Source organism: Prionailurus viverrinus, chromosome X, assembly GCF_022837055.1.
Source record: "Prionailurus viverrinus isolate Anna chromosome X, UM_Priviv_1.0, whole genome shotgun sequence".
NCBI classification, from domain to species: Eukaryota; Metazoa; Chordata; class Mammalia; order Carnivora; family Felidae; genus Prionailurus; species Prionailurus viverrinus.
The window spans coordinates 19,430,628-19,574,806 of NC_062579.1; the positions used below are offsets into that span (position 1 = coordinate 19,430,628).

Genomic DNA, 144,179 nt, shown 5'->3' on the forward strand with positions numbered 1-144,179 from the left:
AAGAGCTAACAACCTCAGTGTGGAAGTCCGAAAGGGTTGGTTGCAGTTTTTTGTTCTAGTGAGTGGCCAACTTTCAATGTCGGATGGCCACCAGAGGGGACCTTCGACCTCCCTACCATCCACCGAGTCAGGAGTATCATCTCTCAGCCTAAGACAGGCCATCTTGATCAGCTCCCTTACATTATCACTTGGCAGGACCTTGTAGAAGACCCACCCTCTTGGCTTAAGCCCTTCCTAACCCTGCTCCCTCCGGAGCCAAAACCCATTCTTGCTTTGCAGGAGACAGAGAAGAGGAAACGTCTTACCCAGCCTTCAGCACCCCTCTACCCTGTCCTACAGGGGGGTACTGAAGAAGAATTAATTTTTCCTCCCCCTTATAGCCCCTCTAGGATGCTGGAAGAACACCATCCTCCCCCTCCGGGGGAGGCAGACGCTGTTCCGAGAGCGGGAGGCGGAAACACTCCAGGGGGAAGCCCGCCCTTTACCAGACAAAGGGCTCAGAGGGGGCAATCCGCCTCCGCCGCCGACTCCACTATTCTGCCCCTGCGAGCCACCGGACCCCCAGACGCGGAGGGGAATCAGCCCCATCACTATTGGCCTTTCGCCACTAGTGACCTCTACAATTGGAAAGCTCAGAATCCTAAGTTTTCCGAGAAACCGGCAGGGCTTATTGATTTATTAGACTCTGTTCTTTTTACCCATCAGCCCACGTGGGACGATTGCCAGCAGCTTTTGCAGGTCCTGTTCACGACTGAAGAAAGAGAGAGAATCCTCAATGGGGCCCGAAAACTAGTTCCGGGCGCAGACGGGAATCCCACCACCAACCAGGCTCAGATAGATGCCTCCTTCCCCTTAACTCGGCCCCAGTGGGATTTCAACATGGCAGAAGGTAAGGAGAGGCTCCGGGTCTACCGCCAGACTCTAATGGGGGGTCTCCGAATGGCTGCTAGAAAGCCAACCAATTTGGCCAAGGTAGGAAATGTACAACAGGGAAAAGATGAATCTCCGGCTGCCTTTTTAGAACGGATCAGGGAGGCATTCCGTACCTATACCCCCATGGATCCAGAGGCTCCGGAAAGCAAGGCAGCTGTTATCATGGCCTTTGTAAACCAATCGGCCGTAGACATTAGGAGAAAATTACAGAAAATAGATAGACTAGGAGAAAAAAAGTCTGCAGGACTTACTGGTGGTAGCCAAAAAGGTATATAATAACCGGGAGCCTCCTGAGGACAAGCAGGCTCGCGCCATGGCGGCTGCCAGCAGTAAGCAGACTCGAGACCTGGCCAGAATACTGCTAGCTACCACTGCTGACTTCCCCGAGGAACGAGACCGCCGTCTCCGGCAGCTGGCAGACGACGCAAGAAAAGGTAAAGGAACCACCAAGGGGGGGAAGCAGAGGCTGCAGAAGGATCAGTGCGCATACTGCAAGGAGATAGGGCATTGGGCCCGAGATTGTCCGAAAAGGGCCGGCGGGAAGGGAAGCAAGACTGATCGAGTAAAAGTCCTAGAGCTGGATGAACTAAGTGATTAGGGGAGTCAGGGTTCGGACCCTCTCCCCGAACCCAGGGTAACTCTTAAAGTGGAGGGGACCCCTATTGACTTCCTTGTCGACACCGGAGCACAACATTTGGTCCTCCGCACCCCACAAGGAAAACTAGCTAGCAAGAAGTCCTGGGTACAAGGGGCAACTGGTATGAGCCAGTATTCATGGACTACCCGAAGAACAGTAGATTTGGGAACGGGCCAGGTATCCCATTCCTTTATGGTAATACCAGAATGCCCCTACCCGCTGTTAGGACGGGACTTACTGACCAAGATTGGGGCTCAGATAACTTTCAGACAAGGGGGGCCTCAGGTCACCGATGGCAAGGGCCACCCCATCCAGGTCCTGACCATGAAACTGGAGGATGAATACCTCCTCCACCAGGAGGCGCTCCCGAGAGAGGATAATATAGACAGATGGCTACAAGAATTCCCCTCGGTTTGGGCAGAGACAGGGGGGATGGGACTAGCCGCTCATAGGACCCCAGTCCTGGTAGAGCTCAAGCCAGGAGAGAGTCCGGTAAGGATCAAACAATACCCCATGTCTCAGGAGGCCTGGAAGGGGATCCAGCCACACATCCGGAGACTACGAAGCCTAGGGGTACTAGTTCCTTGCCAGTCTGCCTGGAACACCCCCCTACTGCCGGTCAAAAGCCTCACACAAATGACTACTGACCGGTACAAGACCTCCGGGAAGTAAATAAGAGGGTCGTGGACATACACCCAACTGTTCCCAACCCATATACTCTCTTGAGCTCCTTGGCGCCCTCCAGGGTCTGGTATACTGTACTAGATTTAAAGGACGCCTTCTTCAGTCTGCCGTTGGCACCCCAGAGCCAACCCTTGTTCGCCTTTGAGTGGCATGATCCAGAGGAGGGCTACAGTGGGCAACTCACCTGGACACGGCTACCTCAGGGATTCAAAAATTCACCCACCATCTTCGACGAGGCACTACAGGAGGACCTGGTATTTACAGACACCTTCTCTGGCTGGGTGGAGGCATACCCAACCAAGCATGAAACGGCTCAGACGGTGGCTAAGAAGCTACTAGAAGACATCTTACCCAGGTATGGTTTTCCTGCCCTGGTAGGATCAGACAATGGACCAGCTTTTATCTCACAGGTAACACAGGCAGTAGCCAAGGCGGTGGGGGCAAACTGGAAATTACATTGTGCTTATAGGCCCCAGAGCTCAGGACAGGTAGAAAGAATAAATAGAACCCTAAAAGAGACCCTTACCAAATTAACCATGGAGACTGGCGGGGACTGGGTGACTCTCCTACCGTACGCCCTTTACCGGGTTAGAAACACTCCTTACACTCTGGGTTTTACTCCCTACGAGATCATGTTTGGCAGGCCACCCCCTGTTATTCCCAGCCTTCGAGCTGAACTTATTGCTGAGTTTAAAGATCAAGAACTTTTTCTTTCCTTGAGCGGGCTCCAGAGGGCGCACGAGGACATTTGGCCGCGCCTCCGTGCCATCTACGAGGCTGGCCCGATCCCGACACCTCATCAGTACAGGCCGGGAGACTGGGTCTACGTCAAGAGGTACCACTGAGAGACTCTCGAGCCGCGCTGGAAGGGACCCTACATCGTGGTGTTGACAACCCCCACCGCTCTCAAGGTAGATGGCATCGCGACTTGGGTCCATCACACCCACGCTCAGCCATCGGACCCCTCCTCGATCCGGAAGGACGTTGTCACGCGATGGGCCATCAGTCGGGACCAACATAACCCGCTCAAGCTCAAGCTACAGCGCATTCGACCCACCTAATATTGGTAACTCTGTTAACTCTGCTTGTCATTGCTCATACGCCCCCCAAAACATCACCTGGCAGATCATAGACACCAGCTCAGAGACAATACTTAATCAGACCTCCCAGAGCCACCCCAGGGACACTTGCTTCCCAGAACTTTGCGTAAACCTCCAAACTCTGTTCCCCTTGTCACCATAAATGCAGCCGGCCCCATGATTGGGTCTGTAAGCTACATGACAAGGGGGGAATGAAAGGGCGGGCCTACGCCAGCCGACTCCATCTTGTTCTGTGTCCTTCACCTAGACCACACCTCCTCCCTTTGAGTGACCTCCCGCTCACCCATTCAAGCTTCCTGATCAAAACACGCCACTTCCCCAGCCAATCGGCTGCCCCTAGACCCCTATAAAACCTTTGTGCTTTTGAAACTCGCTCTCTTTCCCTGGTATCTCACCGCTGCGTCTGTGCAGGTAGGGGATTGAGCTCGAGCTAGCTCGAATAAAGGCTCTTTGCTTTTGCATCGGACTCGGCTCCCTAGTGGTCTTTGGGGATCACGAATTCTGGGCATAACAGTTTACTGAAGAATTTTCACTGAGGGGAACGTAAGCAATTACTGCGTGCAATTAAGATGTTATTAATAGCTTATTCCCTTCGTGACATTTCAGGCACGTTCAGTTCAATCTCTCTCTTTTCTTCTTCCCAAAAGGCGTTTGATCTGGGAGTTTGCTTATAAGTGGCTGAGGGGAATAAGATCAGCTTGAAGATATCTCCTACCCCTCCCTCCAACTCTCTTCAAAGGCCAGAGCATTGCCGTGAGGGGGAAGAAAAAAGAAAGCAAAAAGGTCTTTTTAGTTAGCTGGTAGTGGTTATAATCCCCTCCCCTTTTTCTCTTATGACTGCTTCTCTTACTAGAGCTGACTGATAGATCCGTGGCAGGTATTTAAAGGCAGTCTTTTTGTGGGGTACATTATTAGGGAATTCCCTCATCCACTATTCCCTGGCTTCCTAACTTTCTTGGTTTAGTTTGGATTCATGTTTAGAAGTGTACTGGAATTTGTCAGACCCAATTCAGGTCTTTTTATGAGACTAATCTCTGAACAACTATGGGAAGCAAGATCCAAACTCATTACTTTAGGACCCGTTCTGGAAATTCACCACAGTATTCCTGTCCCCAATTAGTCCGGAGTCTTGATGCCCTATACCAGTTACTTTCCATCTCCTCTTACTTGTAATTCAGTACTGCTTTTGGATTTCCTGAATTTGTTTCTGGGCTGTCATGGACTTCATTCAGATGTAGGCTCTTTGATTCACATTGAATAGACAACCTGCATTAATTGGCTGCAGTCCCTCTCTTGGGCTTGTAATCTGAATAGTTTCAATGAGTATCCCTTAATGATCTGGCTCAGGCTCTACTCTTCAATCACCTATACTTGTTACACACCCAAAATTCCAGATCCTGTCATAAGGGCACTTCCAAGAGCTGCTGGAATAACCTTGACTAGTGGCCTGGCAACTATCTTGGGAAAGATACCAACAAGATGGCTCAAGTCCAGGTACCCAATGTGGCGCTCACAGAACATCCAAAACAGGGAATGCAAGTTGATCCATTGCCTCTAACCTTCTATGCCCTGACAACTCCATTTTACCATACTTGGATAAACACACAGCAGGTTATTGAACGTGATCCATTAGCAGACATCAAAATGGTTCATGAAAAGCCTTGTCCTCTTTTTTATACTTTTATCTCTACAAGTGATTCTCTTTGAATTTCTCCCCTTTATAAGGACTCAAGTATGGGGGAGAGCCTTTCACCATACACTGTTTTTACTTTTGCTATATAGAAACCACTCCAAACCTGAGTGGCATAAAACAACAATTTTAGTGTGTTTACAGATTCTATGGATTAGGAATTTGAATACGGTATAGTGAGGACAGCTTTGGTCCAGGTAAGGAAAACACTGAGGCATGGACCCGAATCATCTGGAGGAAAATTTACTGACACGTCTAGCAGTTGATGTTGCTTGTGGCTTGGGATCTAAGCTGGGACTGAGAGCCAGAGCACCTACATGTGGATTCTCTATATGGCCTGAGCTTTCTCACAGCATAGTGTCCTCAGAATTTTTACATGGTGGCCCAGGGATACAAAGGCAAGTAGCCAAGGAAAACTAGGCTGAAGCTCTGTAGCCTTCTTCTCTGACCTAGCCACGGAAGTTCTACTGTGCCACTTCTGCTGCATTCTACTGATGATAAGTAAGTCACTAAGGTCAGCTCAGAGCCAAGAAAATTGACCTCTCAGTGGGAGGACTGCCAAAGAATCCACAGGTATCTTTTAAGACCATCACAGTCAACAAGTGTGACAACTGTTTCTACTGTTTATCTCTACTCCTAAAACCTATTTATAAAGACTGGAAAAGGGAGGGCAGTTTGCACAGTGCCTCCAGGGGACGAGCTGGCCCCACATTGAGGCACTTCTCTGTAGAATTCAGAACAACCATTTCTTCTTCTATTTTTCTTTAATAGTTTCATTGAGATATTATTCACACACCATACAAGTAACTCATTTAAAGTGTCCAATTCAGTGGTTTTTATCATTTTCATAAAATTGTATAACCATCACCACAATCAAACTTACACAATTTTATCATCCCCCAAAGAAACCATGTATCCATTAGTAGATATTCCTCATTAAGCCCAACCTCAGCTCCTGGCAACCACTCATCTACTGACTACACATCTGCCTATTCTGGCCGTTTCATATAAATGGCATCATATGCTATGTGGTATTTTGTGACTGGCTTCTTTCACTGAGCATAATCTTTTCAGGGCTCACTCATGTTGTAGCATGTATCAATGTTTTATGACTTTCTATGATTAAATGATATCCATATTAGATGGATATGTGACATTTTGTAGTTCATGAAAACATGGATCGTTTCCAGTTTTTAGCTATGATACACATTCAGGTACAAGTTTTATTTTATTTCTCTTGAACATGTATGTAGGAGTGGAATTGCTGGGTAATATGGAAACTCTATGTTTAACATTTTGAGGACTTGCCATACTGTTTTCCAGAGAGCAGCTGCATCATTTTACATTCCCATGAGCAGGGTATGAGGGTTCAACTTTTCCATATTCTCACCAACTCTTGTTATCTGTCTTTTGTGTTATAGCCATTCTAGTGGGTGTGAAGTGGTATTTCATTGTCATTTTGATTTGATTTTTTTTTTCCTGATGGCTTATGATCTTAAGCATCTTTGCTTGTGTTTATTGGCCATCTTCTTTGGAGAAATGTCTGTTTGGCTCCTTTACTCATTTTTAAACTAGTTTATTTGTTCTATTTTGTTTTTAATTATTGAGTTTTGAGTTCTGTATGAATTATGGAAACCAGTTCCTTATCAAATACATGACTAGTAAACATTTTTTTTCCCATTCTGTAGGTTGTCTTTTTACTTTCGTAATGGTATCCTTTCAAGCTCAAAAGTTTTAATTCTGATGACATGCCATTTATTTATTTTTTCTTTTGCCACTTATTTTTAGTATCCTCTATAAGAAGCCATTTCCTAACTCAAGGTTACAAAGACTTATTCCTATGGTTTCTCCTAAGAGTTTTATACTTTTAGATTTTACATTTAGGTGTATGATCCATTTCAAATTTGTAAGTGGATGTCCAATTTTCTCTGGACCATGTGTTGAGAAAACTCTTTTTTCCCCCTCCATTGAATTGTCATGGCACCCTCGTCAAGTATCAATTGACCATAATGTAAGGGTGCATTGCTAGACTCTCACTTCTCTTGTAATGATCTAGCTGTACTTATTTCTTCTTTGTTTCAGCTATAGAACCTATTCACCAATTGACCATAAGGTAAGGGTGCATTGCTAGACTCTCACTTCTCTTGTAATGATCTAGCTGTACTTATTTCTTCTTTGTTTCAGCTATAGAACCTATTCACCAACTCCAAAAAAAAGGAAAATGCAAACTTAACATTTTTAATCATAACACTTCACCATATTGACATCCTCATGGATGAGAGGTAAGCTAACCTATGGCCTGAAGGGAGATTTAAATTTCCAAGTGAGTCTTCCTTATATGTGAATAACAACAGTTTCCTAGATTACAAGGTTCCTAGGTTTAGAATCTATGGAAAGTCTGAATTAAATTTGCCCACATTCTTTTAAAGTGACAAAGCTTTACATTAATGGAAGGACTGATGAGTTGTGTTGGTGTTAATTGGCTGCCTAAAGATACAGGAGTGGCTTGAGTCACTTCTCTTAGCAACCAGTTTCCTCTTTCTAGTCCAGTAAGGCTGACCTCTGGCTAAAATTTTTCTATCTTTCATCTCAATTTTCATGACTAAGTGTATACTCAATTCTTAAAACGTGGTTTCAACCGCAAACTGAACTAAACCAGATCTTCCCCAAATATGCCATTCATCTACAAACACATTGAGCCTGGCAGCTCAGCCCTGACATGAAACTCTATACAGAAAATCCCTGTGCTAAAAGCAATTCAGCAGGCTTCTTTGCTGACCCTCAAGTCCTTTTGTCAAAGGCAAACTCTAATTTCATCAATGAAGATGAACAGCTTAAAATGCAATTCACTGGTAGGAGTGGCACATTGAAACTCATTTAAAAAGGGTTGCACATTGCAATTCATTTTAAAAAGAGTGTAATTAATTGAACGAATAAAAATGAGGTTTTGGTGAGAGGATAAGCTTAATAAAAGAGTAGGAAGTTGCAATAATAGCAAAAAGAAAGAAAGAAAGAAAGAAAGAAAAAGAAAAAAACCCTAGAAATGGAAACTAAGGGTGATTAAAAGAAAGTCTTAAGTGATGGCAGTTAAAAGAGATAATTAGCAGTGTATATTACAAATATTCAGACAATGATGTATATAAGCTATTTTGCACTGCACATCTGTATTCATGTGGAGTATATCAGGCACATAAATGATCCCTGCCAGTATGGCTGCCCTAACTTAAGAATATTTCTTAAAAGATAGCCAATATTTTAATAAAGGAGTTTCACTCCCAAAGTGTATGCTAATCACAGGATAACTCTGTTATGTGCGGGAGTCTGTATTGCCAACAATTGTAAATTTACCCAGTAGCAGCTGTGATCAATTACTTCCAAAATTCCTAATGACCTCACGGTCCAAACCAACCTGCAGACAATGATTTGTATAATTTAGTCAATTATCTGTGACTTGGGATAGCAAAATTACACAAACATCAGCCCAAATAAGAAACTATTTATTCCTGTTTAGTATTACCTTTAAAAGTTATCAAAGAAGGGGCGCCTGGATGGCTCAGTCGGTTGAGCGTCCGACTTCGGCTCAGGTCATGATCTCGTGGCTCGTGAATTCGAGCCCCTTGTCGGGCTCTGTGCTGACAGCTCCGACCCTGGAGCCTTCTTCTGCTTCTGTGTGTGTGTCTCTCTCTCTGCCCCTAACCCACTCACATTCTGTCTCTGTCTCTCTCAAAAATAAATAAACATTAAAAAAATTTTTTTTAAGTTATCAAAGAAAAAAGATTATTGAGACATGATACATACCTAATACATCCTTATAGGTTCAATAGCTAGTCCTGGACAAATCAGAAATTGCTTGACACCTAAATTTCTAAATATCCACTTGCAAATTAGTTAAGTATATCCCAAGTCTCTCAAACTTCACCAAGACATGTATATAAACATGAGAGATATTAATACGATGAATTACATTTCACTCTCTCTTTCTCTTATTTGCCTATGCAAGTTGACCAGGCCCCTCAAAGTCTTACCCAGTTTTGGGGTCCCTAGTGGTATCTTATGTGGCTCAGGTTCTGCTCTGACCATTTGGTTGATGATGACAATAGAAGCCACTTAAAGATGGCGATTCCTCACTGCCAAGATGTGGTAAAAAACAAAAACAAAAACAAAAACAAAAAACCACGACTATATCTTGGTCTCAATTAGGTCATAGAGAAGCTGATATAACCCAAAGTAGTTAAACAACAACTCAGATTGGCCACTATTATCTCCTCCGTCCTGCTTCGCCTCAAATTCCCTGGTAAATATTGAAACAGAAGTTTTTCTTATTCTTCCTTTACTCTGAAACTCTTAACATGCAAATTGTCTCCTGATGATGCCCAGTCTGCCACCTCTTCACACCAATCTGGGCATGACTCTTTCCATTTGGGGTTAAGAGCAGCCCCTCCTCCATTAATATAAATTTGAATTGAAATGAGTTTAGGCATAAAATCCCAGATTGGCGCATCTCCAAATAAAAACTCTCCCACATGTATATACTGCCTTTCTATCTATGCACAGAAAAGAGAGAGATAGGGAGCAGAGTAAGGATGAAGTGGGGAGGAAGAGACTGACAAAGAGAGTAAGGGAATGAAAGCATTCCCCCAAATCATCAATACTGAACTCATCACTTCAGAATTACTGAATTGAGGAGAAATTTGATAAAAGTAGTTTTTAAGAAAGATGTCAACTAGGAAACCTCGAGCCACTTATTAGTTTTTAGAGTGAAAACTTTTGAACCAAAAATAGGCAAGTAAACATTATTTTGTATTCCTTTCAGCACACTGATGATATTTTGCAGTGTGATGGATTGAAGTTATTTCAGATATTCTACAATTTCAGTGATTTTCACCCACTGAGACTCTATTCAGATAAAAGGATCAATCTAAATTCTGATGGTTAAGAATTGCGTGTGCCGCTTTTCAATCATATTTCAAGAAACCTACTGAATATACCAATAATTCCAAAGCACCTTTGTCCTATCTCAGCCCTTTAGGTTGGGTTTCGGTGGGACCAAGTTTTAACCACTTGTTAGCAGAAAGTAGAAAGCAAGTCACACACAGAAGCCTTAAGACAAACATCAGGGGAGTTGTCATATTATATCTTGAATTTTCATGTAGAAATAACCACCAAGAAGCATCTTCACATTTTTCTCTAGTTCTGATCGGTCCATTTTGTTGAGAACGGGGAGAGAAACAGGTTTCAAAACGAATGGATTTTCTAAAGCCTCGTGACAAGTGACTCACTAAGATACCAGAAACAAACTCACCCATTCCACATACTATCTCGCAATGGGACTCCCCACCCCCCACCCCATTAAGAGGAAGTGCCTATTGGCTTTCTTCTTGAATCTGGGCTGGCCCTGTGACTTTCGAATAGAATGTGGCAGAAGAGACATTGTGCAAATTCTAAGTGGGGCCTTAAGAGTCCTTACCACTTCATTTTGCACCTTCTAATGTTCTGAGGCCCCATGGCTACCCTGCTGGAGAGAAAGAGGAGCTATAGGTCTGTTGTAGATGGTACCAATCAGTAGACATGAGTGAAGCCATTTGGCCCCAGGTGAGTTTCTATATAATTGCTACCACATGAATGATCTCAGCCAACATACATGAAGTAGAAGATGTAACCAAGGGAGCCTACAGAAGTATGAATAAAAACTCCTTGTTGATTTTGGGGTAGTTTGATATGCAGGGGTAGATAATGAACACAAGCCTCAAATGCCACTGGTGTCTCCTTCCCTTTAGTTATAATGACAATGATAATCCTTTTCCTAAGATTGCATTTCCACTTTTCCTCATTCTCTCACATTTTCAAGGGACTTTCTGCTGTCAACTATGGCTTCTTTAATCTTGCAGATCATGTGTCTTCTACTACAGCTTCTCATTCAGTTCTTTCCTATTCATATTTAAACATCCCTTGTTCTTACTTAAAATATACTTTCACACCTATCATCACCTCCAGTAAGTAGCATATCTCTTCTCTTTATGACTCAACTATTTTATTTATTTATTTATTTATTTATTTATTTATTTATTTGAGAGAGAGAGAGAGAGAGAGAGAGAGAGAGAGAGAGAGAGAGAGAGAACAGGTGGGGCTTGATGCCACAACACTGGGATCATGACCTGAGCCAAAATTAGGAGTTGGACGCTCAACCCACTGAGCCAGCCAGGTGCCCCACAACTCAACAATTTTAAACAGTTCCTTAAACTGAGTGATTTTACTCTTGCTTCATCTTTTTAACTCACTGAAATCTGACTTCTGGAGCATCACGGGAGGTAAATATCACGAAGACTCTTGCTATCCCTAAATCTAATATATATTTCTTAGTATTTTTCTGACAAGACTTCCCTGTATCCCCTCACATCATTGGTCATTCCTTTATCCTGTAAACACTGTCTCCTCTTGACTTGGTAACACTTCATATTTTTCATTTTACTCTAACAGCTATCCTGTCCTCAGCAGTCTGTGATAATTCTTCTTAATCTGTTCACTCTGGTTTCCTTTAGACCGGTCAATGGTCAGTGAAATTATGGCCTACAGGCCAAATCCTGACCTTCACCCATCTTTGTGAATAAAGTTTTATTGGAACATAGACTCACTCGTTCATTCATTGGCTATAGTTATGATCAATGACAAATGAATGAGTTGAGAAGTTGTAACACAGAGCATACAGTCCACAAAGCCTAAAATGTTTTCGATATGGCCCTTTACACAAAAAGTTTGCTGAGCCCTGATAGAGACCTCTGATATGTGTTCTATTTTCAGTAGATGACTTTCCTGAATGTGCTTACCCTTCTCTACCACAAAAATACAATGAAAGTAGTATCTATATAGTAGGGAGCTTCTACAAACTCTGTGTCCGACCCAGGTTATAGATTCAGATCTTGTGTTGGCTATTCACTCCTTTATTTCTCTATGTGCATTATCCATTTTTTCTGCCTTGTTCTGTGATTGGAGAAGCTGAGCTCCATGGAATGGGCTCCCTTGCCCTTTGCTTTTAATTGGGTTCCTTCAGGTGGAGGCACTACTGGGAAATGGGAGGGCAAGGGAAGAGAAAGGTCAAGGTATATACTCCACTGTCTCCCTCAGTGACAGAACATGGTTTTGCACTGGTTTTGTTACCTTACTGAAGGCTACGTCTTTTGTCCTGTAATGTTCTTCTATAACTATAGGTGTTATGGATCCTGGTAACTGCTCATTCCCCTTTCACTCTTAGGTCTAAGTAAGGGCTCCCTGCTGTTGCTAGCCTCAAGTGTCTCCCCAGCCTCTTGGGTTTCTTTAAATCCTACCTACATTTTATAAGTCTTTCCTGAAAATTTATCTTTTGGATATACCTTTTAGTTTTTCCACATTTTGATATAGGCAACTGCCTACTGGATATATAAACATAGACATCTGATAGTCAATTCAACATAAGATATCCAAAATGAAAGATGTCTTCACTGCCCCCAATCTGCCAATAATAGCTCTTCTTTCTTTCTTTCTTTCTTTCTTTCTTTTTCTTTCTTTCTCTTTCTTTCTTTCTTTCTTTCTTTCTTTCTTTCTTTCTTCTCTTGAGAGAAAGAGAGAGAGAGAGAGAGAGAGAGAGAGAGAGCATGTAAGCAGGGAAGAGGGGCAGAGGGAAAAAGGGAGAGACACTTAAGCAAGCTCCATGCTCAGCACAGAGCCTGATGCAGGGCTTGATCTCACGACCCTGAGACTATGACCTGAGCTGAAATCAAGAGTTGGATGCTTATCCGACTGAGCCACCCAGGTGCCCCAATTGCTCTTCATCCTGGACTTTTCATCCAAAAGATGAAATCACTGCCACAAACCAGAGTATTTATCATGACCTCTTTCCAGTCTTTCACAGCTCAACTAGAATCAACTTATTTTCTATTGTCCTAAATTGATGCTAAGGCCACTGACATCTCTTGCCTAAGCCCAGTGCAACTCCTGATCACTATCCCTGCCCCCATTTGCCCATCCCAGCATTCTATTTTTCATAATGCAACCAAATTCTGCTTTCTAAATTAAAAATCTGGTCGTAGCAGTCTCTTTCATAAAACTCTTCAACTATCTCTAAAATAAAGGCTAAACCCTTTAACATGACATACCTGATCCTCCATGATCAGAGTCTGTTCCCAGCCTCAGCTCCTTCCACTTCCTACACTGTATTCCATGTTCTGAGCCACATTCAGATGCCTTTTAGTCCTTTGAAGGTGCCACATTTTATCTTGCTTCCGTCCATTCTAGCTGTTATTCCTCACACCTGGAACACTTTTCTCTTAAATTCTTTTGGATAATCTCTACTTTCCTTCTATTTCACTACTCCTGGGAGGTTTTCCTTTACACACTCAGACTCACTTTATTGCCCTGCTGTGTTTTACAGCTGTGCTAAATAATACTTCTATGGTAGCAGTAATTGCATTATTTTATAATGTGTTTGATGCCCTTTTCCCAGGCTATAAACTGAGAAAGAGTAGGAACTCCATCTATGTCATTCACCATTATATCAATGGCATGTATCACATGCCCATACTTACCATAGTAATATAGATTTAAAATTATTTAATAAAATTAATTTAATAAAATGATTTACTATTTTAAATTGTGACACTTCTAGATTAGATTAAATTTCATGGCAAATATTTTATGGCAGCTAACACATGCATGACATTTGTAAAGGTCCTGCCTTCAATGTACTATAGAGTACAGGTATTTGAGGTAGGTCTTTGTGACCCCAGGTAATTTCATACTGGTCACAAAGGCAGGATAAATAGGAAATGTTGTGGTAACTTACAGGTATCACAAAGGAAGATGAATTAGGACTTTTGGAATCTAAATCGCTTGAATGTCTTAAATGAATGAAAAACTATCCATTTATGTGTCCTTCTATCATGACATTTCCAGAATTAAAATTCCTGTACTCAGAATACCTGATTAAGATATTGACTTGAGCTAAAGAGACATATGAAAGCTACAAATGTTAAATGTAGAACCTCATTTAGAAAATGAAGAGGAAAACAAGGATCACCACATGCTTGAGGAAAAACAAGTACATGAAGGAGAGGTGCCAAACTTAAAACAATGAAGAAACTCACAATGAAAGTGAGAGTTAAAACAGAAAACAGAACATATATATTCAAAGTAATTATAATGCAAAATAAAATAAGTATAATGCATATCTTCAGAATAATACCAACAGATATTATTTCTGAAAGAAAAGACTTTGAGGATGAAATAGATACAATTCAAATTCAAACCATGATTTCTGAAGTTAAAAACTCAAATTTACAGGCTAAATAATGCAAAGAATGACTCCAAAGAATAAAATTCATGAGCTGAGGTGTATTTCAAAATTGAGGGGAAAAGAATGAAGGGGTGAGAAATTAGAGGATAAAACTCAATATACCAGAAGCCATCCGCTGAAATGTCTGTACAGAGATTACAAAGAACAAAGGAGAGGGAAACAAATACTAAAAAATGCAGACAAAAGCTTTATGATCTGATGGAAGAATTGTGTTTATTCAGATTGGAAGAGGCCTTCAATGAGGAGCAATAAAGAGGACAAAAGATTCAATTCTAGGCCTGCTTCTGGGTAAATTTCTGACACCTACATCAAAATATATATCTGGGATACATAATATCCTATTATATCAGGAAGATGTTCCAGGACAAATTCCAATTCTGCTTTTACATCCTTCCCACATGAACCTTCTGATAAGGAATCTGAACATTTTTACTGCGTGGTATAATGGCACTTGAATTCTAATTGATATAATAAAAAGTGAGCCACACCTTTAATACCAATTTGGAGGCACTGGGCCCATAGTATGTTACAATCCCCATTTCTCCACTCTGATTTACTGCCCCACTTTGCCTCCCACTGTCCTAGTGAGTTATAGTGAGAAATATAGTATTTCAGCTTGCAGGATTTTTTCCACTCTTCATTCTGCCAGACTCTCTTGACATTAGAAGATGGGAGGGGTGTAAATTCCCCTATTTAATTCCCATATTAACAAGAAGTTGTTTTTGTAAATCGTCTTAAGAACCTCTAACCTACATTCACCTCACTTTTGGTATCTAGGTAAGTCATAAGCCTACTCCCCACCCTCAAAACAGAAGGTAGATTATAAGTATTGGTTCTTTAACTCCTACAAGGAGTCCTCATAGCTGTAGCAATACTGGGAGGTTCTGCCCTGTATCAGTCTGTACTCTAGCATTGAGTAACGTATGGCCCATCAACTTGATGTCTACAAAATACATTTAAGTGTAGCTGAATACTGATTGAGCTCCCCTGATATCTCACCACCTCCCTCTGCATCCTAAAAAGGAGATTCATGGGCAGCCCACTTCTTGCCAAAGATTATGAAATAAGAGACAGGCAAGGGTGTAAATCTTCATGGGATTATAGGCACACACAAACAATTCCACTTGTTGTCTACAAAGTTTCTTCTGTATAGTGGCAATTCCATACAAAAAAAAAATAGTGAAATTTGGTTAGTTCTCTCTTACTGGTTAATGTATCGTGGATTACCAGGAGGGAGACTCTGCCCTTCTACATTGTAGAGAGTGGTGTACTTTCCACAGAAAACAATTCTCAAAGTCTAACCCTTGATCAGACTGAGTTACATCATTGAAACTATATAGCAAATGGTACTTGACCCAGAATGACACAATGGTAGATTCCTTCTGGTTCCTGGTGAAATAAGTGTGCTCATAGTTGATGAAGTGAACATCATGACAATTGCATTAAGTTCTAGTGAGATGAAGTTTGTGCATTCTAATTGCAGGTACTTGCAGCTCTGAAAAGTTTCCAGGCTTTTGACCAGGATGTCGTTTGCTACCATCAATTCAAACCACTGGGCCCAAATTAGCTCTAAAGTATCTTCCCTGACCAAGTGACTGGAGTCATCAGACAACATCCTCCAACATGGGGAGTACTATGCTGGTGACAATATCGATAATTTCAATTATATTAGCACTAGGCACTGAAGTACTTAGCAGAACTCACAGTAATGAATTTATAGCCATTTCTTACTTATGCAGTAATAGTTACAAGACCTGTAGAGACATCCCTGAATCTTTTAGCAGAGAGCAATTGGTTCTTTCCCTTTTCACCCTCTCTCAGCTAGCAACTAATTTGATATTTGCTTCTCGACTATTCCAATCTGACTGAAGTAGTTGTGATTTCTCTAGTGGCATGTGTTTTATGGTTACCATGGATGGTGTCACAAAAGGATGATGCAAAAACTCGTCTCTACCACATTTTTCACTTTAGTGTCCTAAGTTTGTCTTTCCTTTTTTTTATTATAAAGTTGATTTATAGGGCACCTGGGTGGATCAGTCAGTTGAGCGTCTGACTTCGGCTCAGGTCATGATCTCACACTCATGGGTTGGAGCCCCAGGTCAGGCTCTGCGCTGATAGCTCAGAGCCTGGAGCCTGCTTTGGATTCTGTCTCCCTCTCTACCCCTCCCCCACTTGCATTCTCTCTCTCTCTCTCTCTCTCTCTCTCTCTCTCTCTCAAAATAAATAAACATAATATTTAAAAACATTTTTTAAGTTTATTTATTTATTTATTTAGAGAGTTGAAGAAGGGCAGAGAGAGAAGAAGAGACAGAGAATCCCAGTGTGGGACTTGAACTCATGAGCTGAGGAGATCATGACCTCAGCCAAAATCAAGAGTTGGGCCACTCAACTGACAGAGCCATCCAGGCGCCCTAGCTTGTCTTTCCTTTTAAGGAAATACAACATTTTAATAGATTTTTGTGGGTTGCAAGTAGGAAAATGTGTCTACATGTCTTTGATATTTGATCTGATATGTAAGGAATACAGAAGTTTCAAACAGTGTAGCTACCCATTGCTGCCACACTATATTTTCTTCGTTGCCGGTAACATTTTATGCAAGTGGATTGTTGCCATTCTCTATTTCAAAAGGCACCTTCAAACTTGACAGTGATAGATCATTTTGGTTCAAGAATTTACCTTCCATAGTCTAAAATTTCACTCTTAAATAATTGTGACTAGTAACTTATGTAACTTCTCTTTTACTTGACAAGACACAGCCTATGTGGATAATAAAGGACTGAGTGTGGTTATGAAATTTATGACATTTCTCTGTATCAGACACATCTTATATGCCACTTCAGATTCTCTTGATCCCACTTTACAGCCCTTGTCCACTGGTTCCAACAACCTACCCCAATAATTACACCAGCCACTGCTGAAGTTTGTACCAACTTTGTGTGGCTACATGCACCACAACACAGCATGACCTCAATTCATCTTTTTACCGTATGCCTCTGCCCACCCACCTGGAACTTTCCTGTTGCCACTGAGGTATGAGATCAAAGCATAATCCAAAACTATGGGGGAGGTGAACCCATAGAAAACTAGCTTTAATGAATGAGATTGAAAGCCAGTGAAAACAATTTCAACTACTTTTCCCTCCTACTTCCCTCCCTCCTACTTTTCCTCCTTTCCTGAATCTCAGAATATTACTCATAAGAAAGTCCATTGAGATTGAATAGTAACATATCCGATGCCAAGTGGAGGCCAGTTTGGTAATCCTTCCTCATATTGTCTCCTCCTCCTGATTCAGTCTTCATTTCCTCATCCTTGCTTCCTTAGAATTGCATTCTCTAATAAACTAGCAGCACATAAGATTTCCCTCAGGCTTTGCTTTTTAGAGAATTCAGACTGATAGTAGGTATCACAAGTGGTCCTTGAAAACAGACATATCCCATCTTTTTTTAATGGATTCTGGGAGTTGGATTACTCATCAGATTAATAACAATAGTGATGCCATTTCCAGTGATAGGTGAGGTGGTGATAGCTCATGTCGTGCAATGGCATTATAAGTAACAAGGCTTCTTTTTAAAACATCTCGCTAATTGGGATAAAATGCAGACTAACGGTGAGACTGTGGAATATATGGTTGCTATAGCAATTGAACTGTATGAGGCCAAAGCTGATTTAGAGTGATTGTAGGGTAGACTGGGTTCTGTCACTGGCATTGAAAGCCTAGCAAAACTGAAACGAAAGTCTCAGAGAAGCCAACTGACAATAGATGGCATGCTGTAAAATCCAAAGGGCCCCTCATTCCCAACAGCTGCAAGCAGACAGGCCAAGTCCAGAGATACATGCAAAAAGACACACACACACACACACACACACACACACACACACACACACAGAGTTATACAATATTATGGAAAATATGGTAAACACTGACTGGATATTTGGTAGTTTTAAGTAATTATTATTCCTTTTTTGGTTTTATACAAATATTTTGGTTATATTAAAAAGAACCTTAGCTTTTGAAAAATAAACATTTAAATATTTACAAATAAAATACCAATGTCAGAGATTTGCTACAGAATGATTAGGTGGTGGGAGTGAGTGGAGATGCATACATATTTTTATCAAAAAAATTTTCTTAGTGTTTATTTTTGAGAGAGAGAGACAGAGTGTGAGTGGGGAATGGGCAGAGAGTAAGAGGGAGACACAGAATCTGAAGCCAGCTCCAGGCTCAGAGCTGTCAGCACAGACCCCATGCAGGGCTTGAACCCATGAACCATGAGATCATGACCTGAGCCGAAGCTGGACGCTTAAGTGGCTGAGCCACTCAGGTGCCCACTGTGTGGGGAATAAGCTTAGGTAGTTCCTGAGCCTGCGCTCATGGGTTAACAAGGCACAAAGAATTACAAAGCCATAGGATGTTCACACCCAAGTTTGGGTAAACAAGATTAGGTAAAGTGATGCAAAGGCCCCCAGAATAGGTATAGTGGGGCAAAGGTCCCAGAATAGGACAAAGGTATAGGAATAGGGAATCTCAGGATAAAAACATCCAAGATGAGGTAAACAAGATAAGGTATTCAGGGGAGAAGCACCCCTCAACTTAGTACTACAGCAGAAAGCTGCTTTCACAGGAAGGAAGGACCAAATTAGGTAAATAGGTAAATAGGGCTATAGACTGCTGTGGGGAAAAATTGCCCAGAGAGGAGCTAATTAGCCAAAGAAAGGTGCCTTGTTGATCTTGAGGTAGCATGCTCTGTCTTTCTTGTCTCCTAGGCCAGTTTAGGTAAACAGGTGGTGCCTCATGTCTGTTGTAAACAACCTTTCTCCAGGCTCCAGGATTTTATTTTGTATTGACCCAAACCCCTAACACTGCATATCTTCAGAACCCCTTTTCCCTCACCCATAAGTTAATGTTGACAATTTCGTTGTCTCTTTATGCATGCCCATCACCATGTTTGTAAGCCTTCTGATCCTAATACAAACGGAGCAAGGACTCTTACTCGGGGCTCTTCTCCCAGACATTAGCCTCTCTCGCATTTTTAATCCTGTGTCCTGCTTTCTTGCTGGACAAGAAAGAACTCCAGACCCAAAGTCTATGACACCAGTGGAGATATATTTAAAACAACATTTGTTATGGGGCTCCTGGGTGGTTCAGTTGTTTAAGCATCACATTCTTGATTTTTGGCTCAGGTCATAATCTCATGGTTTGTGGGATCAAGCCCATGTCAGGCTATCACCGAAAGGACAGAGCCTGCTAGGAATTCTTTTTCTCCTTCTCTCTCTGTCCCTCCCTCGCTCTCTCTCTCTCTCTCTCTCCCTCTCAAAGTAAATAAACATTTAAAAAATAATAATAATAAAATAAAACAACATTTGTTATGCATTGAGTATTGTTGAAGCTGGGTGATGGGTGCACATGTCTTCATTTTACTATTATATCTAAGTTTATAATTATTTGAAAATGTCCATGGTATATATGATTATTTAAGAAAATCAGGCTTAGGATTTGATTGTAAATGGAACAGAGCTACAAAAGAGCTGGGATATGCAGCCATGACAGCATCCTGTGACAAAGTTAGGACTCTGATGGAAAAAGAATGGGTTCCTGAAATCTGGAAAGGTGTTATACAGTGCATAAGCCTGAGACTATTATACTTACAAATTCCCCTAAATCCTCCAGGCCAACCGAAGCAATCTCCTCCACTTAGAGGTATATACCCAAAATAATTGAAAGCAGGAACTCAAACAGATATTTGTATGCTGATATTTATGACAGCATTATTCAAAATAGTCAAAGGTAGAAACAATCCAAAGGTCCATTGACACATAAACTGATAACTAAAACGTGGTATATACACACAATAGGATATTACTCAGCTTTCAAAAGGATGAAGTTCTGATACATGCTGCAACATGGATGAAACTTGAAAACATTATGCCAAGAAAAATAGCCAGATACAAAGGGATAAATATTGTATGTTTTGGTTTATATGAGGTAGCCACCATAGTCAAATTCCTAGAGACAAAAAGTACAATAGTGGTTATCAGGGGCTGGGGGGGTAGAAGGAAATGAAGAGCTATCGTTTAATGGGTATAGAGTTTCAGTTTGTGATGATGAAAAATTTCTGGAGATATTTGGTGGTGAATGTACCTAATGCCACTAAACTGTACATTGAAAACAATTAAAATTCTGAATTTTATATTATGGATATTTTACCACAACAAAAAAAATTTTTTATGACTTAGGCTTTGTGTGTCCTATTTTAAGAAATCTTTGTGTAGTTCAAGGCTGCAAAGGTAGTATTCTATAGTTACTTCCAGAAGTTTTATAATTTTATGTCCATGTGTATGATCCACTTCAAGTTATGTTTATACAGTACAAGGTAAGGGCCAAAGTTCACTTATTTCTAAATAATTATCCAGTTATTCCAGCTCCATTTGTTAAAAAGTTGCTTTTCCACATTGAAACACCATGGCACATTAAATGAAAATCAATTGGCTGTGTCTTATTCCACTGACTTATATGTTTACTCTTATGACAGTATCATGCTATTTTGATTACTGTTGATTTACAGTTAAGTTTCACATCAAATAGTGTAAGCCTTCCAACTTTGTTGTTCTTCATTTTTTATTTTTTTTAATGTTTTTATTTATTTTTTGAGGGGGAGAGACAGAGCATGAGTGAGGAAGGGGCATAGAGACAAGGACACAGAAACTGAAGTAGGCTCCAGGCTCTGAGCTATCAGCACAGAGCCCAACACGGGGCTTGAACTCATGAACCATGAGATCATGACCTGAGCCAAAGTTGGAAACTTAACCAAGTGAGCCACCCAGGTGCCCCCCAACTTTGCTGTTTTTCAAATGACTTTGGTTACTTGGGTTTCTTTCCATTTCCATACAAATTTTGCAACCAATTTGTCAATTTCTACAAAGACCCTACCAGTCATGGCTTTTACTAGAATTATATTGAATCTATAGATAAATGTTCTTAGAATCAGCATACTAATAAAATTTAATCTTCAAATCTATGAACATGGTATACTCTATTTATTCTAAAATTTCTTTTTTCTAAGTATTGCTTTATAGTTTTAATGAGGAAAGTGTACACCTATATGTTTAGACTTTACCTAAGCATCTCATATTTTGGATACAATATTCAATTTTCGATGTTTTATTGTTTGTTTATAAAAGTGCAATTTAATTTTACATGTGATCTTGTATCTGCGACCTTGCTTAAGTTATAAATTCTAATGTCTTTTTGGAGATTCCTTAGGATTTTTCTAAGTGTACAATCATATTATGTACATTTAAGGCATGTTTATTTCTTCATTTCTGATTTCTGTGACTTTCCTTGCCTTTCTTTGTCTTCTCACACTGTGTAGGTCCCCTCACTAAACTGTTGAATAGAAGTGGTAAGAGTGAACATCTTTGCTTTGTTCCTGATTTTAGGGGTAAAAATTCACATTTTACAAATAATATGATTTTAGCTGTAGAATTTTTCATAGATGCCTTTTATCAAGGTTGAGGAAGCTCCTAAAAGAACTTGCTAGGGGCACTAGGGTGGCTCAGATGGTTAAGCGTCCAAATTCAGCTCAGGTCGTAATCTCACAGTTCATGGGTTTGAACACTGCATTGGGCTCTGTGCTGACAGCTCAGAGCCTGGAGCCTGCTTCAGATTCTGTGTCTCCCTCTCTCTCTGCCCCAACCCTACTCAGGATCTGTCCATATCTCTCTATCTCTCTCTCTCTCTTTCTCTCTCTCTCTCTCTCTCTCAAAAATAAAAATAAACATTAAAAAAAGTTTAAAGAACTTGCTACTTTGCTGCATATTTTTATCATGAAAAGAGATTGCAATGTATCAAAGGATATTTTTGCACATTTTAAGATGATACTATGGTTTACAGCAAAAGAGCTGGCAGGAATGCCCTGACACGCCTGAGGCATTGCAACTTAGATGGGTAGAGTAGGAAATAAGGAATGAAAAAAGAAGCCAAAAAAGCAACTAGGAAGGAACATGCTAGTAGAGGGCACTGTGAGGTCAATTAAAAGGGTGGAAGAATTTAAAGGACAGGAGAATCACTTCAGAGATAACAAATTTTAAGTTAGGAAACTTGGAGGCAAAACTCAAATTAGGTGTATAGATGTACTTAATTTCTATAATAGAAGATTTATAAATATGAAAGGAAAAAGAAAGTAGATCTCTTTATAGGCACATTAGAGTCACAGAATCCTAGATTTTAAAAGTTCTTTGTAGTTCATCTAGTTTATTGACCCATTATATGTTTGAAAGTTTCCCACATCAGTCTGGAGCACATTTATTATGCATTAACACCATTAGTGATAGAAATTCCCTCTATATTACATATTTTTTTGCATATTAAATATCCATACTGCTTCTACTTATTAGGCATTATTCTATTCTTTGGATCTAGTAGAACTCATTTGAAAGTCTGATACAGAGCTGCTTTGAGAATACTGAAGAACAATTAAAGATATAAAATCAGGGGTGACTGGGTGGCTCATTTGGTTAAGCAACCAACTTCGGCTCAGGTCATGATCTCACAGTTTGTGAGTTCAAGCCCCACATCAGGCTCGGTGCTGACAGCTCAGAGCCTGGAGCCTGCTTCGGTTTCCATGTCTCCCTCTCTCTCTGCCCTTCCCCAACTCGTGCTTGTGCACTTTCTCTCCTTCTCTTTCCCCCCAAAAAATAAACATTTAAAAAAAGATATAAAATCAGTAGAACTTTGGTGTGTTGATGAGCGGTGACAGGAAAGAGTAGAAAGTAAAGTTGAATTTCCTAGTCTCAATAGTGTTGATAAATTATCCCCAAGAAGGTAGATAAACAACTTCTTGGTTTGAGACAGTAGTTGCCACTTCATAGAAGTAGTATTACTACTACGACTACTCCTGTTGCTGTTGTTGCTGTTGCTGCTTTAGAGTTTGTTAATCTCAGAGTGCCTGTAGAACAATCAGATGAGCTGCCCAAGAAGGGACTAGGGGAGTGAGTCTTGCCCCTCTTCACTTACTGCAAATGATGAAGCAGGGCGCCTGGGTGGCTCAGTTGGTTAAGCGTCCCACTCTTGATTTTAGCTCAGGTCATGGTCTCACAGTTGGTGGAATTGAACCCCATGTCAGTCTCCATGCTGACAGCTCAATGCCTGCTTGGGATTCTCTCTCTCCCTGCTTGTGCACTCTCTCTCTCGATCAGAAGAAATAAACAAAACTTAAAAAAAACTGGAAGCGATGAGGGCACTTCTTGGGCATGATTGCTTAATACTAATGTTTTACCATCTCTGAAAGAGAAGGAAAACACCTAACTCACAGGGTGATTGTAAGAATAAAATGAATTAACATGTTCAAAGTGCTGACTCCACTTTACATAACCACTATTTTTATTACTGTGAAAAACAAAAATATTTAGGAAAATATATGTAATATAAATATAAATAATATCAAATGTACTATACATAGTAGGAAATATATGTATTTTATATTATTTTGAAGCATTAGTATAATTATACACATGTCAAATTTCCTTCCAATATTTGTGATAGCCAAATTGACTCATTTCTTATTTGGTATCATAGTCATTGTACAATTTAGAAAATATTTTTTGTTTCTCTTTCCAGGCATGTGGGGAGTTTATATCTCCCCACCATTGCATTTGTTACTGAACATGTGGGTTGCTTTAGCTGAAGAAATGTGAGTAGAACATGATGTGTCATTTCTAGGCTGAATCACCATTCTCTCTCTGCCCTAGAGTGAGGAGATACTCTAGCTCCCCATGTAGCAGGAACAAGAAATATATCTTGATGACATAAAGCCACTAATCATTTTTTAACTGCAGAATAATCTACATAATATCATCTTTCTTAATACTGAACTGTGTGCCTAGAAAGGCCATAACAAAACCTTAACGTAAGGCCTGGGAAGTGGGTGGTGAGCAAACTATTATCAGAGGCTATCAGAATGGTGATCTATGTTATGTAGCATCTAATCACTTGATAAAACTGTTGACAAAATTGTTAAGATAATCTGGAAGACAAACTATATACCTTGTGAATTTGTATATCAAGAAGTAAATATTGCAAAAGAATGCAAACGTGTGTTGGCTGTGTTTGTCACTGGCTTTGATAAAGTACTACAAAAAGAGACTGCCTCTGAAAAAGACCAGCTGGTTTGCAAGCAGGAATAAAGGGAAAGAGTGAGAGTCCAAAAAGTTGGGGACTGTAGGATTAGAAGAAGCAATTGCTTTTTAACGTTAATTGGTAAAATATACATCTGAGAAAGGCTTTGAAAGACAAAGGCCAATTAAAACCCAGTCTTGTGACAGAAATCAAATCAAAGGTATGCTTTCCATATCCACTATTAAAATCTCTGAACAAATTAAGATCTTTCAGAGAAAAGACCCAATTAAGATTTTGACACCCAGTAAATCCTTTCAATTGGACAAAATGGCTCAAGAAAAAGAGAATAAAGTTATGGCTTGCCTATTGCTCAAGAAATAAGCAATTAAGTTGAAAGAAGGAAACTTGGTGAAGAAAAAGTCAAGAAATATAGCAAATCTAATAAGCAAGGGCAGAAACAGACTGTGTGTATGGCTTTCAGAGCACGGAGCTGACTAGAATTAAATATATAACAAGCCTACTAAGTTTCTTAAAAGAATGTTACGACAAAAGAAACTGAAACCTTCGGGACTGTTTTAAGACTCAAAGTGACTCTTGGAGTCTCAGCCTTCCCAGGGGCAGGAGACTGAGAAAACTCTAATGACCCCCAAGGAGAGATATTCTACAATGTTTCTTTCACATGTGTGCAAGGAGGACAGTGGAAAAGGAAACATCTCATAGTTTGTACCTGGAGACCATGGAGAACAATGAACTGGACATACCTTCTCCAAAGCAGGATCAGGGCCTAGTCAAAGATTATTTTGCCCACTCACACTGCCCCCAGCTTTCATCCTTATATTGTTCCTCGGTATATAAATAAATATAAATAATATAAATATTTTTTATTAGTTAAAATATTAGTTGTATTTTTTATTAGTTAAGAGTTCTCCAGATCAAGAGTGGCTATGTGTGGAAATTCTAAAATTTCAACTAAATGTATGAGAATATGAAATGTGGGGATTTCATTCCTTAGATGTCAAGGAGATGTGCATATATTTTTCATGCAAAAAGAAGACACCAAATACTTGGTAACCATCAGAGCAAACTGTGATAGTCATTAATGCTTTTCACTAACATTTCTTGCTGTCTTTTCAGATATTTGACAAGATTGCATTTATTCACTCCCTTGAAGCTAAATTCATTAGGTTTTAGCTAATGAAATGTGAGTAGAAGTGATGTGTGTTGCTCTCCAGAAGAAGTTATAAGAAGGGGCACCTGGGTGGCTCAGTCAGTTAAGCATCTGACTTCAGCTCAGGTCATGATCACACTGTCGGTGAGTTCAAGCCCCATGTCAGACTCTGTGCTGACAGCTCAGAGCCTGGACCCTGCTTCAGATTCTCTGTCTCCCTCTCTCTCTGCCCCTCCCCAGCTCACACTCTGTTTCTCTCTCTCTCAAAAATAAATAAGCATTTTTTAAAAAGTAAAAAAAAAAGTTATAAGAAGCTTTAAAAGAAGTAGAAGATATCAGTGAGAGGGTACAAACTTCCAGTTAGAAGATGAATAAGTTCTGGGGATCTAGTACACAGAATTGTGATTATAGTTAATAATAATGTACTATATACTTGAAAGTTGTTAAGAGAATAGATCTTAAATATTCTCACCACAAATAAGAAGTGGTAATTATGTCACATGATGGAGGTGTTAGCTAATACTATGGCAGTAATCATTTTGAAATATAAAACAGTGTCAAATCAACACATTGTACACTTTAAACTTATACAACGGTGTATGTCAATTGTATCTCAATAAAGCTGGAAAATTTTTAAAAATTAAAAATTAAATAAAGTAGGGGTTTCATAATTCTTTGCTTTTAACTTTGCTCTAACAGTTCTAAATTTAAGATAATGGCTGCTACACCAGAACTGGTCCTGAGTTGAGATAATGTGGAGCAGAATCCCTAGACAATCAACCATTCAGGTGGTACATAAGTGAGAAATCAATTTTTGTTTTATATGTCATCAAGATTTGGAGCTGGTTTTTACTGCAGAATAACCTAGTCTACACAATTAATTAATTTTAGTTAAAGCACTATTTAATATTCTTTAATCTCCTTTAAAGACAGTGGTGACTTGTTCATCACTAAATATCAGAAAATTTAGAAACAGAAAAGTTATACTGCACATACACTATTAATTCAGAATTATCTTCAGAGGAGGTTTGTATTCCCCCTTCTAGAGGCTACTAGAATATTTTATATTAAAAAAAATTTTTAATGTTTATTCATTTTTGAGAGAGAGAGAGTGTGTGAGTGGGGGAGGGTAGAGACAGAGGGAGACACAGAATTCGAAGCAGGCTCCAGGCTCCGAGCTGTCAGCACAGAGCCTGACATGGGACTTGAACTCACGGATTGGGAGATCATGACCTGAGCTGAAGTCAGATGCTTAACTGATGCCACCCAGGTGCCCTTAGAATATTTTATTTATAATATTTACTTGGGTTAAAATGACTTATTTTGAGGATTCAGGCTAATTTTTAAATTTTTGAATATTGCTAGTCTAATAAAATAGCATGTATAGAACTAGATGTTCTTTATTATAGAAATCACCTGAAAATCATCAAGAGCACATACTTTAAAAATTATTTGGTATGTTACTACACATACAGATAACAAGATGACATAAAACAATTGCTCAACAAAAGCATTAAGTGGCAAATGCTTAGTATAATGTTGAAAATGATAAATTCTGATGGCAGTAGTTAAGATTTTTTAGTTTCTAAAAAGAGAACATATATGATTTGCCTGTGCATGACCTATGACCTCAATGCTCCAGTTAGAACATCTATGTAGGTATGTGGATAATGGGGAGAATGATGATATATAAGTCCATGGGGCATGAGACTTACCTTGGCCAATACAATGTTTCACTATGTCCTTGCCCATTACATAGATAGGTTTCAAGATGATAAAGAGGCAGAATTGTCAAAATCTTGGGTCTGAGAGCTGGACAATGAGGATATGGAGAACTCAAAGAGCAAATATATATGGTTGTCCTTTCAACATTTTAACAGTATTGGTTTTTTTTAATTTTTTTTAACGTTTATTTATTTTTGAGAGAGAGAGAAAGACAGAGACAGCGCACGAGTGGGGTAGGGTCAGAGAGAGAGGGAGACACAGAATCTGAAGCAGGCTCCAGGCTCCACACTGTCAGCACAGAGCCCGACACAGGGCTGGAACCCAAAAACTGCGAGATCATGACCTGAGCCAAAGTCCGACGCTTAACTGACTGAGCCACCCAGGTGCCGTACATTTTCACAATATATTGAATAAAGTATATTATTGTAGTTTATGGAATGTGGTAGGCTAGAGAAGCCTGGTATGGACTGGTACGGACCAGTATGGATCATGGTGGAGTAGAAAGAGCACAGCCTTAGGTTAAAAAAATCAGAATCAGATTTAAATCCAATTCTGCTAAAAATGGACTATATGTCCTTAGATAAGTTACTCTCTTAACCTTAGTTTTTCCATTTGACTACCTACTTCACAATGTCATAGGGTAAATTACATCAGGTTATTTGAATAGGTATGTACCTAATAAATGTTAATTGCCTGAGTTTTTTAAAAAGTTTATTTATTTTGAAAGAGTGAGAGAGAGCTTGTAAGCAAGACGGGGAGGAGCAGAGATAGAGAGGGAGAGAGAAAATCCCAACATGGGGCTTGATCTCACAAACCGTGAAATCATGACCTGAGCCAAAATCAAGAGTTGGATGTTTAACCGACTGAGCCTCCCAGGTGCCCCTTAACAGCATGATTTTTAACCAAAGCTTTATCCCCTTCTTGGGAACAGAAGTTGTACTGAACTGAAGTATCCCCTCAGATTCATGTCCACCCAGAACCTCAGAATGTAATCTTACTTGGAAATAGTGTCTTTATCAATGTAATCAAGTGAAGATGAGGTTATACTGGATTAGGGTGGGTCCTAATCCAATGACTGATGTCCTTCTAAGAAGAGGAAACCATGAACACACATGGAACATGGCCATATAAAGATGGAGGCAGAGATTAAAGTTATGCTGCCACAAACCAAGGAACACTAAGAAGCAACCAACCCTGCCATCACCTTGATTTCACACTTTTGAGTGTCCAGAACAGTGAGAGAATAAATTTCTGTTGTCTTATGCCACTGAGTTTATGGTAATTTTTTAGGGTAGCCCTATGAAACTAACAGAGAGGTAATAAAAACGTGGGGAAAAAATCATGTTCAACTTGGAATTCTCAGTGATCTACCAAAAGGGTGGTACAGGCAGTAAATTAGCTATAAATCTATTTGCTTTGGAAAAAATGAAAGTAAGGAAAAATCTAAAAATTAATTTTAAAAGACAACAAAGAAAACAGTTCCAATTCAACTATTATCTCTCTTTTGGAATACTGTGGGATAGTAATTTCTTCGAATTTATATAAAGTAATTTCTAATTTATATAAAGTAATTTCTAATTTATATATAATTCATGTAAATTTCTAATTTATATAATTTATATTTATACTAGGAGAACTCTTTGAGTATTTCTAGTTAAATATTACTGGATAAAGTTTGGTGGTTCCATTTTTTAATTTATAGCATCAGTGGACTTGGGGAGCAAAAGGGAAACAAAAGATGAGGAATTACAGTGGATGATCATTCTAATTTGAATGAATTACTCTATTCATTCAACAGATATTACATAACTACTATATGCTAGGCACTGGAGGTTTAATTTATAGCCATTTTCTGACTTTAGGGGGTCACAGAATCAAAGCTATCCCATAAATAATTAAGCAAATGGATAAATACTAATATGTGTGAATTAAAGGAAAATACAAAGAACTCTAAGAAAAAATAACAGGTGGACTTCCTCTATTCAGATGAGAATTCTCTTTGGACGTGTTATGGAAGGGATGAGAATTAGTTAACTAAATAATGGGGGAGATGCACAAAGAACAGTCTCTTTGGAAAGAACAACATCAGCAAAGGTCCTAACTTAGGAAGAAGTATGGTTCAATGACTGAAGTGATGGAAGGGTAGAATAATTTTATTACAGAGAACCGAGCGTTGCATGGGCGATAATGAAGAGTGGCAATAGCGGACAGTAGCAAAGGATGTAGCCAGAGCCTGTAGATCAATTTAAGGAGATTTAGGCTCATTCTCACAGAAATGGTAAGGTATTAAAGGATTTTAGTGAGGAAATAAAATTTCCAAATTTGCATTTTAAAAGGTCATCTGAAAAGATTCTAAAAATTCTGTATATTATGCATTTTATTTATAACTATCGATAAATAACTATTCAACAAATATTAATCGAGCATCTATTCCTTGGGATACATAGTCTCACCTCACTGTGTCTATAAAGCATTGGATATATGTCTTGTATATATTACAAGAGCTATACAAAATAAATATTATCAAGTTTGTTTCTTCAGAATTCTCAACCCAACAAAAGCAAGAGCAGTATTTCTCCAAATGTGGCATATAGGAGCATTTCCCGAAGGGTTCAATAAAACAGACTGCTGGGCCTTATCTCCAGGTAAGTTTCCAGTGACACAGATGCTCCTGGACCTGGTATCATACTTTGGGAACCATTGAGCTTGAATTCTAACCTTAAAAATTACTTCCAAACTCTTCAAACTCAATATTAACAAAAAATGGTTAAGATTTCAGGATAGTGCCCCTTAAACTATAATGTACATGCAAATTGCCTGTGAATGCTGTCCAAAACCAGATTCTGATTCAATTATTCTAGGGTGGAGCCCAAGGTTAAGCATTTCTTTTTTTTTTTTTTTTTTCTTTTGTTTTTAGGATAGGCATTTCTAAAATGCTCCCAGGTCATGCTAATTGTGCCGGTCCATGACACACCCTTTGAATAGCAATGTCTGGTGCAGACCTTCTGGAAACTTACTAGAAATGTAAAGATCGCAGGTCCCACCCCACACGCACTGAATCAGAATCTGCAGCTAAACAAGATCTCTTATGAGATCTCCACAGGTGATTCCCACGCCCTTTGAGGTATAATAAGCTCTGTTGCAAAGCACCAGTTCTCAAACTTGGCTTTAAACAATGGAGTCACCTAGGAAAGGTATGCAATTGTGTTTAGCTTATTAGTCCATAAGGGAAACTTAGACTGTAGACATAAGTGTACTCCCGGTACAGTTTCTGTTTTCTATATGTTGTTGGGGGAATCATGGTTTATATAGCAAGCACATGGCCTCCCTGATTTCAAGATGCGTTTATCAGGATCTGTATTAGTCCTTAATTTTGTTGAAATCTTTCTCCCTCCTGTTCTTGAAAAATAAGTTCCAAAATCTAGTTTATTGTATCTTCCATCATTAAAAAGTTTGTTCTTTTTTCACTATGGGCAGTTCACAGAAGGCAAAAATATTAAACAGTTGGTTTTAGTGTGTTGTCTAGCTTTACTGTATGTCAAACTAATTTCTACAAGTTTTCATCCTAAACCTCAAATGATGTAATTAATAATTTGCCTGTTTATGACACAATTGTGATTCTTTTATTAATAAAAGCCAATTGAAAAGGATCCTTTTTTAAGATGATGACTAGACCTACATGTAATTTTCCTGTAGTATATGAAGTATTGTACCAGAGTATTAAAAGATATGTAATATTTTATTGATAAATCTATCCTTTAAGAGGAATACATTTTAGGATGTCATCATTTTTTTTTTTATATTTTTTATTTTTTTATTTAAAAAAAAATTTTTTTTCAACGTTTTTTAATTTATTTTTGGGACAGAGAGAGACAGAGCATGAAAGGGGGAGGGGCAGAGAGAGAGGGAGACACAGAATCGGAAACAGGCTCCAGGCCCTGAGCCATCAGCCCAGAGCCTGACGCGGGGCTCGAACTCACGGACCGCGAGATCGTGACCTGGCTGAAGTCGGACGCTTAACCGACTGCGCCACCCAGGCGCCCAGGATGTCATCATTTCGATGTGAATCACATAAATGTTGATAATATGCACTGTTTATTATACATTTAGTGTTTCAAGAGATTCACTTAATTGCCTTTTTGCCCACGTATTATGTAGTCTATTTGCAATTGTTTTAAAAAACAATGACATGAAAAGAATAGCTTATGTAGAGAAACATTAGTGGATGTTAATGGTCTCCCCACCTGTATTTATGGGTGTTAGTTCAACTGCGTTGCTAGCTGCAAAGCTGTATTACCAGAGTAAACGTGTATTTGTAAACTGTATGGGAACTAAAAATTAGGAATAAAACCATTTTCTTATAAAAAAAAAACAATGGAATCACCTAGAGAGATATAAAAAAATACTGATGCCTGCGTCTCACCAAGAGAATTCATTATTTGTTTGCTACTGGGTTCAGCCTGGGCACTGAGGGTTTTAATGGTCCCCAGGTTATTTTAATATGCATCCAAGTTTGAGAGCGATTCTTTTAAAGCTTTGCTTTTTGAAGTGTGGTCTGTGGAGCAGCAGCAGAGGCATCACCTGGGAGTTTGCTAGAAATGCAGAATCTCAGGTCCCACTCCGGATGGACTGCATCTGAATTTTCCTTTGAACAAGATCCTCCACTGTATATTAAAGCTTGAGAAGAGCTGTCCTAAAGTTGTGCTGCCCAATACCAAGAGAACAACTACTAGCCACACACGCCCATCCAGTTCAAGTTACTGACAATTTAAAAATTCAGTTCCTCAGTCTCACTAGCTACCTTTCAAGTGCTCATTCGTCCCATGTGGCAGAGGCAATTGTATTGGACGATGTAGCTCTGGAACATTTTCATCAGAACATAAAGTTCTATTGGATAGCGCTGCTAGGAGTACGGTGTGCTTGTATTTAAATCATTGGGCAAAGCCAAGTTTAAAATAGATATAGAAAGCTGAAGATAGACTGTAGTATCTGAAATAGATACCCATGGAAACACATATTCATACGTCTTTATACAAAGCACATTATAAGTAAATGACATTATTTCTTAAAATTCTGCCCCTGTTTAGAGATCACGAGTGTAACTCCTATGCACAGTTCCTACAGAGGAATGACTTTTCATAAAAATATGGCTTTTACATATGGTTTATGGGAAGAGAAAACTTTTCCTGTTTTATATTCTGGAAAGGCTATTTCTTTCCCGTTCCCATTCATGCTAAAGGCGTCTCTGACATCTTGACGTTTTGCCTCTATTTGCAAAAATGTCCTCAGGGGCTGAGTGAGTCACCAAGCCAGCTATCAGTGCCATCCCAGGTATGCAGTCGGGGGCACGCTTTGTTAACATGCAGCATTGATCGCTGCCAGGGTCGGAACTCGAGACACACTCATATTTCTGGAATGAAGGATGTTTGGAAGTCCTCTTTTCCTTTTAATTGTGAGATCTGAAATGGGGACAATTTGTTTTAAGGCACCCTTAGGCATTCCTATGTAGCATTATTCAGAGTTTGACAGTAAATGATCTGCTGCTTAAAAATTCCTTTACCAGGAATGCCTTTATCCCATTCTAAAGCTCTGACTTCTAGTTTCCAAGTAAATCTCTTGTTTGCCTTGTGGTGGAGCACACTGCTCCTAAGGAGCAAAATTAAATAATGAGATCTGTTTAGAAATTAATTTTTTCTATTTACAGTTTTTTTAAACGTTTATTTATTTCTTTTGAGACAGAGAGTGTGTGTGCGTGAGCAGGGGAGGGGCAGAGAGCTAGGAGAGAGAGATTTCCAAGCAGGCTCCGCACTGACAGCCTGATGTGGGGCTCCATCTCATAACTGGAGATCATGACCTGAGCCGAAATCAAGAGTCGAATGCTTAACAGACTGAACCACTCAGGCGCCCCAGAAATTAGATTTTAAACAGACCATTTATGAAAAGTGAGTTTTCTGTAGGTTTCATTTTAAAAGGATTGTTAGGTTCTGACATTTAGAGTGTAAGTGGGAGAGGAAACCAAGAGAAGATACTTTCCTTTTTAGGAATGATCACTTTATTTCCTTGTAACTTAAAATATTTCATAAACCCAAGTAGGTGAAGGAGATAATTTGAGCTTACTGAGTGCAAGTTTCTTTAAGTTATTTCTGCAAATTACAGATTTGTAATAAATATTTATAGACCAAACCTTAATGGAAATTTAAATTTTAGGTAAACATTATAAGAGAATGCACAAAGACTTAGAAATATTTACTAAAAGATATGCATACACATACATTTTCAAAGGTTTGGCTTTGTCCCTTATATGGGTGTGTATACAGAATGGGAATGAGTCCTATGTTTAAACAATAGTGATAGAGTCTTACACTATTTTACAAATATTCTCTGCTTCACGGTATATTTATAAGAATTACATAATTCATAAAAATCAAAACAATGCAAATTGACAAAAGAAGTACAAATCTTATTGGATCATCCTTTTTTTTTTTCCATACCCAGAATAATGCTGATTTTCACCAGGCAGGAAATTTAGAATAATGAATGTTTCAAACCTAGAATGTAATTTTCCAGATAAACTGATGCTTTGCTGATACCAGATATTCCCCAAAACTCAGCTGAATCAACTATCATTGACTCCTCAGTAATGTTTCCAACAGATGAGGAAAGAACTTCAAGAAAATGATCAGATTGCTCAACTATTATTTCCAAATAATAATATGCCAACTTGGTTGTGGGTTCAAGCCAAAATCCTCTCTAAGTTTCCAAACAGTATCGCCTACATTTCTAAAACATAACCATTTGCTCTCAGGCTGAAGGAAATAGATCTGTCGGCTTTTTTTTTTTTTTTTTTTATGTTCTCCTGTGTTTGCAGTGGGAACTTCGGCACATACCTCCAAAGTAGGTGAAGGCAAATTCCAAACTTACCTCAAGAAAAAAATAAGCTGAAACTTGTCTTGTCCATAGTCCCTTGGCTCTTGGAACAATGTTTGCTGCTTTTATACAGAAGTGGAGTGGAGTGGTACAAAGCTAAATGCCTGGATCTCATCTCATAGTCACCTAGGGAAGTTTGTAAGTAATAATGGTGAGCCACAAAGAAGAATTCTTAGCAAGAGAAGTTACTAATAGAAGTATTATATTTAAGGGCAGGGTATAGGGAATGGGAGGAGAATCACCACAAAATGAAAAGAGAAGTTGGGGCACCAAGCTGGCTCAGTTGGTGGAGCATGTAACTCTTAATCTTGAGGTTGTGGGTTCAAGCCCCACAATGGGTGCAAACCTTACTTATAAACAAACAAACAAACAAACAAAAACAAAATGAAAAGAGAAGCTGAAATTTTGGACATTTAAATCATCACTACTAGAAATTGCCACAGAAAAGTGATATACTGCAGAATTATACATTGAAATAGAAAATGGCAATACCCTGTAAATAAGTTATGCTATAGATTTCGACCATTTGGCTGATATTTAGATGAATGTCTTGTGCCCTACAAAGGGGTAAAGACTTCATGCATGAAGAGGGATTTAGAACTCATAAGATAGGGGGGGTCAGGCCAGTAATATAAAAAGAGAGACAGGGGCCAGATGGGAACTGTGTTGATATAGGGAAAGTGGGTAAACATAGAGAGATCCGACACGGTGAGGCAAACACAGAACTCTAAGTGGTTTATCACGAATGCAGTGTACAGGTGTGAGAAATGGCAAGACAATACATAACTAGAGAGTTAAGCAAAGGCTGGATTTTAAGGAAGAGAGATACCACACTAAGGATTTTCATTTCATTCTGAAAGGTATAAGAAAGACATGATTATGGTATATGTTTTAGAAATATCATGTTAGTAGTATCATGTATAACTCTTTTGTCCCTGAGAAACCGAGGTCTAGAGAGATCATATGTCCAAAATAGGAATCTAGATAATATCAGAACTGGAATTCAAACTCATCAGACTCAGTGTAGGATATAACTATCTTACATTGTGTGATATGATGTGACTGTCTATTTGTGTTGGCAAATGCAAAATTAAGCCAATAACCTTTCTTCATTTAAATGCAAAGGAACTACCTGTATTTGAACATTTCTGGAGACTTGGGCTGTATATGCATAAATATATCTTAAAAACAAGTATCTAATGAGGTGTATATATTTATATACTTAACATACGAATATTGATGATGAACATATAGAGCATGTAAAATTGCTCAATTTCTCTCTGCAAAATCATTTCAGAAGTTGACCTTCAGAATTCATTAGCATCATTACTAATTGATTCAAGTATTGACTTTTGTGACCTTTAATAATAGCCTTAATTCTAGCAGAAGCAGTACACTCTCTCAGGCAATTTATTTTGTGTTGTTCAGTTTTTGTTACGGAAATATTAAAAAATATACTGAAGTAGAGATAAGAATATAACAAACCACAATGTGCCCATCACCCACCTTCAACAATTATTAACTCAGTCTTGTTTCATCTAAACCAGTGATCTTCAAACACAGTCAACTTTGCCCCCAATTGGAAATTTGTCAATGTCTTGAGACATTTTTGCTTGTCACACTGTTAGAGGAGGTGCTACTGGATTCTAGTGGGTTGAGGCCAGAAAGGCTGGCAAATATTCCACAATGCACAGCCCTCCATGACAAAGAATTACTTACCTAAAAGGTCTAGATCCTAGCTAGATCCTAACTCACTCTGTCCCTTTTCTGCATTATTAAGTCCCAAACATCATATAACTTCACCCATAAGTTTTTTAGTGTGAATATAAAAGATTAAGAGGTTCTGAAGAATTTAAAAACATGGTAAATAGGTTGTTTCAATTTGTCTGCTTGCTTATTCCTCAAACCCATACCTAGCTAGCCCCTGATTTGCTTTGTATTCCAAAGAGCTGTCCTCTGTAAACAGTATTTCTCACTTTCTGTTGCCACCTAAATTCTTGGTAGGTTTGGCAAATGGAAGTCAGTGGATGGAGAATACTTCATGTGACATCTCCAACAATTTCCCGAGAGGATCCACCTCTTGCCTGCACTCCACCTCTACTGAGTTGAATGGTGTCTCCCACCCCCAAATTCATGTCCACCTGGAACCTGTGAGTGTAACCTTCATGGGATATAGGGTCTTTCCAGATACAGTTACTCTAATATGAGGTCATACTGGACTAGAGTTGGCTCTAAAGCCAATGACTGGTGTCTTTATTAAAAGAAGGACATTTGAATACAGAGACTCAGAGGAGATGGACACACAGAGGGAAGATGGCTATGTGAAGGTTGAGGTAGAAACTGGAGTGAAGCAGTAACAAATCAAGCAATGCCAAGGCTTGTAGTTAGCCACCAGAAGCTAGGAAGAGGCAAAAAGAATTTTTCCCCTGAGCCTTCCGATGGAGCACAGCCCCAGCGACACCTTGATTTCAGACCTCAGGACCCTGACCTGTAATGGAATAAATTTCTGTTATTTTAAGCCATTTAGTTTATGATAAGTAGTTATGGCAGCCCAAGGAAATTCATACACTACCCCTCCATGGTCCCAGTTCCCAGTGGGTGGCACCGCTACGATTCCAGGTTCTACTCAGAAGCACCAGCTCCTCACCTCCGGTGTCCTTAAGATGTAGTGGCACCACACAGGTGGTAATCTCTGAGTTGACTTACCATCCCCAGTTTTAGTTCTTCTACATCTTTATTACTAGTTCTCTACATTAAATGCCTTGTAATGAACTACCTGGTATGGATTCTTTTTCCTTGTTGAATCTTTTTTTTTTTTTTTAAATTTTTTTTTCAACGTTTATTTATTTTTGGGACAGAGAGAGACAGAGCATGAACGGGGGAGGGGCAGAGAGAGAGGGAGACACAGAATCAGAAACAGGCTCCAGGCTCTGAGCCATCAGCCCAGAGCCTGACGCGGGGCTCGAACTCACGGACCGCGAGATCGTGACCTGGCTGAAGTCGGACGCTTAACCGACTGCGCCACCCAGGCGCCCCTCCTTGTTGAATCTTATTACCCACAGAAAACATAGTACAAAATTTAGTAATTTGTAGAAAATACTTATCCTTGGGTAGTACTTGAGTTCCTTTTAATTCCCCTGTTAAATAGATTCTATAGGCTGGCTTCTACACAAAAAGATTATTCTGATCTATTTAATATTTTGCATTTTTATGTGAAATCTGATCTAAATTGACCTGCATGAGCATTATCATTTAGCACTTTATATTTGGTCAATACTTAGCAAATGTGTATTAATTAGTGAAAGAAATACTAATTTTTAAAGAACTATATTGCAAAACTATAAACCAGGGGTCTGCAAACTTTCTCTGTAAAGGGCCAGAAAGTAAATATTTTAGGCTTTGTAGCTCATCTGGTCTCTACCACAACAGCTCAATTCTACTCCTATAGCATGAAAGCCATCATAGACAGTATGTAAAAAAGTGAGCATGGCTGTATTCCAATAAAACTTTATTTACAAACAAAGATTGTGTGCTTGATTTGTCATAGAGGCCACAGTTTGCTGACCCTACAATAAACTATCTAGACTGTTGAATGTGAATGCATATTTTCCATTGATAATCACATATACACACCACACGCATCTATATCATTTTATACACAGAGAAAAAAATGTACTTTCTTTCTCTTAAAAAGTCAATTTTTCAAAGATCCACTAGCTTCTACTCTCTCAGTATTTCATTCTTTGAAAAGATTGATATCTGGGAAAAGAGTCATTAGGCCAAAACATTAGACCTTAGGGATAAACCTACAGAAAATTGATTGAGTGAACAAACCAACTTCCTCTTTTGCAGTCTCCCTACACTCTTATTTAGAAGGATGAATAATACCTCAACAACTGGCCAGGATTTATTTTCATCGGCATCAAATGTTTGTTCCATTCTCAAACACTCCCCCAAAACAAAATCAAATATTTTAAAAAGTAAACCATTTTGGCCACACACAGATAACAAAGAACATATGACTTACTTATATTTCCACTAGACTTAGATATTTTTAAGGCATGTCCTAACTTGTTTTATACTTCTTAACAGCCAACTTAGTTTCTGTCTCCTCATGGTAGCTCATCAAATAATACTTACTGAATACATGAACACAGTATTCTAAGATGATGAAATATATGTAGTCATATGTCACGTAGAATCTAAGATTGGCTATTTCATAAATATAGAAGTTAAAAAATTAGCTGATGGGGACCAAAAATAATTTGTTTCAAAAGAGGAATCTATAAATTTGAATATGGAGAGAAGTGCTAACAGGTGCTAATTTACATTGAGGTCAGTTCTTTTCTTTGAATTGAATGGTTTCTCTCTATCATCAGCAGGCAGATCCAATTTCCACAGGCACATAAAAGTATCGAGTTATATCCCGGGTTTAACCAAGTCTGATATCATGGTAGACTCTGACAGAATTTAAGGTTGAGATTTCCTTCCAGGTGCCCGAATGTCATACAATAGTCCACAGTAACCATGCATGTAGGCAGCGCTGAACAGGCTGCTAGTTCCTGAGGATCTAAATTTGTGACAATTTGTGAATGAATCACCATGCCCTCCACAGAACTTGGCAAATGGATCAGCGCTTCTGCATCTGGCATTGTACACAATTTGCATATTGTGGAAGTGAAGCGCTTTGCAATCTCTGAAGCCCTTCTCATTATGGCATGATGAGCTCATAGCCATGTGCTTTCCATCTTTAGTTTTAATTTCAGGGCAGCCGTAGTTAAAACCTAAGGACATACATACATAGCTTTTAGATAATGATTGGCTAAACTGTTTTTACTTTAGTACACTTAAGATGTTAAATTAAGGACAACTCGACAGTAACTCGAGTGGAAAAGAGGACATGTAAAAAGGTTTCCCTCAGTTTTTACAAAATAAAAAAAAATAAATTTAAGAATACGTGAGTTACTTCAAATGAGAAAAGTACTGGAAATGGTTATTAAAATTGAAACTACCTCCATAATGTACATTTAGTTTCTATAAAACACTGTTAACAATCATAAATTCATGGGAACCATGTGCTAAAAATGTATTTCAAAAATATGACAGTAGCTATATTTCCTCTATTCTTTATGCAGCTTGATTTTGTTATTATTTAAAAACAAGAATAAATGAGCATATGGGAGTAGGGTGAGTTTTTTTTTTTTGCAAATTTGTTTAACATGTATATTTAAAATTAGAATTAAGAGAAAATTTAGATAATGTGCCTTGGTGCTAGTATTCATTACACAGATCGTGAGACACATGAAGTGAAGGAACACATAACCATATGTTGTCCATTACTACTAGAATTTTAAATGCTTTGACAATTTATGTTTTATTAATGCACCCCAGAACCAGATTTTGGCTTTAATATTCAGCATCCCTACAGATTCACTAGTTCCCTAACTTTCCTCTTGGGGTTGGTAATTTTAAGAATTAGAACTTTGAATTTAATGGATTTATTATGAATACATTTATGTGATATGTGATTTCAAAATAATTTTGAGGAAAGATTACTAATTAAGAATGTTCAGATCAACAAATGGTACTGGGAAAACAGGACGGTAACATGGAAAAGAAGGAAACTGACCACTTTTTTACGCCATAACCAAAAATAAACTCAGAATGGATCAAAGACCCAAACGTTAAGACCTGAAACCATAAAAATCCTAGAAGAGAGCACAGGTAATTCCTTCTCTGATATTGGGTGTAGCAACATCTTTCTAGATATGTCTCCTGAAGCAAGGGAAACATGAGCAAAAATAAACTATTGGGACCAAGTCAAAATACAAGCTTCTGCACAGAAAATGAAATAACCAATAAAACTAAAAGGCAATCTACTGAATGTGAGAAGACATTTGGAAAAGACATATCTGATAAAAAAAAATTAGTATCCAAAATATATAAGGAACTTTAACAACTCAACACCAAAAAATCCCAAATAATCCAATTAAAAAGTGGGCAGAAGACATGAACAGACATCTCCAAAGAAGACATCCAGGTGGCCAACAGACACATTAAATAATGCTCAACATCACTGACCGTCAGGGAAATGCAAATCAAAACCACAATGAGATATCACCTTGCACCTGTCAGAATGGCTAAAATAAAAAACTTAAACAAGTATTGGTGAGGATGCGGAGAAAAAGGAACACTGCTGGTGGGAATGCAAATTGGTGTCGCCACTGTGGAGAACATAAAAAGGTTCCTCAAAAAATTAAAAATAGAACTACCCTACGATCCAGTAATTGTACTACTGGGTATTTACCCAAAAAATATGAAAACACAAATTCAAAGGAATATATGCACCTGTGTTTATTGCAACATTATTTACAATAGCCAAACAATGGAAGCAGCCCACGTATCCATCGATAGGTGAATAGATTAAGAAAATGAGGTACACACACACACACACACATACACACACACATAGGAATATTATTCAGTCATAAAAATGAAAGGTTCTCATTTTCAACAACATAGATGGATCTAGAGAGTATAATGCTAAGCAAAATAAGCCAATCAGAAAGAGATAAATACCATATTATTTCACTCATTCATGGAATTAAGAAACAAAACAATTACACACATAAAAGAGACAAACCGAGAAATAGACTCTTAACTATAGAGAACAAACTGCTGGTTACTAGACGGGAGGTTGGTGATGGGATGGGTGAAATAGGTAAAGGGGATTAACAGTACACATATCTTGATGAACACTGAGTAATATATGGAAATGTTGAATCATTATATTGCACACCTGAAACTAATTTAACACTGTATGTTAACTACACTAGAATTAAAATACATGCACAGAAAAAAAAGAATGCTCAGAGTATTTTCATAGTATGAGGAAAAGAAGAAAGATAAAAATGAACCAAAAATATATCTTCTGCAGGGGCACCTGGGTGGCTCAGAGGGTTGAGTGACCCTTGATTTTGGCTCAGGTCATGATCCCATGAGTCCCATGTTGGGCTCCATGCCAAGGGTGGAGCACGCCTAAGATTCTCTCTCTGTCCCTCTCCCCAGCTTGTGCCCTCACTCACTCTAAAATTACATATATATCTTCTGTTAGCTAATATTTGTCTGAGAAAGATCAATGTGGCCAGTTTATTTGGTGTTTTCAGTTATCCACAAATGTACTGCAGTGTCTTTAAATTTTTTTTAATACTTATTTATTTTTGAGAGAGACAGAGACAGAGGGTGAGCAGGGAAGGGGCAGAGAGAGAGAGGGCAGGACACAGAATCCGAAGCAGGCTCCAGGCTCTGAGACATCAGCACTGAGCCCAACAAGGGGCTCAAATTCAGGAACCATGAGACAGAGACCTGAGCAGAAGTCGGAGGCTTAACCCACTGTGCCCCTGCAGTGTCTTTAAAAGTCAATCACAACTTTATTGATGGAGTGTCACATACCCAAATTACTAAGTGTTAGCTATTTATGGAATTATTTTGGTGTTGTGGAAGAGAAGAAAAAAATATACATATACATATATAGATACACAAAAACACACTTTTTCTTTTTACAAATTGCTTTGGAAATGAGAACTAGAATTTGGTCAATGAATGGATGTTTTTAAACTAATTTGACTGTTTAGACAGTCAAACAATTATACATTTTCTCACACTGATTTTTATGCTGACAGACATAGTACAACTGCCTTGACCTTGATAAAGTTAATTTTGTGACTTTAAGTTAACTTTATTAGGCCTCTGCTTCTCCATGTGTAAAATGAGGAATTTGGACATGCTAAACTCTTTCATATTTAATTATAGTGTTATTTATAACCTCAGAGGGGTTAATTGTAGAATCTCCTTCATAGGGTTATTATGGAAATTAAATGAGATCATATATTTAAAGCATTTAACACAGTTTCTAACACATAGTACGTGTTCAAAAAATATCAATGTGTTATATAAGATTTTCAGTTTAGGTTTATAAAAACATGAACTAAATTATTAATTAATTAATTAATTTTGAGAGAGAGAGAGAGAGAGAGAGAGAGAGAGCGCATGAGCAGGGGAGAGGGGGAGAAAGAGAATCCTCTCTACACATCAGCACTCCACACATCAGCACTGAGCCCAACGCAGGGGCTCAAACCGATGAACCGTGAGAGCATGACCTAAGCTGAAACCAAAAGTCAAATGCTCAACTGACTGAGCCACCCGGGTACCCCAAAACATGAGCTACATTATAAAAGGAATAAAAGGGCTCACGTAATTGGCTCACATTGGAAGTACATTAACACGCCTTCATTGGATATAGCTGTTTAAAAATCTCACTGGCACTTCATCTCTTAGACCTGCTTTTCTTTGTATTGGCTTTATTATCATATGGGGCCTTGACACGACAGGAAAATACCGGTGTTTACAATCAATAATTACAGAAGAAAAGGAAAGATCATTCCTTGCAGTTCTGGCAACAGCCTCAGAAGGATTCTTGTCTGGCAATTCAGTGAGGCCAGGGAAAAGAAGCGCTCTGGGCAACATGAAGGGATCCCTCTTAGGGATGGTATGGTAGGGTTAACCCTGCTTTCAAACTCCTGGGTTAAGCAGGATTACTTGGAATAATTGTGGGTTCATTCAAACAAGAGAGACACACTTGGAAGACAAAAAGACAAGTCCATTACAGTTACAACTTATTACTATAATGATAATTGTAGTGAGGAGTAAACTCAGTCCAAAGTCTCTAGCTGCACCTTCCTTCCAGCATTTTATTTTCTATTATTCCATCCTGGGTTGTTACCATGTTATCCACGGTTATTCTATTTTGCTGCTAATACTGGCTGGTTATAAACATGAAAATGACTCTTACTTAACTAGGTCATTTACTAGAAGTTAAATTCAAAAAACTCATGTTTGACAAATTCGCTCAAGGTTATCTAAAAAAATACAATGGAGATCTAAGCCTAGTTGAGATGCCATTTAGGAAGTGATAATCACGGAACGACTGCATTTATTCAACTACCTGCTGTAAATAAATAATTATTTTAACATCGAAACCTGGATAAAAGTAATCATCGATGATCCAAAAATAACAAGGAACAGAGGTTAAAAGGTTGGGTAAAAAGACTTCCCTCTTATTTGTGCTGATTCCTATCCACATCTGCCCAAAAGGAGCGGTTCTGCAGCCGAGAAGCACAATGGGCACCTTAAATGCTAAAGATTCCACAGAAATTTTCCTGTGAAAGAAAGCACTTTTCTCATCTCCTTCCATAGCTGATAGAATCTCAGTTAAGAATTAAGACCAGAGCCTACTCTTTAGGGTTATTCATGGATATTTTCAGCTAAGGCAGGATTCCTTATACCCACATGAAAAACAAATGATGGAAGAGCGAAATTTGATCCTGTTGGTGTTGTGACGGCATTCTGATGGAAGACACAAATGTAACATTTAATGCTGTAATTTAAAGCAAAAAGAGATCTCTTCTTTAACTTCTTCCAATTACGTGATCGTGATTTTTTTCAAAATAACCTTTTAACTTTAAAATAATTTTAGATTTATAGAAAAATGCTACGATAATACAAAGAGTTCCCATATACCCCAAAACTAGTATTCCCTACTATTAGCATCTTACATTTACTATGGTACATTTGTCACAATATCCTTTTTAAAAAACTTTAGGTCAGCATTCAAAAAGTAAAATTAGGGATACCTGGCTGGCTTAGTCAGTGAAATATCGAACTCTTGATCCCAGGGTCGTGAGTTCAAGCCCTACATTAATCATGGAGCCTACTTTTAAAAAAAGTAACATTATATATTATATTTCTGACCAAAGATGGTGCAATAAAACCATTTACCATCATTTTCCATAAAATCATCCCAAATGAAGAAAATAAATGAAGCAGAAATAGAAATAAATATTTCCAATGAGTCAATAAACAACTGCAACCTCCAGTTACAAGTTTTAAAGTACAGCTACTCTCACTATTTATTGTAGTTCTATTCTATAAAGTCACTGCACACAATGAGTTAGTGAATTCTGAATTACTGCCCCTAGGAGAAATACAGAGTTTGATTCCTGTGAACTTCTGGCCACATTATTTTCACCGTCTAATAAATACCCAACCGTGTTTTATGTATGTTTCCACTTAAAGACACCTAATTTTATTTCATTAACATTCCACTCATGGCCAACAACACTAGGACTCATGTCTGAATGAAGCTTATCTAATGTGTATTTTCTCCATAATGCACACCATAGCTTTCTTGCACTTAGGAACACTAAAAAGCACTTCAACGCTACACTTTACGGCTGTAATCACCATCAAAAGTGTAATCACCATCAAAAAGCACAAATATGGAATTAAATAGACTTCAAAAAGGACACTTGTTTACAAGTATGAGAGCTGAAGCAAAAAGGCTAAGTGTTGCCTTGTGTGACCTCAGCTAGGAACATGCACGCTGGGCAAAATTCAGATTCTTCATCACTCTGCACATACCTGTGAATGACTGTGAAAGCACTCTGTATATTGATTTTGAGGTTACCAATAAATATTATTAAGCAGGCAATTTCTCGAATAGAGAATTTAAAAATAATGTATATCACATAAAGGCAATGAAATCTGATCCCAAAATATGGGGGATTTGGGGGATGGCAGAGAGGTTAAACACTTCTTCTGGCAAGATAATGATTTATATAAAAGTATGTAGCTCAAGTTTCCAAGATCGTGCTAATACTCCTGTAGTGAGGATAAGAGATCTTGTAAGTTGGGCAGCCATGGGAGAAGGAAAATGTTTCTCTAAAGACCTTTTCCCAAGATTACCTGTAAGTTGCACTGGATGAAGGAATAACCAGGCAGGTAGACACCTTGTCTTTTCTTTTTTATTATTAACTCATTCACTATTGTAAAGGGGTACCCAAAGACCACCAGACCTCTGGAGAAATCCCAGATCATGGAAAAAAAGACTAAGAAATATATATTAACATCTATCAGATAGATAAATAGAAGAGGGATGGGTAAATAAATTCTGAAGCAAGAAGAATAATTTAAGAGATAGAAGACATTTAGTTTTAAAGACCTGTTAATTAGATATCTAGTTTCTGGTCTAGCATACAAGGAGTCTAGAAGTTCTCATTCCATCCCAACAACAAGGAAAAAGCTGAACAAATTAAATTAAAAAGTTAACAACTCTTCTTCAATCTGTCAGAGAAGTGATGCCACAGGACAAAGTATATGCCCTCAATGTATGATCCATGAAAGAAATAATTAATAAGCTGGACTTCATTAAAATTAAAGACCTTTTCTCTTCCAACAACACTCTCAAAAAAATAAGACAAACCACATACTGGGGGAAAATATTTGCAAAAGATCTATCTTATATAGGACTGTTCTCTAAAATGTACAAAGAACTCTTAAACTCTACATTAAGAACATGATACCCCAGGGTGCCGAGGTGGCTCAGTAGGTTGAGTGTCCGACTACAGCCCAGGTCATGATTTCGTGATTCATGAGTTTGAGCCCGGCATTGGGCTTACTGCTGTTAGTGCAGAACCCGCTTTGGATCCTCTGTCCTCCCCTCCCCCACTTGTGTACACATGCACACATGCTCGCGTGCACTCTTTCTCTCTCAAAAATAAATAAACATCAGAAAAAAAAATATAATAAATGATTTAAGAATGGGCAAAATTTCTCACTGCATATGGCAAACAAGCATGTAAAAATGTGCTCAGCATTATATGTCAATAGGGAATTACAAATAAAACAATAATGAGATACTATCATGTGCCTGTTAAAATGACAAAAAATTCCAAAACACTGACCACACTAAGTGCTGGCAAGCAAGTGAAGCAACAGCAAGCCTCATTCCTTACTTTGGAGGATAGTTTGACAGCTTCTTATAAAACTAAACACATTCTTACCATGTGATCCAGCAATTGTGCTCTTTGGTATTTGTCCAAGATAGTTGAAAATGTATATCCACACCAAGACCTGCACCTGGATGTTAGATTAGCTTTATTCACAAATGCCAAAACTTGGAAGTAATGAAGATATCCTTCAGTAGGTGAAAGGATAAATAAACTGTGGTACATACAATGAAATATTGTTCAGCACTAAGAAGATATGAGCTAACAAGCTGTGAAAAGACATGGAGGAAACTTAAATTCATATTACTAAGTCAAAGAAGCCAATCTGAAATGGCTACAGAGTTTATGATTCCAACTATATGACATTCTGGATAGAAAGAACTATGGAGACAGTAAAAAGACCAATGGTTGCCAGGGGTGGTGAGGGATGAACAGGCAGAGCACAGGGGATTTTTAGGGCAGTGTAAATACTCTGTATGACACCATACTGATAGACACATGTCATTTGACATTTCTCCAAATCCACATTATGTACTATACCAAGAGTGAACCCTAAGGGAACTATGGTCTTTGAGTCATTATGATGTATTGATATAAGTTTATCAGTTCTAACAAATGTGCCACTCTGGTGGGGGATTCTCATAACGGGGTAGGCCATGCATGTATAGGAGTAAGAAATATATGGGAAAAATCTGTACCCTCTCCTCAATTTACTTTTGGACCTGAAACTACTTTTAAAATAGTCTATTGAATAAAACTATTAACTAGTATTTTTAGAAAGATTTGAGAAAAATATTTATCTAGGTAAGAGGTAAAGAAACAGAACACGACTGGTCTCAAGGGGCACCTGGGTGGCTAAGTCAGTTGAGCATCTGACTTTGGCTCAGGTCATGATATCACTGCTCATGGGTTCAAGCCCCGTGTCAGGCTCTGTGTTGATAGCTCAGAACTTGGAGCCTGCTTCAGATTCTGTGTCTCCCTCTCTTTCTGCCTCTTGCCCGCTCATGCTCTCTCTCTCTCTTTCTCTCTCTCTCAAAAATAAATAAACATTAAAAAAATTTAAAAAAAGACTGGTCTCTTAAAATTAATAATATCATTTAAAAATCAGTAAAAACATTGGAGAGGAAAGCTGGTAATTTGCCAAGCAAGTAAAAGTAAAAGGTACAAATGAGAAATAAGATATAAAAGATAAGAGAAACAGGAGATAAGTAAAAGAACAAAAAAATTATACATTTTAAAGAAATGTATTTGTATATAGATCACTGAGTTGACATAAAGGTAAGAACTCTCTAGACTTACCAAAATGAGGTGTAAGCAAGAACCCTTGGTGGTAAAGAAGCACCAAAGCTTGCTTTCAATTTAAGTACACTAACTAAAATCTGGATCATTTAAACTTTTGCAGTGGGTATCATGGCAAGAACTTAAAACCTAGAACCTATCCACAATGGGTAGGTAATTCAATGGGAGAATCCCTGCATTAAAATGGAATTGCAAACTATGAATGTGTAATAACCTGCTAAAGCGAAGGGATGCAAAAAGACAATTCACCCAACTCAGTTTAGACACTGGGGATCAGTTTAAAAACAAACTGGGGCACCTGGGTGTCTCAGTTGGTTAAGGATCCGACTCTTGATTTTAGTTTAGGTCATAATCTCATGGTTCATGAGACTGAGCCCCACATCAGGCTCTGAGCTGACAGCATGGAGCCTTCTTGGGATTTCTCTCTCTCCATCTCTCTATGCCCCTCCCTTGCTTATGCTCTTTCTCTTTCTCTCTCCCTCAAAATAAATGAACATTTTTTGAAAATTATAAATAAATAAATAAATAAACTGAAAAAAAAAACAAAAGAAAAAATAAAACTCCACATGATGATTCTGTAAAGAAATATCAAACTCAAGCAGGTACTGGTTTGATTTAGGCCCACATGATTTTTTAAAAATTTCGTTTACTTTTAATTTTTTAAATGCTTTTATTTATTTTTGAGAGAGAGAGAGACAGAGCACGAGTAGGGGAGGGGCAGAGAGAGGGAGACACCGAATTTGAAGCAGGCTGCAGGCTCTGAGCTGTCAGCACAGAGCCCAACGCAGGGCTCAAACTCATAAACCATGAGATCATCACCTGAGCTGAAATTGGACACTTAATCTACTGAGCCACCTAGGCACCCCAAAAATTTCATTTACTTTTAAATTGTGCTGAATTGGTAGGGCATCCAAGGAACAGTCAAAAGTAAGCTGTTCACAAAAGACACATATAAAGCAATAATGTACAAAAAACTTGAACATACATGAATGTGAAATAATAGCAACATGTAGACAAAAGGAAGATTTATCATTATCAACTAAAATGGACTTGAAATCATTAGTAAAGTTACAATGGTTTACTTCATACATCGTAAATATTTTCCTCCTAAACTTGTATGGATCTACCAACATGGTTTATACTATTTAATCAAAAAAATTGTAAAGAATGACAAAGATAACTTGACAAAGAAACCAATATTTTATGAAGTTTTAACATAACTATTCCAATAAGTAATACATTGAACATATGAAATATCATAAATATATTATCTTAAATAAAAATGAAATTAAATTAGGGGCACCTGGCTGGCTCAGTCAGTGGAGCATTCAACTACTAATCTTGGGGTCATGAGTTCAAGCTCCACCTGGTGGCTGGAGCTTACTTAAAAAAAAAATGAAAGTAGAAATACATTTTGGGAAAAATGAAACGATAATTAAAAATATTCAAAATATTTCCAGAACTCATAGGTCAAAAATATATTAGAATAAAGATAATATTTATAACTGAATGATAAAAACACTTCAAATCAAAATTGGAAAGTTACAACTACAGCTGAGAAATGATAGCCTTAAATACTTACACTGGGAAACCAGACAGGATGAAAATTAATGTGCTAATTATCAAATTTAAGTAGTTATCAAGAAACAGAAAAACAACTAAAGAAAAAAAGTCAAAGGGAATAAACAGTGAACAATGTTGAAATTTGATTGCTTCAAAAGACAAACATCTGACACAATTCCAGCAAGATTCAGCAAGGGAAAAATGGCAAAGAAGTAAACGGTATTAAGATTTACTTTAAAAAATTATTTTCAAAGATAAAACCAGAGAAGCTGTACAAACTAATCAGATATTAAGTAAAAATATGCAAAACGTTATGACAATAGATCTTTGGACCTAGTCATCTGTAGAAAATCCACTCTGCTCTGTGGTAAATGGTGATGCCCATGCACCTATTCTAACATTGCTCATGACTTAGTTGTCATGGCTTAATATCCTGTAATGACTTTAATATCCTGTCAATATTCATCCAAGAAAGTAAAAACTAGTTCTCTGCTATAGAATTTTATATGGAAATATAGATTACTATAAGTACTATCGAGAACACAAGTTAGCTTGGCCACTAAATCTTGCTCCTAAGTATCGGCAACTCACTCCAAGCTAAATAAATGGAACCATTCAAAAGTGGTAAGAGGGAAAGAAAGTACCTCATTTTGGAATGAGAACTAGGCTGTTCTGTTTTATCCCTCCTGCTAAGAATAGCTAGAAAATTCGAGGAAATTATAAAACAGAAACATCTGTTGGAACACCTTGTTGATCTCCAAAGAGAAAAAGGAAACCCTGTGGAGATAATCCCAGACTTTGTGTTGAATTTCCCATTGAGACAGTTGCTAATATTTAAAGATGCTGCTGAGAGTCTGAGAAACAGCTACTTCAGATTCACAGGGATTGGTAAACAACGATGGAATGCAGGCTGTGCCAAGACGCGAAGCCCAAGAAAACATTCAGAAAAGCTAAACTAGAGACAAAATCCTACTGTGAAATGAGGCCAACAAATATAAATCTTCAGGGGAAGGCCTCATCACCTCAGAACTCAAATGATTTCCACCTTATTTCATATGCAATGTGCAGTACTAAATAAAATATAACTGGGCATAAAAGAAACAACAACAACCTTACACGCAACTGGAGGGAAAGAATGACTGAACAGAAAGATACATCAAAAGCAAACATCCAGAAGGTAGCTACAGGAGCACATGGAAGAGAACATATGAGATATGTACGTCATGCATAACAGGTACAAAATCCAGATTGGCCAGTTCAGAAACCTGTGCTAATGAAGTGATTCAACTCAAAAGATGAGGAAAAACTCTCCTGGACCTCCAGGTGAAAAGAATGTCACTTACTAAGGAAACAAATCAAGCTTAAATCTGACATCTTGATGGCAATGCATAAAGCAAAGCGACAGAAAAATAAAAGCGACAGAGAAAGCAATATTTTCAAGAAATATAAGAAAATAAAGTGGGGATCAAGGCCTTTGTATGTTGCCAATGTGTCCATCAAATACAAAAGCTAAAGAAAAACACTGTCATACATGCCAGACCTCAGAGAACATTGTTCTCATACACCCTTACAAACTTACTACCTTCATGTAATTAGAGGATAAACTTCAAACCACCATTGATGACACAAGAAGCTTTAAAAAGATGCCTGGGAGTGAGCACCAGATGGATTTAATGGTTGGTTTAGAGCAAGGACACAGGTGGAAGTAAGAACTGAAGACTGAAAAAAATAGAAATGTTATTGGCTGCATCAAATAGATGTAATAGAACTTTTAAAACTGAGAATTGAAACGTAGAATAAGCACATTGTTTGCCATATAGATAAGATGTGGGTGGCCAGGACTAATATTTAAAGCTTACAAAGCAAACATGACTAATCAGAAGAAGGAGGATAATAACATTATACGAGAGTATTCGTTTAAAGGTAATGACTAGGAAAAAATCTAAACAAGCCTTCCTAAGTATAAACAAACAAAAAAACTAACACCTCAAATAAGGAGACCCAGAGAGTGAAATACCACATATAAAATATAATCCATATTTAAACATAATATAAAATAATTTAAAAGAGCAGAATCTAATTATCAGTCATATCAGCCATCCCAATAAAAGCAAATATGTTAGACTTACCTATTAAATAGAAATTATTGTCAGAGTGGCTCATAAGACAAAATCCAAGTCTATGCTGAAATCAAGAGAGAGAACTTTTGAAAGGTGACTCAGAAACACCAAATATAAAGGGATAAGAGAAAATATACCAGGAGACTGCAAAAAAAAAAAAAAAGGACTGGGTGCAATCTTGATATTTGGCAAGGGAGAATTTAGGCCATAAACAATCATAGAAGGAAAGAAGGAAGGAAGGAAAGAAGGAAAGAAAGAATGAGAGAGAGGGAGAGAAAGGAAGGAGGGAAGGAAGTAAGGAAGGCAGGAAGGAAAGAAAAAAGAAGAAGGAAAAGAAAGAAAGAAGGAAAGGAAAGAATAGAAAGAAAGAAGAACAGAAAAGAAAGAGAGAGAGAGGGAGGGAAGGAAGGGAGAGAAAGGGAGGGAGGGAGAAAGAAGGCAGGCAGGAAGGCAAGAACACATTATAATTCTGAAGTCAAACTCACAACATAGACGTAGCAGCTATGAATGAGTTATCTATGCACTAAATAACATTACCCACACACACCAGAAATGACATGAGGTGCTAAGAATAACAAATAACAACACACTAATAAATATGAACGCTTAACACACCACTCTCAAATCAAGTGAACTGAATCAGTAGAGATATAGAAGAGCTAAGCACACTCATTAATCAAGTCCATCTAATGGAGTGTATATCAAATTTGGCATTCCAGTAATTGAAGATGGACATTTTGTTCTCAAATGCATTTGGGACATTTATGAGAATAATTGAGTCAACAAAGAAAAGCTTAATGTGTATAAATAAGACAAACTATATACTTAGTTCACACTTCAATATGTTAGAAATCAATATATTTTTCCAACAGACCATCCTATCTGGAAATTTAAAAACCCAATAGTGCATTTTACATTCTATGGGGTACAATTAAAGCAGTGATAGTCTCGCCCTTAAATATTCATATCATCACAAATGGAAAAGATACATGAATTAAATACATCACTCAAAAAGCTAAAAAACAAACAACAAAATGAGAGGAAAAACAAATAATACGGATTACAGCAGAAATGAATGCATTTGAAACAGAAAGCTATTACAACTACATATATATGAAAGTCTTATTTCTGTGAAAAATTAATGAAATAGGTACCCTTTGGAAAATCTAGCCAAGAAAACAAGTACAATTTGCAGTTGGTCTGAAATAGCCATTGAGACAGAGGAAGTCATCTGCAAAGCTCTTTGCAAATACACTTGAAAACCTCTGTGAAATGGATGATTTATTTAAAAATACAATTTACCAGGCACCTGGGTGGCTCAGTCAGTTAAGCGTCTGACTTTGGCTCAGGTCATGATCTCACGGTTTGTGAATTCGAGCCCTACATCAGGCTCTCTGCTGTCAGCACAGTGCCTGCTTTGGATCCTTTGTCCACCTTTCTCTCTGGCCCTGCCCCACTTGCTCGCTCTCTCAAAAAAATATATACTTTAAAAAAAATACAATCTACCAAAATGTATCCCTGTAGAAAAACATACTGCCAAACCAATTTCCATGGAAGAAATAAAGGAGATTAACAAAGAACTCCACTTTAAAAAAAAAAAGCAGCTTCAAACTGCTTTATTGGAAATCCCACTACTGTACCTAAACTTTTGCATAGCATAGAAAAAGGAAAACTTCTAAATGTTTTATATTTATTTATTTTTGTTTTATTTGTCTTTTCACTGGAGTAAGAACACTTAACATGGGATCTACCCTCTTAACAAACTTTTATGTGCAAAATATTGTTAACTTCAGTCACTGTTGTACAGCAGATCTCTGGAACTTACTTAACTTGCATAACTGACACTTCATACCTGTTAAACATCAACTCTTCATTTCCCCCTCCCCCGAGCCCCTGGTAACCACTTATTTTATTCTGTTCCTATGTGTTTGGCTACTTTAGATGACACACATAAATGGAATCATGTAATATTTGTTCTCTGTGACTGGTTTATTTCACTTAGCTTAATGTCCTCAAGGTTCATTCATGTTGTTGCATGTGGCAGGATTTCCTTCTTTTTAAAAGCTTAATAATATTCCATTGTATGTATACATTACATTTTCATTATTCATTCGTCCATCTATTGACATTCCGTTTGTTTCCACATCTTTACTGTGAATAATGCTGCAGTAAACATGGGTGGGCAAACAATCTCTTTGAGACTGAATTCTTTTGGATAAATATCTAAAAGTGGGATTGCAGGATCATATGAATTTCTATCTTTAATTTAAAAAATTTTTAAATGAAACAAGAATAGAATTGATATTTAAATCCAATGAATAATGCACAAAAAGTAAACCCATAAACTGATCTCACTTCTTCTTAGATCTTAGAAATGGTGAATAACATTAATATATTTTCTAATATTAAACAAGACTTGCATTTTTAAAATCAACCCTACATGGGGTGCCTGGGTGGTTCAGTCAGTTGAATGGCCGACTCTTGATTTTGGCTCAGGTCATGATCCCAGCATTGTGGGATTGAGTCCCATATCAGGCTCTACACTGAGCATGGAGTCTGCTTAAGAGTCTCTATGTCTCTCTCTCTCTTTCAAACTCTCTCTCTCTCTCTCTCCCCCTCTGACTCTCTCCCCTGCATGCACTCTCTCTCAATCTCTCTCTCTCTCTCAAATTAAAAAAAATTAAAATTGGGGCGCCTGGGTGGCGCAGTCGGTTAAGCGTCCGACTTCAGCCAGGTCACGATCTCGCAGTCCGCGAGTTCGAGCCCCGCGTCAGGCTCTGGGCTGATGGCTCAGAGCCTGGAGCCTGTTTCCGATTCTGTGTCTCCCTCTCTCTCTGCCCCTCCCCCGTTCATGCTCTGTCTCTCTCTGTCCCAAAAATAAATAAATGTTGAAAAAAAATTAAAAAAAAAATTAAAATCAACCCTACTTGTTCATGGTATAGTTTTGGGGGAGGAGGGGCTTGAATTCTATTTACAAATAGTCTTTCTTCAATTTCTACAAAGATATTCAAAATGAGATTGCATACCAAAATACTTCGACAAAATTCCACAAACATTTATGATAAAAGCAGTTAAACTAGGAATCATTGGGAATTTCCTTAACTATAGATGGATAGAAGGATGATATATTAATGATACAGTAGATAGATTAGATAGATAAATGATAGATGGATAGATACACATGGATGGACAACACAGAGGGATGGACAAAGAGACACGTCTTAGCATAAAGCTAGCATCTTACTTAAGGGTGAAATAAGAGACGCACTTCTGTTAAAGGACCAAGCAATATATCGATGCTCACAGCTATGTATTAGTACACTAACTATATAAACTTCTGTAATTAGAAGAAACAATTAAAATAATAAGAATTGGAATGAACTGATAAAACTCTCTGAAGACCATATAGTGTGCCCCAAAAATTGATTGGATGCAATGTTAAAAATAACACAATACAAACAATAAGTTAATTATTAGGATATAAAATCAGAATGGAAAATGTGACACAGTTAGTATAGATGAATAATAATCAATTTGAAGTCATAATGGAAAATATACTCCCTTATTGTAGTTACAAAAAATGGTAAAGAAAAAATTTACAAGATAGAATTATCAAAACCAAGTATGTTAAAAAATGTATATGAGGAAAATGTGTAAATTATTTTGAAAAACAACAAAATACTTTTGAAAAAATGGAAAACATAAGTTCCTTTTGGTCAGGATGACTCAACAGCAGGAAGATGTCAATTCTCTCAAAACTTATGTATACATTTAACATGAACGCCAGAAAATTAACAACATATTTTATTTTATTTATTTATTTTTTTAATTTTTTTTTCAACATTTATTTATTTTTGGGACAGAGAGAGACAGAGCATGAACGGGGGAGGGGCAGAGAGAGAGGGAGACACAGAATCGGAAACAGGCTCCAGGTTCTGAGCCATCAGCCCAGAGCCTGTCGCGGGGCTCGAACTCACAGACCACGAGATCGTGACCTGGCTGAAGTCGGACGCTTAACCGACTGCGCCACCCAGGCGCCCCGCAACATATTTTAATAAAATAGACAAATTGATCTGAAACTTTACATGGAAAAGACATGTGCTAAATTATATAAAGATGAGGTAGAGGAGACTAGTCTTATCACATATGAAAATATATTACACGAATTCCACAAAGAAAAAATTTGATATTGGTATGTAAGTGGACAGACAGAGCAAAGAAGAAAAGCAATTAGGAGAGAAATTTTGAACATTTTGATAGAGGTGTATAAACTAAATAGCCATTTACTAAATGATGAAATTGACTCCATACCGTATATCACGCATCAGAATAAACTCTACATATATGACATCTACATTGAAAAAAGAAGAGGAAGAAGAGGAAGAAGAGGAGGAATAGGAAGAGAAGAGAAGAAAGACCTAAAACACAATAGAACACTAGAAAAAGACATAAATATACGCCTTTAAATATATAATAGTTGGCTCTCAAATATATGAAAACTCGTTGAGTATTATTCTTAATAAGAAAAATACAAATTAAAACCACGTTAAAATCCAATTTGTAACCTATAAAAAACAATCCTAAATCATCCTGACCCTATTAAGACACTGTTTACATTTCTAATGCAAGTGTGACATTGTAGAACCTCTACCGAAGTTAATATGGTAACAAAATTAAACACGCCCAGAAATCCCCCTTCAAGGAACCTATGGTGAAGATACACTTCCACTAATGTATAAGCAACATATAGGGAAGATTACTTATTGTGGCATTATTTATAATGACAAAGTATCAAGAACAACTTAAATGACCATATAAAGAAGACTACTTGGATAAATTGTACTACATCCACACGATGAAATACTATATAATACTAAAACTAAATGGCATTCATCTCAATTTACAGATGTGGAGTGATTTACAGGATTTAGCAAGATTTACAGGATTTAGCAGTGATTTACAGGATTTAGTGAGAAGTTAGGTGCAGAGCTGTATATAGTCATCTCCCTCTCATTTAAGAAATGGGAAATACTGGGCACCTGGGTGGCTCAGCTTGTTAAGCATTTGACTCCTGACTTTGATTCAGTTCGTGACCTCATGGATCATGGGTTCGAGCTCCATGTCAGGCTCTGTGCTGATGGTGCAGAGCCTGCTTGTTATTTCTCTCTCTCTCTCTCTCTCTCTCTCTCAATCTCTCTCTCTCCCCCTCCCTCTCTCGCTTCCCCTCCCTTGTTCATGCATGCTCTCTCTCTTGCTCTCTAAATAAATAAATAAACTTTTTTAAGAATGGGAAATACTAATATTATGTATTTTGTTTATTTTTGCAGAAAGAAATACAGGAAGGAAAAATGAAAGACTTAATGTTATCACATGTGTCAGGTGATAGAATGGGAGTGTGATAGATGAATATACTATTTATGTTCTTTAGATTTTTGAATCATGTAACTAGTTCATATAGGGAGATATAAAAGCAAATAGGGGCACTTTGCTGGCTCAGTCAGTAGAGCATATGATTCAGTCTCGGGGTCATAAGTTTGAGCACCACGTCGGGTATACAGATTACTTAAAATTAAAATCTTAAAAAAAAGTAAATAAAAAGCTGAATAAAAAAGAAACAAATAAAATTGAGTGTATATCAAATTGACAACATAACCATACAGAGAAAACAATTATTTCCTAAAATTTTAGCATAGGAGTCTAACTGCAAGTAATATTAATGTTAGTAGTAATATAGCAATTTTGAAACAATTTTATAAATATTACAGTATAATACGAGAAAATGAATATAAGAGAAAGTGACATTTCACTGTAGGGAAAAAGAGATACAAATAATATTTTAAAGAAATCCCTGAAATAATCCATTTGAATGGGAAATAACCACATGAACACGTAATTTTGAAACATAACATGATTTCTAGTTTGTCCCCTGAAAGGACCTAGAGGAAATCAGACTGCAGCAACAAAGAGGTTTGCAAACGGGACAGAACAAGCTAAGCTGGGTCATACTGCGCCAGTACACAAGGAAGCACTAAAAACAGTGGAATCACTCCAATAGGAAATGGGGACCAGTTTAAAGGGTTCAGAAAGGTCAAGTTGGGGACAGAGTGAATTTACTTTACTGTAAATAAATAAATTACAAAACAAATTACAAACTTTACTTATTATAGAATAAATCAAAATAATTAATACAACATGATACATACAAAACCATACAAAATAGAGAGAGAAGGAGGGTCGAAAGATCATCTTTACATACAAGGAATGATAGAAGTGGAAATAAAAATCATGATTTTATAACCCCTATGGTAAAGATCACCAAAGAATGTTAAGAGCACTGGGTTAAAAGTTCTTGAATTAGGGGCACCTGAGTGGCTTAATTGGTTCAGCATCCAACCCTTGATTTTGGCTCCAGTCATGATCACAGGGTAGTGGGATCGAGCCCCAAGTCAGGCTCCACCCTGAGTGTGGAGCCCGCTTAAGAGTCTGTCTCTCTCCCTCTGCCTTTCCCTGCATGTGCGTGCATACTGTCTCTCTTTCTCTTAAAAGAAAAAGAAAAAGAAAAAGGAAAAGAAAAAGAAAAAGAAAAAGTAAAAGAGAAAGAAAAAGAAAAAAACCTTAAAAACAAAAACCCAAAAAAGTTCTTGAATTAGCCAAAAGCATTAATATGGTTTACATACACATACACACATACAAAAGATTTCATATTAAATGTATATTTTACATCCTCCCTCCTTCAGTCTCTGGAAAAACCATGAACACTTTTTGCATTTATATGGATGATATGGAGGTGATTATTACATTAGTCTTAAATTTTCAGTTTGAAATTTTTTAATGTGATAAACTGGAGGAAAATATATCATTTATAACAATAACAAAATAGAGTCAACCCCATCATAGATACATTTTTAAAAGGAAAGACGTTAAAGAAGACCTAAATAAATATTGACATGTTACATTCATGGCCAATAAGATCCAATATTGGAAAGATGTCACTTGCTCAGTAATTATTCTGTAGATTCAATATATTTTCAACATGAATTCCCAAAGGATTTTTCTTTGAAATTGACAAGTTGTTTCTAAAATTTATATAGAATGAAAAGGCCCAAGAATGGCAAGATATTCCACCAAAGGAACAAATGTGAAGTTATATTCTATAATAAATCAAAACTATTTATAGAGCTATTATTACAGAGATTATGTGGATTTGGTGCCATAAAAGCAACTAAACAGCCCATAGAAAGATACATGCTTATACAGAAGTGGATTTATGCTACAGTTGCCACTGAATACCTTTGAGGAAATGTGGGTGGTGAAATAATTGCTGGCTCATACCAAAGAATGAAATTTGATCCCTCTAAACTATTTAAAAAAAATCAACTGCATCATTATTAAACACTTAATTTTGACAGGCAAAACTATGAAACTTTTTTCAAATCAATATAAGAAAATATATTTAGTACATCAGATTAGGGGAAAATGTCTTAACATATGAAAAGCATTAACCCTAAAGAAAAAGATTGGTAAATGCTAACTAAATGAAAAGAAATGTTGTTAAGTAAAAGACTACCACCAATCAGAAGGAAATCTTTTCAGTGTGGGTGATTCACAGTAAGTCACTACAGCGATATAAAGAATCAATAAGAAGTACCCAAGAGGTGAAAAATCCCAAAAGGAAAAAAAGCAAAAGATATAAACAGAATCTTCGCAGAAGAGGAGATACATGTGACCCACAAACAGAAAAAAAATATGTATTTCCAACCTCCTTAGTAATCTGGGTAACAAAAATTAAAATCACTAGAAATACAACATTATACCCATTAAAAGTCAGTTAATATGTTAGCCAATATGAAGCACTATTCATAGGTTCACCCAACTACTGCTAAAAATCTACAATGGTACAACTACTTGCCACTTCCAAAACATTTTGACATCGCATGAGAAAGCTGAACATGTGCTTACACCAAATCCAGCAATGCTACTTCCATCGATATGCTCTGGGGGGGTTGGCTTTTTTTTTTCCAAAAGGGCTAGATGGTAAATATTTTAAGTTTTGTGTGGCATAGAGTCTCTATCACAACTACCCAACTCTCTTTCATTGTGGCATGAAAGCAGCCATAGAGAATATATAAACAATTGAGAATGGCAGTATTCCTATACAACTTTTCTTATGGACACTAAAATGTGACTTTCATATAATCTTCATCTATCACAAAATATCATTCATTCTTTTTTAAATATAAAAATAATTCTTAGCTCATAGACAGTACTTGAGCAACAGACTGGATGCGGCTCATGGACCATAGTTTGCCAACCGTACTACACCCTATTTAGAGTGGTCCAAACACCAGCATCAGTGAAATCACCTGGGAGTTTAAGAAATGCAGAATTATCAGGCCTTACCCAAGACTTGCTGAAAAAGAGTGTGCAGTGGCCAACACGTTTAGGGTGAATTATATTCGCAATGAAATTTATGAAACATTACCGTAGGTAAAATGTTGCACAACTAAACCAGGAAATACGAACTAATTGAGGTGCCTGGATGGCTCAGTCAGCAGAGCATGTGACTCTTGATCTCAAGGTTGTGAGTTCGAGCCCTGCGTTGGGTAAAGAGATTACTTAAAAATAAAATTAAAAAAGAAAAAGAAAAATGAACAAATTGTTCATGGCAGTTATAACAGTTATATTTGTTATAACTGAAAACTGATTAAAAATAAACTCGTATGTCATTTAATAAAAGAATAGACGATCAGTTGTGCCTATTCCTAAAATGGAATATTATATAAGAATGCAGGCATCGACATAGATGAATATCAAATACACAATATTGAGAAAGAGAAGCAAATCACAGTATAACATCTGATAAGGCTTGATTTACAGAAAGTTCACAAAACAATACATTAAGAATATTTCACAACCTAAATATCCACCAACAGCTGAAAGAATAAATAAATATGATATGTGCACACAAGCATGCACACACGTATAGGGAAATATTATTCAGCCTTAAAAAAGAAGGAAATCGTGCCATTTACAAAATGCATAATCCTGGAGGACATAGTGCTAAGTGAAATAAGGCAGACACATAAAGAAACACTGTATGATCTCATATGTACAGTCTAAAACAGACACAGAATCAAAGAATAAAATGGTGGTTGCCAGGGGCGAGAGGGAGGGGGAAACAGGGGGATGTGGGTCAAACGGTGCAAAGTTTCAGTTATACAGAATGAATAAATTTTGGGAATCCAACGCACAGCAGGGTTAACAATAAATAATACTGCAATAAACAATAAATAATAAACAATAAATAATAATGCAATGGATACTTGGAATTTACCAAGAAAGTAAATCTGAAGTGTTCTCACCATACACACAAAAAAAGAAAATGGTAACTGTGTGAAGTGATGAATATGTTCATTAGCTTTACTGTGGTGATTATTTCACAATACATACATATATGAAAACATCAAGTTGTAGACCTTAAATATATGCAATTTTTATTTGCCAGTTATACCTCAATAAAGCTGAGAAAAAAGAATTATCTAGACACATGGGGAAACTAAAAGAAAAGCAGAACAATTGTAATATAAAAATTAGCTCAAAATTCTGCTTCTAGCCACGATGGAATAATAGGGACCAACATAATCATCCCACCTTCAACAATTTTAAAAAATGGACAAAATACATGAAAACATAAGTTGTCAGAAAGTAGACAACCCACAGCACAGGACAGCAATCCCTGAAAGAGAGAAAAGAAATTAGGGGAGCCCCATGATTGCCCCAGTTTACTGCCCTGGTGAATATCCAGCCACGCTGCACATTAGGGAGGTATGCCGGATGGTGAGCCGGGCAAGCACCAGAATGTGAGGAGAAATACCAAAGAATTAGCGAAGCTAGGAAGGTTAGAACTCACAAGTCCGCATACAGGAGAAAACACAGCCACACAGAAAAAAAAAAAAGAACTGAACAAAGAAAGAGCTCAAGAGAATTGCAGAGGGTTCCAGGGGAATCCTAAGCTGTGGACAGATCAGTGCATGAATGTGTAGGAACTGCCCCCCAAGGCTGAGGAAAGAACCATTGGAAAAAACCAGAACTATCACCAAAGATTACAGATGGCCAGGAACAGTATGCATTCCTCAACAATGAAGAGGAAGAAATCTTCAATACTAAAAATCCGGAATACTAACAGGGATATGTTTTCAGTGGTATTTTAAGTCAGAAGGTTGATTTTTATATACATATTTTATATACATATTTTATATACATATTATATATGTATATATACATACTATATATGTATATATACATATCATATATGTATATATACATATCATACATGTATATATACATATTATATATACATATTATACACATAATATACACATATAATTATGTATATTATGTATTATTATATATACATATAATAATACATACATATTATATATGTGTGTGTGTGTATATATATATGTATACACACACATTCCCTTTTTCCTTTTATATTCTATATCTCTTTTGTCCTTCTAGAATTATATCAATTACGTTTTAGTCTATTATTTTTATTAATGGAGATTTTTGTTAACTGAAGTTGACAATTAGGATATGTGGATGCCATTTCGTTAATCTAATGCTGAAGAAATGAGGAAGTCTGTAACTTTTTCTAACAGCCCTGCAATTCTTGGCAAAGAAGGAAGAGAATCTCAAGCAAAAACAGCTTAAGCTGTAACTGTCTCAAATTACTATTTTTTTAGTCTCTACCCTGTTAATTTTGCAGGAAAACATTCTATGTTGGAAAAGACCCCCTTTCATCTGTCCCTGCATCACCTGCCTCCAATGTCTCCTTCACGTTTTGGCAGGGTAAAAGAGGATCCGCAGCAAAAACAACAGATGAAGGACCTATTTCCTTGGTATTGATGCCTCTGTAATCCTGGGGATTTGGTTGAATCTATCAGTAAACAGCTCTAGATACATATGGACTAAGAATATTTTAAATGTGTAGTTTATTCAATGTCCATTCTGTTTCTAATTTATAACTACGGATGGATACTAGCTTCTTTTGTCTTTTTTAAACCAAAGGCTGAATTTCACCCAGGTAGTGTTTCACACACAGGATTGCCATCATTCCAATAATGGTAAGTCGCTCTAACCTTTGAGTTTGAGAGGGCAAAAACAATTTCTATTATATTCCTTCTTTTAGCCACCCTTCTTTTATCCTTGACATTTGGATTGCTTGAGAAAGAGAATAGTATTTCTTAGATTTTTCGCTTGAAAAATCAAGGAATACAATAACCAGGTATTGAAAGAAATATCTGTAACAATTCAAATTTACAACTGCACCACAGAGTCTGGTTATACCCATTTTTTAGATATCCACAAAGGGATTCTTTTTTTTTCTTAAAAGAAAAATCCTTCATTTGCTTAAAATGTTTGAAAAGTTATGTTACATTAAAACACAATCAGAATAAAAAGTTTATTTGTTCTGTGCCCCAAGATACTTCTTGACCTTTACATAATTTTTTCACAACTGAATTGTAATTAACTTGAGGAAGCACAGTGGTAGAGAAAATTTGATAAAATCATCCTGAAGAATGAGCAAATGAGTATCAGTATCTGGAAGAAAAAAAAAATTTGTTTATATCCTGAAAAGAAGCATCATAAACACAGTCAAATTCAGTTATAAAAATACCCATTAATAGAAATGAACAATTAGAAAGAGAAATGTATTTAATTTTAAAAGGACAAAAGATAAAATTATTTTATAATAAGGAGGTGGCATAACCTATTCATACAAATATGCAGTACAATATGTTGAAAAACCCCACCGGTACCAATAAATTTGGGACATTTAGTGAAGTGTGTATAGATTTAAGTTTTCATAACATACAGTTAAAGTGACGAAATGGTATTTCAGTTGATTTAAGGATAATGTTTTAATTTTTTCAATGAGTTACTTGAAAAGCTAAGGCTTTGTAAAATCATGTTACTTACTATGTTCATATCTGAAATCTATTTATAGTCACTTTGGTTAAATATATATCCAAATATTGCTTCTCAGTGACCCATGATTTTATATAATCAAGTATTCATACCTCCTGACAACTTGTGACATTTCACATTCCGGAAAATAAATCTTAAAAGATATCTGCTTGATATCTGCATATGAACTGTTTTTGAGATTTCCCAGAGGATCCCAAGAAAATCACAAAGGATCTTTCACTTTGTAAAAAGAGAGGGACTAGAAATAATTAGATCGATTTGATATGCTTTCAGTTGCGTGGCAAATATTATCAAATCACAAGAGATGCTTAACCTTCCCTAGTTAAGGTTTGTATGAGGGAAAATGTTATAAATATTTCAGAAATTGTGTGAAGTTCTTAGAGATCTGTCAATGGCCTTGCTGTCCATGATATGTTCTGGTGCTGTTTTCTCTAATAATAGACCAACAATAGTATAGTGTCATGGGTCATACCTTCAGTTATTTTTTTTTTTTAATTTTTTTTTTCAACGTTTATTTATTTTTGGGACAGAGAGAGACAGAGCATGAACGGGGGAGGGGCAGAGAGAGAGGGAGACACAGAATCAGAAACAGGCTCCAGGCTCTGAGCCATCAGCCCAGAGCCCGACACGGGGCTCGAACTCACGGACCGCGAGATCGTGACCTGGCTGAAGTCAGACGCTTAACCGACTGCGCCACCCAGGCGCCCCCAGTTATTTTTTTAAAATGTTGTAAGACACAGAAACAACCACATTTCCTTGTCAATTGTATTTATTTTTATAATTCAGCCTCCTCAGGTATTTAACTGTGGCTATTTTAAGTCTTTTGTCACCCACGTATCGTTTTCTGTTTTAATCTGAGGCTTCCCTGAAAGTTCTGGCAATCAGGCCTGGATGTTTATCTTTCTAAGAGACCCATGATGAGGACTATGCCAAGTACTCTGAGATTCTGATAGCCTTGCTTAAGTAACCACTGAACTGAATCAGGATTTGCAGAAGTCTAGTGGTGAAGCTGATGAGTTCACGAGACTCCTAATTCAAGATCCAACTGAAAGAGAATTAATTGCATAGGACTGAATGAGCTTCTGAAGGATGATTATGGGTTTTGTCTAAAATATTCATGTTTTCACGTTTTATTTTCTGAATATAATGAACCCATTTTTCTTTTTTCTTGAACTAGTTATAATTTATGACAGTTGAGTAGATTATAATTTTATAAACAGAAATGAATCATTTCTTTTCTTTTTTGCCTTGCCTGATACTTCCAGAGTTCAGAAACGCTTATTGAATATTGTCATTTTCACGGAAAAATAATTGTCTGCATGGGTTTAATAAGAATCTGTTCTTGTCAATAGAACATAATTGGCAACACTGGTTCTGTAACGAGGGCTTTGACTAGAATGCCATATTTGAGAATGATGTTTGTAGAATCAGATGTGACCAGACGCTTTAAAGAACTCACCTCGACTTTTTTTTTCTTTTTAACGTTTATTTATTTTTGAGACAGAGAGAGACAGACCCGGGGGAGGGTCAGAGAGAGGGAGACACAGAATCTGAAACAGGCTCCAGGCTCTGAGCTGTCAGCACAGAGCCCGACGTGGGGCTTGAACTCACTGACCGCGAGATCATGACCTGAGCTGAAGTCGGCCGCTTAACCGACTGAGCCACCCAGGCGCCCCTCACCTCGACTTTTTGAAACCATTGCTTACAAAGCCCTCTTGGAAGAGCCAGCCTGACACCTGGCTGACAGATCCCCACCAACTCAGGTGAGTAAGGAAGATCACCTCCTGGCAGGCCCAAGAAGCTTAAGATACTTGGGGAACTTTGAGAAGAGGTGAATTTATCCAAACTTAATAGGTACTGCAGGTGAAATCTGCTGGTGAGGCCTTGGCTTTGCTTACGGGCCTTGAAAGGTTTTTAAAAGCCCAATTTAAAACTCCTTTTAAAAACTTCTGGCAAAGCATAATTTAAAATGCCTATGTAGTAAATTGTCATTTTTGCTGCACCTATTTAAATAATCTGATCAAATCTAACAAGAGATATATTCTGTGATCAAGAATAATCTTTCTTTGTGATTGTCTTTGATGAAAAAGGGCTTGACTGTACAAAGTTTGTGTTACAATTGTAAACTATAGCAGATGATTATGGATTATCACATTCTGGTCCTGTTCATTGTCTGTGACCTATTTTGTACCTCCTCATAAACTGCCTGGTTTTATCATCTCCCTGGAAATTGAACTGAATCCTGTCACCTTGCATATGTCACCCATTAGTAAATTTTTAATTCTTGTGGTTTCCTTCAGTATCCAACTACAACTTTCCAAACTAGCATTTCCAATTGTTCTCCCTCCCTCCTGACTTGGCATCACTGAGAACAGAAACCTGATTGCCCAGATCCTCATCAAGACTCTAGGTTGTCTTGCAGTCGGTCCTTTCTCCCGGGAGCTGAAGAAGCATTGAGAGTTATGGCTCATTGACTTGATATAGACATCGAAGGACTCGTCCCTCCAAGTGACTACTCATGGGCTGGATTTCTTCCTGGACAAGCTGCTGTCTGGGTCACTAAGCAAATCTGTCCAAATCTGTCCAAAAATGTCCAGGTCATGCAAACTTGTATATGATAGGCAACCAAGACTGGGCAGCATCACTAAAAGCACTGATATCTTAACTTCAAGAAACTCAGTGAGCAGTGCTGCATAATCAAAAGATTTCCGTCTACCAACCTCCTGCATGATTTAATGTATTAATGTTTAATACGACACTTTAGATTAATATTTATCTTTTTCATTACTGATATCCCTCTTTTAAGATGTCTGACACTAAAACAACTGACCTTTGATACCACCCCTCAACAGAATAGGAACAAGGTCCAGATGAGACCTCACATCCCTTGTTTACCCATGACAAAGCCAGACACACACACACCAAATTCCCATTTTTTGGTCTCATAATTAGCTGAATTGCTACCTCGCTGATCAATTGGAACAAAGTTTTTTCTCCTTTTTTGAAGCCCCTGAATTTTGGCCCACCCTCTGCTTGAGTCAGTGCACAGGCCCAACATCATGGCTCCTCTAGGAAAATAGGCTGGCCTCAGAGTAAAACAGTGCGTGATACATTATCTGATCAAGCTAGGGTTTCATTTCACCTTCCAAACACAGTTCTTTCTAGCCTTGTTTGCTACACGCTATAAAAAACAACATTTCTATTTGCCTAATTCTTGCCATCCTTGCAGATCTTATGGGCACAGAATTCTCCCTATTGCTGTAGTCCCTCCCTTCCCTTGCAATAGTGCTTTTGAATGAAGTCTCTCCTTACTAAGAAAAAAATCAATTGACCATATATGTGTAGGTCTATTTCTGTACTCTATTCCATCTCCTTACACTACGTGTCTATTCTTTCACCAATAAAACACAGTCTTCATTACTACAGCTTTGTATTCATTCTTGAAATCAGGTTGTGAGCGTCTCCCAACTTTGTTCTTCTTTCTAAAAAAACTCTCTGGCATATCTAGGTGTTTTGCTTTCCCACATAAATTTTAGAGTCACCTTGTCAAATTCTACAAAAACACCTGTTGGGATTAAGAAGACCATTGCACCGAATCTGTAGATCAATTTGGGGGGAACTGACATCTTGACGTATTGAGACTTCCAATATATGAACACAACCAGAGCTCTCACACATTTGTGGTGAAAATACAAACTTTGGAAAATCATCTGTCAGTTTTTATATTTTTTAACACATACCTGCTCTATTTTCCACCCATTTCACATGTAGGTACATACCCAAGAGAAATGAACACATATTTATACACAAAGACTATAAGTGGATGTTTACATCTGCTTTACTCATAATGAACAAGAGCTGGAAACAACCCAAACATTCATCAGCAGGTGAATGCTTAAACTGTGAAACACACATACCATGACTACTCAGCAACAAAAAGGAACAATCCTCTGATGCATGCAAACACAAGGACAAATGTCAAAAAGCATTATGTTAAGTATAAGAAGCTGTGCCCCACATTCTACAAACTATGCAATTCAATTTATATGACATTCTGGAAAAGTTAAAACTTCAGATATGGGAATGAGATCAGTAGTTGCCAAGGATCAGAGAGGAGGGAGGAATTGACTACAAAGTGGCGTATGACCTATTCCAGGTCATAGGCATATGTTCATATCTTGATTTCACTGATAGTTACTTGATCGTGTAAGATTGTCAAATTTCATAGAATGGTGCTCATTAAAAAAGGGTGAATTTTATTATATGTAAATTATACCATGATCAATGGAGAAAATCAATTCAGAAAAGAGGACAAAATTCACTGAAGACTGTTTTTCAAATTCTTTTATTGTGTGATATTTGTTTAATATTTTTGTCAATTTGTGCTGGCTGCCTAAGATATATTCGTTGCATCTTACGGTATACCTTTTTGTTTTGTTTTGTTTTCAGTATTCTAACTAATTGTTTTTTTTTTGTTTTTTTTGTTTTTTGTTTGTTTTTTGTTTGTTTTTGTTTTTTTGTTTTTTGCCAAACTCATAGAAACAGAGAGTAGAATGGTAGTTACCAGGGGCTGGGAGGTGGAGGAAACATTGGTGAGATGTTGGTCAAAGGGGACAAACTTGAAACTAAAATATGAGTAAGTTCTAGAGGGCAAAGGCACAGCATAGTGATTATAGTCAATGATTATAGTCAATAATACCATATTATAGACCTCAGAGTTGCTACAAGACTAGACTTTAAATGTTCTGGATTTTCAATTTGACTATTCCTTCCTCTCTTCAGGTCACAGGAATTTTCTTATATAATTTTTAATAGCTTTTACCTTTTTTCACATTTAATCTTCCCAGAATTGTTATAAATTTGATGTTTGTCCTATTGGATTGATGTTCTCTGTGTCTTTTCCCTGCTCCACTGCTCCCCCTCCTTTTTTTCTTTTCTTTTCCTTTTTTTTTTTTTGCTTTCTCCTTTTCTAGTTTTTGTTTTATTTTCTTGATTTTCAGTACCTATTATTGATTTTTACTTTTTGAGCCATATTGCTTTTTAAATTCAAGCTTCATTTTTCTTCTCCTGTTACTTTTTAATCATTTAAGATTTTTGTATTAGTGATTTTTCAAATATTTCAGAAAATACAATTGAATCTCCTTTTTGTTATTGTTTTAAACTATCTTCTGTTCTTTTAATCATCTTCTCCCCATTTTTGTGTTAGTTTCTATTCCTTACTCTCTCCTTTATGGCCATCTTCCCTCAATTTCTAAATCTTAGGGGTCTATCTATGGTTGAAAATGAATTGTCACTGAGCTTTTTATGGGTCTAGAGGATCAGAATGCTTTGCTTTAGAATGAGCAACTTGGGGGCACCTGGGTGGTTCAGTCGGTTAAACCTCTGCCTCTTGTTTGCTCAGGTCATGATATTGTATTCATGAGTTCAAGCCCTGCAGCGGGTTTTGTGCTGACAGTATGGAACCTGCTCGGGATTCTCTACCTCTCTCTCTGCCCCACCCCTGCTTGCTCTTCAAAGTTTTTTTAAATAAACTTTTAAAAATTAAAAAAAATAGAATGAGTAATTTGATCCCCATCTTTATGACTGAGGATTCCCAAACATCAGAATGAGAAAGGGTATTATTTCAGGGTTCAGCTCCGGTTGTCTCAGGCCCTATCTTCCAATTGGAAAGTGTCCTGTAAGGTTTTTAGAGTAGCTGTGTGGATTCAGATGACTCTGTATTAAAATGAGGTGAGGTGGTATTTAGGGATGAATTAAACACTTCCATAGTGAAGAATGACTTTTGTCCCCATTAAAATTCCCATTCTTACTATGATCTTCCATTGTATGTGCCATCTCTAAGACCAAATGATGTCCAGGATTTTGCTAGGTGGGTCATCTTCCTTCTCAACAGCAAAGCCCTCTTGAACGGTTGACCTTTCTGCACATATTCTAAGCTGCTGCTTCTTTGGTGTTTCATATTTCAGAATTTTTTTTTTAGTTCTTTCATCCTCTATAGAAATCTCTCATTTTTAAAAAATCTATTTTGAGAGAGAGAGAGAGTACACGTGCACACGCGTTGGGGGAAGGGGCAGAGAGAGAGGGAAAGAGAGAATCCCAAGCAGGCTACTCACTGTCAGCACAGAGCCAGATTCTGGGTTCCAGCTCCTGAACAGTGAGATCATGACCAGAGCCAAAATCAAGAATCAGGTGCTTAACTAACTGAGCCACCCAAGAGCCCCTAGAATCTTTCAGTTTTAAAATATTGTTGTAGGGGCGCCTGGGGGGCTCAGTCGGTTAAGCATCTGACTTCTGCTCAGGTCATGATCTCAAAGTTTGTGAGTTCAAGCATCGCATCTGGCTGGTGGTGACAGCTCAGAGCCTAGAGACTGCTTCAGATTCTGTGTTTCCCTCTCTCTCTGCCCTTCTGCACACATTCTGTCTCTCCCTCTCTCTCAAAAATAAACATTAAAAAAATTAAAATAAATAAAACATTGCTGTAGATTGTACCTTTCTTCTGATTCCTTTAATATAATTTTATATGGACTTTTAAAACGGGGAATTTAAGTAAATGAGCTAAATTTGACATCTTACATCACCATTTGCTTACTAATTTTTAAAACTGATTTAATTCCAAATATACCAGTAACTATTGTTCTTGGGTTTAAAAACGAGTCTATCATTTGTCACCATAAAGAGCACAGAAAAGTGTAAACAAGATTCAACAGACATCTCCTACTAGTATTTCAGTAAATATTTTTGTAAAATTTTCTCTTTTCTGCCTTTCTTTGCCTAGTTTCATATTTTCTCCACCACTATGTATATTTATGTATATACCTATATATACACATTTGTTTGTTTAGTGCTTATATATCATACATTTTATAAAATAGAATATCATATATATTTTTCACATACCTTAAATTATAAAAAAAGAACAAAAATGATTTAATAAATTATTTCAAGATGAAAATCAAAAGCAGAGGAGTAGTTATCCAAAGAAAAAGAAAGTGAAATAAAAAGGTATGAACATCAATGACAGACAAAATAAAGAATCACTTGTGTGACTTGGTAAAGAAAAAATACAAATCTTTAAAAAGAATAATAATATATACACTCCTCTGGAAAGATTATGTCAAAAAAGAGAAAAAGAGTAACAATTTAAGAGGGAAGAAAACAAATAAAAAATAAATAACATAAAAGAGAAAAGAAAACATAAAAAGAAAAGTAACTATATATATAGTAGATATCCTTAAATTCAGAGGGGAATAGAAGGGATAATATGGCAGTAGAAAGGTGACCTTAGAAAACATGGAAAATAGTTTAGAAAATAAACATTTATTGAATTCAACTGTGATTCAAGAGAAAAAGTAGAAAACTTGACCAATTATAAAAACTGAATACATTCTACCATCAACTCAGAAATTACTTCCTAGCTTCAGAATGTCTCCAAGTCTTCCTGTCCCAGAGATTTATAGAATTTAAGAGTAAAAATGGATTATTTAATGTGCAATTTCAGTAAGTTAAACATTTTGCTATACATAAGGTCATATATTCACGCCTATATTTCCAGCTTCAGCTGTTCTATATACACACATCATTTCATGGATTGCATACAAACAAGTTAATTTTTTTCATCAAATGCAAAAAAAAAAAACCCCTTCATATTTTAGTCTCTTTGGCACAATGGGTCTGTTAAATTCACATATATCATTTTATTTGCTATATTTGGGATTTCTCCTCTTGCACTGTTTTTATACTTCCTTGCTCTGCATTTGTGGTATGAGATTTAGACAATACAAATACAATATAAATTTGTAACCTAGCACATTTCATTTTTTGTTTTAATCTGGGTATCAGAACCAAATGTGCAATCCAACTTAAATATTAAAAGGACACTATAATGTGCATTTTTCTAGAGTAACTTTACATCTGTTCTTTTCATAGTATTTCCCTATGTATATAATTCCTTCCCTTGTTTCATAATATGTATATATCTTAAAAAATTTTTCAAGTGTCATCTTTCTTATTGTAAGTTACCACACACAGCATTTGAAATAAAAGGACAAGAAAGTGTAAAATGAAGCCCCAAACTCAGAAAGCCAGACTCAGGAGAAACTTATAAAGAAAATTAAAAATAAGCCCTTATATATAGAAAAAAATATTTTTGAGTAAATTTTTAACCAATTAAGCCTACAACCTTAGTAGATCACCTGACTTTTTTCAATTAACAGACTTTCTCAAAATTATTTTAGTCTCTTTACTTTTACTAAAAAAACTTTATAATCCATTGCTCAGTTAGTATGATGAACACTTTTTTCTACTATTTTTACATAAATTTAAAAAATGTAATAGTGAATATTCTGCACATATACAATTTGATACGAGCTATTTCTACTTAGTAGAGCTACCGTTTTTATAGTCTTAGGACATGATGGCTTCAGCTTTGGCTCTAAATTTCCCTGTTTTTACACCGTTAAGTGTGAGTGTAAGCAATTCAATGAAGTCATCTCAATTACTTGATACTTCCTTATTTTTAAAGAAAAGTGCTCATATGAATTAGTACATACAGTAGGCTGCTAGGAAAAATCCAAAAGTTTTGCTGCTCCTTTCCTTGATTTATGTGGTATTGTTCTTTTTACCACCTCAAATTATTTCAGTGATATCTTTGGCAGAAATGTCTTCCTAAATAACATGTGATTCACAGCGATGGAATGGATGCTCCAAGTGTGGCTATACTCTCTGATGTGTTTGCTGATTAAGGATGTTTGACAAACTGTGCCTCAGCTGTGGTGCAACCCACAGGCATTTCTGTTGTGAGAAGCAAATGACAACATCTCTAATGGTAAAAAGGCAACATGGTGCCTGTGTTTCCCCGACAGTAAAGCTTTTATCACTAACATTCAGAGGTCACAGAAAATGACATCCCAATTCAGCACACACAAATTCTCAGCTTTCCCGGGGCAGAATCTGCAGCAAATAGGCCAATATATGAAGCACAATGGAGAAACATAAAAACTGCTATTGGGCTCTGGAAAATTATATGTTATCTCCAGCTGTTAATTGTAGGTTTAGTGCCTTTTGTTTTAATTCCAGAGATGTGCAGAAGTAGAACCCTTTATTAAGCCCATCCAGTATCAATCTATGAACATCTCAATTACATGTTGTTTGTTGGTAGGAAGTCAGGGTGAACTAAGTAAGGAACGTTCACTAGTAACGTTATCACTGGATATAAAAAGAGATTCATGCCAAGAGCATGATCCCCCTGCACTGTATGGATTATTTTCCCTATTTTATGTCTTCACTAAATAAGCAACTGCCTTAATTATGTCCTAAATATGAGTAAACTTTTGATACATGTTTAGAGTCTAAGCCAACCACTCTTTTGTGATTAGAAAGCTCCTTCTACCATTTAATTCCTAAGATACAAGACATAATTCTAGTTCGCTCATTTTAGTGCCTTAAAAAGAGGTTTAATTTAAAGCATTTTAATTTCTATTGGCCATTCAGAGTCGAATTCACTAAGAGGCAAAATGAGTAACTCCAACTTCTGCTTCCAAAATATGTAAAAATATTTTTGAGAGCAAAGAAGAGTACATATTCTCCCTCCCATATGTTGTCTTTACCATCTGCTGAAACATTAGCCCTTTTAATGTGAAAACCGATTGTAGTTTAAAATATAGACATCATTCACGAATTGTTTTGTCCAGTAAAACAAACGCGTGCACACACACACACACACACACACACACACACAACGTTAATGCTAATGTGTTTATAGATTTAAAGGATCAATGAAAATACTTGCCAGAGAAATAAAATGAATACAGTATGACTCACAGAATAGATTAACTCAACAGTTTTTCTAAATCGTTTTCATGAATTTTATGCAAAGATTAAATTTGTTACAATAAAATTATCTAAAAAACAAAGTAGAGTCTCTAAAGAGGTGATTCATCAAGTTAATATATTGATGCCATAAGCTCTATCTATTATGTTGTATCGTAACTGCTTGCTCCTGTTTATTTATTGAGTGCTATACATTGCATTTATATTTGGGGCCTATTTGTTAAGTCCTGTCAGTTTAATTTTTGTAATCTTAATTTATTTAAGTAATCTCTACACCCCACATGGTTGGGACCTGAACTCATGACCCCGATATCAAGTGTCACATGCTTTTCTGAGTGAGCCAGCTAGGTGCCCCAGTTTAATTTTTTTTTCTCAATTACTGGAGAAATGTCCCTATTTCATAGATATTAGTAAAAATGGCAGGAATACATTTCCCTAGGATTTGGATTTAAAATTTTTTTAATGTTTTATTTATTTTGAGAGAGAGAGATTTATTTATTGAGAAAGAGAGAGAGAGAGAGAGAGAGAGAGAAAGAGAGTGAGGCAGGAGCAGAGAGAGAGGGAGACAGAATCCAAAGCAGGCTCCAGACACTGAGCTGTCAGCCCAGAACCCAATGCGGGGCTTGAACGCACTAACCATGAGATCATGACCTGAGCCAAAGTTGTATGCTTAACCGACTGAGCCACCTAGGTGCCCCAGATTTGAATTTTTAATATATATGAGATAATATCTCATCCAAGTGTTTCATGTATATGTACATAGTTTCAGAGTTTGATCAATAACAAGGAATTGAGTCAAACTGAGGAGGGATAATATAAATGGTACACAAGCTTGATGTGCAAGCTTGAGACAGAATAGATTACACTAATGCAAGCTGAAGCCCAAACTTACTTTGTCACATACCTATTTTTCTGTCAGGAAATTGTGGGAGATGAGATCTCATAAACACTATATTATAACAAGAATGAATCCCCCAGGAAAATAGACAATTTATAGGCCTTCAAAAGCAGCAAATTAGTCTTTTCTGAGACCTATAACTATTTCCTATGCATTATTTTTAGCCAGGTTGAAAACAGACACAGTCCCTTTGACCAGGTTCTGGATGGAAGCTGTTCACTTTCTAGGTCTTTTCTGAATAAAAGGACTAGCGTTCAATCAACTGGAAAGGTGACTTAGGACCTTATAACATAGCATGCAAAGACTATTAGAATACTGGATGTGAGGGGCACCTGTGTGACTCAGTTGATTAAGCGTCTCTTATTTCAGCTCAGGTCATTATCTCAGGGTTCATGAGACTGAACCTCGCAACAGGCTCTGCACTGACAATGTGGAGCGAGCCTGCTAGGGATTCTCTCTCTCCTGCTCTCTCTCTCCCTCTCCTGGTCACGTTTTTTTTTTTCTCTTTCTCAAAATAAATAAATCAACTTTAAAAAAACAAACAAAAAAAGAATATTCAATGAGGTTTAGTCAAAAACAAGAAAAAATGTCAGGAATTAATTACCCTGTGCAGATATGACAAAATGTCAAACGGATATAAAACTAGATCTACTTTTTACCTTGAGAGAAGCCAGAAAAGAGGATGTTATTTTCAGATATCATTCAGTTAGATTTGGGGTCAGCATAACCAAAAAAGTTTCTTAATCATCTGAACTTCTTAGAAAGGAGATAAGCTCTATAGTAAGACCTAGATCACTAGAACTGTTCTCCTGGAAATTATATATGCCACCCCCAGGGGTATTACTGAGCATGTGATTTCTGTTTGGAAATGGAACATAACCCCTTCTCACAATTAGGATTCTGGAACGACATTCATTCATACATTCATTCATGGGACAATCATTTCTTAAGCACTTCTGATGGGCCAGAGGCTGTGATAGGCCTTGAAGAGACAGTAGTGAGTAGGGCATATTTCCTGCTTTTTAAGTGCTTAGATCTGGGGAGAGAGACAGAATCCCAAAAGAGTGTAAGAACATGACATAAGTATGGACTAAATAGTAGGAAAGTATGTGAGGAAGTGTTCAATTCTGAGTAAAGGCTCCACCACATAAGAGTGCACAACCCATTTGGGAAAATGCAAAAAATAAACAAAACTACACTGCTCATACACAGAACATGAGCTGAGCTATAAGCAAGCACAGATGAGTAGACATGTCTCTTGGTGGAGCTGTTAGTAAAAGTACGTATGACTTACAGTTTGGCCAATAAGAGAAAAATCGTTAAAATATTTCATAGCAAGTAAATCACTTTAAGCAGCAGGGGGCACTAAACATTAGCAATTTTGCAGTATACAGACATTTAAGTGGCACTAAATGATCTAATCTTTTTATTTACATTTATATAAAATTTCAATGTGAGCAATATTGTGTTTAGTGATAGATCTGAATATCACATTTATTTCTGTTGTTCACAGTTAGTACCTACATCATATAATTCACTTTGGTTTAGAGTGCTGTAATAAAAAGACAGAATGAAAAAACTAAATGGAACATAAATTTAAAATTTGGGAAGTATTTAAAAAATGAATATAATCTGTGTAACATAAAACTTACTCTCTGGGTTTGAACAGAGTTATAAAAAACAGAGGGGCAGCTGGGTGGCTCACTCGATTAAGCATCAGACTCTTGGTATCAGCTCAGGTCACTATTTCACGGTTGGTGAGTTTGAGTCCCGCATGGGGCTCTGCGCTGGCAGTATGGAAACTGCTTGGGAGTCTCTCTCTCCCTTTCTCTCTGCCCCTCTCCTGCTCTCTCTTTCTCAAAATAAATAAATAAACTTCAAAAAAACCAAACAGCTAGAAAAACAATAGATAATATGCTACTACTTTTTGTTATCAAAAGCATTGGAATAGAAGGCTTGAGAGGTTCCCAGGAGTGTGAGTGTTGGGTGTGGGGTCAAGGGTCAGCCTTGTGAGGAATTAGTCTCCCACAGAGATGATACAAATTTGGGGAGACAACCACAGTAAAAATAGCTCCTCTATATTATTTTACATTATTTGAACATCTATCACAAGAAATGAGTTGATTTCCATCTATAAGTGTTTTCGATCATCAGACATCCTCCACTGAAGAGGAAATATCTTTGGAAACAGAAACATCTTAAGCTACTTAGAATCATTGCTTAGAGTCTGGAGGTTAGGGGAGGTACAGAACAAGAAGAGGTGGGAACAAATAGGTTCAGAGGATTGTGGTAGGAGCAAGAAGACTTAAAAGAAAATTTCTGCATTCTATTTAATGAATAATAGTAATACCATCTATTTAATACTTAATATATACCTGAATCTTCTATGTGAAACTATGTTATTTCATCTTTTAAGTATTCAAAGTTGGCAGTGTTGTCTTCAGGTTACAAATGAAAACGTTGAGGCTTAGAAACGTTATATAAATTGCCCAATTCACAGAGCTAACAAAGGCCAAAGTGAGATTCAGGCCTCTTATCTTTTTGCTTGCAAATACGTGGCTTCCAGCATACCAAGCTGAGTTGGAATAATGCACACCTTCCTTGTTTAACTCATTCATCCTATGTGCTCCACGAAGCCCTAATCCCATAGCCAGCCTGGATGACACTGTCTTCACTGCAATGTCTGGCACACAGTGCTCCTGCACTTTAGTTGAATTGTGACATAACCTGTCTGAACGTTAAAAAACAAAACAAAACAAAACAAAACAAAACAAAACAAAACAAAAACAGGCCCTTACTTTCCTGCATCTATAATGTGGAAAGTCAGACAAAACATAACCCTGGGTAGATAGTTTGTAGAAGTGGTCAGAAAGCAAACTTCATAGTGATGAGTCCCAAGCCAGAAGATTCGGACTCACTGGGTCAAAAGAGGACTCCAGAGAAAAACCTTATGGTATCCAGATTATTCCATCAAAGTGAAAAGGCTCTAACAGAATGAAAGGACAGTTGGGTGGTTTTGTCTTCAGTATCCATTCCTGTATTATTGGCTCTACCATGCCAGTTAAGCATTACCCAAATTAGGTTCTATGGAACTTTAGTTCTGCCATATTTTTGAAAGAAAAAAAAATAACTTTATGGCCAAAAAATACATTTGGGAAAATTTCCCCCAATCCCCTTTTGCAAATGCAAAGAAAGCCAAATTATTGATTTTAAACAGAGCATTTCCAAATATTTGAATTATTTTTGTTTCTACTAACACCCATTAACCTACAGAAATCATTTTCTGAGTAATATACATCTGGAACTTCTATACTAGAGCAATGACTTGCAGTTACTTTCACCAACTAGAGGCCTCCCATTATTTTTCCAACTCAGACCTCATGTTTTTAAAATGATTTTCATGAGTGTCTTTAGAAAATTCATTCAAAGACTACTGTTAGACTCTGAAATATTGACGGGGGGAGATCACACAGACCCTCATTACTCTCTCTAGAGTTTCCTTGAGTTACAGATTTGAAATAGGGAATCACTACTCTAAGAAGAATTTGCCTGTTAAGAAGATTCTATTCATTATTGTCATATTTAGTTATTTCACGGTTAGAAAGCCATTGTCACATCCTCAGCATGTTTTGCTAAGTCCATAGCAGTGTGGGAATACTGTTACTTTCAGTTTGACTAAGAGTTCCCCCAAGATGTCCCTGTTCTAAGAAGGTTTATCCATGTGGACATGACAGGTTCCACTTTAATCTTCATCAGGTAATTCATAATCTAGATTTCCTGTCCTTCCTGCTAGCTTGGTCTGAGCCTAGGGGTTTGGTCAATCTCTGGCCAAGTGAATCACACAGAAATGCTGAAGAAAAATTTCAACTGTATCCATTATTCAAAGTTTAAAGGAAAACCTTTATCCTGGGCTTGAAAGTTTTAACTGAGCTCTACATTTTTGTATTTTAAATAAGAATGATATTTCTGAATTTAAAACAACAAATCATTAATAGGTATTTGATATACTTGAATATATATCTACCAGAATATTTATTGATGTGGAAATGGTGGGGTTTGGAGCCAAAGGCCAAGAAAGAATTCTTGAGATGTCTTCGGTGCAAAAAGATGGTTCTATTAAAGCACAGGGACAGAATCTGTGGACAGAAAGAGGTGCACTGGGGTTGTGAGAAGCAACTGATAATATACTTTCAGGTTGGGAGAGGGGTAGGGATAGCGTACATCTCTAAGGAATTTTGGAAGCAAGGTCATTTATTACTGTCTAATAAAACCTTAGTCATGAGACCCTTCAGATGTATATCAGGGGGCCATATGCTTGCAGGATGATTGCTAACATATATTTTGGGGGACAGAGATAAAGGAAATTTCCAAAGGAATTTTTATACGTTGAAAGGAGACTTAACAGGATCCTGAAGGTTGGGGTAATGTTAAGCTAAGGTTGCCCTGTGCCCTTAGCCAAGTGTCAACATTGAGGCAGCTGAACTCTGACAGGAAGGTCACTCTGCCTGTCTCAAGGACATGTCCGTGGGCTGGGAGTTGTAAGGAAATGTAATTATTTTCTTTTGCCCTTGTTTCCCACACCATTATTAAATTCTGTTTTTCAAACTTTTACCTAATTTGTCATTACATAAGCTTTCTAATAAAGCTTTTTCATATTATCTGAGCTACACATAACACAAATAGAAAACAAAAACATTTTTGCCTCTTCACTGGTATTAGATATGAATGTATTACCATTCACATAAGCACCAACAAGTTATTATCTGATAAGATACAACTCACTTGAATTTTGAATTGTTTGCTTTGTCTTATTTATTTTCCAGATGGGTTGTTTTGGTTAGAAGAAACGAGACTTCTATTACAGAAAAATCATCATTGAGAATTAGGGCCCTTTTGTTTGTTTGCTTTTGTTTTCTACCAGCCTTTGTTTGTTGGTTTATAACTCAAGAGATATAGTATTTGCTCTTCTTAATTGCTGTGAACCGAATACACACATATACACACACAAACATGCTAACAATAATTTTATTATGTTTCTCACAATGCTCCAAAATAATGGAAAGCCTGTCTAATTAAAATATCACTGTGTTGCATAAGCTGGACCCAGAAAATATTAAGTAGGGATTTTAAACCTACTTATGCACTTTATGTATTTGTGTAAATACATAAAAACCTTCTGGAAAGTATGCCGTATCTATGTCCCCCAAAAGGAAGAGCAATGAGTCCAATAATGGAAGAAAAACACAGTATGGTAACTGAGGAGAGAGCGTGGGACAAGCTGAGGGTGAAGTACAGGCTAACAGCACCTCCCCACCCCCCTCAGTGGGATATGTGTGATATTCCTCTGACACTCCTGGCTGCCCCAGAACAAGGGAAAGGAAAGAAAGCAGATGGTTGACTGATAGAGATCACAGTCATGCAGGACAGGAGTCTCCTTCCGTTTACAGATAACTCAGGAAACTGCAAGAAGAAGGCAATCTTATCCATAGCCTAATCTCCAGAAACGTATAGACTCAATTTCCTGGAGCCCTAATATCACCCTCATCAAGATGAAAGGGGGTTTTTAAGGGCTTGCCGTGGTGATGCAGGAAACTAAGGCAAATGAAAAATGAAATTCCCTTACTGCCTACAGCCCATTTGACTAGTCCTTGAAACAGGCAGTGTGACCTTCCTCTAGGAGCTCAGCTGCCTCCATGATGACACTTTGCTGGGGGCAAAAGGGAATCGGCTTAACATGATCCTGACCCCCGAGGATCCTGGAAGTCTACATTAACATATAAAAATTCCTTTGGAAACTTCCTTTATCTTAACTACCCCAGATATATGCTGGGAAGCCCCCTGATATACATCTGAAGGGTCTCATGACTGAGGTTTTACTAAACAGTAACAAATGTGTTTTCCTAACAGCAGCTAGTCCCTCAAGGCCCTGGAAACCTTGCTTCCAAAATACCTTAGAGACTTATGCTATCCCTACCCCATTCCCAACCTAAAGGTATATAATCAGTTACCTGTCACAACCCCAGTGCAGCTCTTTCTGCCCATGGGTCCTGTCCCCGTGCTTTAATAAAATCACCTTTTTTGCATCAAAGATGTCTTCAAGAATTCTTTCTTGACCGCTGGCTTCAAACTTCACCAGCGCCCCAAAACCCCATCAGTGATGAGTGTGTGCATGCATTCCTGCACACACACACACACACACACACACACACACGCGCGCGCGCAGACTGTCTCTCCCAAACATATATACTTGCACACTTTGCCTAAAAGTCCAATGTTGCCAAAAAGTATCACCAGACTCCTATGTACATTTACTATTTGTTTAAAAGATGCTTATTGAGTACTACTGAAAAGAAAGAGTGAGTATATGACTTGTTGACATCTATTCAGGATGTCTGAGCTGGAATATTCTGTTCAAACAGAGATAATAAACAGAGGCTGATATGCAGACTAGTTTGGTTAATAGTCTGACAGCTTTAGTTTAATTTGGGGATACACTAAATCTTTATTTAACTATGTCAATTGCCAAAATCACCTTGCTTTAAAAGAACACTGCCATGGGGCATCTGGGTGGCTCAGTCAGCATTCTGACTCTTAATTTCGGCTCAGGTCATGATCTCATGGTTCGTGGGTTCGAGCCCCACGTCGGGCTCTGCACTGACAGTGCAGAGCCTGCTTGGGATTCTCTCTCCTCTCTCTGCCTGTCCCTATCCCACTTGCTCTCTCTCTCTCTCTTTCTCAATAAATAACTTTAAATAATTTTTAAAAATGAATAAAAATAAAGAACACTGCCATGTGTTCTCAGCATCTTAAATTACAAGACTATTTTGATAAGATATGCAAATATGATTTATTTGTATCTGTAGGGGCCAAGGGCAGGCTGCCTCAGGATAGGCCACTTTGGCATAAAGATTATTTTGAGTTAAAAGTAGTCAAAATCCAGCAGATGCAGAATAAGCTCTTTGTGTCCCCCACGTCTAACTAAATTTGCATTGGAAAGGAGAGCTAGTGCCAGGATGAGTGCTCTCCACCTAATAGGAAACCTTTGTTTTTCACACATCTCCTTTCCTTCCTGCTAATGGCCTTTCCATCCTCAGACCTTTCCCCTCCCCTTAGCTCCTAGGAGCTTCGGAGTTGCCTCCCTGTCTTTGGAATTTTCTGTCTATGTGGATTCCCATATGTACACCTATTAGATTTTTTCCTCTTAATGTGGCTCATGTCAATTTGATTCTAATTCCACCTAGAAGGACCATAGGGCTGAGGAAGGTCTTCCTCTCCGACATAACTGCACTTTAAACGAACATATGCCATTATCATTCATACTTTTTACATATAAAATGATAAATATTATCTTCTAAAACTGCCTGGGTAAATCTATATTCTTCTCACAATTCTCTTATCATGTTCTCTTCGTTATAAAACTTGAAAGTATGACTTCTTCTTGACAATATTGTGAAAGAGGAAAAGGAGGAAATCTACTGAAAAAGAATAGGGAGCTCTCCTCCTTTCTCACTCGGGGTTTAGAAGGAGCTTAAGGAAACAAAAATAATAAAAAAATAAATTGCTTTTCACAATTCTTCATATATAAATTATTAAATTCTGATTAGATACACAAACTGATCGTAATTATTATCATTAAAGTTAGACTTGGGAATCTTAATGTTAGAATTCTGTATTACTGTGGTTTCTTTATATTTTTATTTCCTTAACACTATTTTTCTTTTGTTAACCATATCAATTGAAAAACAATGAATATTGTAAGGAGACTGAATGATCTATTTTGTTGTTGTTGTCTTTCTTTTAAATGTTTATTTTCGACAGAGAGAGAGAGAGGGCGCGCGAGCTCAAGCAGGGGAGGGGCAGAGAGAGAGGGAGACCGAGGATCTGAAGTGGGCTCTGCTCTGACAACAGAGAGCCTGATACGGGGCTCAAACTCATGAGCCATGAGATCATGACCTGAGCCGAAGTGAAACGCTCAAACTACTGAGCCACCCTGGCGTCCTAAATGATCTATTTTGAATCCGTTTTATCTATGAACACATTCTTTGAAACAGAAATTATTATTTGAAGAGAAGCAGAATATGCCCCCCCCAATATGCCTCTGTGGTTTACAGATTATTTTAGGCTGATTATTTTTAAGAAACATCACACAAGAGAAAAAGCTCTGAATACCAAGTAGAAGTCACCTTTTTCTAGGAGACATTTACATTTACATGGGAAATCTCCATTTGTAAGGATGTGCCTGCTGTGCCAGGAAGAAAAAGATAACTTTAAATCTCTAGAGACTCTTATCCTTGGAGAAGGCAATGATTTAAATCTGCACCACATCCTTAGTCTTGTTTTCTGTGCTCTTCCTGGTAACCTCCCTTGACGGACTCCCCACCCCCAGCATCTTCTTTTGTCTTTAGCTGGAGATTGTATTAAGGTGGTGGCTAGGGCCATTTTCAGGAGTTACTCAGTTTTCCTGGGTGTCTCCTATGCATAGAGAAGGCATACATGTAATTAAACTTCTGTTTGTTTTTTTTTTCTCCTATTAATCTGTCTTTTATTCCTCGGTGTGTGGGGGCGTGTCTCTGTCAAGAACCTAGAAGGACAGAGGAAAAATTATTTCTCCTCCTCTACAACATCTAATGATTACAAGCCACCCTACCAATGTTTAGTAAGACTCTAAAAAGTTGTTAGTGAAAAAGACATGTCCAGGAGTCCACCAGTCATTCAAATGAAGGCACAAAGCACCTGACAGTAAGTCCCCTACAATATGCATTATCTCTGCCTAGGAGAGAAAAAGTGGAATCGTAAATGGTGACTAAGAAAAAAAAAACTGGTTTATAAACCAAGGCTTAGAATAAATCCGAATTCTTTGCATTACAACATCTATGTTCATATAGCTGTATTTTCATTTACGATATCTACCTGCATTTAAAAGTATTTTAAGTATATGACTGCGTACTTAAATAGAAAAATACTGTTAGGTTGTTAAAGTTTCTTAGCATGACCAAGAATTCCCAATTCTGTAAGAAAAAAAAAAAAGTCGCCAAACAACAGCGATACTTCCCCTTAGAAACACTCGACAGAGAGTAACTTATGTTCTGTTAGTAAGTGCAATACCCAATCAGTGCACTGGTCCCTTCTTTTTTTTCAAAGCTGCATAATAAATGTGAGAGATGGATGTGCAAGAGGAAAGTGCCTCACGATATTCTTTTTCCGGATAATTAAATGTTTCCTTATAGTTTTGTCACTAATGTAATTTGCTCGCTCTGCTGTCTATTTCCCTCGAATACAAGATCAGTCTTTAAACAGAAGATATATATTAAAGTTTTAAATGACTCATGCTCTATTATGCTAAATACAAGTCAAGCATTCTGTGATGGCCATGTTGACTATACTGCTTGAGACTCTTCATGGGAGATGTATTACCACAAAAATGGGTCGACATAATTTTGAAGGGCTACTTGGACACAGTAGAGAATGTGAAATTAAAGCAGAACATCAGCACAAAATCTCTGAAAAAACATGCTTCTGGTTTGATAAATTAAACATGTTGTTTTCTTTTTTCTTCATGAGAAAAACAAAATACAAGGTTCAATGCAATTCTCTGACACCCTAAACTGAATTTTCAGCCTAGCATCTGTTTCTTGGATGACTGTGGGCTTACCACCCAGGGTGTTGAGAGACTCACATGAACTGACTAGCTTCTCTTTGTTCTGATCTCTATTTATCTCCTCAGGCCCAAATCTCTCCTCCTTTTGCAGAAGACTGAAATTAAGCAAGGCTGCATGCACTCTGTAATCTGAGTCACAGCATTCTTCTCAGGACGGTGGGGTGGAGAGACTAGATTGTGACAAATATTTCACCCTTTTCTTCAATCTAAGGATGATAATTTCAGTGTCGTTTATAATAGATATGGGAGGTTTAAAAATGTCTCCCTCTTAGCAGCTGTAAAATTGTTATCATAAAATAACATGATTTTAGCCATTTCATTTCATTGCTTTAGAATCAGGAGGAGGAGTTATTTTGATTAGGGAAAAAAAAGGAAAAGATTCTGTGAACTATTCATCTGGAAATAAAATTTAAGTTTAAGACTACAGTTGGTAAGAGATACTTAATTTTATATTATTATTTATGTTTCTGATTTATACATTGTTATGCTAAATTAATGCTCAAAGATACTTTTTGGTGAGTGAAATTATAAAAAGCTTCAGTGGTTTTTATATACTAAATCTCAATTCCAAAATCTCCATATGTTGGGATTTATGTTTCCGATTCATGTAGTCTGGTAGCATTACTTCTTAACCCCTTCTCTGATACAGTTCTGACTTTTAGGTAGCTATAAAACCATTTATAAGGTGCTAATGGTGGCTTCTCTCCGTCTGATGGAATATAAAAGCATTTTAGTTGACTGAATGAGCTATGAAAATTTAAATTCACAGAAATGATAAAGGAAATCTGAAGGGACCTGGGGGAAGCACTAACTGTGGTCACACTTTGAACTAAATAGTCTAATTTCCCAGGTTTTAGTTGGGTTCCTCCACAAATTCAGTATTTACAATACCACGCCAAGCATCTGGGATTTGCTAGTAATACTGGCAGAAACCTTCCCAAATGTGTTAGAGTCCACGAAATGGCACATACAATTAAATGAAACATGCTAGTATGATGTGTGCTGTGACCAGGGGTCATAGATACTAAGTGAACTTGATAGAGGAAAAGTGCCTTATCTACATTGGGGAAGGAGTCAAAATCTTCCTGGAGGAACAGCCACTGATAGGGAGTTCTGAAGGATGAGTGAGTATTAGGTGAAGAGGAGAAAAGGCCAGGGGGAAGGAGGGAGCGGGGGTGCGGTGGGAATCGGGAGAGAGGATGCACCAAGAGCATGATCCATTGTTCAAGCTGAAGGAGATTCCATTGGAAGCCATCTGTTTTGGTGAGGTTAGGGGAGAGGCAGAGTGACTTCTGTATTAGTGGGTGACAGCTTAACTGGACTGAGTTCTGAGGATCTGACTGAGTGGCCAAAAGACATTCTGTAGAAGTCCTTTACTTATAGCTGTGGCTTCTGGTTACTTCACTGGAGACCCAGCTTATATTCTTATGGAAATTCTTTTCATTTCTGGAAAAAACATTCACACCCCCCAACCAATTCTCTCAGTCTTTCGCCAGACTTCTCTCCTCCCGGTTCTTATCTTCCAGTCTATGACCTTTCTGCTTGGCCAAACTCATCTCTTTTACTTGCAGCTGAAAAGGAGAACTCTCTTTGTTTCATAAACCACTTGCCACTGCAAGGAATTTGGGCAGCTTTTAGAAGTTAGCGTTGACTCGTATTTGTATGGATTTATTCCCAGCTACAAATGTGGACCTCTACTCTAAAATAAACTTGGGTTTACTATGATGTTTGCTCAATTGTATGTGAAGGGCTTTGTGTAGAGGAAACACTAAACATATGGAAGACGGCTATCAGTTTTACTAGAGTCACCAGAAATTCAAAGAGCTAAGATTTTTCAATTGTCCCAAGGGCAATTTTTAGATACAAAATGCAAAATAAAAATTATTCAACAGAAAATATTTTTTTATGTGCTGAGTTTGAATGACAAAAAAGGGAAACTCAATGTAAACCATCATTTGCCTAAGAGATACATTGTGTATTTTTAGACAAAATGCTAATTTTACAACTTAAAATTAGCTTATCCTTTTCCTTCTTAGAAAAATCATGCCTGGAAAAAAAAACATTAAAAATGAATAAGGTAAATAAAAATATAATTGGCACCTAAACATAAGCAAACAAACAAAACTTATTTATATTGCATAGCTAATAGTAGCACTGTTGAAATAGAGCCATCTGTTCAACTTGAAAACTTCATTTTGAAATTGTTATTAAGTATAGCTAACAATAGTCCTGGATATCATTATCCAAAATTGGTTCTCCTTTAAGAATGTTCATGAATTATTTTTATGGCTAAGACATTTCTCCGAAATTTTACACAGGGTTTCCAGTTCGGTTTTTATTTCTTTGATTTTTTTTCAAAATCTCTCACTACAGATTTCTTATGTTTTTAAGTTTTTCCTATTTTTTTTCTATTTTCCTATTTATAGGCCCTGTCTCTATATCTGTGTTGTGGTGTGGACCACCAGAATAGACGATTATTACTTGGTTCTCTTCACTTTTAGATATTTCTACCTTAATTACTAAAGAGAGACAGCAAATGATTCTTCACTACAATGCATGAGGGCATTCTATAGAGAATAAACATAGTTCTGAATCAGCAAAGAGTTCTTGAGTCCCAGGGAAAAGAAACAAGATTAACCAGAAATGATAAATGCATGGCACTGCGCAGCACATCAATATATTACTTGTGCTAACACAGAGAGAATGCCTTAGAGCAAGCAGTGAAGGTTACACTAGAATATGTTTCATGAGAAGAGGGATTTTTGTCTTTTGTACACTGAAGTATCCCAAGTGCCAGAGAGAATATTTAACAAATAGTAAATGCCCATTAAATATGTGCTGAATGAACGAACAAGGGGGAGAGAGGAGATACGATATAGCATTTATCAAATGTAGGCCATTGTGATGAGCCCTTCGCAATATGACTTCTTCATGGAGCCTTCCTACAATCTTTACAAAGGAAACGTGAATCTTTCCTTCTTCTCTTTTTAACAGAAAACTAGAGCTCAGATGGCGAGTTTAATTACCCAAGGGTTCGCAGCCAGTAACCAGCAGATGTGGCAATCAAGATCTATCTAATAGGCTGCCCAAATAATACACCGGCAACGGTATCAGACTACTCATAAAATGTACCAGAAAGGGTAACAGGTAAGTATGCAGTTGCCCATGGGTGTCTCCACACAGAGGACCAATGACTGAAGAAGCAAGCAACAGAGATTAATTACTGTGGATGAAAGACACCACAGATTTAATCAACTGTCAAGATTCACTGCTGAGAGCCACCAGTAAAATACAGAACTGAGACAATCAGTTGACAGGTAAGATGTTTAAAGAAAACTTTACATTGCCAGGTTAAGGAAAACTATCATTACTTGGCAGTCACTGTATTCGTTTCCTATTGCTGCTATAACGTATTGGTCACAAACATAGTCATTTAAAACAATACAAACTTATTATCTTAGTGTCCTTAAGCCGAAAGTCCGATGTGAGTCTCACTGGGTTAAAATCAAGGTTTGGTACGACTGCATTCCTTTTTGGAGGCTCTAGGAGAATATGTGTCTCCTTGCTCATTCAGAGGCTGACAGAATTCAGTTCCAAAAGATCTCCATTTCCTGCTGCCTGTCATCTGAGGGCTGTCCTAAGCTCCTAGAGGCCTTTCTTTATCCTTGCATACTCCCTCTTCTCAGAACCAGCAATGGGGCAGTGAGTCCTTCTTAGGCTGTCCTCCCACTGACCTCCTCTTTTGTCCTTTTCTTCCACTTTTTAGGACTCATATCATTAAATTTGGCATATCCAGGACAATCTGTGAATCTCAATGTCCTTAACCTTAATCACATCTACAAGGTCCCTTTATCATGTCAAGTAACATAGTCACAGGGTTTGAGGATTAGACTACCAACATCTTTAGAAGATCAGTATTCTGGCTATCACAGTGACCATACTACCGTGTAGTTCTCTTAACATTTTGATGGGCATAAAGACTGCTAAACTTTTAATAATATATTTTGCAATCAAGAGATAACATAATTTCTAAAAGACAGAGACAGAGACAGAGAGACAGACAGAGAGAGAGAGAGAGATCACATAATTCCTTACCAAGGAACTTAGATGGCTTTTCAGTGATCTCTTAAAGTATAACTAGTAAGTTCTTTTTAATTGAAACATACCTGACATATAACATTGTGTAAATTTAAGGTGTATAACATGTTAATTTGATACATTTATATGTTGTAATATGACTGCCATTGTAGTGATAATTATTACCTCTATCATGTCACATAATTATTTCTTTTAAAAATATAACCCATCATTCAGAATTTAGGTAGTAGGACTGCTTCCAAAAAAGCATTGTACTGTTACCTATTAAGTTTTTTTCCCCTTCTTTGAATATAGTCCTATCTTTTATGTCTAAAACTTTTCTTGTTGATTTTAGATTAGTATCAGGATCTGTAACTGATTTTCTTTTCTTACAGATCTTGAAAGTGGCTTCTTAGCAGTCACTGAGTAATGACCAGGATTTGACGTGTGGGAAATAGAGCTGGCCTTGTTCCCATAACCACATATCCCAAACTAGGTAACTACCATCCATGTATCAGTTTGAGTTTTGGGAAAAAGCAAAATTGGGGAATTATAAGGAAAATAAGAAAGAAAATTGAAAGAAATACATCAGAATGCATTATTGCATCTGTTTTAAACACAAGGTTATATAATAAAAATACTAAGAAAATAAATCCTATTTATAACAGAGTGATAAAAATGGTCTTCAGATTTCTGAGACCCAAAGCTGACAGTAATGGAGGGTAAGAGCTCAAACATTCTAAAAGGATACCCTAGACACGTCAAGGCCTAAGGGACAAAGCAGTAACCAAACTGGTTTCATGACCATCATCCATGTCTCCGACATATAAGAAAAAGCTGAAACTTCCTTAATATTTTTTTGCAAGAAGAATTTCACAGGAGAATGCTATGACATTTCTCTCCATTCCTCAGTTCAAATCTTAGGGTCCCCATGAGACCCACTCTGAGCTCTTACTGAATTGCAGAATTTGATAGGGTCCCCGTATAACACTGCTGGAGCAGAGCACTAACAAGATCTTGGACAAACCCAGCATATCCTCGAGTATCTGGGAGAATACATGAAGACGTGTGAAAAAGTGGGAAGGTAAGAAGCAGAGTAATGCTATATGTGATGGGAACTACCATTAGGTAAACTGATCCCCATGCTTTGGTGAAGACCAAAGGAGTTCTCCTGATGGTCAGGGGGACGCCTTTATTGTTGAGGTTAATGCTAAGGTTTACTGTGGCTTAACAGAATGACGGCTTAGTTCTCATTTCTGCATAGTCTTGTACAGATCAGGTAGTCAGGTAGCTCGTCACCATCTTGAAGCTGGGCCACCTGAACACATGTTTTTCTAGATTGCTGTGTAGGGTAACAATGAGATGATGCACAACACCATTCCCTAACCTGCATAATACGGTCTTCTTTGATTTTTTTTGGTGAAGCATTATTCATTTATGCATATAAACAAACAAAACAAAAATGAGGTGACTTTTTTTTTAAGTTTATTTATTTTGAGAGAGAGAGAGCCTGAGCAGGAATAGAGGCAGAGAGAGAGAGGGAGACAGAATCCCAAGCAGGGTCCACGCTGTCAACACACAGCCTGACACGGGGTTCCGTCTCACAACTGTAAGTAAGATCATGACCTTAGCCAAAATCAAGAGCTGGACGCTCAATCGACTGAGCCACCCAGGCGCCCTGAGGTGACTACTTCTGAGTGAAATAAAAAGGGTGGTACTTGTCTAGAAGCAATTCTAACAACTACATATCGAATGCTAGGTTACAATTTAAGAGACAATAAATTGAAGACACATTTAAGTTTCTTGGTAAGAAATTTCATCTTTTTTGCTGCTAGATCCTTTATCCAGCAGACAGGGTCTTTTCAAGATGACTCGAGTGGACCAATTTATCAAGTAGTGCACGGAGAGTCAATTAGTATTTAATACACATTTCTTGAGTTTCCTAAGTTTTCCTAATTTCCCTTAAAGTTAGTTTGGAGCCTTATGGCTTGTTTTGACAAACAAATGGTAACTAGATATGATGTTACCACTTCTGGAATGAGGTGAGGGATCTCCAGTGTGAGTGTGTGTGTGTGTGTGTGTGTGTGTGTGTGTGAGAGAGAGAGAGAGAGAGAGAGAGAGAGAGTGTGTGTGTAATAAAATGCAATTTTCAAATATAGTAAAATATAGTACAAATATACTTTTACTCCCTTTGAATATGTAATATAGAAAAAATGTGAATTCCAGATATGACTAGTTGTGATTTTAAGCAAGATATTTAAACTTTCAAATTGTCAGTTTCATCATCTATATAATTAGAGATTATACATATTGGCCTCTAGTTCATAATGGTAAACTGAGAACATTTATGAGCTTGTCTTCTTCTTAGAGTACCAATGAAATGAGAGAAAATATATGAAATTTATATTGTAGGTCAGGAAAAAAAATGTCACTAGGAACTTTTTTTTTTTTTTTTTTTTTAGGAATTTCTGGAAAATTGAGAGAATTGAGACTTAGAGTATTATGGAAAGGATACTGGATTCTCAGGTGATGATTCAAGGTTTTCCCAAGAAAATTTAGGATATTCTTAATATATTCCTACGTAAAAATATAAATACACTTCAAAAATTTAGTAATTTAAATAAACAACTGTTTTGTTGTTGCCATTGTCATCATTACCGGATTTTTATTTTGTTGTTGTTTTTTTTTTTTTTTTTCATGATGCTCTGAGCTGACTGGCTCATTTGGGCAGTTTGCTCCATGTGATTCCAGCTTGGGTTGCAAACATCTAGAAGGTCAACTGGACTGAAATACCCAAGATGCTTCATTTATGTCTGACACATAGTTGGGGACAGCTGAAGAGTTGAGCTCAGGTCATTAGGATGACTGTGTCTCTCACTATTTCTATATAGTCTCAGGGCCTCTCCTCCTTGTGGCTTTTCCATATGGTCTCTAAACAACACCGCTCTGTTAGGACAGTCAGGCTCCTGACATAATAGCTCAGCACTCCCAAGAGCATGAAAGCATAAAGTTGTCAGGCCTTCTTAAAGCTGAGGCCTGGAACTAGCACAACATCCTTTCATTACATGCCATTGAATTAAGTGAGTCACAGAGCCAGCCCAGTTTCATCATGGAAGGGGAATATACAAGGTTGTGAATATTCAGGGAAACTGGAGGCCGTCTTTGAGAATACTTACCACGGTTACTCACTGGAGTAATTTATTAAGAATTAGCACTCTGAAGAGCAATTAGACTATCAGCTCCTCCTGTTCTAAGCAGGTAACTAAGGGAAATGTGTTCTTCACCCAAGATCTTAGTATTTGAAAAATGGGTTCAATCATCAAAAGAAGAGATACTACTCATGATATTTGGGTCTGATAGAGAAGCAAAGAAGAATTTAATTTATGTCCAGTATTTTCACAAGAGAAGGTATTATGGTGGGAAAATGTAAGGGTGTGGAATCAAGGAAAACTCCTTTGAGCTAGTAGTAAAATATTCTAATGTGTTCCACTCATAGAATAAAGTGTCCTCCAGACACTGATGTCAGCAGTTCAAATCAAGAAAAAAAAATATTGAAGAAACAATTCTCCCTAACTGTAGAGAAATCTACTATTAGGTGCCTTAATTAACTTATTCCATCATCCATGTATACGGACCAGAAAAACAGCTTACTATAAAATAATAGCAAACCAATGCCATGGAAAAAACAAATGAAAACCTGAACTACACACATGCATGTGTGCGCATACACACATATATACATATTAAGACCAAAATTAACTGAACAAAATTTAGACAAGATAATAAAATTTTATGATGTCCAATAATTTGAATTAATATATATAATTACAAACAAAATTAAATAAGTATAAAAAAAACTAAGAGAAAGAAAAGAAGTCCAGGAAATATAGAAGTTATGTGATTAAAAATAATTCAATGCATAGAGTAAATACTAGCTAGGAAGCAATAAAGACCAAACTGGTATTCTAGAGGATAAAACTGGGGAAATTATGCAGGTTGTAAAGCTAAACGAATACACGTTTGAGGTATATTAGAGGTTAACAGAAATGATTAATCTTTCCAGAAGGTATATATAACACGAGTTCTAAGAGCCAAGAGCACAGGTAATGGAAGGTAGGGAATAATTAATTAAGAAAACAAATACATAAATCACGTTTTTAAAGATTTAAAACCATGCTTACAGAGATAAGAAAAGAGTCCAAGATATTTTCAACAAGTGGACATAGGATTCCGGCACTTGAGCATACTAATTGAACTATTAGAAATTTAGTGATGTAGCAATGAACTTCAGTCAGTAGAAGTCTAATCATTTCATGTCCTTCTTGCTTTGGGAGAACAATGGTATTTTCCTAGAGTAAGGCTTCAGACCCCTGACACTGCCATTCAAAATTAATTCCTTTTCACAAAATTATATAATTAACCAATACTTAATCACTGTTCAGTAACCTATTTATAATAATGGCTAACAGTTTCTACCTGCATGCCAGGCATTGTTCTAAGTACCTAAAACATAATAGCGCCTCTAATCCTCACAAAAATCCTAGGTGGTAGGCAGGGGGTGTCCAGATTTTGTGGTACCTGAGGCTAATGCAAGGCACTCTTTATAAAAAATTAATACGAGATTATGAACAGAGGAACTGGAATGGAAATGAATATTTACACGAGTGTGAAAAGATACTGTAAGGAATTACTGGGGTTTTGGAGCTGATCCTTCTCTTATGAGAAACTTCAATTACACTTTTAGAAATGACTTTTATAAAATGCTTCCAGTTAGCCCTGATTTTCTTCCTCATTTGTAAAAGAACTTATATATGTGATGAGTCCCAAAGTTTAAGTTCCATTAGCCTCATAGTGAATCAATCTTGGGAGATGGGTATTATTATATTCATAAGGAAATGGAGGCACAGAACATAATTGCTATAAGGAGCAGAGGCAGGATTCAAACTAGGATGCCTGGCTCAAGAGTCTGCACTCTTGATCCCCATGGTATACTCTCAATTGCTGATCATCATGAAGAAATGTTTTGAGAGAAAACAAGTTTGCATACCACCTGATTAAGATCATGTCTTTTTTGATTAATAATCTTATTTTTGTGTTATTGATATATTCACCTCCACTGATGTGATCTGGAATAACTTGTCCTTTATAGTCCCAAATATGACAAATGGGAAATATGTTTGCATTTCTCCATAGACCCACAAAATCTGCCCATGATAGCCTTCATGTCTGGAACTGCTCTCAGTGTATTCCCTACAGGGGCCTTAGGTCTAGATTGTTCAAGATATCAGGCTCCAAATCACCAAGTTAAAATATTAATGCTGGCGATCGTGAACATTATGATCATTGGAGATTCATATCCTCAGAGCACTTGAATGAGGGGGGATGAAACGTGGAATCTGGCCTCTTACTCAATTTGGAATACTGCATAGGTGAGGTTCATTGATGATAATCTTTGTGTGCTGAAAACTTCCACCTCACTGTGATCACAAGAATATGTGTGGCAAATAAGGGGAGGTGTGGCAGACCTAAAATAACTGTTCAATGAATACCATTTATATAACCGTAGTACTTTTGTTTTCTATTGGGTTTAATGCTTTTGATTCAACTTAAAGCAAAACACAACATATTTATTCTAATTTCACTTAATGTGAAGTGTTGAGGTCAGAGAGAGAGCAGGAAGTCAGAGTACACAGGCCATTTCAATTATTTTGGCTTTTATACTAAGAATGATGCAGAGCTATTGCCATGTTGTGAACAGAAGCATGACATCTTGGGGTGCCTGGCTGGTTCAGTCAGAAGAGCATGTGACTCTTGATCTCAGAGTTGTGAGTTTGAGCCCCACATTGGGTGTAGAGTCTACTAGATAAACAAATAAAGAAACAAACTTTAAAAAAATAAAATACATAACATTTAAGAAAAAGAAGTTTGACATCTTCAAGCAAGTAACAAACAAACTACCTAGGCTATTGTGCTGAGAATAAACATTAGAGGTCGAAGGACTAAACAAATGAGGCTGAATAAGAAAACATTACAATAATTTTAACCAAAGATTGTGGTAACTTGGACCAGAGATGAAGGTAATGTGGTATCTCTACAGGTGGTTAGGATTGGTTGGATTTGGCAAACACTTGGAAAGCAGAGAAAATACAATGTGTTGGGATACAATATGGGGGGAGGTGAGAGCAAAGGTACAGGAATGACTCCCTGTTTTTAACCGGTGGCATTGAAAGGACAGAGTTGTTACTTCCTGTGAGGGAGCAGACTGCAGCAGCTTGGATGGGGGAATCAGGAAAATCTTATTGAGATGGTGAGCTTGTGGTTGTTGGGGCACAGGAAGGAGGGATAAGGCTCTCACAGAGATGACTGGTCTCCAGGGCCAGTCTTCCTACTTGTCATCATGTTGTGAAGGTGGACGAGAGGTAGTGTTTCCAAGAGACCACTGAACACTGGGTGACCGAGGCCTGGTGTTTATCTTGTTGAAGCACTAGATATTTGGAAAGGGGGACCATGATATAGTGACCATTAGGAGTTCTGGACTCTCCTCTTCCTTCAAGCATATGAGTAATTTCAGATTACTCTTTTCTTTATTGAATTAAGAAAACAAACAGTAAGTATGCCCTTCATTTTGTAGATTCAGCATCCAATTACTTACACAACAGGTTTCATTTCTGAATAATCACTGCATTTAAAACAGCCACATTTTTTATTTTTTTGATGTATATAATTTGGATGCAAAGTGACTTAGGTATCTGGAATTTAAATAAAAACTTAAAACAGAAAAAAACTGACTTAGATAAAAAAATGCATTATTAAAGGCATGTATATCATTAAAGTGGATCAAGGTTAGAACACAGTGAAGAAGAAATAAGAGGTTAAAATTTTTTATAAGCTTATTTTGACTATTTCTTTTTGGAACACAGATCAGAATACTTTAGGAAAACATGTTCAATAAATGATTAAGTGTTATCACAGTAATATAATTGTGTTAAATGAATTCAGGCTCTTTTAAATATACTATTCAATGAATACTCCAAATGGAAACCAAAAAAACAAATTAAAATAATTCAAGAGGGGCACCTGACTGGCTCAGTTGATAGAGCATGTGACTCTTGATCTCAGGGTTGTAAGTTCGAGCCCCATGTTGGGTGTAGAGATTCCTTAAAAATAAAATCTTAAAAAGAAAAGAAAGTGAATAAAATAATTCAAGATACATAAATCTTGATCTGAGAAAAGAGATACTTTGGAAAGACTGATTTTATATGACATACCACTAGAATGCAGCAAATGAATCGTGGCCATTATATAAAAGGTCACACTTAAGAGAGTTTTACTTTGAATTTCACTGCTTTAAAGAAAACAACTCATGATTTAATCATTTTATGTTTGACAGAGTCAAACAATAATTCACAAACCATAATGAACATAGCTGCACTTAATCAACTCTTTTTGTCATGCTGTATCTAAAAGAAACTAAAATATCTCACAGGTTCAGCTAATCTTCAAGATTTTTATCTACATATGGACAGCCATTCAGATTTGGAGTAATTAGTACACTGATATTGAATTTCGATTACTTTCTGCTTAAAAATCCCTCTCAGTGAATGAAATTGATTGTGATGCCCCTATTTGTGTTCCCAATTCACCTGGTGTATAACTCAGTGATGGTCATGCTCCATGATATGAGTCTGCAAAATTTATATGTAAAGTGCCATATGTAAAGCTTTGTGGGCCATATGGTCTCTGTTTCTACTATCCAAGTCTATCTTTGTAGTGTGATAGCAGTCACAGAAAAATACATAACAAATGGGTGTAGGTGTGTTCCAATAAAACTTTATTTATAAAAACAGGTAGCAATCCAAATAGGGCCCATGGACTACAGTTTGCCACCCAATGCTCTATGTTAATCCTTGGCACATCTGTCTATTTCCTCCATTAAATTTACTTGACAGTAAATTTCATTTCATTTTTTTATTTTTTTCAGAACAAAATGTAGTACCTAGAACATAGTAGGTATGCAGTAAGTATTGAACTGAACATTAATTTCTTAGGAGAATTAATTATTCTAACTGTTCTTTATGACTACTATGACTCATTATACTAAAATAGTAAAATTAAAAATATTAAAATATATTAAATATTAAAAATAAATTATATAATATTAAAATTGAGAATGGTTCTGAAGTTCTCTGGACAAATTCTATAGCCAAATGAATAAATACAATAATGCTGACTTACTTTTAATAAATACTTTTTCATTGGTATAGTCTTTCCTTTAAAGTAGTATTTTTTCCATCTTTAAAAGCAATACATCGCAAAACCAAATAATCCAGTTAATAAATGGGCAGAAGACATGAATATACATTTTTTCAAAGAAGACATAAAGATGGCTAACAGACACATGAAAAAATGTTCAACATCACTCATCATCAGGGAAATAAAAATCAAAACCATGATGAGATATCCCCTCACTCCCGTAAGAATGGCTAACATTAACAATACAAGAAACAACAGGTGTTGACAAGGACGCAAAGAAAGGGGAACCCTGTTGCACTATTGGTGGGAATGAAAACTGGTGCAGCTACTCTGGAAAACAGTATGGAGGTTCCTCAAAAAGTTAAAAACAGAACTATCCTAAGACCCAGCAATTGCACAACTAGGTATTTACCCAAAGGATACAAAAATACAGATTCAAAGGGGTAGACTCACCCTGATGTGTATAGTAGCATTACCAACAATAGTCAAACTATGGAAAGAGAACGCCCATTGACTGATGACACACATACACATATAATGGAATATTACACAGCCATCAAAAAGAATGAAATCTTGCCATTTGCAATGAAGTGGATGGAGCTAGAATGTATTATGCTAAGTGAAATAAGACAGAGAAAGACAAATAACATACGATTTCACTCATATGTGGTAAGAAACAAAAGAGATGAACATATGGGAGGGTGAGGGAAAAAGAAAACCAGAGAAACAAACCATAAGAGACTCTTTTTATTAGTTTTTTTTAATGTTTATTTATTTTTGAGAGAGAGATACAGAGTGCGAGCAGGGGAGGGGCAGAGAGAGAGGGAGACACAGAATCCAAAACAGGCTCTAGGCTCTGAGCTGTCAGCACAGAGCCCGACACGGGGCTCGAACTCACGAACCATGAGATCATGACCTGAGCTGAAGTCGAACACTCAACCGACTGAGCTACCCAGGCGCCCCAAGAGACTCTTAAATTTAGAGAACAAACAGGGTTGATGGAGGGAGGTGGGTGGGGGGATGGGCTAGATGGGTGATGGGTATTAAGGAGGGCACTTGTTTTGAGGAGCACTGGATGTTGTATGTAAGTGGTGAATCATTGAATTCTACACCTGAAACTGATATTGCATTGCATATTAACTAACTGGGATTTAAATAAAAATTTGAAAAGAAAAAAAATAAAAGCAATACAGATTTATTGTAGAAAATTTAGAAACTCAGGATTTCAATGTGTGGTTATCAGTAAGAAGAGCAATCCCATGTATTAATCCAATGGTTGTTTCAAGAAGGGACATGTGTCCACTGTTGTGCTGGAAATGGCTCACAAGAGATGACTGTGCACCTCGCTTCGCTATTCTGGCTTCAATAGTGTAACATTGGTAGCTTGAAATAGCCATCATGGGAGCATTTATATGACAGAACTTAGAGAAAGTGGCTTTCTTTAGGTCAATTTACCACCACAGTCCTGCACTGCACACGTTCCCAATACTGATCAGGGGGATGCAAAGAAAGGTTTGCTAAGAACTCTGGGAAAGTGCTTTCCTACTCAAAAGAAAGGTCTGGAAGTAACACATTGTCTTTCAGCTGGATATGAACACATAAACCCTTTCCACAGTTACTAACAGAAATCCTATGCTTTGAAAAAAAATTATGAAGGCAAAGTTAGCACATAGAGACTCAGAGCAATGAAGCTGGAGATCTTTTTGAGTTCAGTCTGAAACTCCTTCCAGCTCAGAATGTCCAGGTATATGAATTCTTTGATGCTGAATCAATCTGAGCCAGGTTTTAATTACTTGTTAACTGATATATATCCAAATATTTGAATTTATAGTCCTCTCTTCCTGCCTTCACGTTTTCTTCTGTAACATATATGCCCTCAGTTCCTTCACTCTTTTCTTATTGGCATAATATTAAGTTTCCCCATGATTTTGATTGTTGGTTTTATCTCTCATATAATGATTGCTAGAAATGATTACAATTACAATATTTTGGTCTAGCATTTCCGGCACATAGTAAACTATTCACATTTATGTTTGGATTATATTCTTCTACCAGTTAAAACAAAAGGTGCATGGATCAGTTATTTCAACAAGGATGCTGTTTAATGCTACCCCAAGCAGACGGTGGTTTATGACACATATAATTTATTCTCGTCCACATGTCTGCTTGTCAGCTGGGTGTTAGTCTGTCTAGGTTGAGCTCAACTGGGTTTGGCTTCAAGTTGCACTGAGGTTTAGATTTGCTCCATGTCGGTTTCATTTTCCATTAACCAGAGAACTACTTTGAGAGATGGAAGAGGCTGAAGGGGAGTGATGCAAGACCTCTTATGCTCTAGGCTCAGAACTGGCACACAGTACTGCTTAGGGCCAGTCATATGGTCCAGCCTAATCTCAATGAGTGGGAATTGTATTCTGCCTGTAGGACAAGGGGATGCAAAGTCACATGGCAAAGCAGGTAAATACAGGGAGGAATGAACAGCAGGGATAGATTACTTCTTGGCTTTTCTTTACAATCTAAGCCGTTAAAGTTGATGATATATGCCAGTTATATGAGCCCCAGTTATATCATTTTGATGATTACAGTGTCTCTTCAATAAAACAAGGCGACTCAGCAAGGCAAGTAAGCAATACTAAACATGTTTACATAACCCAATGCTTACAATGTTGCTTTTAAATATGACATCCCTGCGCTAAAAATATTCAATGACTTTCTATTACATACAATTGCAATATCTTAGCTTTAAAAACATGCACAATTTAGCCCCAAACTATATTTTCATCTCTGTTTCCATAAGCTCTTTCGTCTAAGCAAATTCCTATCATCATTCTGCACTTAAACATTTTCTTATCTTTCACTCATTAGTTTCTCCACCTGGAAAGCCTTCTCTTTTTCTTTCTACTTTCTGATTTATAGGCAGATCAAGATCCCTGATAACCTGGTCCAGAGTAATCTCTCACTTATTTAAATTCCTGTCGAGTTAAAAGCTGCAGTACAGACTTGGCACTCACAGTCATAAAAGGATTAGCATAGACTCGTGTGCACTGCTAGCCATATGGCGGGCTGAGCGGAAGGGGAGGCCCAGCTAGGAAGGGGAGGCGAGTGGGAAGGAAGCCAACTACAATGACAGAAGTTAGAAATAACCCCGGGTGATGGAATAGGCAGAAAATGAGATCGACTAGAGAGAAAGGTAAAGAGCCTGCAGCATCAGAAAAATCACTTCCAAATCCCCATGGTGCCGATGTAAAGGGAAGCTGTGCTATGTGACAAAGCAGGGGTCCTGCTGGCTCTGGGGGCAGCAAAGCATGAGGGACCACTGTAGACAAGCGTGATGGGGATGAGGCCACACTGACTCTGACAACGATCATAACCTACTGTGGCCGTTAGTTCTTTTATATTTGCATTTATAGCTAAAGCTCCATACATCTTTCTCCACAAAATGACGTCAAGTTCCTAGAAGGCAAGCTTTAGATTTTATAATTTATACCCATGAAACCAACAGGATTTTGAGTATGGCTGACTCTAAGTGAGAATGATTTATTAATACATTTGAATCTGTGCTTTTTAAATAGCAGAAGTTATCTTCTTTCAAAGTACCTTCTTGGCTCAATCTGGCTCGAATGAAGAAAAAATAATGTATTTAATTTATTTACTTAATTTTTTGTATGCCAAAAGAAAATGACTGGACCAAAATGTAATTTGTAATATGTATGCATAACAATCCAAAAGGTGAGAGAGCATGAACATTCTATCATTGAGCTCCTTCCCACAAAGACCCCGTTAGTTTCCCAAAATGTTCCCGTACATCTGTTGCTTTTGGTGTCATTTGGGACTGTTGACATCAGTGTCCAGTATTTTTCAGTTTAAATTAAATATTCCCTCCATGCAGGCAGTATGAAAGACCAGTGTAGTCATTAAAACTGTTGGAGTAAATCAAGAACCATCAACAAAAGTAGAGGAGATAGTGAACATCAGGACTACTTTGCGAGAAAATAAGGGGCAGGGGTATAAAACCCAGAGCATACTCCGATTACATTTGTACATTCTGGAACCTGCATTATAAAAGATTGGTTTTAGATTGGAAGTGGGCAGGAGTAAACCATATCCTGAGAAAATAATAGCTAGATTAGCTGGTATGTATGCTACAGAACAGAATCCTGTAGAAACCACACACACACACACACACAAATACCCACCATAATTTGAGGGGCTCGACACCCAGTTCTGACTGGCATTACACCCATGTAGTGTAGTATGAAAATCAGCAAAAACAAAATGTTGCAAAAATGCAAACATCACAGTTGTGGTTCCCAAGAGAGATGCAAATACAAAAATGAAATAGTTCTCTTTCTCTTTTTTTCTTGAACAAAATTGTCATGGAATTTGGGAAATCTTGGCAGCTCTTGGGCAGGCAAGTGATAATAGCAGCAATAACTACCAGAAATGATCAGGTATAATTGTTTTCTAGCAGCTAAAGCCAAGCAAGTAGAACCATGCCAACAGACCACAATTATACCTGAATAATGAAGCAGGTCAGATCAGGAACATGTTCACTGGAATAAGATGAAAACAGACTTAAAATTGTGACAAGGAGGAGGAAATTACTGGAGTAGCCAGGTAATGGATCTATATTTATTATTTTTTTCTTTAAAAAGAACCTGCTACATTATCAATATCAGCCATATTAATACCTAGAGGCTTTCCTAAATTTGTTTTGTGGCATGAAGTGCATGGTGTAGTGTTATTCATTGTATTTCATTTACAACATATGCACTTTGAAAAAAAAATCATAAACTGTGAATAGACAGAAAACAGAAGATTGACATCTCCAAAGCAGGAATAAATTCGTACTATAATACAATTGACTTAATCCTGCAATTATACCCCTCAACTAGTTAAACAAATAAAGTGCTTGCTCATCAATTTGCAAAGGAATTCCTGCAGAAATTACTAGGCTTCATATCATTAGGTGATTCTTCTCTAGTAGAATTTGATTTTATGTAAAATTAATACCCTTTTCAAAATATAAGACTGCATTCCTCCCCCTCATTATGGCCTAACTTTATTTTATAAAAATAATAACAAATAAAATAATTACTCATATATTTTATTAATTACTCATAAAGTGCCAAGTGTATTTCTTTGGTAGGCTCAGGAAATACCTACTTGTCTACTTGCCAAATCTGGTTCCCATGTTGCCACTAGCCTAGTTTGCCACTCCCATGTAAATGTTCCAAGTTCTTTAGCACGTGTTATCTTTTGGCTTGTTTGCTTTTAAATATTTTAGGTATAGGTTTACCTATAAAGCTGCCAAAAATAATGACTGACATTGATTTCTACTTAAAAAGCTCAAGGTCATGATACAATTTTTTTTTTATGCCAACACTTTGAGATGGGTGAGATGCCAAGTGTTACATGAGTCTACTTAATTAAAACTAAGAAAGTGAGCTATGTTATCACAGTCAACCCTAAGTGAAAACTTCAAAGGAACAAGGCCATTGAAAATGTAAAATATTTCCTATTATAAATATCTATGGACAATTTTATAATCAATGTGATTTCTGACCTAAAATAGATGCACACACAGATAATTTATATAAGTAAAAATAGAGGGAACTCTTTTTAGTCATCTATAGAAATAAGAGATAGGAAAATTATAGAGATGTCAAATACATCATTGATCCAAATATCTCTTATTAACCATTATTTTAAGCTTCCACCTACAAAATTTAATAAATAGGAACACTGCAAGTTTCTCCTTTCTTTTCTTTCTTTTCTTTTTTCTTTTTTTCTTTTTCTTTTTTTCATCCTCAAAGGTGAATGGAAGAAAGAAAAAGAGAAGGGTGATGATTAATGGACAGATGAGATTAGCATCTTTGAAATAATTAAGAGTTGCCTGTCATGGCCACTTATTTGATTAATAGTTTAATGGCATTCACTGATCCAGGGCCCCTGATACATGGAGGAAGCATGTAGCCGCATTTGCCCACTCCTCAGCTGTAGGCAAGTGTGAAATTATTTCTATTTCTCTTCTCTAGTGAAAGGCAGATTTTGCCTCACCAAGATAGTTATACCTTGAACACAAGATGGAGATTTAGTTACTGGGTAGACAAAAAGAAAGACAAACGTCCACTACAATAACCACATCTTAAACAGTTTAATAACATAACTACACACTGAAGAAGAAAAATACCTACTTCAAATATGATGCTTTAATTTTCAAAAGACATACCCCAAAATAATATAATAATAAAACAAATTCCAAAACATTCAGTAGACACCTAACCATTCATATCTGATTTATGTTCTTCATGGGATTTGATGTTTTTAATCCCACTTTATTGAAAATATTCTGCTTTGGTTTCTAAGGCTCTACTCTCCCCTGATTTGCCTAATGATCAGTGCAATAACATTCTTCTTTCTTTTAAACTTGGTGATTACTATGTACCTCATACTGTTAGGCATTAGGAATAAAGTGTCAGGAACTGACACAGAAAGATGTACCATTTAATGGAAGTGACAGAGGAGTAAATTGATGGTTACACTGATATTGTGTGTCATAAATACAGGAAATTATGGATATTTTGCAATTGGACATTTAAATCAGCCAGGGGGAGGGGGCGTGTTTTTCAGTGAAATCTTCTCAGAGTAACTGATGTCTGATAAACTCTACACATTGCTCCTATATTTACTTTAAATATTGGCTTTCCTCCTATATTTAAATATTGGTTTTACTAGGATTCTAACTTTTAACCTACTTCTTCATCATTCCCCACACTTTATTTGGCTAGTACACCTACAATTACAGTTTTATTTTCCAACTTGAAAATGGATGATCTCTAAATTTATAGTATCTGCTGTAATCTCTCTCTCTCTTAGCATGAGGTTGGGTTTTTTAATACCTGTTGGACCATATCTGAAAATGCCATAGAACTCTCAAAATCAACTTGCTGAAAGCTTAAGTCATCCTCTTCTTGCACCAAAATTCTTCTTGTATTAAATATTTCACCTGACAACACCAAATAATTCTGAACTTCCTCCTTAAGGACCATATCTAATTAATCGACAACTGTAGTCATTTCTTTTTTGAAATGATCTTAAAAATGCATATGCATGCATATCTATCTACATATATGTATCTTCCTATATTGAGTTTATCTTCCTGTATTTAAACTCTTATAATTTCTTACCTGTGATATGATGTAAGAATTGAACTCTTTGCCTAAAACCTTGTCTCTTGCATTCATCTACCACACATCTGTCAGATTGATCATGGTAGAATACAACTATGAATAAGCCCCTTGTTGACTATTATGCATGACTCCCTATTGCCTACAGGGCAAACTATTTATTAGTTACCAGGTCATAAAAATTCATGATTTTTCCTCTGATTATTTCTGAGAGCATTTGTTGTCATACCTCACTTGTGCAGTCCCTAGGATAAGAAATATCCTCTTCAACCTATCTGTCTGCTCAAATTGTCCTCCTTTTCTGTGATTCCTTAACCTCACTTATGTGTTTGGTGAGTTCTTTCTCACCTTTCAAGGTTTAGCTTCCATATCACCACCTCCATGGGCCATTCAAAAGACATTTCCTATCCCACCTCCATCTGGCATATACTACCTTACTTTGTTTAATGTTTTGCCTCACTCACCCAAATGTAAGCTTTTAGAACCCAGGAATGTTGTCTTTTTTTTTTTTCAAGTCCACTAGGTGCCCAGCACTAGTATGGTCAATACAGATAAATGGAATAAATGATCATTATTCATCTCTTAGACGTCAATAACAGGAAATTTAAAATCTGTGGTCATAAGTGGAGAATAATCTATGTGAAGCGTATCTTTACAGAAATTACTGCCTAATGGCAAACTTGGTAGATCATAGTAAGTTTGTAATTTTATATTATCATATCAGAAATTCATATTCTAAGACTTATTTCAATGTCCTCTTTCAAAGTTCAGATTTTCTAAAAAGTAAAATGCTATTATCAGTTTTGTTTTCCTTAAATATCTTGTACCAGTTTACTTTACCTAGATGGAAGTTTATACTATTCTATAGGTAGACAGATGATAGATAGAAAGACAGATAGACACATGTACATACACACACACACACACATACACACACACGTGTATATATATATAAAACAAGTGAATGATGGGCACAGTGGAGGAAAGGCATCGTATTTATGCATAAAGTTTTCCCACTTAAATATTACATTATAATAGATGGCCTAAGATGATGTGATATGTTTTACACACTGCTTGGCACACACCAAATCAGACATAATTTAGCCTGAGAGACTTTCCTGGATCAACATTTCATTATTCTAAACTATTTTTTCTTGGCACAGAGAATAATGTGTTTAAAATCTATAAATAGCAACTTCCTCTAGTAATAAGAATAAGAGTACTATACCTTTCTCATTTAACTTTTACCATAATCTGCTAAGGTATTCATATAAGAGACATCTTATTTTCTCTATCCATTTATTTCTTCTTCTTTATTAATAACATCCCAGCAATGTGCTCACCTCTTTTTCATCCTTTTGAAGACAGAAGTGGTTAATAAAACGAAGCAGAAGTTTGTGGGGCATCCAGGAAAGTACTCTATAATTCTCTGAACATTCTCCTTCCTATTGTTGACTAGAAACAACTCTGGAAGCTGTGTGAGAATTATGAGACAAAGACCAAGACCATATCACAGACTTGGCCCTTTGTCCTTGAAGCAGCTGGACCCACACTATCGGTCTCCAACTTCCATACTTAGTATTGCTTGAGACTATCACACCTTATGTATTTAAGCCTATCTAGTCAGGTGTCTTTTATGAGAGCCAACCATAATTAGTAGCCACTGTAGCAAATTTATCCTTAGAGAGGTTATAGAAATGATCCAAGGACACATGGATAACAAGTGTCAAGGTAGGACCAAGAGCTCCAGTCTGGCTTGTTACCATACTCTCACTTTGTTACACTATATGACATTACATGTGTCCTAGGAATTGTGTTTTCTCTCAGTGCTCTGCCACAGCTTGTTTAAGGCCCGTGACATATCACACATAGTAAGTTGAGAGTGAATTAAACAAGGGGGCAAGAGTATGTACTCGTTAAAAGTTTTCTCCTTTTTTACCCCATTTCCAACCTCTACATTTGTCTTAAACAAAGGATATTTTCAAACAACAGATCAAGATGTTACCACTTATATTAAAAGGCTGACATTTGCCTTTGTTAGGACAGCTTTACTGATGTTATAGTTGATGCTGAAATATCCCAAATTGGAGTAGTTTTAGTGAAAAAAACAAGAGGGAGGGAAGAAAGAAGGGACAGAGAGAAAGAAAGAAAAGAAAAAACGAAAATGAGTTCACTCTGCTTTATGTGTGATGTCTCCTTTTTTAAAATACTGATTCTTGAAGCATGGAATTGCTTCTATTGAAAATATGAAAATTCTCTATTTATCTCCATTTTGAATATGTAGAGGGTAATTTCAATATGAAAGTGTACCAAGAAAGTTTTGGTTTTTTCTTACTTTTCTCACTTTGTTTCATGAGTCATTCAGACTCATGGTCTGAGGGCCACACGCTTTTACACATGGTGTGCTAATCAAATGCTAAGTATTAGAGCAGAAATTATCAGAGAGAACCAGTCAATTATTCTTTTTTTCCCTCTGATATTTCTCTAACCAGAGAATCCTCTTCGTTTCAAATGGAAGATCTTTCTTTTAGTATAAGTGCTCTGACTTGTGTAAACTGCCTAGCATAGGAGCCATATTTTTTCTCTTTTAAATACAACAGAAGTTAACCTCCACACCAGAAGGGTTTTTGTGCTCAAAAATAATTAACAATGCTATCTGTTTTGCTTTCTGAACTCTTCTCAAATACAAAGTAACTATTTGGCTAGATAAGTGACCTTAAAAATGGAAGCTCCACTCCTGTGCTTTCTCTTTCACAATATCATCAACATTTGATTCATGTTTATGTTTCATAATGCTGTTGAAATATAAACTATTTTAAAACTAACTCCTCATATTACTATCTATCATGCACTATTCCAAAATTTTTCTTTACCTGGTTATTATTGTTTCTCTATTACTTTTTTAAAAAATATTTTTTATTTATTTTTTATTTTTGATAGAGAGAAACCAAGCAGCGGAGGGGCAAAGAGAGAGGGAGAGATGGAGAATCCTAAGCTGTCTCTGCACGGTCAGCACAGAGCCTCATGTGGGGCTCAAACTCACAAACCGTGAGATCAAGACCTGAGCCGAAATCGTCAGATGCTTAACCGACTGAGCCACCTGGTGCTCCCAGTTTCTCTATTTCTTTTTAATGTAGCATCATTAGATATGCCAATGAGACAAGTTCCATATTATACATTGTGCACATGACATTGAACCTGGGTACACAATAGTTTTCTCCATAGGTCATTTACTTCTGGAATCTCTCTCTCCTTCACTTCATCCTGTACATCAAAAGAAATTCAATGTTTGCAACATGCAACTTCAGTACCTAAAGATACTCAGTATCCTCTCATTGCCTAAAAGATCATGGGTAAAATTCTTAGCCTAAAAATATTCAAGGTTCATCACCATTTACCTTTTGAAAGGTAAAAAATAGTATATATACACATTATCACCATCCACATTAGAGCCCTAATCAGTCACTCTAATTTGCTCAAAATCTTCTGCACTTGAACTTAGCCAAAAGGCTGAGAAGTGCTGGTCAAAGTCTTCTGAATAGATTTTGATATATTCTCTCCTTCCAGATTGAATAAGGTATAAGTAGAATGTATAACTAGTATAAGCAATGTAAATAGGGTATAAATAGTATAATTTGAGTATAAATAGAATGTATTATTTACATAAAGTTGTTAATGCCTAAGACATTTCAGTATGTGTGAAGTGTTTTTGAGTCTGTGTAGCCAACTCATGATGGATAAACTCATTATATTAAGTTTATTTCTCCCCCTGCTTGGTACAGATAGAAACCCTTAGTAGGTATTCATAATGCGTCTCAAGCAGGAAAGATGCGAAGGAATAAAGGAAGGAAGAGAGGGAGGGATGCAAGAAGTCAAAGAAGAATTATGAGTAGATTATTATTAGAGAAATTCAACTTCTCTACACACGTCAGTCTTTAATAATGTCAAAAACAACCTCAGTATTTAATTCAGTATGTTATGCATAGACAAAATGTGACATGGTCAATAATTATTTATCATAAGGATTGAGGAAAATAAATGACTATGGAAAGTTACCCTTTCAAAGCCAGGAAGCAGAATTAAAATCAGCAATAATTATTGATTCTTCATATTAACTGAGAAAGAAAGCAAATCAAGGTGGATAATTCTACTTTAGATCAAAAATGAAGGATGACAATATAGACGGTTGACTGATTATCTTGTGCAGCTTGTCAAATGTCCTCAGGCACAGTTCCAAAAAATAATCCAAAACTGTGTTGAAAATATCAGCACCATAACAAAACTACGTGTCATTTCACTAATTCCAGTCACATTCTCCAAAATTAGCCTAAATTTCTGACAGTATACTACACCTATACACATGCCATATTTGAATTAATTCACAAATATTCTCCTCCAGGCAATCCTTGGTAATTAATACCCTATTTGAAAACAAATATAATAAGAATGATATACTTCTAAAGTGAAATGCAAATCACTTGGGGAATAAAAATTTGCATACAAAATTGTTTAGTTTGAAATCCAAACCTGAACATCATCCACTATATTAAATAAACTTTTCTTATGAAATAAAATCCGTGTTCCCCAAGGATGATTGGATAGTGACTCTCCTTCTATCAAGGATGATTGGATAGATGCCAGCACTGTGCCTTGGAAATAACTGACCCTCATGGCTCAGGGTGGCCAAGGATCACTTTTCAAAAAAGTGTTAAGGGTGATAAGAGAATATCTGCTTAGCTTGTCTTTCTCTGACACAATTGCTGTTGTTATGCACAGGTTGCATTCCTTGGACAAGGGAATCACAATTTCACCTGTTTTTCTTTCATGGCCTTCACTGGATACCACGATGGACATAAAGATGCACAGTCCAGATCTTTCAGTGAAAGATGCTACCCCAGCTGCTTGGATACTAACGTCAGGCACCCTTTCTTTGTGAGCTCTTTCAGGGACTGCCTCAGCTGCCGAGCACTCCCACGCCCAAGGTCATGTCCTCCAAGGGAGACTGTCATGCCATGACTGATCAATCAAGTTGGGGTTCAACACGTCTAATGCACAATTTTGACAGGCCATTTAGCCACAGAGTTCTCTGCGGGAGTCAGCTGAAACCTCTGTTTGGGCCTGCCATGCAGTTTCTCCATCTACTTCGTCCTGCGTCTTTCCTCTTTCTTCCACAGCTGTACCCAAGGGCACATAGGCTGAGGTCTAAATTCAGACTCTGAGACTGCTTCTCAAAGAACCCAGCCAGTAGATACCATGTGAACTACTGATGAATTTATTTCTAGTATATCTGACAGGACAATATTGACAATCTGTAACCATGTTGATTTGGCTTTCCCTGTCATATCTTTTTAATGCTCGAATCTTGCTCCAGTGAGTGCTTTTTTTTTTCCCAGAGCTAAACAGGGGTGGGGAAGGACACAAAAGTTGGAGAAGCTGAAGCGGGAGACCAGGGAGGAGGTGGAAGAGCTACGGGCGCAGCTGCTGCCCCACGCGAACAAGGTGAGTCGGCAGATCAGTGACCACCTGCGTGAGCGGCAGGGACTGGGGCCCAGTGCTGTGCTTCCGAGGGCAAAAAATGTATTCCTCGCTTTCACCTTCCAATCCCCATACAAAAGGTCTCTACTAAGAAAAGGGAATTCTGAGAAACACAGTTCCAGGTCAGCTAAGGTGACACGGTACACACTCATGACACGTATAGAACATATTCAAGCCTCATACTAAACCTATTATTATCTGTAGCTCATCTGCCTGCATCTTACAGATGAAGAAAACGAGGCACAGGGAGGACAAATCATTTGCCTGAATACGTGCAGCTAGGACCCGAACTGGCCTAACTTCCCACAGATAGCAATTACAAAATCTGGACAAAATATAAAATAATGAGAATTTCAAGGTATAGAAAAAAGAACAAAAGAAGCAGAAACTGGAAGGAAATCTATCCTTGAAAGAATATATCTGTACTTGGTGAAATGTGTGAGTTCACATTTTCTAGTATGCCTAGATCTCTCTATATTGGGAGACAACAAAAAGCTGTGGCCCAACCAGGGATTGAGTTGGGAGAGCAGAACAGGCAAGAAATGATTGATCCTGGAAGGGAGAGAGCTGCAAATGGGGCAAGCCCCAATATCTGTGTATACAGTCTACCCAGACCCTTCGCTGATCTGTAAATCATGGTAAAGACAGACGAGGCCCCCAAAATCTCACCAGCTGGAAACCCAAAGAACTGAGTGGTGATTTCATCTTTTGCAACCCACAGGGGAGAGAGAATTTGGAACTTGAGTCCTCCCAAGTTATCTAGCCCCTAGAATGAAAATCGCTATTCAGAAGAACAGAATCTAGAGTCTCTACCGCATATCACTTATATCCAGTATTCATACAGAAATGACTAGACATGGAAAGTAACAGAAAAACTGGATTCCTACTCAAGAAAAAAAAAAGTCAATAAACCAACCCCAAGATGGCCCAGATGTTGCAATTGTCAGACAAGGACGCTAAAGCAGCTATGAAATACTTTCAGGAACCTAAAGGAAAATATATACATATAAATAAACAGATGATGGATTTCAGCAGAGAAACAGAAGCTACATACAAAATTCTAAGGCCCATAGCTAGAAGGCTACAGGAATGGGAAGGATATGATTGTTGATAACATTGAGTGGACAAGAAAAAGGATAGGAAGAGATGAGGCGAGAGGTATTTTAGGGAACCAGATCATGTAGAACCTTGTAGGCAACTGCAAGGACTCGGGCCTTTGGTCAACTGAAACAAGAAATCAGAGGAATTTGAGCCAAAGAGTGACACAACTTGACCTCTCTTTTAGAAAGTTCACCTCAGCTGCTCTACTGAGAAAAGGCCTGGGGCAGTCAGCCAAGAAAGGAGAAGAGACTGATTAGGAGGCTGTGGATGGATGCTGGGGGCTTGAATTTGTGTGGTAGTAGTTAAATGATGAGGAGTAAATATAATCTGAATGCAGAGAAAATAGTAAGTATTGAGAGCTGGGATATGGGGTATGGCTAAGATTTTTCGATTAAGTGGTTGTCACATGGAGTCAGTCAACTGGCTACCTAACTGGTGGAGCCCAGGGCATAATGAAAATGCAGGGCATTTTGGTAAAAAATTATTGAAAATGTTAAGATTATCACAGTGGGGCTTCTACAAACTGCACAGACCGCATGCCCAGGAAGACCTGGATGCAGTTGCTATTTGCAGATTTTGTGGATAAGAGAAGGGGGTTTAGACATTTTAGGGTTGAGGCGATATATTTAACAGAGCTTAGGAAACAACAAAATTGACTTAAAATATAAAACATTTTACACTTCCAAAAAAATCTATCTGGTTCCTGAGAATTTCTGTTCACAGAATGTTAAACTTCTGAATATAGAGAAATACCTGAACATTAGCAAGTCGATAGATTTTACATTAATCCCTACTGAATTTCATTTTTTGTTTGTTTGTTCATCAACATATCACCATCTACAGGTTACAGGAGATAACTTATAATCTTTTTTAGATTCAAAAGATTATTAAACGTATGATTTTCATTTCCATTGTGCTTTAACCCTCTTATGTGTTTTCTGCAATTAAGCCAATGTTCAGTAATTTTTTTTTTACTTCTGATCCTAGTCCTTTACTTTTGTGGACTACTAATGATCTTGGCTATATAAGCCAACATACAAATGACAATACTGATTACTAGTCACACCAACCTAGAGGAAAAGGAGTATTATATCTGCATTGTCTGTTTATCTTACATTCTCTATAGTTTTGCAGCTAAAGCACAAAATCTAAATGCAAAATGATGAACCTTAATTGTCTCACAATTAGTATTCTACAAAGAACACAACTACTTGAATTTAATGAGCATAGTCCCATATAATATTACTGTTATCCTACAGTAATTTCTAAACTATTCCAGGAAAACAAACAAACAACGAGCTAGGGAGAAAGGTTGTCATCAACAAGTCTCTAATTGGGAACTACAGAAAGTGAATTCACTTCACGTGTTTTTTGTTCCCCCTTTCACTTCTAGCCACAATCACAATGCCTTTCTAAGAGAAGGAAGCACCATAAAACTTTGTACTACAGAGCATTTTTATGAAGACAGGATAAGTGACAGTTTTCTTCATCGTAAAGAAAAAGAAATTCAGGAGTGTAATTCTGTATGAAAGAAAATTATTTTTGTAAATATTGATAGTAACCCATGAAATATTGAAATGAAATTTCTATGCCAAAAATAGTTAATTTGTATAATCTTTAAGACTTTACTTTGCTACTGTATATATACTTTGTCTTTAAGTTTTAAGTCTAAAATTTTAAAAAATAAACCCACTTATGGGGCACCTGGATGCCTCAGTCAGTCAAGTGACCAACTCTTGATTTCAGATTAGGACATCATCCCAGGGTGGTGGGATCAAGCCGTACATCGGGCTCTGTGCTGACAGCACGGAACCTGCTTGGAATTCTCTCTCTCCCTTTCTCTCTGCCCCTCCCTAGCTCAAGCTTAGTCTCTCTCTCAAAAATAAGTAAACTTAAGAAAATTATAAAAAATAAACCCACTTAAAATTGAGCCAGTTTAAATGAACAACATACTCAGAATAAGAAACTGTAAATGCTTCATGAAATCTAACCATGAGAGACAGACTTTTAAAAATATATATATATATATACATATATATATATTTATTTATTTTGAGAGACACAGAAAAAGAGAGAGAGAGCATGAGCAGGGGAGGAGCAGAGAGAGAGACAGAGAGACACACACACACACACACACAGAGAGAGAGAGAGAGAGAGAGAGAGAGAGAATCCCAAGCAGGCTCCTTGCAGTTGGTGTAGAGCCCAACTTGGGGCTCAATCCCACAAACCGTGAGATCATGACCTGAACCAAAATCAAGAGTTAGACACTTAACTGATTGAGCCACTCACTCTGAGAGAGAGAGGCTCTAAAAATCACCACATACTTGGAATTTAAGAAACAAAACAGATGATACATAGGAAGGGGTGGGGGAAATAAGAGAAGAGAGGGAAACGAACCCCAAGAGGCTCTTAACAAGAGAGAACAAACTGAGGATTGATGGAGGGAGGTGGGTGGGAGATGGGCTAGATGGGTGATGGGAGGGCACTTGTGATGAGCACTAGGTGTTGTATGTAAGTGATGAATCACGAATTCTACTTCTGAAACCAATATTGTACATCAACTAAAATTTAAATTAAAACAAAAGCACCACATACTAGAAAATTAAGCCCGTCTGTAAAAAAGAAAGCTGTTTACCTTTGCAAAAGAGCTTAATTTCAGTGTTACATGGGAAAGTAGATTTTGTTTATATTGTTTTTTAACTTTTTTTTTTAAATTTATTTTACTGTTTATTTTTGAGACAGAGAGAGACAGAGCTTGAGCAGGGGAGAGGAAGAGATAGAAGGAGACACAGATTCTGAAGCAAGCTCCAGGCTCTGAGCTGTCTGAGCTGTCAGCACAGAGCCCGGTGTGGAACTCAAACCCACGAACCATGAGATCATGACCTGAGCTGAAGTCAGATGCTTAACCGACTGAGCTATCTAGGTGCCCCCTTTTTAACTATTAACCAAGCCATTCAGAGCTACAATTTATTTTGTTAAATAAGATAATTAATAATCATAATACCATACAATATTATTAAGTTATACAATAAATATTACTTAATATATTTTCTTGTGTAGAAATGGCTTTTCCTTAGACTAAATAATATCCAGTGTCCTAGTTCCCCATTTTGCAAGCTTGATTCATCTTTCACTAGGCTTTTTGTCAGCAAGTCCTTCTACTATTTGTAGCTGTAAGGAACCTTAATAAATCTTTTCAGAAATACAAAATAAATCTCATTTTCTTTTTCTTCTTTTGAGGTAATGTTGAGCCTTGTCACGACAGTAATTGTGACAGATTTTGAAGTGGCTCTACTTTGTCTATATTCATGTAAAATTATGGTGTTAAGATCTGTACCCAATGCAAGCAGATAAGGCAAAACAAAATTCTCCTCTTTGGGATTCTAGACACTGTGTTTATGAGGAGTTGGGATTTATATATTAACTGTTTTTGCCTACATCTTACCATTAATAGGTTGAGTTTAATAAGTAAAATTATATCCCACTCCAAATGTACAGTCCCTAGTCCAGAAGTTCCTCCAAACTTGTATGTGTTACAGAGTAGTTCACTGTACCAACTCTGGCCTGCTCAACATAAATGGACCTCTCCACAATTCTACTATTGCATAATTAAAGAAAATATACCCATCCTAACAGTATGGTTATAAAGACAAAATTAGAGGGGTGCCTGGGTGGCTCAGTCGGATAAGGGTCTGACTCTTGGTTTCGGCTCCAGTCATGATCTCATATTCGTGGGTTTGAGCTCCACCTCAGGTTCTGTGCTGACAGTGAGGAGCCTGCTTGGGATTCTCTCTCTCCCTCTCTCTCTGCCCCTCCCCTGCTCTCTCTCTCTCAAACTAAATAAACATAAAAAAAGAGGAAATTAGATAATATAAATTAAATTCTCACTTATTAAATGTGCAAATTAATTATGCACAGTAACGTGTCATTTTAAACTAGGTAGCTATGGGCATTTTATTTAAGTTTTTTTTTTTTTTTTTTATTTTGAGAGAGAGACCAGGAGCAAGCAGGGGAGGGGCAGAGAGAAAAGGAAAGAGAGGATCCCCAGAAGGCTCCACACTGCCAGCCTAGAGCCCGATGTGGGGCTCAAACTCATGAACCTTGAGACCATGACCTGAGCCAAAATCAAGAATCAGATGCTTAACTGACTGAGCCACCTAGGCATCCCAACTATGGGCATTTTAATTTGGGAGTGTATATGTAAGGCTCTTAAGTGTTTTCGTTCAATTTCCCCTTGTTAGATCTGCCTCACCCTTCCAGTCTATTAACATCTTTTTGAATACAGATTCTGTTATCCAGCCAATTTATTCTTTCTACTTTTGTGTCATCTATAATTTCGATAATCATGTTTTCCAGAAATTGGCAGTAGTGATTGACAATATTACACAAGACAGAGCCTCCTTTTCTCTGAGTAGTCAACCACATATAATTTTGACTAATTGAACTCATATCTATGGCTTGTGTCTACAGCTTCTCATGCAAATATCACAGAGAAAATGCCACATGCTTTGCTGATGTCCAGATGTACACAGTTTTCTGTAGTTTAGCTTCATGTGATTTGTTCTTGTGGACTGTGATGACCATTCTTGATAAAGCCTTCTTTTGGAACTAAGATTTTCTCTATTTGAATGTTAATTCGAGAGCTGGAGATCTTCACAATCTATCAAGTCCTGCTTGGCCTGGGGATGTCAAGGGAAGATGTTCTGACATAAAACACAGGCCCTTTATCCTAAGAGACTGTACAGGCCCATATGCACCTCAGTCCTATCTCTTTTTAATGTATGAAACTATCCCTGCTCTATCAACATAGTGTTTTCAAAGACCGTTGAGGTCAGTGACCATTGCTATAAATTTCTCACTATGTTTGGAGATAATTTGTCTGGAACAGGACACTTAAATTCATATTTAGGAGTCCAGTAAATGTGTAGGCTTGCATTCCCTCTTGTCACTATTTGGGCAAAGCAAAAGATAAAGACTACAAAATGAAAATACTGATTAGCTGTGTTACATCCCAACACCTGTAATGCCATCCACAGAACTTCCTTTCTCATGCTAATTCTTGCTCTAAAGCAATGCTGATGAAGGACTGTAGTACCTAGATAGAGAGCTTATTCCTGGTACTCCATAGGTTATGTTAAGAATTTTAAAAAAGTTTTTATCTAGACATAAAAAAGGTATCTGCAATAGACAGAATTGATAGATGGCACCAGTAGATTCTCAGCCCGTGCTATATGCACACCTTCTCCCAGATATTCATTCAAATACTAATGTAGGTATTGCTGAAAAGGGATTTTGATAACATAATTAAGATCCCAGATCAAGTGACCTTAAGATATGGTGGTTACCTGGGGAGGCTTGATCCCTTTAAAAGTAAGCAGTTTTCTTGAGGTGATCAAAGAGGAGGAAGTCAGGCAGACATAATCCAGTTGGCCCAGAAAGCAAATAAACGTGTGTGTGAAGTGCTATGAGGACCACAAGGCAAGAAATTATGGACAGTCTCCAGATTCTAAGAGCAGTCTGAAGCTAACAGGAAAAGGACGACCTAAGTCTTACAACCACAAGGTCATTAATTCTAACAACCAGTGAGCTTGAAAGAGGATGCTGAGGTCCAAATGAGAACTAGACAGCACCTTAATGTCAGCCTGGTGAATATGTGAGCAAAGAATCCATCCATGCCATGCCCAGAGTTCTCCTTACAGAAACTAAGGTAATAAATTTGTGTTGTTTTAAGCCACTAAGTTTTAGGTAATGGGTTATGCAGCAACAGAAAACTAATATAATGGATTTACCATAAGTGCACAAGTCAACACATTTTCACAAAGTATAATCAGTATCCTGAACAAGAAACAGTACAATGAGGGTGCCTGAGTGGCTCAGTCACTTAAGTGTCTGACTCTTGATCTCAGCTCAGGTCATGATCTCAAGGTTCGTGAGATAGAGCTCCACATCAGGCTCTATGCTGACAGCAGGGAGCCTGCTTGGGATTCTCTCTCTCTCCCTCTCTCTCTGCCCCTCACCACTCGTGCACTCTCCCTCTCTCTCTCTCTCAAAATAAACAATAAAAAATTATTGTAAAAAATTAAAAAAAATAGTACAATGTCTCAGAAGTTGCTCTCACGCTCCCTTCCAGCCACTGCCCCACCCACTACTCACCATTCTTTCACCTCTGTCCCCAGGAAAAACAAGTGCTCAGATTTTTAACAGTATAGGTTAGTTTCATCTGCTGAAGTACTTTATATAAATGGAATCATTTATTATATTCTCTTCTGGCTTTGGCTCTCTGGCTTTAAATGGACAATATCATTGGCAAAGTTTATCTAAATTGTTACATAGAGGGGCGCCTGGGTGGCTCAGTCTGTTGAGCGTCCGACTTTGGCTCAGGTCATGATCTCACGGTTTGTAGGTTCAAACCCCGCGTTGGGCTGTGTGCTGACAGCTCAGAACCTGGAGACTGCTTCCCATCCTGTGTCTCCCTCTCTTTCTGCCCCTCACCCACTTTCACTTTGTCTCACTCTGTCTCTCAAAAATAAATAAATGTAAAAAGATTAAAAATAAATAAAAATAAATTGTTACATAGAGTTGTAGATACTTCATTCTCATTGCTGTATAATATTCTATTGTGTGAATAGAACACAATTTGCTTATTCAACCTATTGGTCTTATGAGTAGTTAGTTTCCAGTGCAGGGTCTATTCCAAAGAATAATGCATTCTAACATATATTTTTGATATGCATAAACTCAGTTTTAAACTAAGAGAAAAATTATCCGTCTTTCAGAAAACTGGACAAAGATATAATACTGAAAAAGAATATTTATTTTTGTCATAAACCCCTGGATTTATGTTGTAGACAGCTACAATTTAGATGTGATCTTGATCAAGTTACTTACTGAGTTTCTACATTTCTAAAATACAGAGTATTAAAAACATAATCTCTGACTTCTCGTGAGGATTAGAATCTGTACTGTCCAATACAGTAGCCACTACCACATATGGCCTCTTAAATTTAATGTAAATTATTTCATTTACATTAAAATTCAAACCAACTTCCTTGGTCACACTAGCTGCATTTCAATTGCCAAAAAACCATATGTTATTGGACAGCGCTGTACGCATACGAAGGTATTTAAGCCATATTGGCACTCCTACATTGCTACTCGATAAATTGGGCATTCTTTCCCTCACCCAAATAACATCCTACATTGCTCTGGCATCCATAGAAGTTATCTCAATGATGCTTCTGAAAGGTTTGTTCAGTACTTTGAGCTACATTTAATTTTTTCCTGTTTTGTCTCTCCTTTTGGGAATAGACACAGTGAGACCCATGACATGGGGATAGGCCAATGAGATGACTTCCTTTGTCTTCTCCTTCTGCAGGGGCTTCTGGAAGTCTCATCATGCCAGACCACAGTAGGCTAAGCCTGTCCTTTGGACTCAGAAAACAAAACATCTATCCTCATTACTAAGCGCCCCTCCGTCACAATTTGTGTAGTAATGTCCAGGTATCTTGTCACATCCCACAGAGTCATATGAACAACACCCTTGCCATTTCCCACTTGAAAACTCCATTCCTCCTTGGAATTCAGGCATGGGATCACTGGGAAGGATTTAAGGATAATCTTAGGAATCACCAAGCTGTTCTCAAAATACATTCTCTTTGGAACAGATATTTCTTTCCCTTAAATTATCTTTCTTCTTCTGGTTATTTGTATTTCATTTTTTGATCTTCCCTTCAAAAGCTATGATAGCTGTTATTATTGTTATAGTACTATTATTTTTTATCAGTAATGCTTGCTATGTGACAAATGCCATGATAGGTGCTTTGGGAGTTGAAAATGTCATAGCTTTTGGCATTCAGAACTCATAGGAAGGAAGAAAAGATCTAACCTCAAGTAATTATAATCTGAGGTAGATAATTATGTTGCTGGCAGTAAACATGTTTATCTCCATCTTTTTAATCATACTTATAAGTATCAAATATGGAAATAACAGAAATCAGCAAACATCACCATCTGGTTTTATTTTCCCTTTTTATTTCTTTTATTTTCTCTTTGGAACTATTCATCTGTAGGCAAGGAAGCAACTGTATATGTGATGTGACTTTAAGAAAAACTAAGTATCTCGTTTGTATATATATATTTTTCTTTCTAGGCTACCCGAAGTTCTCACTTTCAAATTGGGGCCATTTACATCTATCTGACTCTTATTAAAACATAAAAATGTCATTTGGGAGTTGACAGGTGAAAAGGATTTTTGATGATCCCTTGGTGTTTCCTGAATGCCAATAAACGGGGGAGTTTCTTGGGAAGTGTATCAGAGAGAGTGAGGGACAGGGAAGGGAGGAGAAAGCTGGGGAGGTGAGTAGTACTAGAAGCTCATGGGTGAAAGCTGGACTGGGGAACTCCCAGGGCCCAGAGTCAAAGAAGAGTAGAAGAGACAGGATGAAGGCAGACACACATATCTGGACATGGTGACAGTCTAAGGTCATTGTGAATATCCATTTCACTTTACATGCTTGTCATGATCTGTCTCTACTATATTCCATATACTTGTGCCTAGCCATCCTCATAAATGCCTCCAATATGGAATCAAAAGATCACATAGAAACATTTTTTTCAAAGAGCATAAAGTATTTTGAACTCTCCAAAAGCCTTCCAGAAATATTTTTGGTACAAATGTGTCATTTTAAAGTTGGAAAGCAATATGGAACCACATGATGTATATGCAGAGCAGCCAGAATTCATATTCTTGCATAAAGATTTTAAGACTGATCCAATATACAGACAGATTGTGAGGGAAGAAAAGACATGTTAAGACAGGAGAGATTGCTCAATAAAGGGTTTACTGAGCTGTTCTTATGGAAATAAAATAAATGAAGAGTTCTTTAGGTTAAAAGAGATCTTAGAGTAATTTATAGCAGCTATGAAGCTAGAGCCAAGATAATCCTAAACTCTATCTCTTGAGATATCAAATGCTGCAGCAACATCTTGAAAGTAACTAGTCATATACAAAATCAAGGTGAAATATATACACGAACCTTGTGTCATATATTATGAGGTCTTTGATTCTCTTCACTTCTGACAGGAAGATATTCTTATATGCAAAATGTAATATATATACACATGCAATACGTGGAATTTTTAGCATGACGTACAACTTCATGTGTATTTGGTTTTTTTTTTAAGTTTATTTATTTTGAGACAGAAAGAGAGACTGAGAGAGAGAGAGAGAGAGAGAGAGAGAGTGTGTGTGTGTGTGTGTGTGTGTGTGTGTGTGTAAGGGAGGTGCATAGAGAGAGGGAGAGAGAGAATCCCAGGCAGGCTCCTCACTGTCAGCACAGAGCCCGATGTAGAGCTTGAACTCACAAACTGTGAGATCATGACCTGATCCAAAATTAAGAGTCAGACGCTTAACCGACTGAGCCACGCAGGCACTCCTGTACATATTTGTTGTATTACTGTTTACTACTGTTTCCATTGGTCAGTGATACACAGTTTGATCCACAGACTGGCAGCATCAGAATCACCTGAGAAGTTGTCAAAAATGTAATCTCAGCACCACAACTCAAACTCTGGAGGAGAGGTGCAGGGATTTGTGTTTTAGCAAGGCCTTCAGGGCACTAACAAAGACAACAATATTACTCAGAGTGGGATCGCATCATTGTGAAAGGGGAATGGGATGGAAAAACAGGAATTTTCAGTAGTCCTTTGATGAAGAAACAAAGGTGTACAGGAGGTTCTTCATTTCCCTCATGCCTCCTATCGAGCACTTCCCACCACATTTTTGTGAAAAGGCCATTTAAGGTTCCATCACCATAATCAGTTTTCAATTTAAAAATGAGTTTATTCTGACAAACTTAAAAATTATATTACCATATGATCTAGTAATTCCACTTCTGGCTATATATCCAAAACTGAGTCACAACACTGTTATTCACAACAAAAAATAAAAATAAATTCAAAACAAAAAACTTTTATTACCTGCCTTGGATCTGCACTCAAGTTTTTGACATTAACCCCTGCTTACCCATCTTATCCAAATTCTTCTTTTCCCTATTCATGGAAGGAGCAGTGGGCTTGTGGATCTGAAGGTATTACTAATAGTCTTGACTCTGAAAAGAGTCTGTAACTCTGGGCACATAATTGTATGCATTTTGGCCTTAATTTTCTCATCTATAAAGTAAGGGAGTCGAATAAACTATCTCTAAAGTCCCTTCTAGCCCAAAACTTGTGACTTTATATCTCATACTGAGACCTAGACTCACTGTTTTCTAAAGAAATTAGTGAAATTATCAGCCTTAAAAGTCAGCTCTCAGAATGCATCTTTTAGTAGTTGCCTTTGAAGGTTAGAACGATCACTTTCTGTGCTAAAGGCTCACTAACAGATAATAAATACACACGATCTACTAAAGGACTCGTGCATGACAATCTGAGAAATGTCACTGGTGGCAAAAAAAAAAAAAAAATTCCAAGGGAAAACCCTGCCAAGACGAGCTTGGTAAAATGAGAATCTGGGTTTGGAAAGAAGGAATTGAATACAAGGCTTTTGCACAAGCGTAAGAGCATGTTTTTCTCCCTAAATCGTGTGTAATAACACACCTTTGACAGACTGTGCATCAGGGGCCGGTGTGATTTCCATTCAGATGATTCCATTTCACATATCATGATAGAGAAGTTTATTTTTAAACAGAAATAGCAAACTGTAGTAGTAGCTATCAAGTGCTTACTGTGTACCAGGCATCATTTGAAATGCTTTACATGTATTAACTCAGTCCAAACTTGAAACGACCTTTTGAGGTTGGTAAAAATATCCCAATTGTCTAGGTGAGAAAACTGAAGCATAAATGTAAAAAATCAAATCAGGCTCAAAACAAGAAGAAGCAAAACTAAGATTTGAATTCAAGGACTCTGTCGTTGGCTCTTTTTTTTTTTAAAGTATTTATTTATTTTGAGAGCAAGGGCATGTGTGAGCAGGGAAGGGGCAGAGAGAAAGAGAGAATCCCAAGCAGGCCCCACGCTGTCAGCACAGAGCCCAACACTGGGCTCAATCTCACCACCTTGAGATCATGACCTGAGCCGAAATCAAGAGTCAGATGCTCAAGGGATTGAGACACCCAGGCACCGATGTGCTCTTGACTCTTGATTTCCAGTTCTCAAGCAGTATGGTATACCATTTATTGGGGTAATGTAGTCACTTAAACAAGAATAAGTGGTTGGACTTAATCCATAAACTAGCTTTAGTTTTGTCTATCACTGCCTCTCTGTATTTATTTTGAGTACGTTTAGTTTTTCGTCAGGCTCAGGTTGAAAATTCAAGGCAAGCCCTATAGCTTCTCTCACACTAAGGTAATAAATGTTCAACTGTTGCTTTCAGTTCCAAAATACAGTCTCAATTCAGTAACTGAGATAACCAGTCTCACAAAATAATTTTTAAAATGTCTCAACTTGCTCTAACATTTAGTCTTCTCACCTGCCTGAGCTTGGTCCAACGTCAGGTGGAAGTGAACTGTGTTATCACCTAGACTTTTTAAAATATCTTTCCCTGACTTCACTGATCATAGTGTATAATTACAACATGGTTGAATATTGGGGTAAGAGAGGAAGTAGCCTGAGTAGGAGAGCTCTTGTTTTCCTGGTAAGGATATGGTGATTTAACTCCAGCACTCTTTGGCTCTGGTAGGTGATCCAATCTGACTTTTTTTTTTCATGGCACTGTGATGGACTAATTCAAGAATGCCCCCCAAACCTTTACCCTTCCTTTATCCAGTACCTTCTCCCTAAAACTTGATAATGCTCCTTCACTTTGGGTCTAGAGATGGTCACATGGCTTGTTTTGGCCAATGAAATGTGAAAAATCACGTTGTTAGTAGGGGCTTGAAAAATACTTGCGTAAATGGGCTTATCCTCACTTTTGTGTCTCTATCATTGCCATGAGAACATGCTTATCCTTGCTTCTTAGAGGATAAGAGACAAATGCCATCTCAGTTGCTCTAGCTGAAAGCATCTGAGAGAAAGCTGAGAGTCGACCAATCCCTAAGAGCATATATGAGCCAAGCCAGGATCAGTAGAGACGTCTGTGTGGCAGCCCTAGGCGCAGGAATTATAAAGTTGCTATTGTATGTGGACAAGCTTTTGTTTGTTTCTTTGTTTGTTGGTCACATGTTATGCAATATAACCGTGACAACAGGTATCTGATGCAGGCAATGCCATGAGTTCTGTTGGGGCTTCCCCAATTATGGGGAAATATCTCTTATGTTTTTTCTTTGATGATGAAAATCATGGGCATTTCTACACTCAGGAGTTGTCCTTTCGTTCTCCAGCCCTGAGACCCCTGGAAAGACTTCCAGATCATTTATTCTATGACCTAGCCAACATTTTCAGGGGCTTCCTGAACAAAACCTAAGAAAAGCAAAGCATATTCTTTCTTTCTCTTGCTCATGATCCACATCTAGGACACAGGAAAGAGTCAATTTTAACTCAAACACCTGGAGGGCAATCTGATTGCTACACAAACAGCACTCTCTTGCTGCTGGTATGAGTTAAATGCCAGTTCCCAGCGTACAGGGAATTTATAGGGACACACATTAAGCTTATTGTGGCATCTCATTAAAGCACCTCTCTTTTTTTTATTTGATTAACTTGCCATGTTACAATTTGTAAACTTAAGGTGTACAGTGTATTACTTTCATACATTTATATATTGTAATATGATTGCCACTGAAGCACTATTTGTCACGTTACGTCATTATGCGGTAGCACTGTTGACTATATTATACTGTGCATTTGATCTGTATAGCTTATTTACTACTCATTACACTCTCTACTGACTTTGGGTTTGGAAGGAACACCACACCCTCTCCTCTGGGAGGGAAAAAGTGCTCTCCAAATAAACCTGCTAAAAATATTCTCAAATAAACTGTGAAGCTACTCTGATTCCATTTGAGGTTTGGAAGTATTCTCTCCTTCACACGTCAGGCTAAGGAGGTCCCTAAGGCACAAGGGACACCAAGAAAATTCTCTTCCCAGTCTTCCTCTAATCAGCCCCACATTTTAATATCCTTACAGGGTTAAGAAGATTAAAATTCTGAACACTTCCCTGTTGTTCACATCTTGGTCTAATACATTAGTTTATAATGCTATTTAGTCAACATTTCCATTTTGAAATATTATTCTATCTTTCTTGAACACATACAATATTCCAGACTCTGGAAGAGAAATGTAAATCTTGTTTGTTTGTTTGTTTTCAAGCAAACACCACTGGGTCAATAACAATAATATTCACCTTCACTGCTATTAACGTCTTCCTCACTAACTGCTCCTCTTTATCACAGATCTCTTAATGACATTTGCTTACACTATATAATTTCTTCCGTTTCACCACCCAAGCCAAAACTAAACACACACACACTCCTTATGCAACCTGTACAAACATACAAACACGTATGTGTGTCCAAAAAGGATAAAGTAAAAAGGAATGCAAAAAAAGATTTCTATACGCATCATTTCCTCTGCATATACTGTCTGGCTTCATTTAGCCTGTTTGGTTGCTGACCCCTCAAAAGCTGTCTTTTGATGATACACATACAGTGTGGATCAATCTTACAAAAGATTGAAATTAAACCTGCAACTTGGACAAGGCTGCAATTAGAGACGTATCCTCAATTTCAGCCACAGAGAAAGCATCCACTTATGGGAAAAGCACAGTTTTCAAGGAGTAAGTGAAATAAATGTACAGTTGTCATCAGGAGCCCAAGATAAAAAGAAAATTTAAAAATTTAAAAAACAAGGAAATTCCAATAAATAAGCATAGCACAGTGGTGCATAATTAAAAGCAAAGTGATATTTGGGGACAAAGAGCAGGCAGGTGTTGAGCATTATGGAACGCTAGCTGCCATGACAGAGTCCTCCTAATTAGGTCAGTCGCTGGAGTAGATAAAGAAATTGCCAGAATCAAATGAAGCCCCAATCTTGCAGGCACCAGAATATTTTGTAGCTTATTAAAGAAGATGGCAATGAATTAATGAGCTACTACTTACTGACTGCTTATTATATTTGAGCCCTGAAGTTAAAAGTTTAAGTTCATTTAATACTTGTGAGATAAGGTTATTTAAACCATTATAGAAAGTAGGAAAACAAAAGTTATATAAGTTAAAGTTATGGTAACACAGTAAGGGGATATTTGATTCACACTCCTCGTCTATAGACACAGGTTGATTATCGAAAAATAATTGCACGGCAAGAAGCTACATTTTCCAGTAGCCTTTGTATCTAGCTGAGTCCTTATGATTAGTGCTCACAAGTTGCACATGAGTAGAAATGATCTGTTTCTTTTCTAGGTCAAAGTATTTAGGAAGTGACTGCCGTCTCTACTCTTTCTTTTTTTCATTTTCTGGCTGTAAGCAAATGTCTCCAGGGCCCTAGTCTACGGTGACGCCACCAGTTGGAAAAATCTGGCCTGGTCCATCACCAAGTTGAAAGCCATCCTTGAATATTCATATTTATTCCTTGTATAAAAAATTATTATTCATCTAGTTTTGGGGCTTATTGGTTATGTTATCTATCCTAACATACACCAACTAATACAGGCTTCTTAATCACGGGGATATACCACCTTAATAAAAAAAATGAAAACACATTGAGTGTGTGTAACTGCTTTGAGGGGTTATTGTGAAAACTTAGTTAACACACTTACAGAAACCTCTTAACACAGTGTATACACATAGGTAGCACCATATATGCTTGGAATTATTAAAATGATGATAATTTTTTTAGCTTTCACTTTAAATGTATTTGCTCATTTTACACTGAAAGATGGAATTTTAAAGTGAATTCAATAAATATGGAAACTGAATATCAGAAGAACCAAATAACTTGTTTGTGACAGAGTTGGAACAAATTCAAGTCCTTGGTTAAAAAAAATTGTGCTGCAACATTATACTTTCCGGGTTAGAAAATAGAAAAAACAAAACTTACCGGGTTTGTTCAGCAGTATGGAGTTTAAAGGGTATGGCTGAAGCCTTGAGAAAAATTTAGAAGCTCATTTATTCTAGTTGGGGTACAAGATCAGGAATGAGTCAAAGAGGAAGATTGATGATAAATTACTTCAATTCCTCCAATATAAACTTAGGATTGGAGCTGAATTGCCAGTAGAAAGTCAAAGACTGCAGCTTTGTAAATATTAAGACTCCTGAGGCTGAATCTTCTCATTTTTGGAGGCATATATTTCTTTTATATATGGGCATGGAAATAGCACAGGGATATGAAATCACTGTATCAGGAATGCACTCAATTTAAAAGCACCAATAAACATATTTTTAACAGATCATCTTCATTTAAGTAAAAATTACCCAAGTAGGAATGGCATTATTCTAGACCACAATTATCCAATATAACTTTCTGCAATGATGGAAACATATTTATGTTATTAAAGATGTCAGCCAATGCCCCGCTGCTGTCTAGTGTGCTGGAAGCCGAGCTCTCCCAGCCTGAGTGGCAGGGCCCGGGCTGTGGACAGATTGGTGACTGCAAGGCGGCCCACCGACAGCGAAGCTTCTTGTCCTCCCACTTTTAGGTAATTCGGCCTTAAAACTACCTGGGGTAGTGTCTGCTGGGGAATGGCCCTCGACAGGCCCTCTGGGGAAAAAACCATTAGGAAAGAAAAAAAGGTTCCGCCAGAAATTGTGCGGCCTTTCGTTTAGCCTTTGCCCTCCCCCATGGAGACTCCTCTACTTACAGGAAGGATAGCCTCATGCCTTAGCCAGCAAAGGCGGCCAGCAAAGGAGAGACATCTCTGGGCACAGGTGACTTCAACCCGTAGGCCCACCTGGCCCCCCGGAGGCATTCCAGATGATGACTGAACCTAGTCGGTTAAGCTACAGAATGGTTCATTGGTTCCTAGGTTCAGGGTCTCTCTGAGAATGTATGGGGCATGGGTTTCTAAGGCCTTTTCGGCCCCTTCCTGGCACCTCGGAGGAGGCGAACACATTGTTCTCCTGGCCTCATGTGGTCAGGAGGTCACGTCCCTGTAACTGTTCCACTTGAGGTGTTGAGAAATGGAGGGCCTTTCACGAGAACGGCAAAGCAAACGCTTTGTAGATTATAGATAAACGCAGGTGCATAATGGAATAATGTAAGAAATTATTCTATAATCAAAGGGTATGTGGGGAAGTTAGGGGAAAATCACCATGTTATTTCTTAAAGGTTGTTTACACACAGGAGCATTTTCAAAATTAGATAATGTTAGAAAAACATAGATGACGTATGCTAGAAGGAAATCACTAGCATATTATAATGCCACGTTTGCTACAATAAATCGGCCAGTTCAACACACTGCGGTTGTCTGTGTCCATTTTTATTTTAGTTTTAGTTTTTTATTTTAGTTTTTTTATTTTCCAGTTTTTTATTTTAGTTTTGTTTTATTTTCACCGGCGCCGTTCTTCCTTCGGGAACCCCTGGTTGCTGGAGCTGGTCTCCGGCACTAGTGAACATATGAAATGTAACTAGCATGCATGAGAAACTAAATTTTTAATTTTATTTAACTTTAAATAGCCACATGACTAATGGCTATCACATTCGACAGTGCAATTCTAGACTTACAAGTATTATTTTAGTAAAGAAACTAGATATTTAGCACAAATTTGTGTGTGAATTAAAAAGATGCTTGAAATTTGTGGTGGAAACAGGAACTGTATGGCAACATTAAAAGAAATACAAGGTTTAGACAATTGAAGTTACGTGTACATAAATGTAGACCAATTCAGTCTAAATAATCAAATCCATGTCATTGGAATATCAGAAGTCCAGACTGAAGGCAGTGTGCAAGGGCATAATGCCTGGCTATGTGAATAGACCTCATGTTCTAAATCCTGAATCAAATATTTAGTGTGTTTCTGAGCTTCCAAAGTCTCCATCTACCACTAGATGCCAGTTAATGAATGAATCTGCCTTCTACTTTTAATGGAAAATAGAGGTACTAAAATGTGCAATCCTTCAGTTTTCCTTCCCAGTCTCTTAAAGTTTCACTTGATTTTAAAAGCACCCCCCTTTATTATTTTTTTTTCAGAGAAAAAGCAAAAGTTGTTTGATGCCAATTATATATCTCCTTCATTCACTCTTGACTTCACTAACATGAGCTTTCTCAGGGTCCATCATATTAAGCTGGCTCTCTTTATAAGTCCAGTTTTAACCTTTAATTTCTCTCTGGTCAAGTTTACACGTTTATAAGTATACTTAAAAAATTATATTAAGACCAACCAACCAATCAATAGTTTCTTCTTTGAACTATTGCCGGTGGTAATATGCGTGCTGTGTTCATTTCCTTACCTCCCTCATCCTTCAAGTCACGTCTTTCTGGTTTCTTCTCCCAATATCAAATGGGTTGCCTCTTTCAAATTTCATACTGTCCTCAATTAACAGCCTGACTTATAAAGTACAACATTTTATTTAATAATATCCATAATTGATATGTGTTTATGATCTTAGGTTTTAGGAAAATATTATGGTGTGTAAATTTGCATGGCTCCGGTGACAGATGGATTAGAGAGGCCAGCTTTTATCAGAGGCATGTTATTTTTATTTCCATCTGAAAGACTAAAGAATAGGCCCCTATATAGATTGATAGTGAAATACCTTTGCTATTAGTGTAGCTATTCCAAACGACTGTATACCTTTTGCATGGCATTAAACTTTGTTAAAAATGTTCTGAAATAAAAATGAAATTGCTATGTTACAAAGAAAATAGTATTACCTGGCATATTAACAAAAAGGTACTAAACTTACTTCATGGAAATAGTTTGAAATTTTAGTGAAAGAATAAAACGTCCTTGCTGTGGCAGCATAAAAGGATCTGGAAAAGGAACTCAATCTTCTGTTTCAAGTTGTAGTTTTATCCGACAGCTTAAATGTCTTCACATGATACGTGATATTTTAATACATACAAAAATATAGTGGTAGAGATGCTAAAACTACTCACACTAAAATTTGGAGCATCAGAATATATTCATGGAATACTTTGGTCACGTCCCTAATGCAGAATAAAGGTCATTTCAACAATTTAAATACTATTTTTTATGCCCTGGAGATCTCCAGTAATTGATTTCTATTCAAAAGTGTCATAAATATTTCATTAGTACTTGTTCATAAGCAAGAACATTTTTTCAATCATGTTTTAATATTTTATGTACTCCTAAAAACACAAATTGCAAATTAATTGAAAGCTATTGAGAAATTGGAAAGATAAGTTGAAATCATTTAAAAGTAAAAGCCTCCAACTTCAGCCCTATTAGAAAGAATATAAACAAAACCATAATGAGCTTGAATTCATCGTTTAATATGATATCCCAGGAAAAGAATGGTGAATGGGATTAAGATGATTTACTCAAAGCAATAAGTAATTTAGTAGCAGATTCAGGACCATAGCAGTTTAAGGACCAGCCAGCCAGGCAGATAGATAACTGTATTGCTTATCTGTATGTGGTGCAAACATAACAAAGGTATAAATAAGGAATAGAGTGCTGGGTAGCTCAGGTTTTCAGGTTTATCACTTTACATCATACTACAAGGTAAAGAGTAACTTCAAACAGGAATTACAAAGCATTCTTGTTGGATGACTTAGCGATATCACGCGTTTTTGCCATTCAAATGAAAAACAGCAGTGTGCAATTACACTTAATATCACCAACTGTGAGAACCATCTTGTTGACAATCCCCTTAAGTCTGCAGTCTTAAATAATACTTAAACATCTATAAATTATCAGAGTGCTGTTTTATACTATCATCTAAATTCTCATCTGTTTAGTATAACTGCAAATAATTTGCTTGCTTCATAAAAAAAAGTTAGAGTAAAAATTTCCGATCCAGACTTTTAGAACACCCACCACCAAATATTCTACTACAGCCCACGTTATGGAATTAGTAAGTGAAACTGCTCCTGTAAATAAGGGCACCTGGGTGGCTCAATCAGTTAAGTGTCCAACTGTTGATTTATGCTCAGGTCATGATCTCGGTTTGTGTGATCGATCCCCGCATCAGGCTCTGCGCTGACAGCGTGGAACCTGCTTGGGATCCTTTCTCCTCTGTATGCCTCTCCCCAACTCACGTGTGTGCATGTGTGCATGCACACATGCACACACACACTCTCTTTCTCAAAATAAATAAACAAACTTAAAAAAACCCAAAACCTCCCAAATTATATATATATGTGTATGTGTGTGTGTATGTATTTTTGTATGTATATATATATACATATATATATATATATATATATATGGAACCTTAAATATATCTCAAATTTTCAATGTCTAAGTGTCTAAATCTGGTCATATCCAAGACTAGTGTTTTATTTCTTATTTTTTAGATTCAAATGTTAGTTTTTATTCCATACTTTTTTTTAATAATGTTAAAAACAGAGAAGAGATGTACACTATGCGTTCTTTGTCTCTATTATCCTTACATATAGACAGCCATACTGAACATTGTTATAATTGTGCCAGACATGGCAAGAAATACTTTATGGAAATAGAAATATAGAGGGTTTTTATGCATATATGTCCAAAGCTGTGCCAAAAGGTTAGCACAAATAGGCGAGTACCTATAACATTGTAAAGATACTTGGACAGAATGTAAATGAAAAATTAGTAATATACTAATAATATATTAATTTGAAGAATGCCAAAATGCCCACATATGCATAAATATTTACCTTCTAGTACAAAAATTTCCACAATCATTTCTTATTTGAGGTAAAGAACATTAGAGAAAATATAACCACTACTTAATCATTATTATTTAGTAGTAACAGTATTAGAAGTAGCAGCAAAGAATTCTATTGTGATAGCAGGTTGGTTTGGTTAAAACGCTTTTCATAGGTTAATCAGTTTAACTTTTTTTTTTTCCTTAACAGCTTTATTGAGATAGAAACCACATACCACAGAATTCCCCCACTCTGAATGTACAAATCCATGGTTTTTAGTATATTCACGGATTTGCACCACCATCACCATAATTAGAACATTCGCCTCACCTCAGAAAGACACATTGTACACTTTGGCTAACCTTCTCCTCCACTTCCTGCCTTCCCCCTCCATTTAACCTTTATAATAGTCCTAGGAGGTACATACTAATACTCTCGACACCATTTACATTTGAAGAAACTGAGGCATAGGAAAGTTCAAAAATTTGCCCAAGGGCATAAAGGTAGTAGGAAAAGAAGATGGGATTTGAATCCAGATCATCTGGCTGCAGATTCTTTGTTCTTAACCACTATTCTATACAGCCTCCATTAAAAAAGCAAAGGATATTTTAACTTTGTTATGGATACTCTGACCCATACAAAGCAGCAACAGCTGAAAGCCAAGCAGGCCACATTTCATAAAATGATTCTGGGACTTTAAAGCTGGGTCTAGATCTGCCATATGTTTTTGATCTGAACTGTACTGAATTTTTAGGCTTCATGAATATATTTCAATTTCCACATAATTTACCACCTTGGTCCCAGACATATTGCCAATATCAAGGCAGGACAGGAAACTAGTTTAACAACAAGAGATAACTTATGTCACACAGACACAATTTCTCACAAAAATAAAACCCAAACATACTTACTTTTCCTCCTCCAGGGACAGACCATTCACACACTTAGTACATATTTTGCAGTCCTGTGAAAAGGAGAAACAGTCAGTGCTACGCTAGTGCCTTTGTGCAAATTAGAAAAGTAACCCAGTCTCAAGATACTGTATTGCCTCTATTGGAGATTTGTTACAATAAACTGACTGTAGTAGAAGAAGACACATTGCTTCTACCTGTCACGACATTTTTGCAAAAAACATTCAAATAGATGACATGTATTACGTGAATGTCCCTCCCCCTTTTGATACGGCACCATATGACACCACCCATGAGGCTGTTTTCAGTGGGTATGAATCCACAGCCACCCAATGATCCCTCTCTGAAGGTAGAGGGAGCGATTTTACAGCTGGCATGCAAGGTTTCAATCCTGGGAGTTTGCCCCCTAGAACTTTAACTCCCATATTTACAACAACTACATATTCTGCTGGTAGCCAAAGGAAACCTCATTTAAAATGGAGTCATGGAGCCAAATGGGGTATCTCTCATGCCCCACTAGTCCTCCATCATCACTTGCAGGCAGGTAGAGATGTACCTTGCATTCTCAACAGGAAGAAGAAGCGTATACTTTTCTATCCTAGCAGAAGGAAGAAAGCATTTCTTCTTGCCCAGTAACAGCCCAGCCAATGAAAGACTGTCACAGCTCAGTCACTGAAAAGCCACTACAGTTCAAACTCCAAGTTTACTTCAATGGACTTTTTGTTTATAAGAACCCCTACCAACTCTCCCCTTTCCTGTATGAAAGAAAATTCCTCTCCTTTGCCCTTGGGACTTGCCTATGGTTTTGCCATACTTGCATGTCCTGAGTTGCAATTCTCTGCTATTCCGAAATAAATTCATTTTGCTGATAAAATAACAGGCTGTTATATTTTTAAGGTCAACCCAACCTATGAGCATTAACAGTAGTGAACTGGAATTCAGGCAAATTCTCAAGCACCTCTATCAGAATTTGTATGTGTTCACTTGAGTCCTGTGGACCATATATCTCTTCTCCCTGGTGGTAACTTTCCCCCAAGGGTGGGTTATCAGAATCCAATGGCTTTTTCCATTCACTATGAGTTTAAATGGTACCATAAATGGGTTACCTTCTAGGGGTGGAGGCTAACTAACTGCCCTCTCTAGTGTGTCATTGTTTCTCTTCTTCCTCTTATTCATCATTTGACTAATATTCTTTAGTCTTTAGTGTTCCAGAGTAGTAATTTTCAAATATCAACTGGAAAGTAGTTTGCTTTTTTTGCCTTGATGCCTATCAAGTTAGCTACATGTTTTTTAGATGGTTTAGTGTTATTCGCTGTGTTTCCTCTGCTTTTGTACTACCAACTGAGATACCTCATTAGCCCAGAACCCCAGGTTGCAGCCATCAATGGCACAGTCTGTGGTCTGCCACAGTCCCAAGCTTTCTGTCATGTCTCCAAAGTCACACAACCAGCACTTTGAAAATTTCAAATGTTTCACTATTCTCTCTCTCAATGCGTATGGGTTGGTACCACAGAGAGAAAGTTTCAACATCCTTGTTGCTGAGCAGGGTTTTTTTTTGGTTAATACTGACATTAGAGTCAATAAAATCCATTTAGTCCAATACTTGTAGGCACGTAGACAAGTGTGATGTTATCAATACATGCCTAAAAAAAAGATTCACACACATACATCTGGCCTTATCTGTCATGAGGCAAGAAACTAGTGAATCAAGTATGGAGTGCCACTATCAGATAGCTGTATTTTGACCAAAGTTATAGTTTTTCTTTTCTTTTCTTTGTCTCCTTCTAGTATGGCCCCTAAGGTGCCCAAATCCCAAATTAGCAATTCAACAGAGATTGAGCAAGATAAGGATATGCTAAATCAAGAGTGTAATCTGAGTACTATTTCAGGAATCGATTTGACTTGTTACATACATTATCTTTTACCACAAGGTTCGAAAAGGACTGAGGAATCAAAGAGGCCTGGTTCTCTCAAGATCTGATGCCTTTTGTTTTTTGTTGGTATCACAGCCTTCACTTGATAATTCACTAAATTATTCAGAGCTTCTGCAGCTTTTTAGCAAACTTGAGGTTATAGCCCTTTCACCCCTAAGAGTAGTTTTAATTCTCTAAAATGTTCAGTGCTGTTTGGTAGAAGTGAAAATATGGGTGGAGAAGTGCCTTATTATAATAGTATCTCACCCACATATTTGTCCATCAGAATTGGCTCTTGTCAAAGGACAACTTTATTTGACTTCTTAGTCTCTTAAAGCTTCTCTGCTAATCCTCCTAGAAGGATCTTGCAAAATGGAATTACTTTACCTAAATAAACAAGGACAGATGATATTTGACCATTCCATCTTCATTAACCATAGGAGATTTGAGAGCAGCTTTTCCAACCTTCAAACACTAAAGGGCATGGATTTTAATCCAAGAAGTCCAAATAAGAATTGTACGTACTACCACAGAGGAACAAGCACAGCATGTTCTCGAAAAAGCACCTCAGACTGCAATCATTCCAAAATTTCCCCAAAAACCTCAAAGATCTTAATACTCTGTAGCTCTACAAGAGAACATCCCCCAGGTCATTCAAAGAAAGATACAATTTTAAAATTTTAGATTCCTCTTCATGCTCTCCTCCCATTTTTCAGATATTGAATATATTCTAAAATAAATCCTCTTACAGTGTTTCCAGAGAAGAATTATACGATGGTGGCATTTAGTTCTTTTCTGCCTGTAACTTCTGACGACTACAGATGTGAATTCTCAGTAATGGTGACAGGAAAAAACATTCAGCTACTCTCTCTCTGGAAAGACAATATTTGAAGAAGCCTGTTCAAAACAACAATCTCCATTTAAACCTCCTAGATACAGGATAAAACATTAGATACAATTCCCTCTTTTGACCATATCCTTCCTACGGTAAAGTTTAGATGGTTTAAAACTGGGTTATACCTGACATAATGTTAAAATTACATGTTATCCAGCATCACCAGCCCCACATCTTTTCTACCTGTGTTTCCACCTCTAATTTTGACATCACCTGGGCACTGACGCAACTAAGGGTTAAATTTTCTAATTTCCCTTGATGTCCTTTCTTTATTTAAGGTTTGTCATCTGAACAACTTTGTTTTCTTTTGTTTTATTTTTCCAGCATTTCATTTTTTTCCATTATAAATGTAATATACTGTCAAACAGAAAAATGATAACATCAATTGCTATATGCTAAACACTGGACTAACCAATACACACACACACATACATACACATTCTTATTTATTCACACCTTAATGAGGTAAATAAATATCCCTATTACAAAGATAATTAAACTGACACACAGGGATTATGTAAAGAATGCTCTTCACAGAAAAAGCAGTAATGTTTTGTGCTTAGGTGCATGCGCTTTGGACTGAGATCCTGTGTATCAAAATGTTAGCAGCACAACTTATTTATTGGGCACTATAAGCAACTCTACCTCCACTATCTCCCTCATAGTTGTTAAACACAGATTTCACCTGAATAAAAGTTAATATGCCCCATTACCAGACCCCGAGTATAGGTGCATAAACATATAAACACATACAGGCATTGTTGTTTCAGTTCATATGTACGCTTGAAGCAACAGTGATAATTACACGAAGATAAAAATAAAGTATCAATCAAATTGGGTTGGGCCAAATGGCTTCCTGAAAAATAATTATTTCGGATATAGTCATATAAATACCTATGCAATATATTGCTAGAATTTCTCAGTAATAGGGCCCAGAAAGCAATGGCATATAGTTATATGCGTCAACTTTTTGAAAATAGCTCATACGCTCTATGAGCTTATAAACACAAAGTCAGCATTATTATTATACATTGTTCAATCTAATTTGGCCATGTGACTTTCAAATTTTTGTCATATTAGCTAGTTTCTTACTATTTTTGGACAGCAATTTATGTGTGAACTTCATGCAAAGTATTTCTGGAAAATGCAATCATAGATAAGATATGGATTCTGCCCACTAGTATTCTATAATCTATTCAGATAGATTTAAAACAAAAAGGAAGATATGTCTTTAATTCAAATAGAGATTGATAACCAAATGATAACTCTCAAAAAAGTGGGTACACATAAATTACAATAAATGGGAAGAGAAAGAAAAAGATGATTTTTAGATATGGCAGTCAGAAAAGGATTACAACGAGCAGCACTACCAACAATAACCAAACGATGAAGAGAGCCCAAATATCCCTCGACTGCTGAATGGATAAAGAAGATGTGGTATACATACAAAAGGGGATATTACTCAGCCATCAAAAAGAACAAAATCTTGCCATTTGCAACAAAGTGGATGGAGCTAGCATGTATTATGCCAAGTGAACTAAGTTAATCAGATAAAGACAAATACCATCTGATTTTCCTCATAAGTGGAATTTAAGAAGCAAAAGAGAAGAACACAGGGGAAGGTGGAGGGAAGAGAAGAGAGGGAAACCACAAGAGACCCTTAACAATGGAGAAAAAAACTGAGGGTTGGGTGGGAGATGGGCTAGATGGATGATGGGTATTGAGGAGGACACTTGTGATGAGCACTTGGTGTTGTATGCAAGTGATGAATCACTGAATTCTACTCCTGAAACCATCAATGCTCTGTATGTTAACTAAAAATTAAATTAAGAAAATAAAGATAAAAAAATGAAACAAAAGGAAAAAGGACCGCAACATCTAGGAAACAATATGCACATATCCCTCTAACATGGAACATTTCTATATAAATTATTTTTGAAAAATCTTTTGCCAATACCTATGCAAAAATTTAAATATATTGTCAACTAATTCTAAATTACAATCAATATCATTCTCAGGTAACTCAAATACAGATTTTCCTTTTGTAAAACCATTCAGAAAATCCTTTATAACATTTTACATTGTCTAGTGATATGTCTGTCTATACAAATAAAGCAAGCTTTCTATTACTCCACTTCGATTTTTCTTTAAGAATATAAGCATACTTGGACTTCCATACCAGTCCTAGACACGTTATTGGAAGCAAAATAGGAACCATGAGTCATTTATGCTTTTAATTCACATTCAGAGAGTTCTTACTATGTGTCACATACACTTCTAGGTAATACAGATAGAACAGTGAACAAAAGAATAATGTTTCTGATATTAAAGAGCTTTTAATTTTAGTGAGGGAAGCTGACAACATATTAACAAACACAGGTACATACATGAATATTTCCTATATTGTGCTGGGAGATGCTACAGGCCATGAAGGAAAATATGAAAGGATTAGGGGATAGAGAATATGACAGGGAGCACGAGTTTGTGCCATCCGGTGTTCAGGGAAGTTGTCTGAGCAGATGACAGAACACACCTGGCAGATAAAGCAGCATGTGCAGAAACCTTGAAGTGGATATTAGACACTGAGCAACAGCAAGGAAGCCCGTAATTCTGAAGTGAACCATGCAGGTTAGAAAGAAGTAGGAGATGATACCAAAAGGTAGGAAATTCAGGACACTGTAGGACTTTGAATATCACTTGGAATGAAATGTGAAGGCATTAGAGTGCCTTAACAGAAGGAGTCATACGGTCTGAATGGAAATTTTAAATGACTGTTCTTCCTGGTGTCAGTCGCCAGGTATCAGAATACAGGTGAATAAAGAGGGAGCAGGGAACCTCACATCATACACAAACATCAATTCAAATTGGATCATAAACTTAAATATAAGAGCTAAATAATAAAACCTTTCTATTTTATTTATTTAATTTTTTGAGAGGGAGAGAGAAAGGAACTTAAGCAGGCTCCATGCTCAGCACGTAGCCAGATGTGGGGTTCAACTCCACGATCTTGGGATCATGACCTAAGCCGAAATCAAGAGGTGGTCACTCAGCCGCTGAGCCACCCAGGTGCCCCTAAAAAAGACCTTCAAAAGGAACATAGAAGACCTTTGAGATCTCATACTAAGTCAAGGTTTCTTTTATATGTATCTATAAAAATGTCATACTTTTTCCTTTGTTTTCTGGTATTTTTAAAAGAAATGCAATGTCACACACTTCTGCAGCTCGATTTTCTCACTCAATAATACTTCATAAAAATCCTAACTAAATCCACTGGTTTTGCTATATAATTCATTCTTTTTAACGGCTGCATAATATTTCATGAACAGTTTCAATAGAAGTATAGTTGACACATAATGTTATGTTAGTTTCAGGTGTACAACATAGTGATTTGACAAATCTATACATCATACTGTACTTACCACAAGTATAGCTACCATCTGTCACCATACAACACTATGGTAATACCATTGACTATATTCTCTATGCCGTACCTTTTTTTAAAAAAAAATGTTTATTTTATTTTTTTTTACAGAGAGAGTGGGGGAGGTGCAGAGGTGGGGGGCAGAGGATCTGGAGTGTGTTCTGCGCTAATAGCAGAGAGCCCAATGTGGGGCTCAAACTCACGAATTGTCAAATCATGACCTGAGCTGAAGTTGGATGCTCAACCGAATGAGCCACCCAGGCACCCCTCAGTGTTGTACCTTTCATCCCCATGACTTACTCATTCCATAAGTGGAAGCCTGTAACTCCTACTCCCCTTCACTCATTTTGCCCATCCCCTTCACCCCCTAAGCAACAATTTCTTAAATATAACACTGAAATATTGTCCATGAAAGAAAAAATTGATCAATTGGAACTTATCAAAGTTCGAAAGTTTTGCACTTCAAAAGATACCGTTAAGAAAGGAAAAGACAAACAACAAACTGTAAGAAAATATTTGCAAACACATATTCAATATGAGATTTGTGTCCAGAATTTATTTTTTTAAAACCTTGATGCCTCAATAATAAGACAAAAGACTCAATCAGAAAATGACCAAAAGATATGGACATTTCATCAAAGGAGATATATGAATGACCAATAAGCACATGAAAAGGTGCTTAACATCATTAGTCACTGATACCTTTTTACATGCACTAGAATGGCTAGTATAAATAAGAAAGGATGTAGATGAGTAGTCACCCTCATATGTTGCTGGTGGAAATACGATATGATACAGCCACTTTAGAGAACAGTTTGGCAGCTTCTCAAGATGTTAAACATACAGGTACCATATAAGCCAGCAATTCTACTCCTGGATAAATACTCAAGAGGAATGAAAACACACCTACACACAAAGACATGCATATCAAAGTTCAGAAGAGAATCATTCATAATAGCCCCAAACTGGAAACTACCTAAGTGTTCATCAACTTATAAATAGATAGACAGAATGTGCTTCCATACAATGAAATTCTCTACAGCAAGAGAAAGGAAAAAAAAATATGGATACGTGCTATGTCAGGGATGATCCTCAAAAATACTATGCTACATGAAAAAAGCCAGATATGAGACTACATATTCCATCGTTCTATTTATGTGAAATGATCATGGACAGAAAGTAGACTAGCGGTTGCTACAGTTAAGGGTGGGAATGGGCATGAGAGACTTCACTAAGAGGATGAAAATGCTTCAAAACTGTTGTATTATGATGGTTGTACTACTCAGGAAAGTCACTAAAATCATTGAGTTGTACACTTGAAATTTTGTGAATTTCATATGTAAAATATAACTGGATAAAACTCTTTTAAAAACAATGGAAGCAGGTAGACTAACCAGGAGGCTCTAATTACAGTTAAAGGAAGGGATGATAGTGGCTCTGTTCAGTGAAATGAATATCTGGTCAAAATGTGAATATATATGAAAATTAGTGTCAACGGGATTTACCTCTGGATTTGATGTGAAATGTGAGGGATCGGGGACTAAAAAAATCATTCCAAGTTTCTTGCTCTAAAACAACTGGTAGAATGGAGATGTCATTTATTCAGATGGCAAATAATATAGATTAGTTTCAGTCAGTGATAAATCAAAAGTTTGGTTTTAGACATGTTAAGATTGAAATCCTTAAAAAAAAAAAAAAGACTGAAATCCTATTATATAGCCAAGTCATGTCAGCTGGACAATTGGAGTTCAGGGAAGAATTCAGGGCTGTAGCAAAAAATATAGAGTAATTGTTACAGAGACTGGATTTAAAGCTAGATGAGCTCACGAACAGAGCCGATACATACAAAGAAGACAAGCGAAGGGACTGAACCCCAGAACGTTCCCAAGTTTAAAGATGGAAAGCAAAGAAATCGGTTATTAAGTGTCCGACTGTTGATTTCGGCTCAGGTCATGATCTCACGGTTCATGAGATTGAGCTGCGTGTTGGTGTCCACACTGACAGCGTGGAGGTTGCTTGGGAATCTCTCTCTCCCTTTCTCTCTCTGTCCCTCCCCCTGCTCGTACGCACTCTCTGTCCCTCTCAAAAGAAAGAAATAAACAAAAAAAAAGTAAACCTGCAAATATATTTTAGTCACACACAAAAACAAATTTGAGAAGTATCTATGTCCCACTCTGGCCAGTTTCTGACACTGGTATATTTTGTCATTCATTCTGATATACTGAACTGATCTCAAAGTAGTGTAATTCAAAATCCAGGTTTTCAAACACAAATGTGAATATGGTGTATATTCCACATTCCACAATGTACAGGTTCATGCATGTACTCATTCACAGAGCATACAAATTTACAAAATATAAATTGGGGAGTTTTAGCTTTGTAGGCACGCTGCTAGAAACCCGAAATGAATAAAAAAAAATCTAAAAGAAAATACCCCATTAGGATGACAACATTAATTTACTTTTTTTGCAACTAACCATCACAGAAACAAGAGTAGGATGAAGATCTCTGAGTTCCAAAGCAAATTATGCTGAGAGCGAGAGAATTATTTTTCAGAACAAATATTTGGAGAATCACTCAAGTGTGACTAGGAGGACAAAGACGTTTTTAAAATAACACTGAAACAAACGGAGTTCCGATGAACCTGGGATTTCCTGCACCCTCACAAAATAAGCTGGGCACATTGCTCCTTCTCAAACATTCCAGTATAGGGTTGCTCTACCCTGAGTCTCCACTAGTGTCTTCCGTTGGCATCAGCAATTCAGGCGGGCTAATATGGAGCATGGATGGGTTTGTGAATAATTCTGTAAGTGTGGTCAGTGACTCGTATTTATCTGTGAATGGTGTGATGGCCGAAGCATCAGGAAGGTGGAGCCTGCCATTCCTAAATCCACATTTGCTGCAGAGCAACTCTGTTGAGAGCGCTCTGTGGAGGACTGATGAGAGCCCGCTTCCGGAGCAGCTGCCGTGTGGTTAGGGAACATAAGCTGAGTGGGCAGAAGAACATCTTAAGGAGTTACTGAAGCACAACATGCAGATTAGGTGGCAGGGCTGTGGACTCCTGGGAGCAAGAGTGGCAGAGCCGATAGCTCTTTTCTATCGTAGCTGTCAGGCAGACAGTGAGCAGAAGCAGCAGGGTGACAGACCGCCACTTCGGTTACTAGCAGAAGCCTACATATCATTAAGAACGTGGAAATATAAAAATTACTGTATCGAAACGTGCAGCTCTATAGACAGGAGAGGCCCTCCCAGGAAACCCAGATGAAGGCATCTGGTAATCTTTTCATTCAAATGATAGATACTTTCTATTAGAAAATGTGATTCAAGGAATTAACCTAGAAAAATAATTGATTACACAACACTAACAAGTTTCACAAGCTCTAGGTATTAGAAAAACCCCTTTACATGGGTCATTCCCTCCCCACCACCTCACAAAATATTCCATATGCTGCAAATGATGTTTTTACCAAAAGGAAAGGTATAATTTATAGTTAGAGAAAAAAGATCTTGCCTTTTTTTTTTTTGCCAGTGCCATTTACCACCCCGTGAACTTGGAGGAGTTTCCCTCCAAGCCTCAATTTCATCCTCTTTAGAATGGGGATAATCGCTCGTTTTCATTTTTATTATTTTGAGTATTAACAATATTTTAAATATGCCTGGCATAGTGTAGGCATTAAATACATGGAAGTTGTAATAATCAGTATTCACCAAAAACTATATATATATGTACTAATAATATAGCTTCATGGTGTTTGGATAAGAATTGCTACAATAACTAGGGCTATATGGCTTACAGATGAGTACGCGATTAGGGATTTTAGATCTGTTTGGTGTAGGCAAATAGAGCTTGTTATCATTATTCCTCATAGGGATAATATTAGGAAAGGGTATGCTATTTGGTCTGTTAGTGGATTAAGTACTATTGTAATAGGTATTATTCCATACCCACCTAGTTTCAGGAGCACAGTGGCGAGTACTATTGATCCAGCAATACAGGCCTCCACATGTGCTTTGGGTAATTAGAGACATAGTCTATATAGGGGTATTTGTAGTATGAATGCTATTATACATGCTAGTCAAAGGAAAATATTAGATCAAGTGGTTGAGATTGGTTCAGTTCAGTATTGTATGATTAGAATATTTAGGGAGCTTGATGTGTTTTGGATATACAGTAATGTGACTAGGAGAGATAATGAACCTACTAGGGTGTAGAATGGAAAGTAAAGGCCTGCATTCAGTTGTTCTGTTTGATTACCTCACTGGGTGGTAACAATCACGGTGGGAACTAGTGTAGCTTCAAATAAAATATAGAGCAAAATTAGTTCGATGGCGGTGAAGGTTATAATTAGGAATAGTTGCAAAAGGGTGAGTATTGTGATGTGTAGTTTTTTTCGGGCAAGGGTTTCTTTTGATAAGTGTGATTGGCTGGCTATAAGTATTAGTGTTAGTCATGCTGTTAATGCCAGGAGGGGTGCAGAGAGCGGGTCTGAGAAGAGCAGTAGTGAGAAGTTGAGATTGTTGTCGTTTTGTTGGTTAAGGTAGGTAAGGCTGACGAGGCTAATTAGTAGGCTGTGGGCTCTTAATTCAGATTATATTGGGTTTTGATAGCCATGTCAATGGAATTAGTATTATAGTTGGAATAATAATTTTTAGCACTGTAGGGGATTTAGCTTTTGTGCATAGTCCGTTCCGTATGTGTTGGATACTCACTAGGAGGGATAAGCCTAGAGCTGCTTCACAGGTAGCGAACACTAGAATAATAGGAGTTACCCTATTATTAGGGTTTAGGGTATTTAGGAGGTACCTAAACTCTGTTTAGGTCAAATTTCCTAAGGTTTCAAATAAATACTGGTTTTGGAAATAGCCTTTGCTTGTTTGTGAAACAAATGAATACATTATGGAATTATTTGGAATACAAAATACACAGGTTATTTTTTGGAGGGGGGGGGGGTTGGTTAAAAGCTTTCCAAAATAGCAAATAAGTCATAAGCACGCCCCAGAGACTTTTAAGATAATCTCAGTGATATGTCTGAGATGTTATTTATTTTTATTTTTAAATGTTTAGTGAAATCATTTAAAAGCTTTTTATAAAAGCTAATAAAATTGCTTTTTACTTTATTCTACGGAGCCAATTTTCAAAATTACCATAAAACATAACAAAGAATCCACACAAACAAATCATTTGCAAACTTCTGGCAAATGTGCAGTTAGATTAATTTTCCCAAGATCATTGATCTATATTTTCATCAGTAGTATTTTTTCACATGTGGAAACTATTAAATAACAGATACATTACTATTTGCATTCATAGTCATAGAAATGAAATCTCTACATGTAGTTGCTGTATAAGATACATGTCAACAGTCTTAGAAAAGCATCAAGGATAATATGTTTACAAATACAGAGAAGAGATGGGTGGTTGCCGAAGGGGAGAAGAATCGGGGAGGGATGGGGAAGTGTGTGAAGAGGATAAAGAGGTACAAACTTCTAATTATAAAATAAATAAGTCAAAAGGAGGAAAAGTACGGCATAGGGAATGTAGTCAATAATACTGCAATAACTTTGTATGGTGACAAATGGTAATTACACTTACTATGGTGAGCTTTTTGTAATGTATATAGTTGTCAAATTACTGTGATGTACACCTGAAACTAATATAATATTGTAACTCAACTACACTTCAACAAAAAAAAAAACAAAATAAAAAAAGAATAATATATTTACTTTTATTTTTTTAAGTTTTGATTTTAATTCCAGTTAAGTGTAATATTAGTTTCAGGTGTACAATACAGTGATTCAACACTTCCGTAGAGCACCTAGTGTTTATCACAAGTGAACTCCTTAATCCCCATCACCTTTTCACCCATCCCCTCATTCATCTTCCCTCTGGTAATGATCAGTTTGTCCTCTAGAATGAAGAGTCTGTTTCTTGATTTGTCTCTTGCTCTCTTATTTTTTTCCCTTTGCTTATTTGTTTTGTTTCTTAAATTCCACATATGAGTGAAAACATAGGGTATGTGTCTCTCTCTGACTTATTTTGCTTAACATTATACTCTCTAGTTCCATCCATATTGTTGCAGATGGCAAGATTTCATCCTTTTTATGGCCGAATAATATTCCATATTGTATATATACATATACATACACACACACATATACCATTTCTTTATCCATTCATCAACTGATGGACACTTGGGCTACTTCCGTATCTTGGCTGTTGTAAATAATGCTGCTCTAAGCATAGGGGTGCATGTATTCCTTTGAATTAGTACTCTCACATTGTTTGGATAAATACCCAGTAGTAGTGAGATCACTAGATCATAAGGTGGTTCTATTTTTAACTTTTTGAGGAAACTCCATACTGTCTTCCACAGTGACTGCACCAGTTTGCATTCCCACCAACAATGCAAGAGGGTTCCTTTTCTTCCACATCCTCGCCAGCATCTGTTGTTTCTTGTGTTACTGATTTTAGCCATTCTGACAGGTGTGAGGAGGTATCTCATTGTGGTTTTGATTTGCATTTCCCTGATGATGAGTGATGATGAGTGTCCGTTGACCATCCGTATGTCTTTTTTGGAGAAATATTTGTTCATGTCTTCTGCCCATTTTTAAATTAGATTCTTTGCTTTTGGGGTGTTGTTTTATAAATTCTTTATATATTTCAGATACTAATCCTTTATTGGATGTGTCATTTGTAAATATTTTCTCCCATTCCACACGTTGCCTCTTAGTTTTGTGGATTGCTTCCTTTGCAGGGCAGAAGCTTTTTCTTTTAATATGTTTCCTTTTAAAGATACACATGATTCAGTTAAAGTGTGTAGCCATGTCTCAGAAGTTGATACCAGACTCCTGTGGACTATACAGCCAAATACACATAAAAAGTGTAAGCCCAGCTACTCTCTGTTGTAGGCACATGCACTGCAGCACCCTCTCTACAATACTTAGGTAGTGAATGAGAAGCTGCTCTGCTTCTGTGAGCCAGACAGCAGTGAAAGTCTCACTGGCTAGTTGTGTTTCTCTTTTGTAATACTAGATTTGAGTGTTATAGGGAATGTCCCTGTCTCAATCTCAGAGGATATGTGGGCCACTCTTATTGTAACTGCCATTTCTGGACATGTACAATACAAGTTCCAAAATGCAAGAGGGAAAAGTTAACAGATGACTATAAAGGAGGTCACTGTAGGCAGCTGAAATAGACCAGAAGGGTAACACTGCTTTTTTTTTTTCCTTTTCATGTGTGTATTCCTATGATCAGGTATCAGGGCATATCACGAAGAAAAATTACCACAAGACCCTGAGGCAGCAATATTTTGAAAGATGAGACTGATTTTAGAGTCCATCTGTTTAGACCACTTTAGGAACATTCTTCCTCTTCAATTCACTATCTATTTCTTTGATACCAAACCTTTAACCACCTGCCCCTCTTACCAAATTAAGTGCACTTACATTTGATGATAGAGTTCTGTTCCCTCCACAGAAAACAACTAGAATGTCTTTTGAAATATGACCTGTGTGTGCCTTCGCTGAGATAATGAAATCTGTGTTTCTGTCAGGAGAGCTTGAAGTATCTTACGTGCAAATTTCTAGCCAAACAACCAAATAGGAGAGTATTTATTTATTTACTTACTTAAAAGTGTCCAGAGTTAATAAATAGCTAATTTTTTCAACTGATTTTCTTCAGGAAACGCTATAC

At 37.2% G+C, this 144,179-nt stretch overlaps 1 protein-coding gene across 1 annotated transcript; it reads left to right on the forward strand.

Annotated features, from left to right (window-relative positions):
- Nucleotides 1-1,627: 1,627 nt before the first annotated feature.
- LOC125156931 (uncharacterized) lies at nt 1,628-111,188 on the forward strand (the record flags this gene model as incomplete). Its single annotated transcript, XM_047843239.1, is given in 7 exon segments — nt 1,628-2,189; nt 2,192-2,508; nt 3,166-3,296; nt 7,127-7,157; nt 107,970-108,199; nt 108,417-108,698; nt 111,053-111,188. Coding segments are annotated over 7 exon segments (1,689 nt in total), but the record flags the coding sequence as incomplete, so codon positions are not given.
- Between the last annotated feature and the right edge of the window lie 32,991 nt (nt 111,189-144,179).